This window comes from Antechinus flavipes, chromosome 1 (assembly GCF_016432865.1).
Source record: "Antechinus flavipes isolate AdamAnt ecotype Samford, QLD, Australia chromosome 1, AdamAnt_v2, whole genome shotgun sequence".
Taxonomy (NCBI): Eukaryota; Metazoa; Chordata; class Mammalia; order Dasyuromorphia; family Dasyuridae; genus Antechinus; species Antechinus flavipes.
In genome coordinates, this window is record NC_067398.1 from 611,168,913 (window position 1) to 611,294,524 (window position 125,612).

General features: G+C 33.6%; 2 protein-coding genes across 2 annotated transcripts; both read right to left on the reverse strand.

Annotated features, from left to right (window-relative positions):
* Positions 1–2,048: 2,048 nt before the first annotated feature.
* TAF2 (TATA-box binding protein associated factor 2) lies at positions 2,049–87,781 on the reverse strand. Its single transcript, XM_051971031.1, has 26 exons — positions 87,419–87,781; positions 84,380–84,434; positions 82,226–82,386; positions 80,227–80,345; positions 78,901–79,042; positions 77,796–78,027; positions 63,542–63,726; positions 62,567–62,680; positions 54,380–54,479; positions 52,040–52,125; positions 51,097–51,232; positions 48,441–48,595; positions 47,720–47,834; positions 47,273–47,382; positions 45,444–45,509; positions 44,471–44,723; positions 42,593–42,733; positions 42,056–42,166; positions 40,312–40,505; positions 39,498–39,637; positions 34,335–34,404; positions 31,978–32,087; positions 12,322–12,551; positions 8,491–8,596; positions 7,010–7,132; positions 2,049–3,599 (listed from the first exon to the last, which is right to left on the reverse strand). The coding sequence occupies exons 1-26, from the start codon at positions 87,499–87,501 to the stop codon at positions 3,334–3,336; spliced, it is 3,603 nt and encodes a 1,200-aa protein (XP_051826991.1). The 5' UTR covers positions 87,502–87,781; the 3' UTR covers positions 2,049–3,333.
* Positions 87,782–92,511: 4,730 nt separating this feature from the next.
* Positions 92,512–115,374, reverse strand: DSCC1 (DNA replication and sister chromatid cohesion 1). Its single transcript, XM_051971028.1, has 9 exons — positions 115,040–115,374; positions 111,584–111,752; positions 106,878–107,012; positions 106,292–106,382; positions 101,617–101,755; positions 101,150–101,202; positions 100,793–100,947; positions 93,632–93,780; positions 92,512–92,891 (listed from the first exon to the last, which is right to left on the reverse strand). Exons 1-9 carry the CDS (start codon positions 115,216–115,218, stop codon positions 92,783–92,785), a joined length of 1,179 nt encoding a protein of 392 aa, XP_051826988.1. The 5' UTR covers positions 115,219–115,374; the 3' UTR covers positions 92,512–92,782.
* Positions 115,375–125,612: the final 10,238 nt, after the last annotated feature.

Consider the following 125,612-nt stretch of genomic DNA (forward strand, 5'->3'; position numbering starts at 1 on the left):
ATAAAGAAATGCATATTTAAAAAGTTAATATACAAGCACAATCTGAAAAAAACCAATTTTTTTTTAAAAAGTTTCATCAATGCTTTTTTTATGTTACTATTACTACCCTTTACTCTCTCCCTTTCCTTGTTCCAATAATTATCCTGCCTTCAAATAATAAAAATTTTCCTTGGAATGAATAATTATCCTTAAATAATATAAATCACAAAAGGCCATGCATGAAAATTAATTTCAGTCCATCACCTCTCTGCCAAAAGATGAGAAGCATGATCTGAATGGTGATTAATCTTTAATTGATTGTGGTCCTTAAATCTTCCAATCTTTTTTTCCTATATTATACATTGCATGAATTGTTCTCTTAGTTCTGTTCACTTCACTCTGTTTTAATTAATACAAGTGCTAGGCTTCTATGATCAAATGTATCCATTTGGAATTTATTGTGATACAAGACGTAAGATGTTAGCCTAAACCTAGACACTGTTTCTGCCAGACTGCTTTCTGCCTCCTAGCAGGTTTTCTAACAGATTTGGAATCCTTTGATTTAATACTATTCTGTTGATTTGCTCTTGGCTCTTGTGTACTTAATTTGTTTCCCTGATCAATTTTTCTTTTTAACCAGTATCAAATTGTTTTGATGATTGTTGATATATGGTACTCCTAAGATCTCATCCTCCCTGATTTTTTCCAATATTTCTCTTGAAATTTTTGGTCTTTTGTTTCTCCAGATGGCATGTTATTATTTTTCTAGTTCAATAAAGTAACATATTGGTAGCTAACTTTTAATATTGCTTTTAATCTGCAAGTTCATTTAGGTATTCTGGTTATTCTTATTATTTTTGGCATGGCCAGACCAAAACAATTTTTTTCTCTCCATTTAGTCAAGTTCATCTTTATTTCTATAAAGTGTTGTATAGTAGTATCCATAGAATTGTATCTTGATATATATTTCTATCTTGAGATATATGTATATGATATACGTATATATGTATAAATTCATGTGTGTAGATAATGTTTTGTAGTTAATTTTTTAAAAAAGAAATTTGTTTTTCTGAATCTTCTTACTGGTTTTCTTAGAAATATACAAAAAGGCTAATGATTTGCATTGGGGTTAAGTGACTTCCCCAGGATCACACAGCTAGTATGAGGCTTCATTTGAATTCAGGTCCTTCTGATTCTAGGGCCACTGTTCTATCCACTGTGCCATCTAGCTGCCCCTGTTTAGTTTTTAATAGTATGATTAGTATTAAGTAGTATTAAGTTTCCTAATCTCCAAACATTTCTAAATTTCTGATGTAAAGCTAGCCTGGCAATAATATGTATTTTTATCCGTAGTCTCTCTGCTAATATTTATTCAGTATTTTTATCACTATTCATAAGATACTGGCTTTTATTTTCCCTCTCCTTTATCTCTTCCTAATTCAGGTAGCAAGACTATATTTATTTCATACTTGGGATAATCCTATCAGAATTTCTACTTTTATTAATGTTAAAATTGTTCTGCCAATACTTGATAAAATTGGTTTGTAATCCCAATTTATGCTCGAGTTTATTGTGACACAGGGTGGGGTAGAGAGTTTCATTTATGGCTTTCTAATATTAAAATAACTCAGCAGCAGTTAATTTCTGGTGTTCAAATATTTGATTGACTAGAAGAGGCATTTTCACCCCAGAAATGAGAGCTAAATTCAAATGGATGATAGTTGCAAGGTACAAACAAGTTTGCATTCAATAAAATAAATAGCTTGCAAATGATGAAAGCTGTCCAAAAATGCATAAAATTGCCTTGGAAGGCAATGCATTCTTTGATACTGACATTTTCCAAGGCTTTGATTTACGTGTTGAGGATGTCAGAGATGGATATATATACTCCAGGCAGTTTATTGACTAAAACAATCTTTGAAGTTACACTTTTAACTGTAAAGATTTTTTAAGATTCTATATACTAGAAGCACTCTGCCCTTTCATCCCAGCACTCCAGTGAGCTAAGTTTTTTCATTCTTTTAGTAGCTGCAGTGGTGTTTAAAAAGAGAGAGATTCACTGCACAAAGTTCATAAAAAAGCATTTATTAACATTTTTCAAACACAACTAAATAGAACTAAAAGTTCTATTGTAAAAAGTACATTATTGGGTCCCCTTTGAAATATCTTTACTGTGAAGAAGCATTTTTAAATTGTTTTTATTTTTCATTTCTCTATCAAGAGAGAGAAAATATTTAAAAATAAACACAGTGCTCTTTGAACTAAAAGGTACACAGGAAATGTTAAAAAAAAAAAAAAAAAGACAGAGTAGTAAAGCAAACCCATAACAATAAAAATATTAAATTATATCACAAAAGTATTTTTAAAAAATGGAAATATTACAACAGAGAGTAACTGTGGTGTGTGTTCATATGAGTGCCAAATAATGGATGACACAGTTAATAGGTAAATTTACCTTTTAAAAGCTTCAAACCACTGTAAACTCAGGGATAATTTTGCACTATAGAAATATATATCAACAAGAGCATGTGTTAGATACTTATCTATTTTAAGACTGCTGATATTTAGCAAAGAATATTTTACACACATACATATATACATATGTACATATATAATTATATTTAAATGAAGAAAAAACTACCTCACCGAAAAAAAAGGCAAACTTTATTGTAATTATAAAATCTTGATTTAGGTGCTCATCATGTGTTAAGTTATTTTTCATAAAATTACAACAACATAATTGCAGAACTGTGAGTTTTAAAATGTAGGTATTCATAATAAAAATCTGCATCCTAAGAATTTTGTTCTTAAGGGAGAAAGAAAATATTGTTTATTCCCTCTCATAAATTCTGATGCTCAATTTCAGATGTTAACACAAAGACACTGCAATGGAAAAAACAGCTATAGGGAAAGCCTTTGTCTTCTCAGTAAGTCCAAATGCTGTTATACAATACCCTATTGGAAACAGTGGTTACACCACAGATCTGGCAGTGACTTCTGTTTAAAACATGACTTTGCTTCACAACATCTATCAAAAGCTATAAAACATAATTGACTCTGACAGTACACATGAAAAGCATGATATATAAGGGGCAGCCTATGCACATGGGGGCCCTTATAAAGAGAGAGAGGTTGTCTAAAATTTTTTTAAAGGAAGAAAGGGAGTGAAATTGTTTACTTGGAACCAGAAAATACCTTTTCCTAGTAACACTTCAATTACAAAACTAAAAGTAAAGCAAATCAAATGTTTAGAATTTGATTTTGAATTTTGAGGTGAGGCACCACTCCTTTTGAGACTATTCTTCAGAGAACAATCTTCTACATGCTCCAGACAAGTCTTTTTTGTCACAGACTTCAATCAGACAGGGATGGTGAACGAACTGACCTGCCACTGGCTGGACTATTAGAAAAAGTAAAAGGTTCCTTTTCTTTTTCTTTGCTGTCATGCTTATGCTTGTGTTTATGCTTATGTTTGTGCTTTTTCTTCTTTTTCTTATGTTCATGATGATGGTGATGATGGTGGTCACTGTGTTTGGATGAGCTTGGTTCCTTAGTGAATACTGAGAGTGGTGTGGTTGGTACTGACAGCATACTCATCTCCAAAGAAGACTGTTCTTTACCTACAAAACAAAAGTACAAGTGGAACTCATAGTTAATAAGGGAAATGACATTAACCACAGGTGAAAGGCTGCTTACAGTGACAAAGTAGCTCCAGAAAACTTATCATTTTAACACGGCCATGTAACAATGGTTGAGGTTCTTTTCTTATTCTTAAGAGATGCTACTACCAAGAATATAATGATTAACATGCTGTTTTCAGCACTGTGATCAGGCAGTTACAAATTTAACACCTCATTTCTAACAAATGTTTTACATAAGCATCATGAGATCTAAGGATTCAACAAAATGTAGTTAACATATGTAAATTATCTTAAAAGCATCATACAGTAAAGATGTATAAGATGTCAGCTTCCAAGGACCAGCTAGCAATAGGTAGAATCTCTTTGCTCTCAGTTCTTTATACTGTTATCATCTACTCATTTTAGTAACCTACTTGAGTCCTAAAAAGTCTAAGAAAATCCATTTTTGAATATGGTCTACTGAACTATGTAACTGAATATATTTAATATAAAAAAACCAGTCACTTAATGGCCAAGAAACCACCTTAATAGAAAATTAATTCCATACAGTTTCATACAAGGGATGTCAGATGAATTTTTCCCCCTAATTTAATGTCATTTAAATACCACTATTTTTTGGTTCAAGAACATTAATTATATACAATTTTTCCAGTTTGTTTAAAAATATATCTTTAGTTACATAATTTTTCCATCAGTTATTATCTGAGACAATGAAAATATAAAATGATAAGGTGAATTCATTTAAGTAATGAACACATTTTGAAGAACTAAACTTCAGAAGAGGAGGAATCTTAAGTAGTTCTTTAGCCTGTAAAAGCACAGCATTGGAAACTGAAAATAAAAGCATAAAGGATGCCTTTTTTAAAATCTAGAATATGGGAGAATTGGCATTACTACTAAGACTCATAAAAGATCATAGACTTAATACTGGGATATCATGCCCAATCTTGTCATTTTATCAATTAGGAAATACAGGTCAAGAGGTCAAATAAGTTCTTCAGGACTAAAAACTGTTAAGTATCAAAGGAAGAATCTGAACTTGGGCTTCCTGATTCTAAGATCAGCACTCTATTCGTTGTACCATCATGTGATAAGAAATTTAACTGATTTGAGCAGGAAGTTTAATTACAAAATTCTAGAAATAACTATTAAAAATTCCTTTGGATTCCATTCTTATTACTTACATCATCTTAACATATTCTGATCTTCCTTCATACTCAAAAATCTCTGATCTTTTACAATTAGAATTGTCCAGCATCATCTAATTCTAAACACCTCAATTTAATGATACAAAGGTTAATAATTATGTTGAAACCTACACATCCAAAGCAGAGGATTATGCCAAATGGAAAAATATGAAGGCAATGATGTATACTCTGTTCCAAAAAATGTTTGTAACCACTTCAAAAAACTCCATTCTGCACTCAAATGCTTTATATCTTTTACAAAGATATGAAAAACCATTATTAAATCTCTAGTGACTGAACTAATATAAAGTAAGTGTATAGAGATCTCCATATACGCTTCTGAGATGAACTAGTCTATTGTTTTCTGTGCTTCAGCCTCTGGCTCTAACTGGGAGGCCAATCCTAATAAACAAAGAGGCACCTTACACAAAAGCTTATTGCTGAGCAAGATCTCAGATTTCAATTTGTAGGGGATTGCTTTGTGTGATCTTTTAAAATAACATGGTGTTATTTTAAAGGCCCCTTAATAAAATAACGCAGTTTTGGAGGGAAGTGAAATCCTTACTGCATGACAAAGGCAAATATCCCAATCCATTCCATAACTGGAAAGAAGTCTAAATGGTCAATGGATATGAAGAAACAATTTTCAGAAAAAGAAATCAAAGTTATTAGTAATCATGTGAAAAAATGTTTTAAATCACAACTAATTAAGAGAAATGAAAATTAAAACAACTTTTGAGACACCATGTCATACCTATCAGACTGGCTAACATAACAGAAAAGGAATATGACATTGGAGAGGATATGGAAATAGTGGACCTCTGATGCACTGTGGAGTTGTGAACTGGTTGAACCATTCTGAAGAATAATTTGCAACTATGCCCAAAGGGCTATAAAACTATGTATCCCCTTTGACCCAGCAATATCATTATTAGATCTATTTCCCAAAGAGATGAGAGAAAAGGGAAAAGGAGATATTTATTATTCAAAAATATTTATAGCAACGCTTTTGTGGTGACAAAGAACTGAAAACTAAAAGGATGTCCATAAATGGCTGATTGTGGTATATGATTGCAAACGAATACTACTGTGCTATAAGAAACAATAAACAGGGTATTTTCAGAAAAATCTGGAAAGATTTGTATGGACCGATACAAAATAGAGTAGAACCAGAACAATGTACACAGTAATAACGATAATCAATTGTGAAAGACTTAACTATTTTGATCAATACAGTGATCCATGACAAAGACATGAGCCAAAGGGCTCATAACTGAAAAATGTTATTCATTTCCAAAACTGATGATCTCTGAGTGCAAATGGAAGTTTGCTAGTTTGGTTTTTTTTTTTAATTTATTTTAATTTTCTTCCTTTTTTTCTCTTTGCTATATGGTTAATGGGTATTGTGTTTCTTGATTTCTTGATAGGTAGGGAAGAAAAGAGAGGAAGAGAGAGGATTTGGAACTGAAAATAAAAATGTGAAGTAATTTTAAAAAAAGAATCTTTGTTTCTTGAGAGTTCATTAGTTTCTGTTTATTCTATATTTGGACTCCAGTCTTCTCTTTGTAATCAAGAGGGAAGCAGAATAAACAGAACACATCTTAAAACAGACACCCATTCCCCTCTCCCAGTTTTTATAGCAAAAATCTCTAAATATAAAGAAATTAAGAAACAATTCTCTCTCTTATATAAATTTATTAGATAACATCAGTAACTTCTGTGCTCTGTATCTTGTATATTGTTTGAAATAGAGTATCACAAAATAAAATCAATGCTAAAATAAAATAGGAAATGTTTTTAATTTTAACATGTGCAGCCATTGGCCTTATTATTATGAAATGACTGTGGGCCTTTTAAGGCACAAACAACCCTCAAATGGTGATGAGTAACAATAGAATTCATTCAGTTTATATTTCTCAAAGGGATAACAGGGAAGGTCTGACCATTTTAGTTGGCACGCAACACTATTACATCATCTTAAGATATCTGGAGTTAGAAAAACATATATAGCTGATCCTTTAGAAGAGGTAAAAATAATCAAGTTTTTAAGATTTTTTTTTTGCATTTGAAAATATTGCAAAGTTAAAACTATAGATTTGAAGATTTACTGTTCTAATTAGATAATATATAAATAACTTGTAAATCTTAAAATGCTAAATAATCACGAACTATTATGTTTGTGAGTAAAAAAGTGAATCTTACCTATTCCTTTGCGAGACATATCCACACCCCACTGAGGTTTTGCAGAAGCTGTGACATCACAGCCTGGTGAATGTTGAGGCATCAAAGAAGAGCGGGAGCTACCTGGCCTCAATTTTGAAAGACCTAAAAAGGCCAAACAAACAAAAAACCCAACTATGGATTGGCTTATTTTTAAGATAGCAGTTAATACACTGGTTTTATTTTGTGATACTATAGTTTAAACAGCCTATTAGATTTAGAGCACTGAAATTACTGATTTTATCTAGTGAGTTTATATAAGGGAGAATACTCATCAATTATTTCTTAATTTCTTTACTTTGAGAGACTTTTGCTTAAAAAAGGGGGGAGGGGTCATTTTTAAGTTGATGTTTTTTCTACTCCCCTGCTGATTACAAAGAAAAGTTCAAAGTCCAAAAACAAAAAATTGTTTTCTTTTTTAAAATTTATTTAAAATTTTAAATTTCATCTTCAAATTCTCTTCCTCCCTCTAGCCTCTCCCCAATCTGGCAAGAAGACAACAAATGCAGTACCTATTAACCATGCTACAAGGGGAAAAAAAGGCAAGAAAAAGAAAGTAGAAAAATGTATGCATAAAATTTGTGTTGAATTTTAAAAATAAAGAAAAGGGGAAAAGACCTATTCATACAAAAAATTCATAGTAGCTCTTTTCGTGGTGACAAAGGATTGGAAACTGAGGGGAATGTCCAGAATTTAGAAAATGGCTAAACAAATTGTGATATATGACTGTGACAGAATAAAAATGTGATATAAGAAATAAAGATCAGGGTAGTTTCAGAAAAATGTGGGAAGATTTCTATGAACTGAGACCAAAAAAAAATGAACAAAACCAGAACACTAATACAGTGATAGCAATATCATATGTGATCAATTGTAAATGATTTAACTCTTCTCCGCAATACCATTATCCAAGACAATTCCAAAGAACTCATGATGAAAAATGTTATCCATCTCTAGAACTGATGAATTCTGAGTGCAAAGAGAAGCATATTTTTTATGATAGTTGGTGGGAAGAGCTGGCCTCTATACCCCAAGAGATAATTCTGAGGATAAGGGTTAAGGGCTGGGCTAGAAAGGAGTATGGGCTCTTGTGATCCCTGCCTGTTTGATGGCACTTAGCCAGCAATTGTTGCTGTAGGTGAAAGAGGCAGATCCCCCTTCACAAAACATACTCACTGTGAAACCACAAGCAAGTCATTTAACTTCTAAATGGCCCAGGCAGCTATCTGAGACAATAAAGTTATAGATGAAATACCTATTTTGGCAATAAATTAGAGTTTCTATTCAAAGATTCCCTATTCAAACAAAATCAACAATTCAGGTCAAAACAATATTGTTTTAAAAAATCTATGAATACTATAAGAATATCTAATAATTTTCATTGCTCATTTTTAAATATGGTGTACCAAACAATTTTTAAAAAAACATACCCCATCCCTCTGCATGATGCAAACTCATTGTACCTGGAGTTGACGGCCTTTCCAGCATGTTTAAATGATGATAAATAAAAGCTTGACTATCATGAACAGTGTCCATGTCAACCTCCTCCTCTTCTTGAGAATTTGAGAACTGCATTACACCAATAGAATAAAGAAAGGGGGAAAACAATGAATCTATTTAATAATCTCTTCAATTTATAGGAAAGGGAACACAGGGAATGCCCCCAAATAACCACAAAGACAGTCTTCTTACCTCAGGAAAGCATTAGAATGAGAAAGGATTAGGTGTATCATTAGTGGGGAGAAAAAGGAAATCTGATTGAAAATTTACAAGTAACTAATCTGTTCCTCTATTGTGAGAAGTAGTGAGATATATAGAAGAATTTTACAAATACAGCTATGTGATAATTTAAGTTAGAAAACTGGCTGGACTGTCCAAATTTTACTTGCTTGATCTTTGACAGTGTGATTTGTCCCAGACAGCTTGGAAGAAAAAGAACATTATAATTATGTGAAAAGATTTCCCAAGAAGGTGAATATCCTTTCTTAGTTTAGAATATTTCTTAGTTTAGTTTTAACCTATGTTCCTTACTCTGATTTTGAGTTTCACTTTACTGTTATCGTCATTCTTCTCCAATATTTGACCAGGTTCTAGTGGGGACCCCAGTGGTGTGTCAGATTTCCTCTTCACTCCCTGCTGATGAGCTGATAAATTAGCTGATGCTTCCTTGGCAAGGTGATCTTCTTCCTGAGGCACCATTCAAGGTCAAAATTAGATTTCTTTTCTTTTTTTTTTTTTTTTAAAAGACAAACAGCCCAAAGTATACCTAAAGTTAACATTAGTGGCTAAAGCAATCATGCAAATCAGAGTAGCCCAGTATCTAAAAGTTACTAGACAGTGGGCTTAAAAGGAACTTACATTATCTCTTAAATTCTTTTTGATTTTTAATTTTTGGGGAAAGGTTTGCATATCAGTGAATTTTCAATGCATGAATCCATAAGGATGTTGTTTTTTACCTGGCAGCTAAGAGTCATGGGAAGTGTAAAAGGAGGAAATATAGAATAAAATTTAAATCAGTAAATATGAACTAGTATTGGAATATATTACTAACTGATAAAATTATTATGAAGTCCAGGCATTTTAACAACCTAGAGAGGAGCTATGAGATATCATTAACAAAAACCTCAGCGAAAAGAATTTTTTCTTGAAACTTTATTCTATATACATTTCATAAGTAACAATTTAGTTTAAAAAATTTATATAGCTATGTGAAGTTTTAAATGAACCTTTATAATAAAGAAAAAAATTTTAATTTAGAAATCAGTTTTAAGATGTTTTAAAGTTTTATAGATACCATTAGAAATAGTAGTTGGGGGGTGGGGAGGGGGAAACTGTGGTAAATTGTAGAACTTAAGATTTTTTTATCATTCAGGAAATTCTTGTTTGTAAAATTTCTAGATACTCCCACAATTCAATTTGGGATTATGCAGGAAAGTACCTGTAAAACATTCCTATCCTTTGACTAAATAATCCCACTACTGAATAAGTTATCACTCTTCCCCCTGTCAAGGAAGCCAAAGGAAAAAAAAAAAAAACAAAGGCTCCACATATACCAAATACACATAGCAGCATTTTTGAGATAGCAAAAATATAGGAACACAATGTGTGGCTTTTGATCAGGGCCATTTGGCTGAATGCATTGTGCTATATAAGTACATAATTTAATCTTACTAAGTCAAAACAATGAATGAATATGAGAAATTCAGAGAAACATAGGAAAACCAGGAACTGATACAGGACAGAACATGAAACTAATACATAAAAATGTCATAAAATGACCACAACAGCTTTTAAAAAATCCTAGAAATGTAGCAAAAAATTAATTTACAATGTCTACTCTTGGTGATACACACTCAATCTCAATAAAGTAAGGAACTATAGATATGCTATTAGACACTCAATGTGACAGTTCAGTTAATTTTTTTCTACTTTTTTTTTTTTTTACAGGAGACGTGTTAAAGGGAAAGATTGTGAAGTTAAAAGGCAGTAAGATGCCTTTTTAAAACTGACCCCATATTATAATAAAATAGTTACCTTAAAGCTATATGTTCCATAAGCAATTCTTTACAAATGTTAATAAGTTTATAAATGGAATCACAGAAGGAAGCTCAGAGGCCATCTCTATTCAATGCACAACTGTACAGAACATACCCTATAAGTAATTATTCAGCTTTTGCTTGAAGATTTCCAGTGAGAGCAAACACCCTTCATCTCAAAGTAGCTCATTCCACTTTGAGAGAGCTTTAATAGCAAAACATTTTCTTTACATGAAGTTCAAATTTGCTTTCTGTACAAGTTCTATTTTTAATAGCTTATACAATCAAGGATCAAAATGACATCTAATAATCTTTTTCTTATGGTTTAAAGAGAATCTATTAAACACTAACTATAGACCAAACACTGTGAAAACTTTTCAAATATCTGCACCCAGATCATCTCTCCACTAATTGTTATCTTCTCCAAGCTAGACATCACCAATTTCTTCAAACATTCCTTATTAGGCATGCAAACTCCAGGGCTGTCACCATCCTATCTGCCTGCCTCTTAACACTGTCTAGCTCATCAACATCCTTCCTACACTGTGGTGCAAAGAACTGACCACAACACTTCAAACGGAGTCTGTGCAGAGCAGAATGCAGAGGGATCTTCATTTTCTCAGCCTGGGACCTGGTGTTTCTCTCTGTAGCCTAAGAGTACATTCATTTTCCTAATGGTTATACCACTCAGGCATATAAAGTTTGCAGACACTAAAACTTTAGATTTCTTTAAAGACTAATTGCTATATATCTCTCAGTTTATATTTGTGGAATAGATTTTTTTTTTTAACTCAGAGTAAGATTTTACATTTATCCTTATTAAATTTCATCTTATTAGATACAGTTTAATATTCTGGTCTTCAAGATTTCTAATCCTATCATCATCCTATCAGTATGATAATGTCCCTATTGGCTTTCTGTCAATAGCAAATTTGATAAGCATGCTTTCTTGCCTTCATCTTTATCTTATTACCTAAATCCTGAGCAGTAGCGCTATCCTTCCTTTGAACTATTTCTTTCCCTTATATCAGCTATTTTCTAAAAACAAAAACCACCAAAAAAAAACCCTTTTCACTTCCATTTGGGTCAGTTCTTCCTTCACTTTAGCATTCCTGATACCAATCTTACAAACTAAGTTTATCATTTGTATTCATTCTTTTACCTGATTTTGCATTCATCTTGATTTAAAATCTAAATTTAGAGAACTACATAAAAATAATAAAAATTGTGAACTTAAATACCAAACATTATTTGCTTATGATACAAATTTGTTTGAAGCTCTGAGAATTGCTCATTCTATTAACCAGTCATTGATCCAAAAAGCATTTATAAAGCTACAACAACAAAATCAAAGTATGCCAAATATCACAGAGGACATTCAAATTTTTAAAAAGTCTCTTCCTTCAAAAATGTACAATGTGGTTAAAAGTAAATTTTCCAATAAGTAAACATTCAGTCAAAAATCTCTCCTATCTCCTCTTATATTTAAGTTCTATGACCAAATGCAATATTCCTGAAGGGGAGTGCAAAGTAGCATATAAGAAGATATTTGTATATGTAGTTTAGTAATATATATGTGGATAATAAGATATTTGACTATGTAATGGGGTCAGTATATTTCTCCTAAAAACTTTTTCCTATGTTTTTTAGATGTAAAACAAAATTTCATCACCCATAATTATAGTTTCAGGGGATACATTTTTATGCCATAATTAATATAATTAATTCAACCTCTAAAATAATAAAAGTGTTTCTTACAGCATTCTGAAATCCAATCAACTGTGCGTGACTGTTTAGATTGCTCACAGGCTCTTGGCTGCCTGTTACTGCCTCAGGGATGATGGTAGGGTTCAGCACAGCCTTTTTCTCTTTCAAATTAAGAACTAATCCAAGTTCTGGTAATGGCAAACAAGAAGGTCTGCTAAGGCCAAAAAGCGTGAAGTACAGATCTACAGCACCACATCTCAGTCTCCAATCATGTGAAGTACCTAGTACAGAAGAAGAAAAAAGTTAATATTTAATATTTAACTATGTTGTTTGTCTATTCTATTCCTGCTGTTTGTATTAACATAACTATTAGATTCTTAGAACAAGAACAAAAAAAAATCATTAAGTAGTGCTGCCTTCATATTCATTACACATGAATGAAATTGTTCTATTTCTGAATATTCTCTGATGAATAGACACCTAGTCTGAAAAATCAAATAATTTGGCTATATTATAATTTTTTTTTAGCTTTTTATTTTCAAAATATATGCATAGTTTTCAACATTCATCCTCGCAAAACCTTGTGTTCCAATTTTTTTCTCCCTCCTTTCCCCCTCGCCCCTTCTCTTAGACAATAATGCAATATATATTAAACATCTGTAATTTTTATACATATTTCCCCAAATATGCACATGATGAGAAAGAATGAGAAAAATGAAAAGAAAACAAAAAGCAAGCAAACAACAAAAATGGTGAAAAAACTATCTTGTCATCCATACACAGTGCCCACAGTGCTCTCTCTGGGTACAAATGGTTCTTTTCATAAGAAGATCATTAGAACTGGCCTGAATCACCTCACTGTTGAAAAGAGCCACATCTGTCAGCATCAATCATCATATAATATTGTTGTTGTCATGTACAATAATCTCCTGGTTCTGCTTATTTCACTCAGCATCAGTTCATGTAAGTCTCTCCAAGCCTTTCTGAAATCATCCTGCTGATTGTTTCTTGTAGAACAATATTATTCCATAAAATTCATATACTATAACTTGTTCAGCCATTTTCTAACTGATGTTTCCAACTTCTTGCCGCTACAAAAAGGACTATCACAAACATTTTTGCACATTTTCTCTCCTTTATGATCTCTTTGGGATGCAGACCTGGTAACGAGGTTATGCATAGTTTGATAGCCTTTTGGGCATAATTCCATATTACTCTCCAGGACGGTTGGATCAGTTCACAATTCCACTAACAATGTATTAGTGTCCACGTTTTCCCACATCCCCTCCAACACTTATCATTATCTTCTCCTGTCATCTTAGCCAATCTGAGAAGTGTACATTGATACCTCATTTGTGTTATAAATTACAGTGTTTAAAGAGGTATAATACAATAGTATATAAACAAAGTAGGAGAGTTGCTTCTTGTAGCAGTGGCATATGCTTTATATTGCACTTAACTGTTTATACTATATGAGAGAAAATCTATTTATAAGGGAGAAAACCTCAATATTTCTTGAGGCAACCCAATTCTACTTCTGGACAATTATAATTATTAAGAAAGGTATTTGTACTGAATTGAAATCTGCCTCTGAAAATTCTTTCACTTCTGTCTTTAGGGAAAAAACAGAACAAATATAATTCTCCTTCTACATGAGTTACAGGATGAAATTTAGACCTAGAAAGGACCTGCAATGTCTTTAATTCTGTCTCTCACACTTTGCAGATGGTGAAACTGAGACCCACAGAGATTGTGTTAAGTGTTAGGCCCAAGGTTAAAGGAATAGTAACATGAGTCTTTATTTGAACTCAAGTTCTCTATCTCCAAATTAGTGTTTTCAGCTAAACCTCACTGCAAACTACTCGGATAAAAATCTTTATTAAGTATCCTCATTCTGAAGACATTGAGTCATAATTATACAGAAATAATGTTGAGATATCTGAAAGATATTGGATAACAGTGAAAAATCTCAAAGAATTTGAGGACTTGGCAGTAATCTTAACAAGGAATGCAAAATGGGCATAAAAATTGTTAAAAAAAAAAAATTTGGCCTGATTAAGGTAATATGACAAAACAGAAAGAGTATTTACATTGGAATTAGATGAACTATAGAGAATATATCTAATATCTCTCCCACATGATAGACCTTAAAATAATTTATCAATCAATAAACATTTCCTAATAACCTAAGTTTATATTAAGTACCATGCTAAACACTGGGGATACAAAAAAAAAAAAAAAAGTCAAAGGACTATTCTTATCCTTAAGGAGCTTGTAATTTAATAGATAACGTGTAAACAAATACATGCAAAGGAATACAGGATAATTGGGAAACAAATAATTGTGGGATATACTTGTCAAATACTTAACAAAAACTATTATTTCTCACATTTCTCTCCCCACTTCAGTCTACTCAAATCCCAGCTATGCAAAAGTGACATGGATTATAGAGCAAGTTCCCAACATCTCTGATGGTCTATGAGATGTTGGATGATTGTCAGGAAGTATATAAAGTGGATTTCTAATTAGATCTATAGTAAACTAGATAAAACGCTGAGATCCTTTTCTACTGTGTAATTATATTTTTATGAAAGAACAATCTGACATGCCCTACAGTTTTTAGCCTCACTCTATATTCTAGTTAAACTGGACTATTCAAAGTAGTCTTTGTCCTCTAAATATGTCCTACATTTCTCTTTCTCAAATAAATTTTATTGCTGTTTTTCATTTTTAATCATCAAAATTTCCTGCATTAGTTCTCCCTCTCAGAATATCAACTAAGAAATATCTTTTTAAAGAAAAAATAAATCCACAAAATAGATCAATGTATTGAAAATGTGTGTTTTAAGTCTTATATTTGTCAAGAAAGGCTCTAATATATTTCCACTTTGGATTAAAACTTGCTATGTGTTTTTTAAATTTTTTTATAATATAAAAAAAGATTTCTACATGCCTACATTTTATAATTTTTCCTCACATTATGAGTGTTATACTTTGTCAAAAAAAACTTATGCATTTATTGAGATAATCATGGATTTGGAAGTTTTGTTTTTAAAATTATGTTATTTTTCTAATTGGAATCATATTTGTTTGTAACTGCAGTCTCTGACAGTATTTTATTTAAAATTTTTGAATGAATAATCATTAATGAGATTGATCTATAGTGTTTTCTTTTTATGCTATACTCATCTCTCTTAGGCCTAAGGACTGTATTTGTCTGATAAAAGGAATCTGGTAGGATTAGGATGCTTTCTCCATATTACAAAAAATTGTATAGTATAAGTATTCATTTTTCTAAAAGACTTTGATAGAATTCTCTTATAAACTGATCAGAACCAAGAGTTTTCTCTCCCCAACTTTGATAATTCCTTTACAGCTAATTCTATTTCTTTTTTTCTGAAGCTAGATTGTTTAAAATCATTATTTGGAATTCTGTTTGTTTAGGTATTGTGCATGTTGAAGATATTCCTCTGTATTTTGAAAATATTCCTCTCTTTCTTTTGTTCTCAGTTTTGTAAGTACATAATTGTGCATAGTAGGTTATGTTCTTTTTCTTCTGATTTTATGATTTTTGCTTTGTTCACTATTGTGTTAAATTTTATTTTCTACTTTCTTTAATCAGGCTGAGGACTACCAATTATTCTTTTTTAAGATTAAGCCTTCATTTTAATTATTTCTATATACTTTTTACTTCCAATGTATTTCTCACCTTTTGGGGGCTTCTCTTAGATTTATTTGTTGACTTTCTACTTTTTAAAAAAAATGCACATTCAATCTATTAGTCCACTTTTTTTACAGTGTTAATTTTTAGTTTTGAAAACATTTTTTAACCTTAGAACTGTTAGCTACCTCCTAGAAATTTTATTCTCATTTTCTTTAACATAACTATTTAGTTGTTCTATGACCCATTCATTAGAAAGAATTTTATTGTTAAGCATCCAATTGAATCTATATCTTTTGTTTCTATTCTGTGAACTCATTGTTGTTTTTGAGTTAGGCTATGTAAAAAATGTGTTTTGCTATTTCTGCCTTTTCTCATTTATTTTCATTATCTTTGTATCTGAATATATGGTCAATTTTTGTAAAAAGTTACATGTGTACTGAACTGAGAATAGGTATATATTTTTTAACAGCCTTTGTTTACAAGACAACTGTAAACTTAAAATCTAGTTTCTCCAGTAATTTGCTCAATTCTTTATTTTCCTTTATCTTTCTCTTAAAACTTAACCAAAACTGAGGGAAAAATGAAATCTTTTGCCATTATTGTATTATGTCTTTTTATAAAATTCAGTTAATTTTTATTTATGAATTCAGATACAATGGCGTTTGGAGCATATATCATGAGAACATTTTAGTAGAATTCCTCTCCCACCACTGAAACAAGATTTTTTCCCCTCTTTTTCTTTCCTCCATTTCAATCCCACTCTTTGTCACTTCAACCTTTTTTCTGTAGGCTCTCTTCAACTAAAGGAAAAACTATACAAGTTACTTTTTCTTCAATGTTAACTACTGACTTGAACAGAATATATCATACATTCCCCTTTATCTTTTTAAGTGTCCTTCTACTCTGAAGTTTAGTTCTCCCTCCACCAAAAAAAAATTTTTTTAATTCTCTAGGAGGATGGGTCTTCTAAGGTTTAGTCTGTGGTATTTCAGGCTTGTTTCTCTACCATCTCTTTTGATTTCTGCTTTCATCCTTGCTTTTAGAAATCTCTTGATCTCTTTGCTACTGTCAACCCCATTGATGTCTCTTAATAGTTTTCTTCTCTCCTTTTTTCTTGGGATAATTTAAGTTTATTGTCTGTTATGGGCCAGAACTCTGTACTTGAAACAAGGATTCTTACAAGGTGCTAACTCAGTGGAATTGATAAGACAATGGTTATCATGGTGATTAATAGTTCTCTAGTTCAGTACATATACTTAGTACTTAATATAGTTCTATAAGATTGACACCTATTCTATAAGATTCATACCTACAATGATGTAATTATAATAGAATATATAAGCTGGGACAAACTCAGCCAAATTCATTCGTTCCATCTCAAACCACTGTGGTGGCAGGCTTGTCTTCCTTCATTTCTCCACTAAGACCAAGGTCCATCTGAGCCAGAGAGAGACTCACAAGGGCTTGGAGATATACTCAGAAAAACCAAGGTCAGACTCGGAAAAGGCTTGAAGACAGACTGGGAGAAGAGAGAGGGCTGGAGCACAAGCTCTCAGACTGAGACAGACTTCAAGACAGAGGACTTCGTGGTGGTCCTCCTGCCACCCCCACAGAAACCAAGACACATTCTGGAGGACCTCAAGAAAGCTAGCCCGGGTCCCCAGACAAGGAAACTAGATTGTGAAGGAAATAATAAAGAATTTGAACTTTAACACTTGGATATTCTCATGGTGATTACTCAGCTGAAACAAAGGCTGGTCCAGAGACCTCCAGAAAACCAACCAGAACACTACAATTATCTATGTCAGGAGTCCTCAAACTACCGTCCCGGGCCAGATGCAGCACTGAGGACCTTTATCCCTCTCACCCAGGGTTATGAAGTTTCTTTATTTAAAGGCCCACAAAATAAAGTTTTTGTTTTTACTATAGTCCGGCTCTCCAACAGTCTGAGGGACAGTGAACTGGCCCCCTAATTAAAAAGTTTATTTATCTCATATTTCTATTCTCTGGGGTGTTTGCAAAGCAAACAATGATAGCTAATATTTATGTGTCACTTTAAAATTTGCAAAATGCTTCATATGATCCTCACAACAATTCTGGGATGTAGATACTATTATAAACCCTATTTTACAGAAGTGAAAATCAAGCAAAGAGAAGTTAAAGTGGCATGCTAAGTACCACATAACTGTGAATTGTCTGGGACTGGATTTGAGTCCAGATTTTTCTGACACCAGCACTCTACCATTATTCATCTACCACTGATCTATTCAATTCTGGTTTTCTTTGGAAGAATGCTTCAGATGCCTTTTTTTTTTTTTTTTAATTTGAAATTTAGGTTCAGTTTTATAGGGTATGTCATGTTGAGTTGCATCCTGGCTACTTTTGCTCTTTATAACACATTACTCCATTCACTCTAGTTTATGGTTGGTACATCAGTCTTGTGTTATCTGACTTTTTTTTTCTTTATATTTAAAGACGTTTATTCTGGTTGTTTGCAATATTTGTTGTTTGTCGGTAGAATTGTTCAATTTGACTATTAAATCTCCTGGAGTTTGCAACACAGAGTTTTTGTGTCTTTTGTGTTAAAAAATTCTGAGCAGTTTCCTTATTTTATTTTTTGCACTATGTTATTCATGTCATATCTGAGAGACCTACATTCTTTAAATTGTCTCAGTGCATCCTATCTTTGATCTTTTTTACTTATATAGAAATCATTTTCTTTTAACATTATTAGTTTTCTCTTCTCCTAGATTGTTCTTCATTCTACATATGTGCACTCTTAATCAGTTTTTTGTTTCTTTAATGAGATGATCATCACAGATTCAAATTCTATTCTGTTGATTATTTCTGCTATATAGATGATTAATTCTACTTTGATAATTATTATTTCCCTCTCAAGATCATTGGGCTGTGGTTCCATGTTCTTTTAGGAATCCACAGGGCCTTCTGCCTCATTAGGTATCTGCAATGTTCTTCTCTAAAATATAATGTTCTCTGGGAACAGGTTTCTTGGGAGGGCTTTTGGAGGCAGCCTTCATTTCAACTCAGTGTACAACACCTCAAATGCAGCCAGGAGTTAAAGTCCATATCCTTTATTGTTTCCTTCAAAATAGCCCTGTTAGTTTTCTCAGAGGTCCATCTCTCTCCTTGGTTCAGAGAGCTCTTCCCGCTAGTCCTTTGTCTCTTCCTGCTTCTGCCTCTAGCTCCCTCCGAATGTCTCCAGCCAGCACAGGGGTGGAAAATGGAATGAATCTGTCTCTTCCTCTAAGAGTGGGCTTGTCCTTTAGTAGGTTCCTCTTTATATATGCTCTCTTAAAGGTGTGAATCTTGTGGAACTCTAATAAGTACTAAGTACATTAGTGAACTAGAGAACTGTTAAGTACCATGCTAAATTAGATAACTGACTTAGCACCTCATAAGAATCCTAACATCTCCCACTTTCTTTTGATTTAGAACATAGGTGGTCATGACCTCCCTGACTTCTCAAGGAGATGAGAACTCCCAAAAAGAAAGTGATCACATCCTCCCTGACTGCTCAAAAAAGGAGTGAAAACACCATAAAAAGAAGGTGATCACATCCTCCCTGACTGCTCAGGGAGATGAAAACAAAGGAAATGGGAAATCAAATCAGATTAGCAGGTTTCTGAAGGAGCTCACTCTTAAAACAGGTATATACCAATCCATCAATATGGGAGGTATTACACATAATTACATAAACTACATAAGCACATAGCAATATAACATAGGCTAGTAGTGATGTAACAAATAACATGACTCAAAATGAGGAATTATACATGTCCATAAGTCCTAGAAATACCAAAAGGAATCTATCATCCATTAGTTCATGTGCCGGAATCCAATAATTCCTGCAAGCTTTGAAGTATTGCAATAGTCTCACCAACAATTTTTCATCTCAAGGAATCCAATGATTCCTGCTGGTTTTCAAGTCCTGCAACAGTCTCAGTATCAGCCATGTTCTTTCAGTGTCAGATGTTTTTCAGATCTTCTCCTTTGTTTTGAGGTTTATCTCCTTTTCTGTCTGTCTCCAGGTGCTCATTGCCACCCATCTGTTTCCTTCTCTATCTGTAGGAATACAAGCAAACTCTCTCTCCTAGGCAGTTAACCTACCTAATTCCCTTCTATTTACCACTTTGGGGATTTTTCCTCATCAGCTGGCAATTACACTGGAGCTGCTCTCACTAGACACTGATCTTCTGGGTTAAAAAGCCTGTATTCTCCCCAATTGTAATCCCTTTCTGCCATCTGATTGCTTTTCTTTTGGTTGATCATGTAATCCTTTTCTGCCATGTGATTACTTTTCGGCTGATTGATCACATCAGAATCCTGCCCTTCTAAAGACTTTCTGGGTGTAAACTCAGCTGCCATCATGCCCCACTTGTCTTTTGTATGCTATCTTGGGGCTGGGCCCTGCCTTTCATTTCCCTGGGTCAATCTACATTTTAAGGCCCAGTGGAAACCTCGATTGCATTTTGGACATAGGGTTTTGGGTTTTATTCTCTCACCCTGTCCTCTCATTCTATCTCTATATCTACACTGAGCTCTTAGATGTCCTAATTTTCCACATGAAAACATCGACGATTTTCTCTAGAAGTCCTTTGCCAAGAAGGACCCTATCTTCCCATGTTCATCATAACCTGGATATAATAAGCATTTGTGCCCACTGTGGCACAGCATCTTATGATCTCCTCTAAAGGAGCATTTTTGTCTAGTCCCCATATAATTCTTCTGCAAATCTCATTGGTATTTTCCTTAGTCAGTTGTCTGATCATTATTCTTGTAGCTGTAGCTGCATTTTTTCCAAAGGTTCTTGTGACAGCTGTCTGTAAACATCCCACATCTGCAAATCTGCAAAGGGTTCATTGGGACCTTGCTCTATTTTTGTGAAGGCTTTACCTTCATCTTTCTCTGGGAGAGAATCCCAAGCTTTTGTTGCAGCAGCGGCGATCTGTTCATAAGCTGTTGTGGGGTAAACAATCTGTTCTGAATTCTCTCCATATTGACCTTCACCTGCTAGTTGGTCAAAAGTGATTTGTATATTAACTCCTGTTTGCTTATTGTGTCTGGCTTGAATCCTACATAATTCATGATACTCCAAAAGCCATAACAAGTTTTGTCCAGATTCTAAACATGTCCTTGCTATGGATTTCCAATGACTTGGGGTTAAGCTTTCATAAGCAAACTATCTAGTAACAGCTTAACATAAGATGATGTAGCCCCATAATAAAGAGTGCAACCTTTTTTCAAATCCTTTTTTCCAAATTTTTTCCAAATTATCGGCTCCTTTTTTGACCTGAAGAGTAAGCTTTTCAATCAGAGGATATGCATTTATTTTTTAAATTAGATATATCCTGTCCTTCATTCTTAGCCTTAATCAATGCCTTTTGTAATCTTGTCATAAGCTGCTTAATAGGTGGTTCTGTTTGTGTCACTGCCTCTCTCTCTTTCTCTCTTCCTTTTCCCTCCACCCATAAAGAGTTAATTGAGGGAGGGAGGTCAGGAGATGGGAAATGCTCCTGATGGGAAGTGCCACACTCAGAATAGTACTTAACTCCATTCTTATCTGATTCTTCATCCTTTTCACCTAGTTTATTTGGCACCTCCCCTTCCTGTTCTTTCTTCTTTTTCCTTATTCTAACACTTATATAATTTCTTAAAGCCATTTGTATTAAATTATATGTATTAAGTGTGCTTTGGAAATTGAATCAGGTCCATTTTTATTGTAGAAATGACATAGTTGCTCTCCTACTAATTTCCACTCATTTGGATCCAATTCTTTTTCCTTAGAGAACCGAGATGTGTACTGTACAGTTTTTAAAAGCTCAATGATCTGCTCCCAAGTTATAATTAAACCTTAATTTTTTATCAGTTTGACCAAACTTTTGACACATTTTCCTTGAAGAGGCAAAGAAGGCTGTTTTCTAAATATCTGTCCCATTTTAGCTGAAATATTAGTTTAACTCTAATAAGTACTAAGTACAGTATTGAACTACAGAACTGTTAAGTACCATGCTAAATTAGATAACTGACTGAGCACCTTGTAAGAATTCTAAAAGGTATCAATTTTTCTTTTTATTATAGCATTTATTTATGGATGTCTGGACTCATTTAAATGATCTGGAGGTCATATTCCCTACCATAATTAGTATTTTCCCTATCAGTTTATCTGATTATGTTCAAGTTTTCTGATTCTTTTTCCATCCTGAGAATTGGTAATTTGTTTTTTTTCCCCCCCTCTTAATATTCACATCTCATTTGCTTTCTGACAAGATCTTTTCCTACTATCTAAGAACTTTGTTGAAGAGATTATTATATAACAATTGTATAACCCAAGTGCAATAGGTAAGACATCTACTGCAACAGTAAGACCAAACCAGGGCAACTGCTTGTGAAAACAACAGTTCTTTAGTAACCAAAGCTGGCTGCTTTTATATGTCTATAAACCAAGGGTACTCGTTAGAATGATGTGTATATATTTTTATGTACCCACAGGATTTAATGCCTAACAGAAATGAGAATGGTTTAAAATACCCTTGCTTTGCTAGAATTTGAAGTTTTGGTTTTTAAATTTCTGCTTAAAAAAGATTCAAAATATTGAAATTATATTGGCATAAACAAAATAAAATTATAGAAAGAATATATAAAAAGAACATCAGAATAGAATTTAAGAAGTCTTGAGTACTGATTCTAGTTTTACAATGAACTAGTTCTGTGACAGTTATAAAGTCTTTAAGTCTCAAATTTCCTTACCTAAAATGAAATTTTGGGGAGAATTCCTTCTAGCTTTAAATTTTTTTCTAAATCAAATGATTTGCACCCCATAAGAGACTCATTAATTTTTCCTTTAAAGATTCAATTCAGTTCTAATGAACAAATATTAAACGCCTGTAATTTCCAAAGCATGATAGTAGGTGCTAGCTTGTTCGTGTTTATTTGTTCATTTATGTCCAAGTCTTCAAGAATCAAAGAACCATAGCATGCTAAGCACTTCTATTCTGCACTATCTCCCAAAGTCTGTCCAAGCTTATGTTTGTTGCTTCTACAATACTATCTAGCCATCTCATCCACTGCCATCCCTTTCTCCTTTTGCCTGAAAGCAACACTATGGTCTTTTCCAAAGAGTCCTGTCTTCTCAAAGTATTTAAGCTTCAGTATTTGACATTCTAATGAGTATTCTGAATTAAGTACTGACTGATTTGATCTCCTGTGTCTTTCCTGTGTCTTTTGAGAGTCCAAAAAAGTCTCAAAAGTCTTCTCTAACACCACAATTCAAAAGTGTTGATTCTGTAGAGCTTAGCTTTCCTTATAGCACTCTTTTTCAACAACAAATACTAGGACAAACAGAAAAAGACCAAACTCTACCATCAATTTTATATTCTATTAGGGGATATATATAAACAAACAAGTAAACATAATTTGAGAAGAATACTTAATGGCTAGAAGCATGGGGAAAGAGCTCCTATAGTTGGTAGTACCTGGGCTAATCTTTGGAGGAAGTTAAGCATTCAAAGATGTGGAAAAGAGGAAAAAGCACTTTCCTGGCTTGGCACACTATGTCACCTGATGTTGTCTGAAAGGATAATAACTGTGGGAATAGATGGGAGAATTGTTATTGTTATTTTTGCACCTATCACAGTGCCTTTCACCTAATGGGCACTTAATAAATGTCTGTTGCAAAGAAATGCTGAATTGAATAAGGTTTGGGAGAGTATGGAATAATCAGTTCTGATAGGACATATATAGTAGAAATGCCTAACAACTAAGTTGGTAAATTTCTCAGGAAAGAAATAATATTTCTGGATATATTGATATAAAAGTTGAGAAGTATTCACTAAATCTAAGAAAGATCCTAAGATGAACATAAGAAATAAAGTAAAGAGGGAAACTGTAAGGATCAAAAAATTGGGAGAACAGGACACAAAAGAACCATGATCAAGCAAAGTAAACATAGAAAGTGGTTACAGAAAGAGAATCAGAAACAAAGTATTGTCTCAAATGCCAAGGGAGGAAAAGTCGTTATAATTTAGTCAGGCACACGAACTGATGTAAATGGCAAAATACATTTTTACACAAATGAAAGGAAAAAAAAAACATACCCACTATTCTCTCACACTACTTTTTTCACCCCCTCAGGAAAAATATTGTAAAATGTAAATCAATTAACATCTAATTGGTATTAATTCTCCTGAAGCCAAAAAGAGAGAGAGAGAGAGAGAGAGAGAGAGAGAGAGAAAGTTTAATGAACAGACTGATTTTCTACAAATACACTCTTTTCCTTTCCTGCAGTAGTAATTATTGAGAGTAAGATAAATTTCTATAAAGAAGAAAATTAAGCCTGTTTTTAGGACATCGTGGAAACCCAGAACTCCCATGATTACCAATAGTCTCTGAATTCTTTAGGGAGATGAATCAGACAAATATCACCAATTGGCTTTAAATACTGACCGTCTTACTTTTTTTAAGCTAAATGCCAATATGAACAATATGTATATCTTATTGTCACAGCTTTCCAAAGCATGAAATGGCATGAGTCTATAATATGCTATTCTTAAGAAATGAAAAAGAGCTCTGAAACTTTAAAGTTTTAACATTAAATCTTGTTTATTTCCTAATACTGACCATCTGGCAAATCTGACCAAATTGAATCAAAAGTCACTTATTTCAATCCCTAGCTATAAACTTTAAAAAAATAATAATTATGTAAATAGAACAGTGAGCCTTCAAAGTCCTGAATGATTTCATAAGTGTTTATATGCCATCCTTGTAGGAATGTGCAAAATGTTTTTCAACTACAGCTTGAGAGTAAAGGATAAAATTACCTTTATAATGATAAGCAAGTAAAGATACATATCTAGCCTATTACATGGAAAAACGTACTCAATTGTGAATGAGATTTTAATTTATTTCGAATAATCAATAATTATTATGTAATTACCATGTTCCAGATATTGTATTATGTACCAATGGATATGAGCATGAAATAATTCTGCAGAGCGGCAGTGTATATATACAGTGTAGTTTAAAATCAATAAATATAAATGCATACAATTGTTGGTGGAGTTGTGAACAATCCAACCATTCTGGAGAGCAGTCTGGAATTATGCCCAAAAAGTTATCAAACTGTGCATATCCTTTGATCCAGCAGTGTTACTTATGGGCTTCTATCCCAAAAAAATACTAAAGAAGGGAAAGGGACCTGTATGTACCAAAATGTTTGTGGAAGCACTGTTTGTAGTGGCTAGAAACTGGAAAATGAATGAATGCCCATCAATTGGAGAATGGCTGAATAAATTGTGGTATATGAATATTATGGAATATTATTGTTCTGTAAGAAATGAGCAGCAGGATGAATACAGAGAGGATTGGAGAGACTTACATGAACTGATGCTAAGTGAAATGAGCAGAACCAGGAGATCATTATACACTTCAACAACAATACTGTATGCGGATATATTCTGATGGAAGTGGATTTCTTTGACAAAGAGATCTAACTCAGTTTCAATTGACCAATGATGGATAGAAGCAGTTATACCCAAAGAAAGAACACTGGGAAATGAATATAAACTATTTGCATTTTTGTTTTTCTTCCCGGGATTCCTTCTGAATCCAACTCTCCCTGTGCAACAAGAGAACTATTTGGTTCTGCATACATATATTGTATCTAGGATATACTGCAACATATTTAACATATATAGGACTGCTTGCCATCTAGGGGAGGGAATGGAGGGAGGGAGGGGAAAAATCAGAACAGAAGTGAGTGCAAGGGATAATGTTGTAAAAAATTACCCTGGTATGGGTTCTGTCAATAAAAAGTCGTTATAAAATAAATAAATTAATTAGATAGATAGATAGATAGATAAATATATATATAAATGCATACAAAACAGTTAAATATAAGAGAAGGAAGGAAGGAAATAGCAGTTGAAACCTTTAAAAGTCTCACATAAAGAGGAAATGTATTGAAGGCATGGAGCATCTTATGTGAAAAATAGAAAAAAGGTCAGTTTGAGTGAATTACAAAATGTGGAAGAAGTAATGTTCATTGAGGCTAGAAACACAAGTTGAGACCAGGATATATAGGGCTTTTTTTTTTCATTATTTAAGTTTATTAATGTTTATTTTCCTTCTCAAACTAGTTATAATTATTTTTAATTTGATTTTTATTTTACTTTCAGTCCTTAAATTTTCTCCTTCCCTGAAACCCTACTATTTGAAAAGGCAAGAAAAACAAAATCCGTTACAAAAATACATAGTGATTCAAAACAAATCCCTGTCCTAGTCATGACAAACATTTTCTCTCAGTCCCCCAGAAAAAGAAAGAAAAAAATATGCTTCAGTTTGTATTTAGAATTCATCAACTTTCTATCTGCAATCGGATAGCATCTTTCATTTTAAGTCCTTTGAAATGCTAGTTGGTTGTTGTGGGTTCTTATTTTCACAAGGTGGTGGTTGTTGTATAAATTGTTCTCCTGATTCTACTCATTCACTTTCCACACCAGTTCATATATATTTTTCTGTAACCATTCCCTTCTTCATTTCTTATAGCATAATATTTCATTGCATTCATATTCCACAATTTGTTCAGCCAATCTTGAAGAGATGTGCATCCCCTTAGCTTTCAATTCCTTATCACCATGAAAAGAGCTACTATATTTTTGTACACATAAGTCATTTTCCTTTTCTTTGATTTCTTTGGGGTATAGTATAATTCTCTATGTTATTGCCAGGTCAAAGGATAAATACAAAGTTTAAAAGCTTTTTGAATGCTATTACACATTACTTTTTAGAGTGATTAAACTAGTCCACAGCTCCAACAACAGTATATTAGTATACCTAGTTTTTCACAGTACTTTCAGCAATGATCCTTTTCTTTTTGTATCATCTTAACTAATGTGATAAGGATCGTTTCAATGGATATTTTTCTAATATTTAGTGAGTATTTGGGGAGCATTTGTTATATGGCAATTGAGAGCTCAGATTTTTTCCTCTCAAAAAAGCCTATTCATATACTTGTACCAGTAATCCACTGGAAAAAATTATCTTTTTCTTATAAATTTGACTCAAGTTTCCTACATATTTTAGAAATGAAACCTTTATCAGATAAACCTACAATTTTTTTCTTGGCCTTCTATTTTAGTTGCATTTGGGTTTTTGTGCAAAAATTTTAATTTTATATAATAACAATTATCCATTTTATTTCCTGTGAAACTCTCTTACCAAGATCTCTGACAGCTAATTTCCTCCATGTTCTACCTATTTACTTATATCATATTTTATGTTTAAATCATGTACCTATTTTGACCTTATCTTTACCTACAGTGTGAGATGATGATAGTTTCTTTCAGATTATTTTCCAGTTTTCCCAACAGTTTTTGTTAAATAGCAAGTTTTTCCTCCAACAGCTGGGATCTTTGGTTTTATCAAACAATAGGTTACTACTTGCTGCTATATATTGTCTGCCTAATATGTTCCATTGATCAACCTTTTTATTTCTAATCCAGAACCAAACTGTGTTCTAATAACTATTGCTTTGTTGTATAGTTTGATATTTGATACTTCTAAGCCTATTACTCCAAATAAATTTTGTGATAATTTTTTCCAGCTATACCAAGTAATTCTTTGGCAGATTAATTAGCATGGCACTGAATAATTAAATGAATTTGGGTAATATTGTTCCTTCTATCATATTGGCTCAGTATATTCATAAGCAATGAATACTTCTCCAATTGGATAAAAGTTTTTATTTGTGTGAAGCATTTTGTAATTGTGCTTATATAATTCTTCTATGTATGATTTTAAAAGCTAAATAGAGGCATTTACATTGTATACTAGAGGCAACAAGAAGTCACCTAAATTGAGTATAGCAATTACATGATTGGCAGCAGTGTGGAAGATGGACTATAATGGGGAACCTGAGGAAGAGAGACCAGCTAGGAAGTTATAAAGGTGAGAGAGTAGGACCTGAACAAACAAGGAATCTGAAAGAGAAAGAAAAAAAGCCAGATTTGAGATGTTTATGAAAGGAGAAAATAGCAAGATTTACAGATGAAAGAAATTTAAGGAATCCAAAATAATGCCAAAGTTTTGAACCTGGGAGACCAGAAAGATGGTGGTAACTTTGACAAATATAGGGAAATTTGGAAGAGAGCAGGCTTTGGTGGAAAGAGTATGAGGTCAGCTTTGGATATGTTGAGTTAAAAATGTTTCCAAGACATCTTTGAAATGGCCAATAGGCAATTGGTGAATCAGGAGTAAAACTCGGGGTAAAGGATGAAGCTAAACATGTAGATGGAGGAGGGACCCAGACAGAGAGATAATCAGAGGAACTGCTGACACCGAATATAGGAGGAGGAGATCTGGAAAGAAGCTAGATAAAATAGTAGATAGAGTAGTGATTCTGGAGAAAGGAAAACAGATCAAACTGTTCTCAACACTTACTAGCTAGCTGTATGACAATGGACAAATCACAACCATTGTCTGCTTCAGTTTCTTTAGTTTCTACAGAACAACTCTGAGTTGTTGGGAAGATCAAATAAGATAATACTTGGAAAGTGTTTAGGACAATGTCTTACACAGAGTGAGTGTTTAATAAATGCTTATTTTCTTCCTCTAGGGAATATCCATGGTTAAGAAACAGGACATGGACACTGAGGTAGAAAAAGAGATCAGGAAGGAGCAAAGAAGATGAGGAAGAAAACCAGGGAAGACAAATTTAACAAAAACAGAGAATATCTAGAAAGAGAGGGTGCTCAACCAGTGTTGAACGCAAGAGATAAAGGGCTGAAACTCTGAGTTGATGCACTGAGGATGGACAACCGAGCACTTAAGGCTAATTACCTATTGGCCAATACTCTATTAGCATATGCTTGAAAAATGGCCCTTCCCATTATTCTGTGCGGTTCAATCTTTTAGTGTATACAGAGAATTGTGGGAAGGATTAGGGGGTGGAATAAGACAAGCCAGGGTGACTTTGGCAGTGGAAGTGGAAAAGGAAGGTTGTGGAGATCCTGTGTCTAATCCCTTCACTTCTACCCCTAAAGACCAAGAATAAAGACCAAGGACTTTTGCTTATCCTGATTCCGACTGATTCTAAGGTATCCAGGGTGCTAACTCGGTCTTCACAATAGATTGAGAAGGATAAGGATAAAGAAAAGACTATGAAATGGGATAAATCTCATTTCACCTTTCAAGGATAGAAAACCTGTATCTGAAAGCAGTACAGAAGGCACAAAAAGTAGGGGATAATTGAGGAGGTTACAATCTGTAGGGATCAAAGGCATATTTAGAGAGGAAGTCTTGGCAAAGAGAATGGTTACCACTTTGTCAAAAATGGATGAAATATAGGAAAGTAGAGGACAATATAAAGTAATTATAAAATGAATATAATGGGAAAAGAAAAAGCTCATGTAGCAAACTTTAAGATTTAGTTTTTAAGGGCCTAGTAAATAAATTTCTTTTAAGAATATAATTTAGGGGGCAGCTAGGTGGCGCAATGGATAGAGCACCAGCAGTGAAGTCAGGAGGACCTGAGTTCAAATCTGTTCTCAGACACTTAACACTTCTTAGCTGTGTGACCTGGGCAAGTAACTTAACTCCAATCTCTCAGGTGGAAAAAAAAAAAAAAGAATATAATTTGGCATCGCATATTTGATGAATCCAATAAACCCAATACAGGTGGTGTGTATATATATGTATGGGAGAGAGAGACAGAGAAATCTGAGTATACAGCATAATAAAACTTACTAAACAATAAAAAAAACTTACTATGCCTTCAAAAGGATGCATTATGTAAACAGAGAAAATTGTATTAATTTATTTTTAATAATATTTTATTTTCCCCAATTATATTCTAAAACAATTTTAAATATTTTTAAATTCTGAGTTCCAAATTCTATTCTTCCTTCCTCCCCAAGCTAGTAAATTATATTTAAATGTCAAAAGGCAAAATAAAAGAATGAGAAGACATGTACCAAGCACATGTTGAATATACCTTTTATCAGAAGATTATAGACTAGTATTGATACTTTTCATCAGAAGATAATAGACTAGAATTCACTCAGCAAAAGAAAGAACAAAACACCTTCTACCTTTAAAGGATAAGTGATTACATGAGATAGGCACTCCCCTTTTTAGTGTAGTGCACAAAAAGATACCTTATCCTAGTAATTTCTTTAAATTCTTCTTAAAAGCACTGTTATGCCTACTTCAAGGTAGTTAGGTGGCACAGTAGGTTGTGTTAGGCCAGGAGTCAGGAAGACCTCTTTAAGTTTAAATCCTCAGTCTCAGACACTACTAGCTGTGTAAGTCTCAGCAAGTCACTTAATACTTTCTGGCTCAGTTTCCCCATTCATAAAATGAGTTAGAGAATGGCAAACTGTGCAGCATCTTTGATAAGAAAACTCCAAATGGGGTCATAAAAGAGCTAGTCCCAACTGAAACGAATGAACAACATGATGTCTATTTGACAGCTATATGAATAAGAGAATCTGTTATTAATTCAAGATGAAATGTCCTTAATTCTTAATTTCAAAGTTTCAAAACTGAAATAAACAGGTCACATTTTCATTCATCCTTTATGCAAAATATGTATACTGCTCCAGTCCTATGGTGATGCACTATACTCAATCTTTCAATGAACAGATGAATGAAAAATAATTTATTAAGTACATACTCTGTATCAGGCAATGTTCTTGATGTTAAGTGTACAAAATATAAAAGTAGGATAGCCCATATTCTCAAATAGATTACATTCTAATAAGAGAAGACATAAATAAAAGAATGAGGGACAAAAAAGGGACTTTTTTGAGAAGTTAGAGAGCTTGCGAGTGAATAAATGTGATAGCAAATTGGCATGCTTTTTACAGTAGTAATGACAGTATTGATTTGATCACTATTCCCAGAGAAAAAGGTAAAAAAGTAAGGGGGAATGGCAAAATGACAGTGCAGGCTCTTGTTTCCACAGAGGGGGCTAAATAATATTTGAGGCATAGTTCTAGAACTAGCTAGATATAGAGAGTTAAGGAATTTTTATGGGAGTTATGGTCTCTTTTCTAGTCTGGTAGGCAGTTGCTCCATGTGAGAAGAAGGCAAGACATGGCACAGCAGAGGGCAAGATGACAAATATTGTTTATATATTATTATGTAAACAAACTTTCAATGTCCAAAATATTCTGAAATCTTTGCATAGGAAAAATTTTCCCTTTCTTAAGGGCAAACATCTATATATGAAGAATCTCAGAGTTTTATTTAATCCACCCCTTCATTTTCCAGATATGGAAAGTGGAGCCCAAAGAGGTAAAATGACCTGCCCAATATCACACTAATACTAGATGGCTACCAAAATTTGAACTTGGGTCTTGTGACTTCCAAGTTCAGTACCTTCATACAGCACTGACCATGATTTCTCTACCAAGTGTACCTTATTCATCATACTACACTGTGTTCTTGTTATAATATTAACAATATAATACAGAAATTTTATGGATATAAAAGTACTTCCACATAAAAGCTCCACAAGAAAAAGCTTCAATGACCTACCAAAGATCTAATAAATGAGTTGGTCTCCTAATGTAGGTTTTTTCCCACTACCTAATAATCTAAGTCTAATCTTAATCATTTGAATCAATGTCTAATTCCAAATATGTAATCCAAAACTTTAACAATCAGTAATATGTTGCATTTGTATAAAACTTCCCCTTCCCAACTCTTTCACACACATTATTTTCAATTCTGTGAAAAGTAGCTAAGTACTATTAAATCCACTTTGCAGATGAGGAAATTAAAAATGTTCACTGACTTGCAAAAAGAACTAGAAGAAAAATTCAGACTTGTCTATTTCCAATTCATTAGATCTTTTCAATAAACATACTGACCAAGGATATTAAGAATATTTTGGAAGAAAAAAAAAGTAAATCCTAAATTTCTTCAGCTCTTAAAAATCTATGGATATCACCTATAAGTTCTAAACAGTCCCAAAAAACAGACACAAAATAATAGTGTTAAAAACAAGAGCTATTTGCTCTCACCTGAATTCATAAGTTTCCAAAGTTGGTCTACCAGTGCTTCATTGCATAAGGGAGAATCCATGTTCTTGGTGAATGGTGGATTCCTGGTGAGCATATTTAAAATCTTATGCCTGAAGATAAAATTAAAACAAAATATTCTTTAAAGACAATCAACTCTTTCTAGACTTCCACAAAAATCTTATTTCAACTGTGCCATGTAAATGAGCTGAAGTTCCCAAAGTATGGTATCACACTGTAATTATAAAATTTAACAGATTTCACAATGTTGGAAAGTTTCTCATATGATCTGGATGACACACTGCTTTTTCCAATAAGCTAAGTGTGGAAAGATTAATTACCAAAAGGCTGAATACTAGTTAATAAATTCTATAGGCATGGCAACCCATGAAACAAAGAAAAATACAAAAATTTTAAGTCCTATACACTTTTAGTACTTCTTCAGAGATAATGGTAGTGACACAAAAAGAGGGTAAAGTGTGCTAAGAATAATAGTTCTTAGACCATCCATGAAAATTAAGTTAACAATTTATATTCTAAATTGTCTAATAAACAAATTAACATACTATCAGAGTGAAAGATTCATATCAAACATTGATATTTTTGGTATAAATGAAACCAGAAAACAAAGGAACTTAAAAATGAATGATCCTTAGAGACTCAAAAACTCTCCTTATAAAAACAAATAAAGGAGCTGGTTTTCCTCTGTTCAAAGGCAACAAGAAACATTATTTCATGGGATCACTTGATCAACTCATTGGTCATGCAATGCTCATTATAACCATTTGAAAAATAATCGGCATGAAAAAAATAACAACTTCTGGACTGTATGTGTCACAGAATGAAGCATCATAGAACAAGAAGTAAAGAAACATGACAAAAAACTCGCTAAAAAACCTCCAAACCAATTTGATACAAATATTAATATCTGGAGACTACAATGAAAATGAATATGGGGAGCCTTGGAAAATTTTTTTTAGAAAACGTTGCAGAGGATTGAGAAACCAGAAAAATCAAAGGCTTAAAAACAATGCAGAAGCTTCATACCTACATTTTTTCTTCAAAAATAAAATTAGGAAAAATGGACATGACAATCACCAAAAAAATTACAAAAAAACAGATTAATTACAATCTAACAGTAAATGTCTGATGACATGACAGTCAATTCTGAATCAGCTGTCCTGCAAGACCACTAAATAATTAGGATAAAGATCAAAATCAATAGTAAATGAATTTAAGGAATAAAAATAAGTTAAGGCACGCAATTAAAACAGCTACATCTTCACCTAGTAACAGACAAGTAATAGGGCAGGAACTATGGAAGCTGTGAGCCAGGATTGTGGAGCTAGACATGAGAGTAGAACAGAGCTACAATGTTGTCTCCAAACCCAGAGCAGGGATTGGCAATTCAGACTCAGCCTTGTGAGTACACAAGCTCAAAGCACTAACCCCAAAGAAGGGATCTTAGACTCAGTGCAAAATAGGACTCGAGCACTATCTCTCTGTTCCAGAGAGAGTGTATCAGACTCAGCCTATGGGCATCCTTGCTCATCCAGAAAGATTTACAATTGACATTCAACCCACAAGTGAAAAACAGAGATTATAGACTGCACTGTGAATCTGACCCTACAGAATCTTCCAGATAGCTAACAAATGCTGTTGCCAGCAAGTGTCTACTGAGGCTTCACCCAGGGCAAATCTGCAGTTATGTTGTCTAAAACTTAACCTGGGGAGTAGTCAGAACAAGCTATTACCAGAAATCATATGAAGCCCTGAAAGTATGTAAAAAGATAGTGGTAGAAGGTAAGACAGACCAAGACCATACAAAGGCCATGCGTGACAGGCTTTTCAGAAACACACAGAGTCTGTCTCTAACACAAAGTCTTCATCTGGGGGCACTAAAAGCTTAAGTAGCCTCCTCAGTCATATAGCTAGTGAATGTTAGAGGTAATATTTCCTGAACTCCAAAGTTGGTACTCAACTATGCAACACTGCCTCTAACTTTAGAAGAACATTTTAGTCTGCTTTAAAAAGAACAGTAATAGCATATTATAGACTATTTGTGATATAGCAAACTGAATTTTCTTTATCAAATCAACTTCTTTGCAAAAGAAATTATATTTCAACTTATAAAGTAATGAACTACTTTATAATATTAGCTTCCAATATATTGCCAAATGGCTTTTTAAAAAATTATTTGCTTAAATACAAAGGGTAAAATTAGACAAGTATATAATCATATAACAATTCCTTAATTTTCAAAATTGTAAAATGGCTTATTTTAAAATTGTCTAAAAGAACTCTAATTCATTTAAAATGTTATAAATATAAAATATCACAAGTAACAAATATAAACTAACCTTACATATGGTACAGGATCATTTTGAATCATGTTAAGTAACCACTGTAATTCTTCATAACTTCTATCCACTGTAAACAAACAAAAAAATGACAATAATTAGTATCACGTTATGATTTAATGAACAAATTCCTGCCAAGGCCTATCTTTGAATTATCTCCTTTCTTAATTGGAGAATTAAACTCTCCTTCCCCTGAGTTAACGTAAAACTTTGTACTTTTATTTTCACCCTTTCCAAATGTAGCCTGAATTACATTTATCTTCTCTACTTTTCTGTTCCTAATACAATCTGTTAAGAGGATTAAGTAAGCTTGCACAGGAATAACTGTTAAACACATTCAAAGTGCAAGAGGTTCCTTTTGGTATCTTCTCCCTCATTTTGCATCTAGAAAAAAAGGCCCTTGATGAGTATTTGCTAATGATAAAATGTAAATTTAAGAAATTAAGTGGAAAATCTTCACTAATCCATCAGAACTGAAAATGTAATAAGGCTTTTATATTTCATGATTACTTTCAACAAGTCAAACAAATCAATCAAGATTTTGTAGGTTGTTTTTCACAGAACCACACAATCTACCAGTTTGGAAATAATTTCATAAAAAAAAAAAAAAAAAAAAAAGCCTGCCTAAAGACTCTCCATGATGAAAAGATTAATTATCACTAATTAATTAGCTGCCTAATTCAATTTTAGAGCGTTTTCACTATTAAAAAAATTTCCCCCTGAAATCAAACCTAACTCACAAATTTCCAGCCATTGTTCCTATTTCTGCCCTTTGAAGTAAAAAAAAAAAAAACCCTATTCTGGTCTTATCTATATAAAAATCTTTCAAATACATGATGACCCCTCTTTTTAGGTTAAATCTCTCCAATACCTTCAATCACCCAGGAAACTACAAGCTCTGAGGGCAAGAATTATTTTCATTTTTGTTTTGTAATCTCCAGCAGCTTGCAGAGTGCACAATAGGTATTCAATAAATGCTTGTTTACTTAAGTGAACATGCCATGAATTCACCATACATAATGCTCAACTCTAACCAATCTCCAAATTAATTTTCTAAAATGAGATGTTAAACTGACACACTACTTCCATCAAATAAGGAAGAAATACAACAGGCTTGCCATGATATGTATATATATGGTATGTACAGTCTAACATAATGCATGATCAGTATCTTTTGGGATCCTAACTCTGTCTTTGATATACTAACAATTTCCTTACCTTTGCATCATCTGCAAATTTTACAACTATGCAATCTTTACCTCCATCCAAGAAATTGATCATAGATTCTTGGTGTACTCTGGTGCCTCTCTATCAGTTTAAAAAGAAGGGAGTCTGTGCCTTAACTATACCTCACACACTCATCAATTCTGTTCCTCAAATCATAAAGATTATAGTAACCTTTATTTTTTCTTTTCAACTGGGTTCCTTTCTTTTCTAACCTTAGAAATTATTTAATTCTTTTACTTAATAGGCAGTTACTAAGTCATGCTGAGCAAACCTAGCTCACATTACTGTAATTATTCACTTTATATTTCTATTTAGCATTTCAATTATAACTTCTACTTTGTCACTCTTTGAAAGTAATTTTTTTCCTTTTCAGAAATGTATTTCCTCCTTGGTGAGGAAATGATCCAATGGAAAAAACATTGGATTTGGAGTAAAAAGTCTTAAGTTCAAAGCCTGGATCTGTCTTGTAACACCTGTATGGCCGCAGGCATGTAAGCCACTTTGGCCTTTATTCTCTCATTTGTTAAGTGAAGGAGTTGTAAATGCCTTCTCTATTCCCTCATAGCTATCAATTTATGATCTTATATTCAGAGAGCTGGCATTTATTCCTCTTTGGATTTTGCTAGTTCAAGTGCTAATGTCTAAGTAATAAGTTAATAATTTTTATTCATTAAATCACATACAGGTGACAATTCCATCTCAGTTTAACTTTTTGCAAAGTTATTCTATCTTGTTTTAAGGCAACATTAACTATTTAAATACTTATCACATTTATTACATTACTGCCTTCTCAATGGATGTAGAAAAGTCTGACAGATGAAAATGAAACTCAGATTAAAAAAAAATGAATGTAAAGTTAAATTCATGTTTTTAAAAAGCAAATAAAAGAAAAGCAAATAGCTTTTATTTTACTATAAGACTTTTCAGAGTAGGAACTTTTGGGCAAGGAGATTATAAAGACTGAAGGAACTCCAAATATATATTTTTTCTTCAAAACAGTATTTGGAGGTCTATACAGCTCACTTGTTAGTTTATACTTATCTTTTATAACCTTTTCAATCAACAGATCAAATCCTGTTACATTTTCTGCCCAAGACACTAATTCTATTTTCTTCTTCTGCATAATCCTCCCCAATTATCTTAGTTCAGTTTTTAATTAATTCAAATAGTTCCATGTTGAAATGCCTAGCACATTATATTTTCAGGAAACAATTTTAAATAAGTCCTACAACTAAACTTCAAAGATATCTCTGTACTGGGTCAATTAGCTATAAATATTAATAATCTTCTATTGATAAATATAAGCCTAATACAGGTTTCACTGCCTACTAAGAATAAAATAAACTTATTCTGATACCAGAAATTTCCATAATCTGTTTCCAATCTAGCTTTCCAGCCTTATTGCAACAGCTCTCCTATCTTGAATGTATCATACATGTTATATAATTAGTCATCATCATATGGGTTTATCCTCTCTTCATTTTCATGCTTTAATTTGTACTGTTCTCTAAGAATGGGATGGATCTCATCTATTGGGATCTGGTTTGGTTGAAAATCCTTAAATTCCTTTAATGGACCAATTCAGAGTTTCCTCATGAAACCTTACCAAATCTTCAGAATTAGAACAGTTTCCTCTTCAAACTTCTACACAAGCCCTTTGCTTTTGTACATTCAATTTTTAGGTGACACAGTGGGCAGAGTACTGAACCTGGAATCAGGAAGACCTCAGTTTAAATCTGGCCTCTGATATTTGCTAGATTTGGGCAAGTCACAACTTGTTTCCGTTTCCTCAGCTATAAAGTGGAGATAATAAAAGGATCTACCTACCAAGATTGTTGTAAGAATCAAATAGGATAATTGTAAAGTGCTTAGAATGGGCCTAACATATAGTAAGCATTATTTAAATGCTAGTTATTATGATTATCATAATTAATTATAAGCTTATTATGTAGATGTCTTACCTCCCTGGAATTACACCGAAAGTCAAGAAGAAAATGATTTGATATTTCCCATTTTGATGAAAATTTTTTGCTCTTCAAGAACATATCAAGAATAAAATACATTACAATTGCATTTGAAACGTCGTTGGCATGAAACAAGCGGTAAAGAAACTAACAGGAACTAGAAATGACTGGAAAGCATTCTTTATCCCAGATTATGGAAAACCCAAAATGAAATATATAAAACAGATGATGTGTGCATGTCAGTACTGACTTGAAGTTTTGCCTTAATTGATAACTTTTGAATCCTGTCACTTTAAGGATGAAACCTACTATGAATTTTTTTTTTAAACTCTCAGTATCTAAATGAAAGATAATAATGATTTAAATCAATCAATTTAACCATATTAATTTGATTTAATGAATTTATAGCTACCTTTTAAAGATTCCTGTCTCATTACTGTTCTTTTAAAAATTATAATCCACTTCTGATTTTTTTTCAAATAAAAGCAGACCAAAACAGGAAATGTAGAGACAAAATATATCACAGTTAAGGGAACTCAGTATAGGGGCACCAAAATAGTTTATTTAAAAATTGCTATCAAACTTGTATTTTAATTCTCAATTGGAATTTAAGCACCTCAGAGTTCACCTGAAGAGTGTAGCCAACTAAGTAGTGAAATAGATATTATTTTATGAAAAAAAGAATATTAAAAATGGGAAGTTATGATAAATGGAATTTTTAAAAGTCTTTTACTATATTTTGAAATGTCTTTTCTTTTCCAATTTGCTTAGTACTATGATTCACATAGACTTTAACAAAATGATCACTACTTATGAAATGGAACTTCCAATTAATGGACTATCTTTATAAAAGTATCAGGTAACTAATAAAGAGGAATACTGCTGCTTCATAAAAACAAAAGTCTGTTTCACTTCCTAATGCTGCTTTTCTTTGAAATGTTATATATTAGGATTCTTTGGACATCTGCCCTGCAGTGTCATTTGTTCCAACTAAACTTAAATGTCTTTGATGCTAATGAATTTAGCTTATTCTTAAAATTTTACATGGTAAGTAGATATCACTTTGGGAACCAAAGACAAGTCTGGTCTTTGACACAGTGTATCTTTTATGAGTTTGAACAAGTGCTTCCAGTTGTCCAGACTTCTGGCAAATGTAATAGGTAACAGGAAGGTTTGTTTGGCAAAACAGATACCTCAAATTACAAAAGTTCAAGTTCTCAAATTTTTAATGTTCAGAATTGCATAGGTCATTTTTGTCTTCCAAGATATCAGAATCTAAGAATAATATTAAATAGACTTCAATGATTCTTGGCAAAAATTAATAAGCTACAATGACATATTTACCTACTCTCTACTCCCAAGCTTACTTTTTATTCTCATGATAATAGTGATGATGATGATGATGAAAATAGTTTACTTAGCAACCTCATCATTTAAAAGCCAACACACACCCTTTTTCATGGCTTCTAGTTTGGACTTCCTTTAGATGAATTAAACATTCTTAAAATGAATCAGATTTATTTTGTTTCTAGTGCCTCAGAAAATGTTATAAGAAGTAGTTTGATAGTTAAGCAAAGAAAAAACTTTTTTTAGTAAACTTTTTTTTACTTGGAGAAAAAAGACTAATAATCCACAAGTATAATGAAGAAATTGGGAATATGTACACTCTTTCAGACTATGAAACTTTTGAAAGAATATAATTAAGAATCAAACTAATGGGATCAACAGCTCAAAAATATAATTATTAATTTTTTGTAATGATTATATTCAAGATTAGAATAAAAATTTAATCTTAATAAAAAGTTTCCATAAAGAATTTCACCAGCTTTCTAAAACAGTATCTTTATATTTAAAAAATTATTAAATAACTATCTTGTAGCCAATGAAAAAAGATCCAATTATATGAAGCTGGATGCTATCTTTCTTGAATACAGTGCACATAAAGTAAAAAGACAAAAACAAAAAACATTACCTTTGGTGTAATCAACAACTGCTTCCAAAGCTGCTATCCGAATGTCTACAAAGTGACCATACTCAGCATAAGACTTAAAGAGAGCAGGATCACTTGGCACATGCCCATTCTTTTGCAGTACCCGAATGGCTCTCAGACAGCTAAAAGGAAAAATATTAGTAATCTTCAAAGAACCTTAAGCTGGGTAAAAATTATTCCAATCAAGAGTCATTTGTTTAAAAATATGCTTTAATTATCCTTAACAAATGCAAAAGTTGTCTTGAAGTTGCTACCTTTTAAAACAATGAAATTTTATAACATGACTGCAAATCAGATTTCAAAATTGGTATGATTTAAACTTATATTTAAAATAACATGATAGCAATTAACAAGATAGCAATTTTGAAAAACAAAATTTCTTCAATATAAAATTAATTTAACTTCATATTTTGTCCCAATAATATTTATAGTTAAAATTTTCTTTAGAATTAAAAACACACAGGCAAAACTATAATTTCATTATTATAAAATAGTATAAACTTTCTCAACATCTCAAAAATCGTAATCTTATAATATATTCATTTGGATCATATGCTATTTTATGACAAATATGTTAAAACATGTGCTTTAATTTTATGCTAGAATTCACTCACAATATACTTTCTTATGTAAAGCTTCAGTTAAACTACTGTCTCTAGATAACTTTTCTAAAAGCTTACTTTTCTATGCTGCATTGAATATTTTTTCTTGTGAAGTAAAATATATCAAGAATAAAATAAATACATTTCCAATGGCATAAAGGAATGTTTGTAGTATAATAAGAATTTAATAGTACCTGACTGTTATGGTGTGTCTGTAACTGGGCAGAAGCTTTTCCATATTTAGGAATCTAGTGATTTCTTCAAGAATAAGTCGAACATCTGGATTTAGGTTATCTAATGTTCGAACTTCATTATTTACACTGACTGCAGGTGTTACTGAGTTGGCAAGTGCATCAATCATTTCTGCACGATAATAATTATCTGAAAACTAAGCAAAAAAAAAGAAAAGAAAAGAAAAGAAAAAGACCATGAGGGGAAAGAAGAAAGAAAAAAAGGCCAAAATAAGCATTCAAATAGTACGAACACTGGTTGGTTGGCTGCTGTCCTTCATTCTTGAAGATGACCAAAATGCCATGACTATGTTAGAGTCAAGTTACAGTGTATTTAACTGGCTGATCAGACAGTATGAGCTCAGAATGCTCTGTACAAGTTGCACACAAATAATCCATGTGAACATTTGGGATGGATTCTCTAATTTTGCACATTTCACATTTCTTCTGAACTAATTCTGCTTTGTTCATACAGCACAACACCTACTCTAATAAGGGCACATCATGCTGAGCAGTCCTGTGCCAGTGTCTCCCATGTATATAACTGATTCTAAAGTCAAGGACTTTAACCCTGTCAGTCATGAGGGCTTATGAAAAATTACATTGAAATTTGATTGCCCAGAGAAGTTCGTCAGTATGGCACAACAATTTCATGATGGCATGTTTGCCCAGAATCTAACCAATGGACAATGCTCTTAAGCTTTTCCAGTACTAATATTATACAAGTAACCACAAACTAGGAACTATGCTTAACTTTACAGTTATGATCTCATTAATTCCCCATAGCAATCCTGAGAGATAGGTATACTTGTTATCTCCACTTTATAGATAAAGAAATTAAGTCAACAATGGTTAATTGACTTGCTGAAGGTCCCAAAAACGATATCTGCATTTGAACTCAAGTCTTCCTAACTCCAGAACCAGTTTGATCTCTGCATACTTCAGGCTTATGAAGATCTTATTTCTTCCCAATGTCCTTTCCCAAAAGAGACTAATTACATAATATTCCAACTGTAGGAGGACAGTAGGACTATCACTGATCTAATTTTAGAAGAAATGCAATGAACCCTCTTAAGGAACCCTCTCCTTACCACAAATTATAACTTTCTAAAAATAACTCAGGCATATTTCTGTAAGATCCAAAGAAGAAGCTCTGTGAAATTGTTCTCATTGTGTTTTCCCAAAGCAGATTTTTCAACCAAACTATCCAAAAAACTAAACCTTATAGTTAATGACTTTACTGAAGTAATAAACTCAATATTGAAGGGATCCTAGTTTTGAAGCTTTATCAAAAGAACAGCATGCTCAGATTATTAACAGAACATCCTAATACTCTTTTTCACTGCTTTGTGAAACTTTAATTTTTAAACAAAGTTTAAAAAAAACCCATAATACCAAGATTCTTAAAAACAATTGTCCTTTTTAAAGATGAGAAATCAAGGCAACTTGCATTCAAAATCTGGATGAAAACTAGAAGAAATCAATCAAAAGAAATATATTGATACAAAAGAAAATTTGAACTCTAAATTTTAATTTAAAAAAATTAAACTAGACTTTATCAATTACTTATACTCAAACTATTTACACAAATTTGTTTATATATATTTGTATCATAAATGTATGCTTAGAAATTTTTTTTTTAAGTCAAGTCAGTTAAAACTACTTAAAAGTAATATATCACAGGGAATATTTATGAGTAATATCTTACCTTATTTTTCCTATTATCATTATATTTGATTAGGTCTAAGATAAATGTTAGGACTTCTTTGGGACATAGATTATGGACATCTCTCAACAGAGCCATAGCAACTGGCATAGTCTATAAGAAAAGAAAAACAATATTTCATTACTTAATTAATCACAGAGTCAAATAAAACAAAACTGCTTGCTTGTTCCAATGTTGACACAAAACTCTGGGTCAAAAAATTCTAAGATTTCTCAGAACCTAACCTGAAGTATATTAATATGTGAGAAAAGAAAATTGTAGAAAGCTAGATGAACAAATCTTTGATTTGCTGGTTTCTATTTCATGTTACTTGCTGAACTGAATTGAAACCAAAAAATCATCTCTGTAGAAGATTAAATATTAGCCAAAGATAATAGTTATTAGGAGATATATTTAGAAGAAATGGAATAAAGGTAAAGATCATGGAATATTAAATATGTCATTAGAATAGCTCATAATCTAAAATGAGTTATAAAGATATCAGTTTGAAACATTTTTCAAAAGTAAATTGGAAAATACCTTTTGTAAAAAGTAGCTTTGAAAACTCATGAAGTTGTTTGTTTTCACAATGTTTGGACAAGTCTTACAACAAAACATTCTTGTGAAGAGTGACTTCATGGCAGGAGGTCCTGTCCATGTACTCACCATGGAATTTGCAATCTGCATAATTAGAAAGGAACAAAAGTGTACTGTTTAGCATGGTTGCAAATATATTTGGAACTAAATTAAAGACTGTCTTTTTCAAAGTGAAAATGCTATCAACACATCAATTTTTAAATATCAATTTGTAACATGTCAAATAAAACTGTTGGAGACATTTTTATACTTAATAATTACTTCTATTTATCAATTTTTGTTATTAACTACAGTATTTTTCTGTTTCAAACAAAACCATGTATTTTACCAAACCAAATTACTAGTGCAAATATCTATAATTCTTATGTTCTAAATTTACTAACAACATTCCTTATATAGAGAGAGCATGTGCCTTGGCAAGCATGAGAGCTATCTCTTTGTGAGAGATGAGTAAAGGAGGTGATAGTGACAAAAAGCATTTGAGTGATGTATACATAAAGTAACAAAAGGATAGAAAGGCAGTGAGATTGCAGAGAATCTTAAATGTTAAGCTAAAAAAATCTATACTTTATCCAGGTGGACAGTTAAGGTTTTGAGGGCATTGGGAGTGTTATGAAGACAGGAATTAATCAAGATTAACCTGCCAGTGATAAATGTGAAGAATTAGAAAGGATTAGAAAACTACCATAATAATTCAGGTGAAGTATTATAAGGGCCAATATCAGGGTAGTCTTCCTAGAAATGAAAAGAATGGCAAAAATTCAAAAGATACTTTGTACAAAGAATTAACTAATCAGATATGAGGGGAATGAAGTCAGAGATAACTAACAGGTTCTTGGCATAGGAAAATGATAGTGACATTAGCTAAAATAACAAAGTAAGAAAGAATAACAAATTTGGTGTAGAAAATAAGAAATTCAATTTAGAACATATTGCATTTGAGAAACAGTAGGATAGCACAATGTATCCAATAGATATTTGTAAATGCAAGTCTAGAGTCAAGAGGAGGGCCAGGACAAGAGATAAACCTGTTAGATCAGAAACTATGAAAAGCAGGGACTACATCTTATTTAATCATTGTATCTGTGCCTGCGCCAAGCACAATAAATTATGTTGTGGATACTGAATAAATAATTATTTATATTGATGCATTTCTCATTAACTATGTAGAAAAAGAATAAAACAATGTATTGTATACACAACTCTAATGCAATAACAGACCAAAAAAAAAGGTGCTTGGGTCTTAGTGCAATATGTTTTAAACAAAGTAACACATTCCTTCTATTAGAAAAATATAACTGTCCATAGTTTTTAAATTTTTTCTTTCAATTTTTACACATCTAAACAAAAATGCTTATTCTTTATTATGCAATATTTCTTAGTTCTAACACCTTTTGAACAGATTAGAATTTATTAGTATACCCAAAAGAAATTATAGTTATCATAGTATTTTAAATATGAATGATGATAGATTTTAACCTTCTAATGGGAAAATATGAGTCTGAAAAAGCCAAGGAAATCCTTACCCAGGATACATTTACCTCTCTACATTAAAAAGAAAAAAAAGTTTTAGGTCTATAAAAAAAATAATATATGGAAAAATCTCTTCTTGCTTCAAAGTTTTACATTTCAATTTTGACAACTTAAAAAGTTTTCTCTGGTATTCTTTTTTTCCATACTAAAATCATGATACTATTTTCAAATCAATTATATTAAAAGTATTTGGCAAAAAAGGTATATCAATAAAATTTTTAAATTACAGCAAAAAAGCTGAAAATAAGTCAAAATTCTTATTTTGTTTCTATGTTACAAAAATCTTACCTTTGCAAGACAAAAGCAAGCCAGCATTCTCACTCGGTAGAAACATTGTTCTTGTTCTAGTATATCTGTCAGTGCAAGTCTTGATGCTGGAGTGGGAAATTTTTCCAAAGCTAAAATGGATTCCTCCTGTGCAACTACATCTCTTTCATAGCGAAGCTGATATTGCCACATGAAATCAGACTGCTCAAATTCAACCTTTCTCAAAACTGACATATCTGGGTCTATTCTTATCCACAGCAAAGGAGAATCAGCACTAAACAAAAAGATCAAAATAAAAAGATTTTAAAATTTGATAAAAGTTAGAAAATCAAAATAATATATTAACAAACTAGAATTCCCTTTTAGCAATGGTATTTTAGACAAATTCAGAATTCTGAGTTTGCCATGTATACACACTTTAAGCATATCACACATCAATGGAATTAGAAGCACACTAAACCATTCTATCACATATATAAAAGAGTCCTTTCATCTCCAAGCCTCTTCAGGCCTTCACTTCTATACTGAAACTGAAAAGAGGGAATCAATTGTTATTTGTTAGCTCTGTATTATGTACAAAAAAAAGAGTGAACCTACACTCTAAATACAACCAGGTAGCTGAATGTGGCTGGCAACTTTTACCATCTTTCCAGATATAAACCAGTGGCTAAGAAGTGAAAAATTCTATTTTGTTTAAATAACTAGCTTAGCTATCACACAAATCACATCTGGAATCAAAATTATTTTTAACTTATAAGTTTTAATATGCAACCATAGCCACTTTATAAAATATAAAAAAGAAGACTAACTAGACAAAGAAAAAAGAACCTAAATCAATTAATATAAAATAAAACAATAAAGAGAAGTTAAATAGTTGCTGTTAAAATTCAGAAGATCATTACATGTTTAGGTCCATAGATTAAAAAGTACAGATATGGATATGGAATATATGGATAGATACAGATACAGCTTTTGCGTCAAATTATTAACTTACTCCATTGCAGAAAGATCCATGTCAACTTCTTCACCATTCATCAATGGAATTTTTTTCTTTTTATTTCTATATCGGAAAAAGAAAAAAGTTAAAGGTTAAACTGCTGAACTATTTTTTATCAACTATTTGATCAACCATTTTGTATCTATGTATACAACTGCTAATTTCACCTGCTGAAATACTTAATTTACATAGTTGATGCAATAGTAGTATGTTCTAGATAGGGCTAACATAGAGCAAATATCATATATTTATTAACATATGGTACATAATGCCAACAAGTTATCTCCTGAAGGTAGGTATTAAAATGCCTTTTAACATTTGACTAGAAATAATAGTTTGAAAGAAATCAGTGCTAAATTCAAAAGAAAAATCTGGAAAAAAAACTTCTTTTCTAATTCAGAGATTTAGCTCAGTTAGAAAACATTAATAATTCTAATTTTCTATATACTCTTCTATTTGGCCTGCATGTTTTTTATCTTAAAATTGAGGAAAATATTAATTAACAAAAGGACTGCGAGAAGTAACATGTGTAATTTTCCTTTCCTTTCCCTGAAATCCAAACCTCCAAATAAACTATTGATAATTAAATATGATCCCAGCTAAGGCTAAAAACCTTTTAATTATCAATTTTATAACCTTTGCCTATTTCTCAATCTAAGTGAGCAAGACTGAAACAAAAATGCAACAAAATGTCATTATGCAAACAAGCGTATTATATAAAAAGTGGAAATCAAAGGTTAAAGCATATGAAATATAGAGAAGGGGAGGACTTTTTTTCAGTCCCAGAATCGTCCTACTTACATGAGCTTGGGTAAGTCTCTTGACTTTCCTAGGGTCTAAGTTTCCTCCACAGTAAAATGAAGGCAGCTGGATCAAGAGACTTTGGATGTGTCCCTTCCAGGCTAAAGTTATGACCCTATGATCCTAAGTAAAAACTAAGTCATGTGTTTGAGAGTTTTCAGGCATTAAGTCAATGGCTGCAGGACAGAGAGAAGAAGGGTCATTTGGAAGAAATTGTGGGGGCTTTTAAAAATTATTAGTTTTTATTAATGTTTTATGTTTTTTCATCATGTTAATTTCTCTTACTTAGGGTGTCATCTCTTGTAATGAAGATTTGTAAAAATGAAAAAAGAAATTAGGTCAGAAAAACCAAGCAATATATTACTTGCTTCTTACAAGAAGACACAGGAAAGAATGCTGTCCAACTTAACTGATATGGTGATTAGTCCCCCATCTCTGTAATTAAATAAGGTACATTTTCTCAAGGGTCTAAGGCCATACTTGGTTATTATAATTACATTGCATTTATTTTCATTTTATTATTCTTTTCATTTCCATTATTATAGCTATTGTGTACGTACTGTCTTCCTGATTTGCAGTTTTCTATAATGCATAGGTAAAAAGAGACATTTTATGTAACGGTCTACAAGTCTGGGTCTTATTCTATTTTTCTAGCCTTCCTGTGATTCTCTAGAAGAGAAACTCTAATTTTAATGAATTTTGCATAAAAAAACAGAATCCCATCACATCTGTCTTCTTTAAAGATCTGTCTGTCCTAGGTCTGAAATTAATTAAACTTCTGTGATCAAAAAGCACTTTTTCCCCATTTTCTTACTCTACAGAAATATTAACTATATTTTTAATAATCATAGTCATGTTTGGAAAGTGGCACACAGAAAGGAAATCTAATAATGTTATATTGAATATATTATAGTTTATACTGGATCATTTCCTTTATTAAAAAATACTATCCATGCAAAAGTATTTAAACTTGTTAAGCTCTGAAATTTAAATATAAACACTGGAAATGTATGTTCAATACCTACCTTCTGCTTTTAGAATGGCAGGGTATATCATGTTTAAGACTGTTTTCTTCAATTTGCAGTGTATGATTAAATGATCCATCTAGCTCTTGTACTGTCACTTTAAGAGGGCCCTTTAAAAGAAAATATATTATTCAATGACAGTTCTGTTAAAATAAATAAATAAGAACAAATCAAGCCTCAAAACATATTTATTAAGACTTTACTTTTTTTTTTAAAGATTCAATCTTTGACTTCATTAGGGTAAGGTCCTTCCATTGAGAAAACTTTGTATAATAATTTTGTTCTGTACTAAAAAAGTTGGAGATTTGCCTGGGGCACTTATCAGCTCAAATGACTTGTCCAGAAGGACACATATATTAAAACATAACAGAATGTAAAATTTATGTCTAGAGAATATATAATTTATGTCTAGAGACCTATAAAGACCTATAGGGGAAAAATTCTTACCACATATTTCTGGGTTCCAGGAGAGGTATAGTCTTGCTTTATTTCTAATTCAAGAACATTTCGTTTTCTGTTGAATGCAAAACTTCCATAAAATTTTACTACCCCACTCTGGTCTCTGTAAATTATATAGGAAAACTAACACGGAAAATGACCATAAACTAAACAAAAATAAACACCTTATCCTTCTGTCATAACATACTTTTATATCAGATGGCAAAATGTTCTAAATTTTTCTCAAAAAGACTTCCTCAAGTTAAAAAAAGGATTCTCAAAGAGTAAAAAGGAAATTTACATTTTGAAAGAACAAAAATTATACTAGACTATTAATATGATACTGATGTAAAATAACAATACTAAAAAATACAGTTCTCCAACATACCACCCAACTCATACTAAATCTGCCTATCTAAATGAATATCTAAAAATGTACTAGACTATAGACTTTTCTAAGTTGTCCTAGAGATCCCTCTAGTGGAACTTCTCTCCCAACACTACTTGAATTCTTTTAAATTTTCTTAACTGATTAAAGAGTACTATATTCCCATGCTGAGTGCAAAATTTAAATCATTACAGGCTAATTTATTCTATGAAAGAAATTTAATAATATTAATGATAATCTATAATACTGCCTAGTATTTACTTATTTCAGAATTTTCTTTTAAAGTAGTGTCAAAGATTCCCCCCACATTTTTAAAGTAGCCATAACTGTTGAAAAGGATACACCCATTGCTTTATTAAAGGCTGGATGTCTTTGCCAGAGACGTTGGAGATGGATTTTAAAAACCCAGATGTGGAAACTAACATTTGACTCCACATGTGTGACTGGAACTTCTGAGATGAAGCTGTACTGGCCAAACTCAGCAGTTTGTTAAAAACCTGTAAAATAAAAGTATTATAATCAGAAGGTTCAAATAACATAAAATGAACTTTTTTAATCCTATGCCCATTTTACCATATATCATTTAAAATAATTCAAAAGGCCTGTCCACTTCATTGGAATAGAAACATCCTCCCCACTAATACAAATCTCAATTCATCTATAACTTAGAAAATTATTAATAAGCATATTCTTAACTCAAAACTTCATCTTCCTTTGGCGAAAATGTTCATGAGATTCTCCAAAACAAAGAGAAAGTTCTTTGGATCAATCCATTAGGGATCCAGCAAAAGAAGCCTTTCCAGGACCTCCCCCAGCCTGCATTCTACTGGCATAGCCTATAAGAACCAGGGTAACATCTAGGCCCAGAGGAGATAGCAAAGCAATAGAGTAACACAAGAAGGCTTTACTGTTTCTTTACATAATTCTTATGAAAACAATAAAAATCACTTTGCACCATCATGAATGAAACATATGACACATATAGAATTTTTTTTATATCTGTATATATGTGTATGTAAATAAAATGTCTAAATGGATAAAATCTAAATGGATAAATGGATATTTATAGAATATCAGAACAGAAGTGAAAATTACATGCTCAGGGATTAAACAAAATGAGTATGAAAAATCTCACAAACATAAACATTATTTATATTTCATAAAAATTAGGGTAGTTGAGAAAACAATAATTTCTATAAACAAATATTTTCCTGTCTCTGAACCTCATTTTTCCTCTAAATCATATTAGCTTACAAATGAATTGTTTCTAAGGCTTTGTCCAATCCTAATAATGAATAACATCATAAGTTTGTTTCTTATGTGCAAATTTGTATAGCCTGACCATTCTTTAAGACAAAGCTGAAAATAGTAGTTAGGACTCATGGCCACATTAAATTTAAAGACTTGAATTTCATCTTGTCCTAAGGGCAAGGCCAAGCATGAGGAAAGTACCCAGAAAGAGAGGGAAAAAAAGGACAAGAGGTGCAAAAAAAAAGCAGAGGCCATTCTAGATGATTATATAATTATATAACAAAATTATATGGGGATTTAAAAGCTTAAATATGTAAGACACTTTACAGTTTTAATGTGCTTAACTCACATAACAATCATATGGAAATAAACAAATAGTAAAATTCCCATTTTACACATGAAGAAACAGACTCCTGGACCTTAGATAAATTACTTTTTTTTTTAATATTTTATTTTATTTTATAATAACTTTATATTGACACAATCCATGCCAGGGCAATTTTTTTACAACATTATCCCTTGCACTCGCTTCTGTTCCGATTTTTCCCCTCCCTCCCTCCACCCCCTCCCCTAGATGGCAAGCAGTCCTATATATCTTAGATATGTTGCAGTATATCCTAGATACAATATATGTTTGCAGAACCAAGCAGTTCTCTTGTTGCATAGGGAGAATTGGATTCAGAAGGTAAAAACAACTCGGAAAGAAAAACAAAAATGCAAATAGTTCACATTCGTTTCCCAGTATTCTTTCTTTGGGTGTAGCTGCTTCTGTCCATCATTTATCAATTGAAACTGAGTCTTTGTCAAAGAAATCCACTTCCATCAGAATACATCCTCATACAATATCATTGTCAAAGTGTAAAGTGATCTCCTGGTTCTGCTCATTTCACTTAGCATTAGATAAATTACTTAAAGTTTGTGTTTTGATGATATATTTAGGAAAGATTGACTCAACATTCTCTCCTACTCTGAAATTCTGTGATTCTAATTATATTTACATAAAATGTTGAGTAAAATATAAAGTAGGCATTAGCAAAAGTTGACCCTTCCTCCCCAAAATATATTTTTTTCTACAATTACTTAAAGGCATTAAAAATATGTCAGAACATTATCTCATTACTGACATTACATTACATGTAATGCCTCAAAACTTGTAGAATAAAATCATGCATCTCTTCAACATTTTTACTGCTGAAAGCATTTTGACAGGTATTCCCATTTTATTTTCATAACATATCTACTGTGAGTAAAGATGATAGTTGTTGTAAAAAGACAGATTTTTGCCTTTGAGCTGTAAAGCTCAAAGAACATGGTAGATTCTGAGTCATTGGAGATCTTTAAGTAAAAGACAGATACCTTTTATCATGGCTATTATAAGATGTATTCCTAATCTACACACACACACACACACACACACACACACACACACACACACACACAAAATAAATTCTATACAATGATTTAACAACTACACTTAGAAACCCTTTCTTATTCTGAGTCTATAAGAATAGTTGTTTTCATCTTATACATGAGGAAAGTAAATTTACCAAGTGACTTTCCTAACATTCCTAATGCTAGAACTGTGTCTGTAAAGTGAGTTATTATGACTTCTATCTCACTGTGCAAATCTTTTTTACCTAAAAAAGAAATATAGATAGATACACACACACACACACACACACACACACACACACACACACCGCATACACATAATTCATTAAATATGTAAATGCATTGATCCACTTACTTGTAGCATAAACTCCATACTTATTCTATTTTCAATCAACCTCATGACAAGATGAGCTTTACATTGGAACATAGTATAATATTCCCAGGAAAGCGTATGTGGGTGCTTTATTGAAAAATGTAGATGTGAAGCTGGGCTACAAATAAATAAGTTTTACATCTTAAAAACATTATAAATCATATAATATAAAAATACATAACAAATACATAGGAAAAGCTATGTTAAAAAAAATACAAAAAATAAAAATAAAAAAAGAATACAATTTCATTTGGACAGCAAAGTAGTAACTGATTAGTAACTATATGGTATTATTATTGGAGTCCATTTTGTCTATCTGCTACAGTGAGGGTTATCTTAATAATCATCTGGGTCTAGCAAGGACCCAGAAAAACAAGATAATGTTAATAATATAGGAGATCTTGATACTGAGAGCAAAATAAATTTTGTTATGATTCCATTATTCTAAGTTGGCACAGGTGGTATCTCTAATATCACTAAAAACTCATTCTAAAATAACTCCAGTCCAGAGCTACTGAGGTACTCAATCACCTAAATAATAAAATTCTTGACAAGCACTTATTTCAATAACTCAAAAGTTTTAAACTAGGATTAGATAGTGAAATTTATACTAAAATCAAGAGATGATAGAAACAGAAGTAACTAGAAGTTATATTCTTCAAAGAAATTTTAAAAGAAAAAAATTTTTTTCACTTAAAATAGTATTTTATGATCACATTAAAAAAAGCAAAAAAAAAAAAAAAGAACTAATGAGTTAAGTAATAATAGATAATAAAGAATTACTCAAATGTATCTGAGGATCATTAATATATGTTACTACTCTGTCTCAGGATTCAATTCTCACCACTCATACAAAACATATTAATGATTCAATAAAACATAACTTGTAACTTCTTATTGCTAAAAAAACAAACAAAAAACATACTTATCCTTCTCTTTTCCTCCACCAAATATTGGATGTAGTAAAACTCCACCAGTTTTCAGTTCATATGCCACTATTTGGTCTAACTCCTAAACAATGTAAAATAAAAACAGATCATGATGTTTTCATATAAAATTTTAAAGCTTTGTAATGATCTTTAATTTCCTGGAATCATAGCAAAAAATTTCAAAGCATTTCATAAAAATGTTATTCTCCAAAGAAAATAAAGGCAAATAATTAGCAGAAATACATTAGAGGTGAAAAAGAATTTTCTCCAATTTGTAACTTTAGGATCAACAGTGGCCTGAGCAAAGTCTTCTTTTGGCCTTAACTACCCTCTATGACTCTTTAAATAAACAGTCATATTTTCTTCTTCTTTGCCATATCTTCTGGAGAAAGAACTTTAGCATAGTCAAAAAGAAGATGAAGGGATTAATTTCATATTTCTCTCTTCTATTAGACTATGAGTTTCTTGAGAGGTATTTTTTTCCAGTGCCTAGGCACACATTAAACATTTAATAAATTCCTGTTAACTCACCATATGAACAATTATTTCAAATCAATAATATGAAAAATGCAAATTAAAATAATTTTGAGCTTTCACCTCATACCCTTCAAAGCATCAAAGGTGATTAAAGTAAAAAAATATTCAGTCTTGCAAATTTACAGGCTACTCAGGCATACTAATATAATGTTAGTGGATATGTGAATTGATACTACTATTCTAGACAACAATTTGGAATTATTCTAGAAAAGTCATTAAGCTACTACTGGTCAGAGGACCTACAGGAGGAAAAACAGAAAGGTTCTATATAAACACCAAACAGTCATAAAAGCACTTTTTATGATAGTAATAAATGGGAAACAAAATAGTTATCCAAAAATTTGGGAAAGGATAAATAAATTAGAATATAAACACGATGGAATATACTATTCAAAATAAGAAACAAAGAACTCAAAGAAATGTTAAATTTGAATGATACAGAATAAATTAAGCAGAACTAAGAGAACAAAAGGTACAAGGATGAAAATAATGTAAATAATAATAAATAGTAAATTATAATAAATAATGTAAAATAGCACTAAAAGCAAATTAACTCTGATTAACTGTACTGACTAATATTGGTCCCAGAGCAGAACAGCTGATAAGCCTTCTTCCTCTAAAAGAGACAGGAGATCTTGGGTATAAAGTGTGATACGTCCTGTCCTATACAGTCAGTGTCAATTTTGCTTATTTTTTTACTTTGTCACAAGGAAATGTTTGAGGGTGAAGGAAATGTAGATCTTTTTAAATACATAACTATGAAAAATGACTGTAGGATAATGTCAAAAGGCAAAAATGAAGCTTAAAAATGTTTTTTAATAATTGAGTCCTATATCACAGTGACACAGGAAACATTTAAGAAGTATCTTAATGAAGCAATCATTACAACTACGCTGAACCCATAAGTACATAATGCTCTAATTGCTGAGAAAAAGAAAAGCATAGGATTGCAATCCTAAATGTTAGAATTTGTTTCGGGGGCAACTGACCTTGAGTATGATTTATGCTGCCATGAAAAACTGAAATATATTATTTTCACATTAAATTATGGTGCCATTCCATGTACTAGATCTAATCCTAGATGTTATATCTTAAGGAAGATATACTATAATCTGAAACCTCACAAAGAAGAGTCACAAAAATTATCAGATAGTGTAAGTTGCTATAAATGACCAAAAAATAAAATCAAATAAAAAACCTGAGACTTTTCAAAATGAAAATGAGAAGACTGAGAGGGAACACAGCAGAGATCATATATATAAAACACCATGGACTTAATTCATTCAGCATAATCTAAAACACTGAAATAAAGGAGCATCATTTACAATTCAATCAAGGAAAGTTTAAGAATAGTAAGAAATACCACTTCCCAGAATAGAAATTAACTTTTTATTTAGCTCAATATTCTAAGAGGTAATACTGTCAGCAAAGAAAAATTAATTCATATTTGTCCAACCAAATGTCTGGACACAATTATGAATGACAGACCCATTATTGGCTATTAAGATAAACTAAAATAGATCTAACTTTTAAGACTGATGTCAGTGAGAATAACCTGATGCTTTCACAGAATGTCTTGGGGTCTGACAAAGCTTAGCAATCTTTTGTGTTGCTATGAATTAGAATTATAAAGTAACCAAGAAGCATATGAACACTTTTAAAGTTACAAAAATAAAAGTTACTTTATTGCTTAGATATGAAGAGAAAAATAACTATTTTTCAAAGGTTCGAAAGGATAATTTACAAGTATTAGGTTCACTTAAATGCCCAATAAATATTAAAAATAATTATAATATTACCTCTTTGATCCAGTGGCGGTACTCATTAACACCAAAGGTTTTTTTCATCCAAAGTCCATAGATATAGCCTGAAATTCCCTTTAATACCCACTCATCAGACCTATATAAAAGTAAAAATATTAACAATTCTCATTACCACTTAAACTGTTTAAGAAATTATAAAACTTCAATGCTGAATAAGAGTTTTACAGCTAAAAGGGACTTAATTTATGGAAGAAGAAGGGTATGAGGGAACACTAAAGATTTTTAAAGGAAATTGAGATGAGATCTATGCTTTTAGGGTGTCAATTTGACAGTAATAATTTGATTCATGGCCAGATGAATCAAAGACAAGGAAAGAAAAGGAAAGAGATGGAAGAATTTTGAGGAACTTAAAGAGAAAAATAACTTGGCAACTAAATTCAACCAATTTATAGTAAACAATTATTAAATTATATACAAGGAAAAATGTTTGTAGAAGCCCTTTGTGTAGTGGCAAGGAACTGGAAACTGAGTATATACTTATCAATTAGAGAAAGGCTGAATAAGTTATGGTGTATGAATGTAATGGAATATTAATGTTCTATTTAAAAAAATAATCAGCAGGATGATTTCAGACGGCCTAGAGAGACTTATATGAACTAATGCTAAATGAAGCGAGTTGAACCAAGAGAACTTCGTATACAGCAAAATTACATACAACTTACATATACAAATTACATACAAATTATGCTACATTACATACAATACAAATTACATACAAATACACACAAAATTAGGTGACAATCAATTCTAATGGACGTGGCCTTCTTCAACAATGAGATGATTCAGGCCAATTCCAATGGTCTTATGATGAAGGGAGCCATCTACAACTAGACAAAGGACTGTAGAAATGAATGTGAATCACAACATAGCATTTTCTCCTTTTTTGTTGTTGCTTGCTCGCTTTTTTGTTTTCTTTCACATTTTTTTTTCTTTTGGATCTGATTTTTCTTTTGCAGCATGATAATTGTGGAAATATGTATAGAAGAACTGAACATATTTAACACATATTGGATTACTTGTCTAAGGGAAGGAGGTAGGGGAAGGGAGGAAGAAAAAATTTGGAACACAAAGTTTTGCAAGAGTGAATGTTGAAAACTATTTTTGCACCTACTTTGACAATAAAAAGCTATTATTCAAATAAATATATTACATTCAAGGTAATATGTTAAGCACCAAAAATATATAGACAAAAATGAAATAGCCCTTGCTGTTAAGACAGACAATGCAATATGCACAAAGATAAGTAATAAATGGCAATATGAATTTGAGGAAGGAGAAAGCACTAGTAACAAAGGAAGATTTCTTAGAAAAAGTGATCCCTGAAGCAAGAAACTGGGAAAACATTTTTACAGTCAAAGGTTCTGATAAAGGCCTCATTTTCAAAACATATAGAGAATTAACTCTAATTTATAAGAAATTAAGCCATTCTCCAATTGATAAATGGTCAAAGGATATTACCAGACAATTCTCAGATGAAGAAATTGAAACTATTTCTAGCCATATGAAAAAATGCTCCAAGTCACCATTGATCAGAGAAATGCAAATTAAGACAATTCTGAGATACCACTACATACCTGTCAGATTGGCTAGAATGACAGGGAAAGATAATGCGGAATGTTGGAAGGGATGTGGGAAAACTGGGACACTGATTCATTGTTGGTGGAATTGTGAACACATCCAGCCATTATGGAGAGCGATTTGGAACTATGCTCAAAAAGCTATCAAACTGTGCATACCCTTTGATCCAGCAGTGTTACTACAGGGCTTATATCCCAAAGAGATCTTAAAGAAGGGAAAGGGACCTATATGTGTAAGAATGTTTGTGGCAGCCCTCTTTGTAGTGGCTAGAAACTGGAAAATGAATGGATGCCCATCAATTGGAGAATGGCTGAATAAACTGTGGTATGTGCATGTTATGGAATATTATTGTTTTGTAAGAAATGACCAGCAGGATGATTTCAGAAAGGCCTGGAGAGACTTACATGAACTGATGCTGAGTGAAATGAGCAGGACCAGAAGATCATTATATACTTCAACAATATTATATGATGATCAATTCTGATGGACGTGGCCCTCTTCAATAATGAGATGAACCAACAAGAGCAGTAATGAACTAAACCAGCTACACCCAGGGAAAGCACTCTAGGAGATGACTATGAACCACTACGTAGAATTCCCAATCCTTCTATTTTTGTCTGCCTGCATATTTTATTTCCTTCACAGGCTAATAATACACTATTTCAAAGTCTGATTCTTTTTGTACAGCAAAATAACTGTTTGGACATGTATACATATATTGTATTTAACTTATACTTTAACATATTTAACATGTATTGGTCAATTTGCCATCTGGGGGAAGGGGTGGGGGGAAAGGAGGGAAAAAGTTGGAACAAAAGGATTTGCAACTGTCAGTGCTGAAAAATTACCTATGCATATATCTTGTAAATAAAAAGCTATAATAAAAAATTTTTAAAAAGAAAAAAGAAAAAAAGAAAAAGTGATCCCTGAACCAATCCTTGAATAAAAATTCTTTTTTTGCCTGAAAGGCAAAGATAAAAATGGCTTGCTTTCCAGGTATTGGGAGGAAAAAGAAAAAAGGCCAAAAATTTGTGTAAACAAAGAGAAATAGAAGGCAGCATGTCAAATTTGGTGAACAAGTAGTCCAGTTTCACTGGAACACAGTATGAATGGGAATACCGTGACATGAAGCTGGAAAGGAAGGCTGGAGCTAGATTACATAAAACCTTAAATGTCCAACTAAGAACCATGTATTTTATTCCAGAGGTAAGAGGAAGCCACTAGAGATTACTAAGCAGGAGAATGTCTTAATTTTCTATATCTCAAAAAGTTATTTTGAGAATTATATAGAAATGTGAAACAAGAAGAGGCTGGAGGAAGGAAAAATAAATAGAAGAGTATTACAATATTTCAGATAAGAGAGTATGAGGCTCTGTACAAGGATGGCAGCTAGTTGAGTGAAAAGAACATAATGGATACAAGAGATATGGAAAGAGAATAGAGCAGCACTGGCAACTGACGGCTTTCAAAGCATAAAGAGGAAAAAATGTAAGGTAACTCCAAGTTTATGAACTAAGATAATTAAGACAGTGGTGAACTGAAGGAGAAGAAAATCTGGAGATGGTGTAGGTTGAAAAGGAGAATAAGATAATCACTATTATGTACATGTTGAGTTGAGATGTTGATGAAATATTATAGTAGAGGTGTCTAGCATATAACAGATATTGTGAAAATGTAGATTAGAGATGGATAAGTAGATTTGGAAGTTATATGCATAGCAGAAATCAAATGCAGAGAATCTTATGAGGTCACCAAATGAAAAGAGAGTTCAAAACAGAGACTTTGTAAGATGTGGTTAAGAATGTGGGAAACAGATGACAAACATGCAAAAGAAACTAAAGAAAAGAAACTAAAAAGAATCCTAAGGAAGATTAGTAGGGAGAAAATTAGAAGTAATTACTGTCAAGAAAATCAAAAAAAGAAATTGTATTCAAGAATAGTAATCAACAGGATCAACAGTAGCAAGAACTGCAAAATGGTCAAGAAAGCTGAAGACTGAGAAAGGTCGACAGAACCTAAAGATTATGTAAAGATTTATATGAACTTATGCAAAGTTAAGCAAACAAAATATAAACAATGACTACAAAAAATAAGGAAGAACAATTATAAGAAAAATAAATCAATAAGTATCTAGCATGTCAAGCACTAGGGATTCAAATAAAAAGGAAACAAAGACTTGTCTTAAAGAGCTTACTTTGAATTTAGGAAGACAACACATCCATACAGAAGTATATAGAACCAAGGATGAGACTGAACCTGTGATTTCACTGCAATTGAGAATTCCATGGTAAGAAGAAACTACCAATGTAGACTAGACTAGTTTCTTCCTCTGAAATTTACAATATCAGAGATGCCTAAAATACTGAAGAGTTAAGTGAGTTGCCCAACATGAGAAGCAGAACATGGTGTAGATCTTCCTGGCTCCAAAGCCTGCTCTTTATATATTACTCCATACTGCTTTTCCATAGTACATACAGAATGAATATAAAGAAAAATATTACAAAAGATAGTTAAAATTTATTTAAGTGAGATGATATGAGTATTTGGGGGAAGGCACAAGAAAGGTTTCATGTAGAAAATGATATTTGAAGGAAGAGAATGATTTAAGAGGAATGAATATATTTAAGAGGAAAGGCAGACAATGAGTGCAAAGGTACAGACTGAAGAGATGGAATACTACATGTGAGGAACAGAGAAGGCGAGGTTTACAAAACTGCAGAGTTCAGAAAAAGAAATAATGTTTAATGAGGCTGGGAAAAAGGTATTTTAGGTCAGATTGTAAAGGGCTTTAAAAACCAGAAGTCTTTATTTTATCCTAAAAGGAACAGACACACACTGGTGTTTACTGAGAAGGAAAATCACATAGATCCGTATTTAAGAAAAATCACTTTGAAAACTTTGTAGAAGATGGACTGAGATAAAGACTTTAAGCCTAGAAAAATATTAAGAGTCCATCAGAAAAAAGAGACCCTGAATGAATGAATGAAAAGGCATTTATTAAATGGTTTGCTATATGTCAGGTACTGTGCTAAGCACTAGGATAGAAGTACAAAAAACAGTATCTAAACTTGAGGAGTTTTCATTTTCATAAGTGAGAACACCACACATAAGGAAGTGGTCCCTTCATTACTAAGAGATTAAGAAGTACAAGAATGATGGCAATTGATTGATATAATTTTCCATATTTGAGGCAACGGGAGCAGGGATTCTACAGCAGTGGCACAGCATAAAAATGGTCAGAGTGAACATCTGGGTGGGGTAAGTATGGAAAATTTACATCAAGAAAAGCCCAGGATATTTCACTGGTAACTTTACCACTTAGAGGTAAAAAGCATGGCATGAACATAACCAGCAAGTAATAGTATAGTAAGTCTGTGTTAGACTAGGAACAGAAATCTCTCACCAATGGAAGAACTAGGTTTTGTAAAAGCTAAAGAGCCAGACAGGAAACATAGTCTAAGATAGTCAAAGAGTAAAAGGGTAATGCCAGTTATGGAGAAATCTCACCAATAGGAGCATAGGAGACATAGCAGTTAAGCCAGAAAGCAATCATTTGAATGTTGTGAAATTATTATGACCAAGCTAAATCCAAAAGAAGAAATATGAAAATGTAACTCTCTTCCTTCACTAAAGGGATTCGAGATTATAAGTGAAAATATTTGCATATAATGTAGGACCTGACTGATGGGTGGATCCATTTTGCAGTACTGTGGGTAAATGATGTTGACAGAGTTCTGAATGATGAGTTTTTACAATTTTTAAAATATCTCAGGAATGTTATCCACAAACATTCTTAGAAATCTATACTAGACTATTTAATTACTTTTTCAATAAGGGGGTTAATTATTGAGAGTAATGCAAAGTTTTATATATATAAATAAAACCATATTAACAGATGTAACTAATAAAATGACAGTTTTGATCATTTTCTTTTGCTCTTCAAATACACTTTAAAATAGAAATACAACTGGTTACATGTTAAAATTGAATAAAATGTACAATTAAAGGTTCTGATAAAGGCCTCATTTCCAAAATATATAGAAAATTAACTCAAATTTATAAGAAATCAAGACATTCTCCAATTGGTCAATGGTCAAAGGATATGAACAATTTTCAGATGATGAAATTGAAACTATTTTTACCCACATGAAAAGGTATTTCAAATCATTATTGATCAGAGAAATGCAAATTAAGACAACTCTGAGATACCACTACATACCTCTCAGATTGGCTAAGATGACAGAAAAGGATAATAACAAATGTTAGAGGGGATGTGGGGAAACTGGAACACTGATGCATTGTTGGTGGAATTGTGAACGGATTTAACCAGTCTGGAGAGCAATTTGGAACTATACTCAAAAAAGTCGTCAAACTGTGCATACCCTTTGATCCAGCAGTGTTATTACTGGGCTTATATCCCAAAGAGAATTTAAAGAAGGGAAAGGGACCTGTATGTGCAAAAATGTTTGTGGCAGCCCTTTTTGTAGTGGCTAGAAACTGGTAACTGAATGGAGGCCCATCAATTTCAGAATGGCTGAGTAAATTGTGGTATATAAATGTTATGGAATATTACTGTTCTGTAAGAAATGACCAGCAGGATGAATACAGAGAGGACTGGCGAGACTTACATGAACTGATGCTAAGTGAAATGAGCAGAACCAGGAGATCATTATACACTTTAACAATATTATATGAGGATAAATTCTGATGGAAGTGGCTATCTTCAACAATGATAGGATCCAAATCAGTTCCAATTGATCAGTAATGAAGAGAACCAGCTAAACCCAGTGAAAGAACACTGGGAAATGAGTGTGGACCACAACATAGCATTTACACTCTTTCAGTTACTGTTTGCTTGCATTTTTGTTTTTCTTCCCAGATTATTTTTACCTTCTTTCTAAATCCAATTTTTCTTGTGTAGCAAGACAACTGTATGAATATGTATACATATATTGTACTTAACATATACTGTAACATATTTAACATGTATGGGACAACCTGCCATCTAGGGGAGGGAATGGAAGGAAGGGAAAAGTTGGAACAGAAATTTTTGCAAGAGTCAATGTTGAAAAATTATCTGTGAATATGTTTTGTCAATAAAAAGTGATTTTTTAAAAAACTGAATAAAATGGAATAGCAATTTTGGCTCATGAACTTTAAAATTTAGATTATTTACAAACCCTTTATTAAGTCAGTTGTATGGATTTCACTAATAGATAATTCTACTAATACTAAATTCTACTTCAAATAAATAATAATAGCTACCATTTATATTCCAATTCAAGATTTATAAAATGCTTTACAAATATTTTCTCATTTTATCTTCACAATAACAAGGGAATAGATGCTATTATTCTGATTTTACAGATGAAGAAACTGAGAAACACAAGTTAAGTAATTTGACAAGGATTATACAACTATGAAGTGTCTAGAACTGGAATTGAACTCAGGTCTTCCTGACTCCAGCTCCATCATTTTACTCATGTTATACTCCCTGATGTATTGATCTAGCTAAGTTCTATTCTCCCTGCACTAGGGCTTCCTTGGTTCCTTTCATATCTTTTATCTTTATCTCTGGTCCTCATGATTGTGTTTATTAGTCAAAAGCATTTACTATGTTTCATCCACTGTGCTAACTGGGGACACAAAGACAAATCAACAAAATCCAAACCCTCTACCCACAATTCTGTGTGCCAGAACTGTCCCCTGCTTCACTTAGGCCCCCTCTATCATTTATCACTATTTTTTGTTTGTTTCCTCAGCACTTTCCAATAGCCCATACTGAAAATCCAAATGCTTATTGGCTGCAATTTCTTCCGGCTAATTCCATTTCCCATTATCCTTCTTTAAAGCCTCAGTTCCTTGTCTTTCATATTTCAGTTTTCAAAAGAATAAATCTACTACATGCAAGAACAAACTTATATGCTCATCATTATGCTAACTTTTCTCCAAAGGAGAGATGTGACTTTGCTTATTACAATCCACCTCAGGAGCAGGTAGATAATACAGTGGATAGAGCATGGACCTGGAATCAGAAGGACTTGAGTTCAAATCTGGCCTCAGATACAATACTTCCTAGCTATGTGATGCTACGCAAGTCACTTAAACCCAATGCGTCACAATCAATCAATAAATGATGAATGAATGAATAAATAAAATAAATGACCCATCTCAGGGTTATAAAAATTATACATACTCTTCTCTTCACTCTTTATTGCCCCAGGTTAGTGTGTGGTTTTCAAATACTTGTGATGTAAGCTCCTAGTTCTACCTCAAGCTGCCATACATACACTTACCTCCCTTTCATATATGTAATATAGAGCAGAATTAGTATTCAAAACCCTATATATAGTTTTTCCTGTTCTTGAAAACTATCACATTTTTTAAATGTCATTCACTAATTTTCTTTCATATAACTTATTTCAAATGGCCAAGTTGATTTCAAAAAGTATCTCTAATTTTTAAAGAAATATTTTAAGCCACAATTTGTCTTTACATAAGCTGTCACCTGTTATTCCAAAAACAGTAAAATAAATATTTCCAGGTTTATTTACATTCAGACATACATTGTCTGAAGATACTTACCAGGACATTCTTGATATGAAACATCCAAAAAATTGTTGGGCTAAGGACTGTGCTAAACACCTTCTTGTGAGAGGTGTCTCATCTATAATCATAGCACTATGCAAAAGGTTTGTGCTAGACAGGAAAAAAAAGAGGAAAAAATAGTAATTATAAGAGCAAAAAACAAAGACAATTTTATTTAGACCATGAAAATGAAATTTAAATCATGTTTTTGGGAAAAAATAGAATTTGGGCTCAAATGTAAAGAATAATATAAAGAGCCCTAAAGATTTCTCTTCAAAAATTTTGCTCATATTTACTAAAAATATTTGTCTATAATTGAGAATAAACCTCAAAATTATTTTTACTGGTTTCCAATTTAAATAAAACAGGTTTATTTTCAGCTTCATTCTCCCCAAGTTAAGACGCATGAACCAGGAAAATCCTTTCTTCATATTATACTTATTTAGATTTTGTCCAATATGATTTCTGATTCCTAATCTGGAAATCCACTCTATTGATGAAGATCACTAAGTTATCAGTAACTTCTAATCATGAAATAACATGAGACACTCAGAGGTTAACTGATTTGCCCATAGTCACACAACTAACAAGAGTAAAAGAAAGGACTCGAATCTATGTCTGCTTGTATCCACCCTCAACCCTCCATATACTATATCAAGTTATTACTATTCTTAATAGTCTTTTTTTTTCAAAAGAAGCACAATCACTTTTGCCTTAAGAAAAAGACTTCGTTAGGTCTTCTTTCAATTTTTAAAAACTTTCCGAAAAAACAAATAATTTCCAAATGACAAAAGAGCTAAGAAGGAAGGACAAGGGAAGAGGAGGAAGAGTTTTGATTAAAAGCTTATCTTAATAACTACAGTGAAGATATATAAAAATGTTCACAAGGGAAAAGAAAAAAAAATTGAGAAATTCAGACTAATTACAATAATATCATAATTAAGCCATTCCAATTTCTATCCAGATACTAACCTAAAAATGCTCATAGAAGCATAAGCAGCTACTTCAACATAAGCTTCATCTATGAACACAGTCTTGAAACAGGAATATGGGTAACGACATGTAAGAATCTCTTCATAAAATTCAAAGACTTCATGAAGGTAAGATGTGGTGTGTTTAAGTAGTGGAAGGAGCTGAGGTAAACAAAAGTGAGTTACCTAAAAAGAGAAAAATTAAAAAAAAATTAATTATACAAGAGAAAACAGCCTTTCTCCCTTTTAAAAGATTACTTACTTTGAATAATTCAAGTTCTCAATTTAATGGTAATATAAGAAAGGGAATATTTAAATCTAATTTTTCAAATAAAAATAACATGATACTGAATGAGAATGTGTACTAGAATGATTTACTTAATGATCAGGCTGAAAAAACTTTGTTTCAACTGAAAATGCATTTAATTCAGTTGGACATTTTATCCAATTAAATTAAAAATATAAGATATGCTAAATTGTACAATGCTGCCAAATTAAACTTTCCTCCCAAAAAAGCCATTAATAATATCGAGTCTATGTCTCCTTGTTTCCACCCTCAACTTTCCATATACTATACCAAGTTACCACTATTCTTATTAGTCTTTTTTTTTTTTTCAAAAGAAGCAGTCACTTTTGCCTTTAGAAAAAGACTTCTTCAGGTTTTCTTTCAATTTTTAAAAACTTAGGAACGTCTTTCTGAAAAACAAATAATTTCCAAATGACAAAAGAGCTGAGAAGGAAGGACAAGTTATCCTGTAGAAAAACTTTTTAGTGGCTTTTTCCTAATACTCACAGAATAATGTCCAAACTTTTCCCACATCATTTAAGATTCTACATAATCTTGGCTCTCTAGCAAATCTGTTCTACTTAAGCATACCCAACCAAGTCTACATTTTTCCACTATTACTATTCTGTGTTGTCTTCTCTTTCCCTTTCTGAGTATAAAAATCCTGGTTTTTATAGTTCATCAAAACTCATTTTCTTCACATACTCTGTTGAAAGTTTTTTCCTTTTTTTTTTTTTTAATAATTACTTTATATTGACACTCGTTTCTGTTCCAATTTTTTTTCCCTCCCTCCCTCCACCCCCTCCCCTAGATGGCAAGCAGTCCTTTATATGTTGGATATGTTGCAGTATATCCTAGATACAATATATGTTTGCAGAACCGAACAGTTCTCTTGTTGCATAGGGAGAATTGGATTCAGAAGGTATATATAACCCGGGAAGAAAAAACAAAAATGCAGATAGTTCACATTCGTTTCCCAGTGTTCTTTCTTTGGGTGTAGCTGCTTTTGTCCGTCATTTATCAATTGAAACTCAGATCTCTTTGTCAAAGAAATCCCTTCCATCAAAATATGTCCTCATACAATATCGTTGTCGAAGTGTATAATGATCTCCTGGTTCTGCTCATTTCACTTAGCATCAGTTCATGTAAGTCTCGCCAGTCCTCTCTGTATTCATCCTGCTGGTCATTTCTTACAGAACAATAATATTCCATAACATTCATATACCATAATTTACCCAGCCATTCTCCAATTGATGGGCATCCATTCATTTTCCAGTTTCTAGCCACTACAAACAGGGCTGCTACAAACATTTTGGCACATACAGGTCCCTTTCCCTTCTTTAGTATTTCTTTGGGATATAAGCCCAATAGAAACACTGCTGGATCAAAGGGTATGCACAATTTGATAATTTTTTGGGCATAATTCCAGATTGCTCTCCAGAATGGTTGGATTCGTTCACAACTCCACCAACAATGCAATAGTATCCCAGTTTTCCCGCATCCCCTCCAACATTCATCATTATTTTTTCCTGTCATCTTAGCCAATCTGACAGGTGTGTAGTGGTATCTCAGAGTTGTCTTAATTTGCATTTCTCTGATCAATAATGATTTGGAACACTCTTTCATATGAGTGGTAATAGTTTCAATTTCATCCTCTGAAAATTGTCTTTCATATCCTTTGATCATTTATCAATTGGAGAATGGCTTGATTTCTTATAAATTTGAGTCAGTTCTCTATATATTTTGGAAATGAGGCCTTTATCAGAACCTTTAACTGTGAAGATGTTTTCCCAGTTTGTTGCTTCCCTTCTAATCTTGTGTACATTAGTTTTATTTGTACAAAGGCTTTTTAATTTGATGTAATCGAAATTTTCTATTTTGTGATCAGTAATGGTCTCTAGTTCATCTTTGGTCACAAATTTCTTTCTCTTCCACAAGTCTGAGAGATAAACTATTCTATGTTCCTCTAATTTATTTATAATCTCGTTCTTTATGCCTAGGTCATAGACCCATTTTGATCTTATCTTGGTATATGGTGTTAAGTGTGGGTCCATGCCTAATTTCTGCCATACTAATTTCCAATTATCCCAGCAGTTTTTATCAAATAATGAATTCTTTTCCCAGAAGTTAGGGGCTTTGGGTTTGTCAAACACTAGATTGCTATAATTGACTATTCTGTCTTGTGAACCTAGCCTTTTCCACTGATCCACTAATCTATTTCTTAGCCAATACCAAATGGTTTTGGTGACTGCTGCTTTATAATATAATTTTAGATCAGGTACAGCTAGGCCACCTTCATTTGATTTTTTTTTCATTAATTCCCTTGAGATTCTCGACTTTTTATTGTTCCATATGAATTTTGTTGTTATTTTTTCTAGATCAATAAAATATTTTCTTGGAAGTCTGATTGGTATAGCACTAAATAAATAGATTAGTTTAGGGAGTATTGTCATCTTTATTATGTTCGCTCGGCCGATCCAAGAGCACTTAATATTTTTCCAATTATTTAAGTCTGACTTTATTTGTGTGGAGACTTTTTTATAATTTTGCTCATATAATTCCTGACTTTCCTTTGGTAGATAGATTCCCAAATATTTTATGGTATCAACAGTTATTCTGAATGGAATTTCTCTTTGTATCTCTTGCTGTTGGGTTTTGTTGGTGATGTATAAAAATGCTGAGGATTTATGGGGATTTATTTTGTAGCCAGCTACTTTGCTAAAATTATGAATTATTTCCAATAGCTTTTTAGTAGAATCTCTGGGGTTCTCTAGGTATACCATCATATCATCTGCAAAGAGTGATAGTTTGGTTTCCTCATTGCCTACTCTAATTCCTTTAATTTCTTTCTCGACTCTTATTGCCGAGGCTAGTGTTTCTAATACGATATTAAATAATAATGGTGATAGTGGGCAACCTTGCTTCACTCCAGATCTTACTGGGAAAGGTTCCAGTTTTTCCCCATTGCATATGATGCTTACTGATGGTTTTAAATATATGCTCCTGACTATTTTAAGGAAAAGTCCATTTATTCCTATGCTCTCAAGTGTTTTTATTAGGAATGGATGTTGGATTTTATCAAATGCTTTTTCTGCATCTATTGAGATGATCATGTGGTTTTTGTTTGTTTGGTTATTGATATAGTCAATTATGCTAATAGTTTTCCTAATATTGAACCAGCCCTGCATTCCTGGTATAAATCCTACTTGGTCATAGTGTATTATCCTGGTGATGATTTTCTGTAATCTTTTTGCTAATATTTTATTTAAGATTTTAGCATCAATATTCATTAGGGAGATTGGTCTATAATTTTCTTTCTCTGTTTTCAGCCTACCTGGTTTAGGTATCAGTACCATGTCTGTGTCATAAAAGGAGTTTGGTAGGACTCCTTCAATCCCTATTTTTTCAAATAGTTTATATAACATTGGAATTAATTGTTCTTTAAATGTTTGGTAGAATTCACATGTAAATCCATCTGGTCCTGGGGATTTTTTCTTAGGGAGTTGATTGATAGTTTGTTCTATTTCTTTTTCTGAGATGGGACTGTTTAGGATATTTACTTCTTCCTCTGTTAGTTTGGGCAAGCTATATTTTTGGAGGTATTTTTCTATTTCATTTAAGTTGTCGAATTTATTGGCATAAAGTTGGGCAAAGTAACTCCTAATTATTGCTCTAATTTCCTCTTCGTTAGTGGCGAGTTCTCCCTTTTCATTTTTAAGACTAACAATTTGATTTTCCTCTTTCCTTTTTTTAATCAGATTTACTAAGGGTTTGTCTATTTTGTTGGTTTTTTCATAGAACCAACTCTTAGTTTTATTAATCAATTCAATAGTTTTTTTACTTTCAATTTTATTGATCTCACCTTTTATTTTTAGAATTTCAAGTTTAGTGTTTGACTGGGGGTTTTTAATTTGTTCCTTTTCTAGCATTTTTAATTGCAAACCCAATTCATTGATCTTCTCTTTCTCTATTTTATACAAATAGGCCTCTAGAGATATGAAATTTCCCCTTATTACCGCTTTGGCTGCATCCCATACATTTTGGTATGATGTCTCATTATTATCGTTTTCTTGGGTGAAGTTATTAATTATGTCTATGATTTGCTGTTTCACCCAATCATTCTTTAATATGAGATTATTTAGTTTCCAATTATTTTTTGGTCTACTTCCCCCTGGTTTTTTGTTGAATGTAATTTTCATTGCATCGTGGTCTGAAAAGGATGCATTTACTATTTCTGCCTTACTGCATTTGAGTTTGAGGTTTTTATGTCCTAATATATGGTCAATTTTTGTATAGGTTCCATGAACTGCTGAAAAGAAAGTGTATTCCTTTCTGTTTCCATTACATTTTCTCCAGAGATCTATCATATCTAACTTTTCTAGTATTCTATTTACCTCTTTGACTTCTTTCTTATTTATTTTGTGGTTTGATTTATCTAATTCTGAGAGTGCAAGGTTGAGATCTCCCACTATTGTAGTTTTACTGTCTATTTCTTCTTGCAGCTCTCTTAGTTTCTCTTTTAAGAATTTAGATGCTACCCCACTTGGTGCATATATGTTTAATATAGATAGTGCTTCATTATCCATGCTACCCTTTAGCAAGATATAGTGTCCTTCCTTATCTCTTTTAATTAGGTCAATTTTTGCTTTAGCTTGATCTGAGATCAGGATGGCTACCCCTGCTTTTTTGACTTCACCTGAAGCATAGTAGATTTTGCTCCAACCTTTTACCTTTAACCTGCATGTATCTCCCCGCTTCAGGTGTGTTTCCTGTAAACAACATATTGTAGGATTCTGGCTTTTAATCCATTCTGCTAACCGCTTCCTCTTTATGGGGGAGTTTACCCCATTCACATTTATGGTTAGAATGACCAATTCTGTATTACTTGCCATCTTGTTAACCCCGGTTTATGCTTTTCTCCCTACTTTCCCCTTTCCCCCCCTTCCCAGTATTAAGCTTGTGAGCACCACTTGCTTCTCACAGCCCTCCCTTTTTAGTATCCCTCCCCCCGTCTTAGAGTTCCTCCCCCTATCTTACCCCTTTCCCTCCCAGTTCCCGTATTCCCTTCTGCTTAGCTTATTCCTTCCCTTTTCACTTTTCCCTTCTCACTTTTCAATGAGGTGGGAGAAGTTTTACCATAGATTGAATATGTCTTAAGATTTTTCACTTAAAGCCAATTCTGAAGGCAATAAGATACCCACTATATTCATCCCCCTCCATTCTTTCTCTCAGATATAATAGGTTTCCTATGCCTCTTCATGAGATGTACTACCCCCACTTTACCCTTTTTCTGATACAATGTCCTTTCCACATCAATTTCCAGAACAAGGTATACATGTATTCTTTATACATCTATATAGTCAAAATATAGTTCCCAAGATTAATCTTTACCTTTTTAGATTTCTCTTGAGTTCTATATTTGTAGATCAAACTTTTTGTTAAGTTCTGGTTTTTTCATCAGAAATAGATGAAATTCGCTTACTTCGTTGAATGTCCATCTTCTTCCCTGGAAAAAGATGCTCATTCTCGCTGGGTAAGTTATTTTTGGTTGCATACCAAGTTCCTTAGCCTTTCGGAATATCATATTCCAGGCCCTTCGATCTTTTAATGTGGATGCTGCCAGATCCTGGGTGATCCTTATTGTGGCTCCTTGATACTTGAATTGGGTTTTTCTAGCCGCTTGCAATATTTTTTCCTTCATCTGAGGGTTCTGGCATTTGGCCACTATATTCCTTGGTGTTTTGATTTTAGGATCCCTTTCAGTGGGTGATCGATGAATCCTTTCAATGTTTATTTTTTCCTCTGTTCCTATGACTTCTGGGCAGTTCTCTTTGATAATTTCCTGGAAAATAGTGTCCAGGCTCTTTTTTTCATCATGTTTTTCTGGAAGTCCAATGATTCTCAGATTGTCTCTCCTGGATCTGTTTTCCAGGTCTGTTGTCTTCCCCAGAAGGTATTTCACATTCTTTTCCATTGTTTGATTTTTTTGGATTTGCTTGACTGATTCTTCTTGTCTCCTCGAGTCATTCAATTCCACTTGTTCAAGTCTGATTTTCAGTGAAGTATTCTCTTCACTCACTTTTTTAAAATCTTTTTCTATTTGTCCAATTGAGTTCTTTTGTTCTGTGGAATTTTTTTCCATTTCGCCAATTTTGTTTTCCAGTTCACCAATCCTATTTTTCAAGGATTTTACTTCTTTATCCACTCTCTCTTTAACTTTCTCCAGGCTCTTTTGCCAAGCCTCCCTCTCCTTTTCCCAAGCTTCCCTCTCCTTTTGCCAAGCCTCACTCTGCTTTCCCCATTTTTCTTCTAGCTCCCTTGTGAGAGCCTTTTTAATCACTTCTATGAGGTTCATCTGTGCTGAGGAACAGATGATCTCCTCCTTTGGGGATTCACCTGGGGACTGCCTGTTTTTAGTCTCCTCAGGATTTAGAGTCTGCTCTCTATCTGTGTAGAAGCTGTCAAGGGTTAAGGTCCTCTTCAGCTTCTTGCTCATTCTGTCTATTAATCAGAGACAAACTACCAAAGAAAAACAGAAAAAACTGGAGTCTTTCTTTGGGGGAGGGGTTGGGTATGTTATCGAGCTTCCTCTACAGACTGCAGGGGGCAGCAGTGAGGCACTAGCAGGACTGTGCTGCGCCTGCGCTCTGAGATCCCAGAGCGTGCTGAGTCACTGTGGGGGGGGAAGGGGGGAACGGCCAGGTCCCGAGAGACTCCAGCTGTTTGGGGTTGTATTCTTCAGCCCCGGTGTTTTTAGCTTCTCTGCTGGGCTGCTGACTTGCTGCTGGAGCAAAGTATCCAAACCTGTAGCGAAGCTCTCCCCGCAGAGACGGCTGCGATCACTCCCCACCCCCTCTCCAGTCTGCTCCCGTGCTCTCACTGCCGCTGCCCTCAGCCTGCACCCGATCTAAAACTGCCCCAGCCCTCCAGTAAAGACAGACCTTTCTTGGCGGATCTCAAGGATGGCTTCTCTTGGTAACTATATGTGGGTTTTTTTCAGTCAAGCATTGATTCAGAGGCTTGTAATGAAGTGGATAGTGAGAGAAAGCATGGAGCTTATGCAGCTGTGAGCCTCCTCTCCGCCATCTTAACCGGAAGTCCCCGTAGGTTCTCCGAAAGTTTTTTCCTAACATCTGGTTAGGAAACAGAACATCATCTATCTTTACATCTCACTCACCCTAATTATATTTATCTGTCTTCATATGAGTTTACTTGAGAGGAGCTGATGGGATAGGGAAATCACACTGCCCAATCTAAAATTAAGGCAACAATATGTATGATGGACTGGAATAAGGAGATACTTGTAGCAAGAAGTAAAAGGCTATGGCCCTCTGAAAAGTGATCAGAGATTGAACTAAGACTGCAATTGTGTGAGTGAAGAGAAAGGGTAAAATGCAAGAGATTTTAATTAAGTGAGAAAAGGCAAAATTTGACAACTAATTTTGATATAGGGAAAAATAAAGTGAGGAGTCTAAGATAACTTAGACATTACCAACCTAGGATGGCAGTATATTTGACAGAGACAGGCAAGATTGGAAGAGGAGAGTTTATGGGGTAAAGCAATGAGTTCAATTTTGTACATTTTAAGTTTAAAGATATTTTCATGATATTCAACTTGAAATGACCAATGCCCAAATGACCAACAGGTAATGAGGGACTGAAGCTTAGAGGAAAAACTAAGACTAGACATAAAGATCTAAGAAAGCCTTTCTTCAACCTATAGGATCTAATAAAGTTACCAAGTAAATCTGTGGATGAAGAAGAGAGAGAATTTAGATGGATGATGATGCAACAAAGGCAAATGAAAATAAGCAAAGGAGACAGATTGGAAGCAAATCAGGAGAGAATAATATTATAATAGCACAGAGAAGACAAAGTTACAGGTAAATAATATTAAATGTAATAGATAAGCTGAGAAGAATAAGGGCAGAGAAAAGACCATCAGATTGAGCACCTTTGGTAATAATAGAGAAAATACTATAGGTTGGGTAATGAGGAAAGAAGCCACACTACAAAAGTCTGATTGGGAGTGAAAAAAAAAAAAAGTTGAGGCAGTGAATCCTGACAGATTTTTAAAGTTTGACTGAGAAAAAAGAAGAAAGATATAGATCTATATCTTGAGGGAACAGTCATCCTTTTAAATGAAAGAAATATGGGCATGTGGGATAAGGGCACAATTCTAACCCCAGCATTATCTAAGTTTGGGTTCAGTGTTTGGATGAAAAGAGACATTCGTGAGTTCTTAAACAAAGGAGCTTTAATTTTGCCCAAACAGAGCAAGTATATACAGCAAAAGTACAATGGTACTTAGCTTCTCTGGCATATTCTCTATTACCTCTATCCAGAAACATATCACGTCATTATGTCATCAAAGTATGGCATGGTCTCATGGTCTCAAGTACCCACCAAGTCTTAGAGGTGCTAACTATATGAGACTGGGACTATTATTTGCCCCAAGTCAGGAAGTTGCATTAAGGAATCAGAGGTCAATCAGGATACATGTGGGAAGGAAGTCTGGAAAGTCAGGAATGCTACACCAAGAAAGATGCTACACCAAGAAAACACGAGTCCCATCACTGCATATTTGAAGGAAATAAGCAAAGAACAAGTTCATAAGGAGAAGTTGAGCTTGAGGCTGAGGGGTTGGAGATGCCATCTTCTGAAAACAACCAGAAGAGTTGGGATTAAGTGTATATCTAGAGGGACTGGTGTTGGCAGGGAAAAAGGTCACCTTTTGTCAGAGAATGGGAGAAAAGCAGGAGAGAGGAAGATAATGTCAAGGGTTCTGATATGAAGAATATGGGTGAATTGAAAGCTCAGATCAAATACTTTCAATTTTCTTTTTTTTTTTAATTTAAGCCTTTTATTTTCAAAACATATGCAAAGATAATTTTTCAACACTGATCCTTGCAAAACTTTGTGCTCTAATTTTCTCCCTCTTCTCCATACCTCCCTTAGATGGCAAGTAATTCAATATATATTAAATATGATAAAAATACATGTAAATCCAATATAGACATACATATTTATACAATTATCTTGCTGCATAAGAAAAAACAAATCAAAAATGAAAAAATGAGAAACAAAATAAAATTCAAGAAAACAACAACAAAAGAAGTGAAAATGCTATGTTGTAATTCACACTGTTCCCACAGAACTCTCTCTGGGTATAGATGACTTTCATCAACACAGGATCATTGGAACTGCCTGAATTATCTCATTGATGGAGAGCCACATCCAACAGAATTGATCATCATATAATCTTGCAACTGTTGCTATGTACAATGATCTTCTGGTTCTACTCATTTCACTTAGCATAAGTTCATATAAGTCTCTCCAGGCCTCTCTGAAATCATCCTACTGATCGTTTCCTATAAATCAGTAATATTCCATAACATTCATATACCATAACTTATTCAGCCATTCTCTGACAGGCATCCACTCAAGTTTTCAGTTTCTTGCCACTACAAAAAGGCTGCCAGAAACATTTTTGCACATATGGGTCCCTTTCCCTCCTTTAAGATCTCTTTGGGATATAAGCCCAATAGAAACACTGATAGATCAAAGTGTATGCACACTTGAAAGTCCTTTGAGCATAGTTCCAACTTGCTCCATTTATCAACTGGAGAATTTTTTCCTTAATATTGAACCAGCTCTGCATTCCTGGTATAAATCCTACTTGGTCATAGTATATTATCCTGGGGGTGACTTTCTGTAATCTCTTTGTTAATATTTTATTAAGATTTTTGCATCAACATTCATTAGGGAAATTGGTCTATAATTTTCTTTCTCTGTTTTCACTCTATTTGATTTAGGTATCAGCATCATACTTGTGTCATAAAAGAAATTGGTAGGAGTCCTTCTTTCCCTATTTTTTCAAATAGTTTGCATAGTATTGGAATTGTTCTTTAAATGTATGGTAGAATTCACATGCAAATCCATCTGGCCCTGGAGACTTTTTCTTAGGGAGTTTATAGCTTGTTCTATTTCTTTTTCTAAAGTGGGGCTATTTAAATAATTTATTTCCTCTTCTTTAATTGGGGCATTTTACATTTTTGTAGCTATTTCTCCATTTTACTTACCTTATCAAATTTATTGACATATAGTTAGGCAAATTAGAACAAAGGTAAGTTGGGCAAAATAACTCCTAATTATTGCTCTAATTTCCTCTTCATTGGTGGAAAGTTCTCCCTTTTTCTTTTTGAGACTATCAATTTCATTTTCTTATTTTTTCTAATCAAATTAACTAAAGATTTATCTATTTTGTTTTTTTTTTTTTTCATAAAACCAACTCTTAGTAATAATTCAACAGTTTTCTTACTTTCAGTTTTATTACTCTCCCCTTTTATTTTCAGAATTTCAAATTTGGTATTTAATTGGGGAATTTTAATTTATTCTTTTTTTAGTTTTTTAGTTGCAAGCCCAATTGGTTGATTTTTTTTCTTTATCTGATGCAAGGAAGCATCTAGCGATATAAAATTTCTCCTACTAACAGCTTTGGCTGCATCCCATAAATTTTGGTATGTTGTCTCATTGTTGTCATTCTCTTGAATGAAATTATTTATTGTGCCTATGATTTGTTTCACCCATTCATTCTTTAGGATTGGATTATTTAATTTCCAATTAATTTTTTGTCTATTTTCCTCTGGCCTTTTTTTGCATATAATTTTTATTGCATCACAATCTGAAAAAAATACATTTACTATTTCTCTCTTTCTGCATTTGATTTTGAGATCTTTATGCCTTAATATATGATCAGTTTTTGTATAGGTTCCATGAACTGCCAAGAAAAAAGGTGTATACCTTTGTCTCTATTAATTTTCTCTAAAAATCTACATCATACCTAACTTTTTCTAAAATTCGATTTACCTCCTTAACTTTTTTCTTATTTATTTTGTGGTTTGATTTATCTAGTTCTGAGAGAGCAAGGTTGAGATGCCCTCCATCTGTTATCATTTTGCTATTTCTTCTTGCAATTCTCTTAACTTCTCTATAGAAGTTGGATGTTATACCACTTGGTGCATATGTTTAGTATTGATATTACTTCATTATCTATAGTACTTTTAGCAAGACATAGTTTCCTTTCATATCTCTTTTAATTAGATCTATTTTTGCTTTTGCTTGATCTGAAATCAAAATTGCTACCCTTGCTTTTTTCTTTTTTTACTTCACTTGAAGCATAATAGATTCTGATCCAGCCTTTTATTTTTACTCTAAATGTATCATTCTGCTTTAAATGTGTTTATTGTATACACTAATATTATAGGATTCTGGCTTTTAATCTAGTCTGCTAGATTTTTTATGGGAGAGTTCATTCCATTCACAGTTAAAATGACTAATTCTGTATTTCCTACCATCATATTTACTCCAAATTATGCTTTTCTCTTTCTTTTCTCCCTTTCCCTCCTCCCCAGTATTTTTGCTTCTGACCACTACCACCCTCAAACAGCCCTCCCTTTTTTCATCCCCTCCCTTATTCTTATATCTTTCCCCTACTACTTCTGTTTTCCCATCTATTAGCTTCTCCCTTTTTTTCCCCTTTTCCCTCCCACTTCCCTATGAGACTTTTTCTATGAAATCAAATATGCCTAATATTCTCTCTTTGAGCTAATTGTGATGAGAGTAAGAGTCACACAATGTTCATCCCCTCTCCCTTTTTTCCTTCAATTATAATAGGACTTCTTTGCTTCTTCGTGAGATGTAATTTCCCTCATTTTACCTCCATTTTCCTTCTTTTCAAGTACAATCCCTTTTCTACCTCTAGTTTCTTTTTTATGTTATCACAGTAAAATGAAATTGTATCTGCACTCTCTAAATATACCCTTAAGAGAGATATAATTCTCAAGAATTTTTTCCTTTTTACCTATTTATGCTTCTCTTGAGTTCTGCATTTGGAGACCAAATTTTTTGTTCAGCTCTGGTCTTTTCATCAGAAATAAATGAAATTTACCTATATCATTGAATGTTCATCTTCTTCCCTCAATTTAGCTGGATGGTTGGTCCTTGGCTGTAATCCAAGTTCCTTTGCTTTTCGGAATACCAGATTCCAGGCCCTTTGATCCTTTAAGGTCGAAGTTACCAGGTCCAAGATAAGCATGATTGTGGCCCCCTCAATATCTGAATTGTTTCTTTCTGGCTGCTTGAAATATTTTTTCCTTAATCCAATAATTATGAAATTTAGGTATACCTGGAGCTCTTTCATGAGGTGATCAGTGAATTCTTTCAATGGCTATTTTACCTTCTAGGACATCAGGGCAGTTTTCCTTGATTTCCTGAAAGGTAATGTCTAGGCTCTTTTTTTTCATCATGGTTTTCAGGAAGTGCAATAATCCCTAGATTGTCTCTCCTAGATCTATTTTCCAGGTCAGTTGTTTTTTCCAGTGAGATACTTTACATTTTCTTCTATTTTTTCATGTGACTGCCATACTGCCCTGGGTCCACCATGGGTCCCTGTGCTCATCTGAGTTCAGCCCCTCCTTCCATGCTTGATTGAAATAGAACTTTTCTGAAGTTTTTCCAAATTCTCTTCTGCAGGAAATGTGTTGTAATCCAAATATTTGTGGGTTCTGTCACTCCAAAACCAATTCAGAGGCTTAATCTCTATTAATTTGAGGGACATGGGGAGAGCTCAGAAAGACATGTCTCCTCTCTGCCATCTTGGCTCTGCCCCTCTCCATGACTTCAATTTTCACAGAAAAAAAAGCGAAAGTCTTCAGCTGATAGAGTTTAGGAAGGGAAACAGAGGAAGCATAGAAGATTCAAAAAAAAAAAAAAAAAGATTTGGAATATCTTTTGTAAAGAGTAAGGAGTCAGGGAGGAATGAAAGGATTGTTTTTATTTGTTAACCCTGAAAAATATAAATCTGCAACATATCCTGTCCACACAATTATGAGACTTCCTTCATCTACATTAAGCCATTTGTGAATAGGAACAGAAGAGGCAGATGATGAGAGTAATCTAGAGCTAAAGTTTGTAAGAAAAGAGGAACAACAGGACAAGGGAACAAGGGAATCAGAAGCATGAGACAGTGTAGAGCTGAAATAGATAGCTACTGAGTTGAGAGTCTGAAGAGGAAAAAAATCAAATCAGAGAACAGGTATTGACCTGAAAAAAATACTAAGGGATGGAGGAAATGAACTTGACAAAGTCATAAAATAAATGTTGGGGAGAAAAAGAGAACCTACAGAGAGATAGAATCATAGTGAAGTTAAGATCAGATAGGGCAGGGCTCCTTATACTTTTTCCATACACAACCCCTTTTTGCCCAAGAAACTGTTGCACAACCCCAATTATATAGGTATATAACAGGTATGCAAATCAAACATTTGCAAATAATAAATCAAAATTTTGTAGCCCCTAACTCCCACATTTCATATAAAGTAACAACCTACATTTTAAGAAGCTAGGAGATAGGGATCAATATTTCTAATTAGAGAAGTAGCACTATATAAGTATAACATGGTTAATGGAAGGGGCAACATATCAGAAGTGAATGCAACAAAACTAAAATGACTAAAGTTGATCCCCCAAAAAATATATAAGAAGACATTTCTCTCGTTAACTTGAATACATTTATGAGGAGAAGAAGGAGGAGAAAAACTGTACATAATGTCATATTTTTTGATATGCTAAGTTTTATGGAACCTTTTTTCCTTCTCTTTTTTTGTTCTTGATTATAAGGCATGACTCTCTAGGAGGAATTAGGAAAAGAGATACAGTGGGAAGGTAACATAATAAGAAAATTAAATGTATCAATATAAATTTATATTAAAATTATAATAAATATAGCTACTAAGTATAAAAGCCAGGACTCAAATATATTTTCTGAAGCTAATTTCTATATCCTTTCTACCATCACAAGCAGCTTTCTTTCCAGATGTCCAAAATTTTAAATTAACTTGATTCACTAATATCCCATCATATATAAAAAAATATTTTTACAGTATATAAGAGATAAAGATATAATTACCTCATGCATGTAAGGATCCACAAGGATTTCAAAAGGTCCAATTGCCAGAGAAATATTTGATGCTGCTGTTGGAATAGGAAGCATGTAATGGAAGGTCTTCTTCCGCATATCATGAGTATAAATAGTTTCTACTAAGTCTCCATTAGATACTGCAACCATTGCAGCATCTACTGTATATTCTAATTTCCATGTGCATAGTTCAGAATATGAATCAACGCAAGGAAACCAAAATCTGAAAAAAATAAAACAATTTACGTGTGTTTATATATGTGTATGTGAATATACACAAACATATAGTTCAGAAAATGTTTTTAAAAAAACTGATAACTATACTTGGGAGTACAGTTTTTATTAGTAGTATTATTTCTTTAATTTCAGGCAGTATATTATTACTTCACTTATTTGGCTAAGAAATACTATGATAGTTAACTTCACCTAATTCTAATAAAGAGCACTTATTTCCATAGCTTTATTAATTATGTTATAAAAACAGTACAGTAAAAGGTACTTGGGCATATTAATAACTCAAATAACCCTAAAAGGATTTAAACTGTTCCTATTTCCAAGTAATCAAAGAAACAATCTGCACCAGTATTTTCAACTTAACTAATATTCATATACTGTTATCTCTGTAAAATAAATGTGCTTATAGATCAACACAATGATCAACTATGATTGTTGATGACTGGATGTTGTCTAGCTTTACAGAGCAATTACTTGTGTTAGATAAACTTCATTCGGTTGTTAGTATAGTGAGTGTAGGGACAAAAGTTCAATGTTAATGAGTCAATGATACAAAAAATCAAGAAAAAGGAAGAAGAAATTGATCTCGCTGTATATAAAGCTGCTCCAGAAAGTGCTAAAGTAACTTTTGTGACTAAAGATTCTCAGTAAACTAATTTTGTTTTTCTCTAAGGAGAAATGGTTCAGTATTCATTAACTTAGTGTTCATAGTGACTTTTAGAGAATAATAAGAATCATGTGTACTTTATAAAATATTAAGTGTCTTGCCTAAGAATCAATGAAACTCAAAGATGAGGTCAGTCATAAACTGACTTTCTACTAGGATCCTACTTAAGTAACATATAATTATTAATGTTCTGACCTTGTAGAATTCTGATATCCACAAGAGAAAACATGAGCACCTCTCTCTGCCATGCTTCCTTCTACATTCGGTACCACAAAATGAAGGCCCCCTTTTGGTTGATCCAAAGAAAAATTAATGTGTACTTTCAGAACCTTTAATTCTAAAACAAAAACAAACAAGTTGATCAAATCAGAAACATATTAATGTGCATATCACTTTCAGATTATTATTTTTCTTTATAAAATACCTGAAAGTAAAGGTTTTTATATTCCCTCAGTCTGACTCTCTCAGGTAAAAAAAAAAAAACAAAGTTTCATTTTTCATTCATTTTAGCAGGCTAAAACTAATTGTACTTGTATTTAGTACAATTAAAAAAAACTAATTACTAGTAAATTCAAAGATATATTATAGTTTCAAAGAATACATTCTCTTACTTTTTAATACATGGGACATTTCCTGTTTTTTTTCTCTGTAGGTCAATGACTCTAGGAAGAAAAATTAGTCTCTTCATGCCTGGTATAAATATAGTGGACCTGTTATTTCATCTCCGTGTGAAAATTCCTTCTGTCAATGCAGATGAGCACTATTTTACAAGTTTAATGTGATTTTCCCTAAATGAAGATTTTACCATCTGATTCTCATAGGGTATTAATTCCAGAGCAATTAGTATAAAATATAAGCTATTTTTGTATTTTAAACAACTAGCCCTAAGATATCTTCCCTGACTTATCCAACCCACATCTCCTTCCAGCACTCTAATCCAATCAAACTGCCCTCCTCTCTATTCATTACACACAGGGATATATCTCTCATCTCTGTGCCCCATGCCTGGAATGCATTCTCTCTTCTCCACCCCACAAAGTTCCTTTGTAACTTTTTAAAATTTAAACATTGCCTACTTCTCAAACTCTTTCTAAATTCTAGCCCCAACTGCAAACCTGCTTTCAATAGCTATCTTGAGTTTATTCTGTATATACTTAGATATTAACATCCTTGAGAATAAGGATTATTTCTTTATATTTGTGTTCCCATGGCTTAGCACATTGTCATGTAGCTGGTCCTTAATATTAGTTGCCTGAAGGCGCTGAAAGATTAATTGACTTTCCCTGGTCTACTGTGAGTCAAAAGCAGAAGCTGGATCCAGGTTACTTTAACTCCATCTCAATCCATTATTTCTTGGTGCTTTTTATACATGTACATAGAAAACACACACACACACACACACACACACACACACTTAATTTTAACTTAATAATTTGTAATTCTCTTTAAAGTATTCTTTCCTACAAAAAATAGGAATCTAATTTCATTTAATCATGAAATGATATAATTTTAATACTTTACCATCAACATGTTTCCAAAGCTCTGATGGAACTTTAATGCAAAGTTCCCCATTTCCAGCATCAGGATCAACAGCACTAACTGCAGCAGCATAAGCATTGGAAAAATAGTTGAGATTTCTTCTGCAAGGTAAATTTAATCAAATAATAAAAACCATATTGAAGAATTGTGATTTACCATCTGCTTTTGATCTGAGTCTATGATTTTATTTATTTCTGGAACTCCCAAGGGAAAAAAAATCCCTTTACCAATGAACGAATGAAGCATTTATTAAACATTATACTAAGTGCTGACAATATAAAGGAAAAAGCAAAAAACTCATATGTACCAGAAAAATTCATACAGTAGATCTTTTTGTAGTGGTAAAGAAATGGAAAGTAAAAAAAGTGGTCTTCAATTTGAGAATGACTGAATTATGATATGTATATGATATATTATCTGTGTGTGTGTGTGTGTGTGTGTGTGTGTGTGTGTGTGTATGTGTGTGTGTGTGGTAGGTACTAGGTAATACAATATAATATTATGTACTATGTAAAATTGTGAAGGAAAAGGCTTAAGAGAAAACTGAAAAATCTTATATGAATTGATGCAAAGTGAGCAGAGAAGAACAATTTTTATACAATAACAACAATGCAGTATAGACAACTTTAAAAACTTATGACTTAGCAATGCAATGACCAAGCACAATTTCAAAAGATTGATGAAGATACATGCTACCTATTTCTTTAGAGATGATGGTCTAAAGACAAAAACTAAGACAAATATATTTTTAAACAAGACATTTGTAGAAAGTTGTTTTGTTTTATTATGCATATTTATGACAAGGATTTTGTTTTTCTTATTTTTCAATAGAAAATGGAGTAGGAACAAAAAATAAAATTGTTTAAAAATGGAAAAAAGAATAAAAGATTAAAAGAATAAGCACAATATTTGGCTCTAGAAAGTCTGAGGATTAATTCAATAATTTTCATGGGTTCTAACAACATCTAATGATTTTCCCTCTCCAATGATCTTATTATGAAAAACTTCAGACCACTTATAATTCAGGAGATTAGCTAAGATAGAAGAGGATGAAATAGGACAGCTAAAGGTTCTACCCCAACTACTCCATCAAAAATCTTTAATAGCATATCCAACTGAATAGTGACTGGGAAATCTAAAGAAAAAAAGGAATAGGTTCATCTATTCAGATAAGTGACTAGAGGAAGAATCATAGTTCCTCTAGGTCGAATACAGAGCCTGACCTAGGAACAGAACAGAACCATTACACTATTACTCTAACCAAGGAAAAGAACCTTTGGAGCCAAACCATGAAGCATAATAAGGCTATTATCATTCTAGATTTAACCTAGACTCAGAGCACAGAGCAAGCTCCTCAGTATGATGCTTTTAACCTACGAATGGGAAAATAAGGGTAAATAAATAGTTCAATATTTCTGAACATCCAGAACTTTCTAGCTAGCTGATAAGGGCTACTGCTGGAACAGGAACTGCCTGCTGAAACATTACCTAGGGGCAAGTTTGTAGGCATGTTATCTAGAACCAAACCAAGGTCTGAAACCTAAAAACCCAAGACAACTATTCCTCTAATAAATGCCTGCTGATTTGTTGAAAATGGCAGTTATATGATTTAATGATTAAATGCTTTAATGCAGATCATCTAAAAACCCTTAATTCCAGGAAACTAAAATCCAGAAATGTAAACATAACTTACCAAGGTCATAGGTAATAATTAGCAGAATCAAAATTCTAACCACATTAAGAATACACTATTATAAGTTCACTGGGGAGAATACAATACAAGTAGCAAAACACCCTTTCAACCCCATATGAAAAGAATATTCTCAGGAAAATGAGATGTAAAAAAAAAAGATGAATGTAAAAATATTATTCAACATACAGATAACTAGTAAACTAAGAAAAACCTGCCAGTGAAAAAGTTAATATTATTCAACAATATCAAGCTTTCATTATCTCTAGATTTTAAAAATGAATTACTTACTGCTTTGATTCATGGTGACAAACTTCTAGTGTAGGGTCATTATAAATAAAAGCTGCCTCCAAATCATTGACCCTTACTCTGTATATTCTGCACTGTTTACTATTTAACTTAATTCTATTCAAGTTTGCAACTGTGGGAAATATTGTAAGTTCCACAAATCCCTGTAAAAATATAGAAAAATAAATTTAATTCATTATATCAAAGATTTCTTTATTTAAAACATTAATTTCTATACATTTATATACATATTGGTGAATACATTTTTCAGAGGAAGAAAGGGAAAGAGGAGGATATTACTATCAGTCTCAGTGGATCAAATAAATTGAGATCAATTCTATTCTTCAATAAAAGTTTACTAACTTAGTATCTTAAACTAGGAGTAAAGAACCAGTAGATAAAGAAAATGACTTCAATCAATGAAAACAATGACATGATTATCAAATCTGCAGGTAAACAAAGCTATGAGTTCTACCTAAAATTTTGTAGAACAACCATGATCCAAAAAAGTTTTTGAGCAATGAGACTCCTGGTCTAAATCTAATCGTGCAATATGGATAAATATAAATCTTCTAAAACTTAAGCTTCAAAAATAGAAATCAATTTTACAACTTAGGGGACATTGGCAAGATAGTAGTGAATTTGAAAAAGATTTAAGGATTTTATGAATTATCTACACCAGTCAAAAAAATCTTAATAACATTTTAGGTTACACTAGGAGGAATGCTATTCCTCCTAGCAGGAAAGTGTTATACTCTACCCCAAGCAGTCATACAGAGTAATACTTTTCCTTCTGAACATCACAAAGCTTGGAGAGTGAAGGTACAGAAGAAAATAACAAGGTTAATAAATGATTTAAAAAAAAAAAAAAGATTATGCCTAATAAGAAACAGTTTAAAGGAAATGGAGATGTTTAACAGAGAGGTATATAATAGCTATCTTCAGGTACCTGTACCTGAAAGGCTGGTTCCTTAGAAAAGAGAAAAACATGGCCAAACAAGTGAAAGCTAAAGATAAAAAGGATTACTTTACCTTACTTGGTTATATTTTCAATCCTCCACTATAGTTCTTAAAGCAAAGAATAATAAGCATTTTTTAGGAATGTTGAGCTCATTCATGATTAAAGATATAAGTGGAATTGATGACTTCCTCAAGTCTCTTCTAACTCAGATTTTTAAACATTAGCACAATAATTCTGTGGCTACATCCATAAAACCCCAAAATTAATGTAAAGTTGATGAGCTTCTGGAGCATCAAACTGAAATATTCTAAAAGACTCAATAGAAAATATTCCAAAAGTGTTAACTTACTGAGAAACATTTTTTTATTTAATTTTACACTATGGCTTAAAATAAAAGATTGTCAGGAAGAAGAGTAAATGGCTCAAGAAGGAGTTGTCTGACCATTTGCCAAGTAAAAAAAATTTTTAGAGGCAAAGGGGGAATGAGGACAAAAAGATGGAAAGTGAGACTAAACTGAAGTTTAATGCTACTTGTAGTCAATGGTTTCTTTAAAAGATGAAAAGTGTTTTACAGAAACTGATAAATCCCTAATTTATAAATTTTGGGCCTACTGACAAATAAGAAAAACAAGAACAAATGAAGAAATAAGAGATAAAAGGCCTTTCCTTAAGTTGAAAGTATTGCTAACAATTTATACACCAAGGAAAGAGTTGGCTTCATTTCAGTAACATGTTACCAATCTAAAACCTTTTTTTTTTTTAAACCCAGATATATCTGAAGGGGAAAAACACATAAGCTATATTAGGTGTTAAAAGGTCATGAAAATAGGTTGGACTTGCACTCAGAGAATCAAATTAACCTTGTTTTTCCCAGTAGTTTTAATAATTTTGTTTAATTGGTTTTCTAGTCCACAGCAAATTACAAGTACCATCTTCTAAAAGAATAACATCACTAATGGACAGGTAAGTAGCAAAGTGGATAAGAGTGCCAAGATTGGAATCAGGAAGACACAGCTTCCCTCAGCTGTGACACAGGTCACTGTTTGTCTCACTTTCTTTATTTGTAAAATAAGTTGGAGAAGGAGATGACAAGCCACTTCAGTATATTTGTGAAGAAAACTGCAAATGAGGTCACAAAAAGCCAGACTGAAACAAGTGAACAACAACATTAAGTACAGGAAGAGGAATACACTTACCACAACAGACTTTCTCTGGAAGTTTATGTTGTTGATGCAAACCACCTGGTGGGTTGTATAAAAATAAACAAACAAACAAATAAATAAATAAAAGGAAAGATAAAAACAGGTAGCACTGCTAGTTTTTCATAAAATTATTTTTAAATACCTTATAATTCTACTAAATACAAAAACATATTTTAAAAAGCTAAATAAACATTACTTTCTTTTGTTTATCTTTACATGATTAGTGTATCTCAAAATAGTAAAATAAAGAATATTTGTTGTACTAAAACTATTTTCATTATTTCATTAAAAATACTTGTTGAATATTATAGCAAAAAATTGCAGATATTAAAACTATGTTGGCTGTTTTCTCAGACATTCTCTCATTTCCCACCTATTGTACTCATTTTGGACTTTTTAAAGTGCTCCACTATTCCCCCAGCCCCAGCCCAGCCTCCCTAGGGAAATCTCATCCTGCAAGATTCAATCAGCCTTGTTATTCAGATCATCTCATCAGTACCATCTGCCCCTCTTATTGGAGGGTGGAGCCATAAAACTCCATTTAAGGAGAAAAACAAGACACACTGCTCACTTTTTCACCCTGCTGCATTCACTTTGGACTTGACTTCTCCAGGATCACTGTTTTAGCACTTTAACTTCTTCACAATGACCCCCATACCAGGTACCTTTTCTTTTCCCTTCTCTTTTCCACTTTCTTCTCTCTAGCTTCAAGTCCCACCTAAAAGTCTTATTTTTTTTTTTTTACTGGAAACCTTTCTCAACTCTTCTTAATCCCTAGTGCCTTCCCTGTTAATTATTTCCTATTTATTTTATACATAGCTTGATGATATATATGGGTGTATGTATATACATATATATGTGTGTGTGTATATATATTTACGTATGTGTGTAGATATATATTTTTAATACACATATATTTATATGTTGTCTCCATTAGATTTTTAAAGTCCTTGATAGTTGGAACTTTCTTTTTTGTATCTGTATCCCCAGCACCTAATACAGTGTTTAGCACACATGGCAGATACTTAATAAATGTTTATTGACTATTAACTACACTCAACCTTTAAACATCACTTTCACCAGCTTGGAGGTAATATGTTACAGTGGGAAAAGATTCAATTTGGAATCAGAGGACATAGCTTTTTAAAAAACTGACTACTGACTCTAGTCATTTTTTAAAACTGAATCTTGTAATTCTAGTGAAGTGTGAGGGATTGAGAACACAAGCAGATTGTTTAACTTCTCTGGGAAAGACAATCAGAGGTGAGAAAGAGACTGATCTTCAGGGAAAGTGAAGTGCTGGGCCTGTGACTTTCCTCAATGCAGACTCCAGAAAATTTCAGGTTATACTACTTTCACCCCATCTGACAGTAGTAACTTAGATGTCTAGTGTGCTATGAAGTTACAGAGCAGTCAAACGAACTCTTTATCTCTTCAGATTCAAAACAACCCTGTGGGCCAAAAAAGGCATACATTATACCCCTTTTACAGACCCCTTTTTACAGAAATTCAGAAAAATTAAGGGACTTAAAAAAAAGATTTGGTTTTGGAATAGACCTTGGAAATTATCTAGTATAGTACTTCCATTTTACAAATGAAAAAAACTCTGGCCCAAAGAAATTAAGTAATTTCCCCATCATTATACAATTAGTAGCTGAACTAAGATTTGAACTCAGATCTTGGAACTCCAAAGCCTTTTAATTCCACAATGCTATCTCATTGTTCAAGGCTACCTGGATAGTAAAAAGAAAGGAATCAGAACTCAAAATCACACCTTCTGACTCTGTTTCATTTTATTTCATTCATTCATTCATTCATTCATTGACCTATTTTGTTTAACATCCTATATATAGGAATCAGCTAGCTTAGGGAGTAATAATTTCCCTTTTCTTTAGGACAAAATCTTCAAGCACTGGTCAAGATGACAACATGATAGGATGTTATAGAGGGGATTCTTGACCAGGTTTAAACTCAATGCTTTCTATTATGTTTCCAAACTCTTGCACTCTATTTAGCTAAAATAAAAATAACTGACACTGACTTGGTGTCTCAAAGTTTTTCAGTCCTTTTACATAAATTATCCTAATTGAATCTCACAACAACCTCCCCAGCTAGATATTACAGTGATTATTAAAATGTGAGGTGAATTCAGCAGTTTATCCAAAACCTCTTCCTCAGCTAGGTTTCTAATTCTGGGTCCCCACCTCAAGGCAAAAAGATAAAACTACATCCCTACTGCCCATCTGCAGAACTTCTTCCCAGAAGCACCAGGATATGGCTGCAAGAGCTGCACCCAAGAGCATGGGTATAGGTACTACAGGCAATCCAGAATCCTTCACAAACTGATTAGACAATCTATCATCCTTCAGAGTCCAACTTCACCATAAAGTTTAATTCCTCTAACCTTCATACTGTTCTCTGTATGCCCCATGCTCCTAACACTAGAGCTAGGCACACAAAGTAGTAATGATAATGCAGTACAGAAGTTGAACATATGTATGATCATATTTGAGACAGTGTGGTAGAGTGGTAAGAAGGTTTGCTCTGGAGTCCGAGGAGATAGTTTCTAAACCTAGCTCTCCTACCCACTATCTGGGAGACCTTGGATTGAATCTTTTTCTTGGCCTCATTCCCCATATCTAAAATGAGATAGTTAAATTCCAAGATCTCTAAAATCCTTGCTAGCTTTCCTGATGGAAAGTGACACATTTTGTAAGTTTCATTTAATAACGATGGTTGATGTTTACTTTGTATATATCCTCTATATGCTTGGAGGTATTAACTCTTCCCCAACTCGAACCGTCCGGAGTTCAGTCCCCTCCTCTTTTACAGCCAGGTAAACTAATGCACATAGAGATTAATTTCACAGGGATGTAATGTTATCACTGACTCCACATGCTCAGAGATGCGGCACAGAACGAGCTCTCCCTCCCCAGATGATCCGGCTGGACACCAGCTCCCCGGGGCTCCAAGGCCACTTCTTTTTTTTGTTACAACCCCAGACGTAAGAAAACAATGAGAGGAGATACTCATAGTTTATAGGGTCTCGGGCTCTCGAATCCCTTGTCGCCTTTCTTCCTGTTCATCTTGCAGGGCTCTAAGCCAGTGGGCGGCATGAAGAAAGGAGAAGGGACTCGCTCTGTCCCCTCCCCTTCGGTTTATCGGGCATTCCCCGGTTCCCCCAGTCCAACGACTCTTGCTCAGGCGGCGGCAGCAGCTATGGCCTCACTGTCCGAGCCCAAAGTCCGTCAACATCAAGAAAACCATGACCCGCTCAGACCCTCCCTCGCTCTGGCCGCTGCCCGTCAGTTCGGACCACCTCCTGGCTCCGCTACTCGCGGAGAGGGTCCCCGCGAGGACTCGGTGCTCCCGCGCGCGACCGTTCCTCCAGCGCAGCAGCAGCCGGCGCCTTATGGAGAGCCGGCTCCGCCAGCTCCCAGGAGCCTCAGCCGCGGACTGACGTAGGCCTCATCACCTTTATCTTCCGGCGCGCCGCCGGAAGTGGCGCGCGACGAGGGCGTTGCATCCGGAAGTTGCTTGCCCAGGGTATAGGAAAGGAAGTCCGTTTTAAAATATATTTCAAACGTTCGAATAGCAGTGCTACTTATTTCAGTCGATGTGGGGACCCGACATTGAGATGGAGGTAACCGAATATCAGGGAGTGGGGGGAGCAGGCGTTAAATAAGCGCTAGTGGACTGACTACCTTTAAAGTCTCAACCTTTGGAGTATGAGCTCTAAGAGCAGCAACTTTATTTGCTTTTCTGTTCCCCCTCTTAGCGCGGCATCTGACAAGTAGTAGCTGCTTATTAAATGCTTGTTGAATGACGGTTAGGAAGCTAGAGAAGCCAAGAGGCGGAGATGAAGTGGGAGAGAATTTCAACCTTGGGGGACAACCTGGAACGAGACACAGGGTTGGGAGAGTGTCTACTTGGACAAAAACATTGGATTGCAGTGTTTGGAGGGGGAGGGGAGAAGGGACACGCGAGTCAGGAAGGACTTCGAATGCCAAATAAGAATTTCATATTTGATCCTGGAAATAATGGAGGCAGGGGGAAGGAATCGGGGTGACAAGGTGTGACCTGTACTGCCCCATCATTGCTTTAGACAAAGGCCAGAGTTGAGTGATCCTAACTTCCTAATGTGTTGTAGGGTTTTAGTGATCCCCTTAAGTGTCTGGAGAGTTGGAAAGGTCCTGGCGTCTGGAAGACCTAGGCACACATTCAGCCTCAGACACTTAATAGAGGTGTTATCCCAGGACAATCAACCTATTTCCTTCTGATTCTTTAACTGTAAAATAGGATAGCAGTAACTCTTAGCTCCCAAGATTACTGTGAGGATCAAATGAGATAATTAAAACATGTTGCACAGTTCCTGATATTTAATAAGAGCTATATGAATGTTAGCTGTTACTCCATTACTCAGCACTTAGTAAATGTTAACTGATTGTCAGACAACCTTCCTAAATTCATATTTCCCCTGCCCCTAACACTTGTTCAATTAAAAATAAAAATATTCGGGACTTAAATGTTAAGATTCATAATAAGGGCCACATTACAGTAGCTATTAATGTTATTAACTTCGTGTAGTTTTTTTGGTTTGGTTTTGTTTTTAACTAAAACCGACCGTGGACCTCTGCTAGAGAGCAGCTTTAAAAGATCATATATTTGGAATTAAAGATCAATTTCTGTACCAATGATTCTTAATAACTTTGTGTCGTGGGCTTCTTTTGCAATCTGGTGAAGCATAAGTTTACCTTCCCCAAATGTTTTTAAATATATTAATACAAAGGATTAAAAAAAAAAAAGTTACATTGAAATAGCCAGATTTTTAAAAAACAAATTCATGGACTCCACTTTAAGAACCTGTCTAAAAACATCTCCTTCATTTTAAAGATGAAGAAACAGATCAAAAGACATGAATTGACTAGCCCAAGATCAAATTCAAACCTTACTTTTCTGATCCCTAACCCACCATTTAATTTACTAGATCACACTGCCTCTGAAATGTGACTACATTCACATAATCCTGTAGAATTAGTAGAAAAATAATTATGTGGTGGCATAAAAGGATCATATACTGCTTCCAATTAGAATTCAATACTTTTTCAATGGAAAAATACTGCTGCTTTCTATATGTAACAGAATGGGATAAAACAACTCCAATGTGAAGAATGAATGTTCTGGAGCTTGAAGGCAACCAAACTTACTTAACAGCTTCCTGAGTCCAAGTTTGCTGTTAATATTTAATTTTTTTTTTTTCCTAATGGGAACATGATATGAGATAAAGGTAATTTAGGAATAGAAAATTTGGGGGTTGTAAAAGACAAGAATGCAGATGTACTATTGATGGAACTGTGAATTAATACAGTCATAATGGAAAGCAGTTTGGAATTTTGCAAATAAAGTGACTAAAATCTTTTGCCTCAGTTTCTTTTCGTCAGTATATAGCCCAAGGTCATTGTTAAAAAAAAAAAAATTATATACACCTAAGTATTTATAACAGTATTCTTTGTAGTAGCAAAGAACTGGAAACAAAGTAGACATCTACCTGCTAAAGAATAACTAAACATATTGCAGTACATGAAAGTAATGGAATATTATTATACTCTTGTGACTTTGCCTTCTTATTTTGCTACTATGGCTCCCTAATGTTGCTGAGTTCTTCCCAGAACTTTAATTTTAAATAAAGTCCCAAACTTTCTTCCTATATGGACTTTGCCACCTTGAAACAGTACTTTCCCTGTTTCCCTTTTCAAAGGTCAGGTATTGTCTTCCTCAATTAGAATGTAAACTCCTTGAGGGCAAGTACTATCCTCTTTGCTTGTTTTGGTATTCCCAGTTTAGCAGAATATCTTTCATAGCCTAAATTATTAAGTAATTGTCATGAAAAAATGAATACAGAGACAGAAAATGTATTGTTACAAAGTAAAAGTAAGCTGACCAAAAAAGATTGGGTTGTATTCCTGGTCCTATTTTATGACTGAGCAATTTGCTTTGTGCTTGGTTTCCTTATGTAGTAAGTGGTTTGGACTCCCATTATCTTTCTATCTTGTCTTTGATTTCAGGTTACAAAAAGCCTCAAACCTTACTGATCCCAAATGTATTTATTATAGAATTCTTCTAGTAGACAAAGGGTACTGCAGAAGCATATGTCCTAAATTTGCCTCCACCACCACCTTGGGTTTTTGTGGCACACACAATATTTGTCAAGTAAGCTGAGTTTTTAAGTAGTGGGTAGAATTGAGGACAGAGAGCCTTCCAGGGCATTAGAGACAGCCTTAAAAAAATGCCTGGAACCAAGAGAGAAAGTTTTTTGCTCACAATAGACAGGAGGCCAGTGTCACTGAATCAAATAGTATATGTTGGGAAGTTAGGTATAAGAAAACTGAAAAGGTATGAAGAGGTTTGAATGCCAAATTATTTTGTATTTAATGCTGGAGGTGATAGGAAGTCAATGGAATTTATTGAGTAGGGAATATAGACTCTGGTTAGATCTGAACTTTAATCATCTTAGTAGTTGAATGGATGATGAACTAGAATAAGGAGAGAGATGTGAGGCAGGAAGACCCAGCAGTAGGCTATTACACTACTGAAATAGTGTATGAGGTGATGATGGCCTTCATTAGAAGAATGGTAGCATCAGCAGACAAAAGGGGCCATATTCCAGAAATGTTGCAAAGAAAAAAATTAAGGTCTTAGCAACAGCCCAAATTTGTGCATTTTGCCTCCACAATATATCTCATTTTTCTCCACAGATAAGATCCTAGTTCAGGTCTTTATCTTCTCACTTGGAATACTACAATAGTCTCCCAATTAGACTCCCTACTGTCAGTCTCTTATCTTTAAAAATCCATCTTCCACTTAGCTGACAAAATAAGTTTTCCTAATATACATATCTAACCATGTCCCTCCCCTATTTGAGTCATCTCTATTGGCTCCTAATTTTCTTCTGAATTAAAAACTAATCAGCTTGACATTTAAAGCCCTTTACAACCAGGATCCAGGCTACTTTTCCAAGGCTTACTGGACATTATTCCCCTTCAAACATTCCTTATTTCAGCCAAACTCATTAACTGCTCTTCCTTAATCAGCTTTCTTTCTGCCCCTCTGCCTTTTACAACCATCCCTCATGCATGAGATGTTCCTCCTAATCGTTGCCTCTTAGAATCCCTTGTTTACTTCCTGTAGTGTGCTTTCTAGAGCCCCCAAATTGGGGTGCCAAAATATACCATCTGAACTAGCTCTTTGGAGGATCTCAGAACCAGCCTGAGTCCTTGGTCTTAGTGGAATAGTGATGAAGGCAGGAGACCCACGAGGATGGTCAAAGATGGAATCCATATATTTCCAGTCCACTCAGCCCCTAAATACTTTAGTATGATTATATCACTACAGCACACTGAGCATGTACCAACTATATCACCAAAGCACACTGAGGCAAGTGTTAACTATAAGCACCCTGCTATTGATATGTTACTATAAGTAACCCTTGCTTCAAGTAGAATACAGGTGGTCACACCCTCCTTGACTTCTCAGGAAGGGTGAGAGCCTTAGGGAAGATGGGAAGTGGAACCACACATTGTCAACAGGTAACCTCGGGGCTGAAGGGTCTTATACCTTACCCAGAGTTCCCTCACTAGTTGCGGCACTCTACAACTTCCAGGCTCAGTTCTCACATACTGTAGCCTCCTTTAAAATGAAAGCTCCTTGAAGGCAAGGACCACTTTTCATTTTATCTTTACATCTTCAGCTCCTAGACATTTCATTGAACCCTAACATATTTTTCAAAGTATTTAAACATAATGACCTGTTTTCATTATTACAGTATTGTAGATTTATTTTCTCTAAATTATTGAGATTGCTCTGTGAATGAAATAATTATGGTTATTTGTAATTCAGTTCTCTGAAAAGTTATTTTAAAATTTATATTTAAACTCTCAAACCCTCATTCAAGTAATAAATTTTGGGGAACAAGTAGGTTAGTGTAGGGGATAAAGTACTACACCTGGAATCTGGAGACCCGAGTTTTTAATCTGGCTTCAGATACTTGGCACTTAGTAGGTATCTCACCCTAGGAAGGTCACTTAACTCTGATTGGCTCACCAAAAAAATTTTTAAATCATCACAAAGATAATCATCTTGTTTAATGGTGACATATGAGTTTGACCACAGGGATGCTAAATAGGGAAAATGTCATTTTCTTTGCTATATATAAAATAATATATGCAGTACTGCTAATAATACCTAAAAATACCTACAATTGTTCAAATAATTTAAAATGAAAATGAAGGTAAGCAGAATGCTTAAACATTTCCAAAACAAAAAACAAAAAAAACCAAAATATCAATACATCAAATACAAAAAATTCATCCAACACCTAAAGTATGTGATGTTTGGCTTTTAAGAGACAGGTCTTCTAGAATTATAAAATTTAACACCATTCTGCATTGATGAACGAGCATATTTGGTGAGCAATGCACCAATTGTTTGCTTCTCTCCACACAGATCTCTGCGGAAAGAAAAAAAAAATTAGCATGATACTCTACGTAGCTGATTATAGAATGTTCATTATTAACTGTTGATTATAGAATACACAGTTCTTCAGTCCCCTTCCAGATCTTTGAATATATGATACTGTTTTCCCCTAGCAAATCTACCTTGATGGTAGTCTCATAACCTAGTGAGAAATGTACAAACTTTAAAAGCAGAATTTCTATTGACTAATGTAAGACAGTGATTCAGAAGCCAATAAATATTTAATATTTGCCTGACACTGAAAAATATTCTCAAATGATGATAATACAGAGTACCAGTACCCAAGTAGTGTATAATCTAGAAGAGGTATGGCATGTACATAAATAAGGAATTTCAAAGAAAATGAGAAGTATATGAAAAAGGTATAAAACAATATGAAAAGTTCAGAGAAATAAATTCCTTCTGTTTTGGAAGCAAATCACAACAGAGTTCATGAAATGGCCAGTACATGAATTGTGCCCTGAAGGGCAAGTGAGATTTCTACAAATAAAGGATTGTGGCAGGGGGAAGACCCTATCCCAAACAGAAGGAATCTGGCAAAAATAAATTTTAAAAATAGTAATTAATTCAGAATGAGTATACTTGATATGTTTCAGCTGAATAAACCACTGGTCATGACAGATCACTAAAGTTGTATTTGTATTAAGCTACCCACAACCTGGTCACTTGAACTGATACAGACATCTCAAAATACAGTTTTAATAAATTACTTACTGAATATACGGTGCAATATCTTCTTCTGTCCACTTCTCCCTTAGAGTGAATAAGCTATTGAATCTTTCCTGATTTTCTTCAGGTAAATCATCTACCTTTAGCAAAAATATAGTTTCTGGACGAGTATATTTATCTGTGAGTGCTAAACCCTATAGATAATAAAGAAAAAATGAAAGATTTGCTTTAATCTTAAATATAAAAAGTGGTTTTATATTTCATATTTAACTTAACTCATTTACTTAGGATGTTATTTGCTATTAAATTATCAGTAATTCCATGGAACTTTTAAATAGCACTGGTAATAAAAAGCGACTTTTGCTTCTCTTCATCTTCCTCCTAGTATGTGTCATGAGTAACGAATATGTCTTGGGTAAATAGAAGAATGTAGAAAAAAATTCTAATGGGATTAGCATCAACTGCACATGATCTGGATGTGTATTTTGTATGGTCATATCTTTTATCTACTGATTACAAAAGAATCCAGAGGTAAACTATATTTGTACAACAATGGACACAAAAATATAAAAATGTCAAGTTTTTAAATCTAAAAACTTCTAATATGGAAAGCATATTTATATGTATTTATTTATTTTATTTCCTCCCAATTTTAATTTTAAATATGTAACAGTTAGCTTGGTCTAAGGGACATACAGTCTACCTAAAAGTCCATCAGGGTCCAAATTCTCTGACACATACTGACTGTGTCACCCTGAGAAAATCACTTGGCTTCTCAATGCTCAGGATGACTCTTAAGAGACTACAAGACTACTACTATGTGAACTCTTCCTTCCAGTATTAAAAAAAAATTTTTTTTTAATAAGCTGAGGATACAATGTAGCTTGTGCTCATCCATATCCTTGTTTATGCCCCATTAAAAATTCTTCAGGCTCATCTTACTAACCTGGACATAGCATTGATTTCTTTTCTATAAATTTTAGGAGGTATAATACTAACCCTGAAATTCCCACTCAATGTTGTTATTCTCCTGATCTCCAAGTCCTTGCTCAAAACTACCCTAGTAACTTACATGTTTCTTCTAAGGAAACGGTAACATAACAATTGAATTTAGGACTCAACAATCAGACTAGTTATTTCTCAGCTGAGATGAACTTAAAAGCAGCACTTGAAGCTAAGAAAGGATGGAGAAGGAGGCAAACTAAAACTTTTCTAAAGAGCTTTTTTTCTTATTTAGCAGTTCTACTGACAATCGCTAAAAAACCAGAGTGACTAAAAAGCTGGTGATACAGATTTTTTTCTCAGGTAACTTTTAAACTAGTATAAGTGGTATCCAGGCCCATCAAGTGCTTTAGCCAAATCCTATGAGTTGAATGGACAGCACAGGCAGTTTCATCTCAGTAAAAGTTCAATGTGGCAGAAATAACTCCTTTCAAGAAGGAGTATATGGAGGAATATAGCCTGAACTGAAATCAAGAATGGTTCATCACCAAAAGCTTAATAACTGAGATAAAGGAGATACAGATGTAGATAAATGAGTATTGTAAATACTATGTTGAGGGCTTGAAAGTTAATGTAGTTTTTGAAAAAATATCTAAATCTATTGATTCCACTCACAGAATTGCTGAGAAAAGTTTAGGTAGAAAAAGAAGCTAGAGGACTACAGTTGAATAAGGAATCATTTGAATATGGGGAGGAAATTTGGGAAAACTTAGGTAACCACAGATGAAAGAAACATAAGACAAAAGGATTGATTCAATCTGCCAATTAGCACTTATTAAATACTACTTATAGTGCCAAGCACTGGGAATAAAATATACAAATAGATAGTTTCGTCTTCAAGTATAAGTTACTAGGGTAGAAGAATTTTTACCTTGAATTTTACCACAACAATATGTTGTGGTAAAGAAAAACATGTTTCTTTTAAAAGAAAGCTGAAAAAGAGAGGATGAGTGTTAGAAGCTATTAAAGGGTCTCCTGAATTTGTCTTTTTGGGTTGCCACATTTTATAGAAACAATGGTCCCAGAGAACACAGGAGGACCTAAATATATCAAGGATGAAAGCCCCCATCTCCACAGATAACTTTTTTTTTTTTTTTTGCATCCCAAATTGGATCCTGTGTGTCCTTGGAAGTCAAAATAGGCACCAGACAGTCTGCACTAAGTTTGTGCAGCTGGGACTCTTGTAGATAAGATTAACATATCTTTAAGGTCTAGCAGTTCCCAAGGGAAAAGAATACTTTTGCCATCAGCTTGCTCTTCTCCTTCAGGAAGGATTTTGCCCCTTTCTCACTTTTACTGCACCTTTCTACTCCCATGCCATACCCCTTTAGTTTCTATCTCCTCCTTCCTTTGTTTTCCTGTAATAAATATGAAAACTTTTATATAGATTGTCAACTCTTTGGGTTCCACATGCACATTCATTTTTCTTGTAATAAACCTAATTTTCACATAGGTTTCATGAAGTTATCATTGCAAGAGGAGCAGAGAGCAGACTTGAAAGGAAAGAGGTGGCCTGGGCATTGTCTTCAAATGGAGATTCTAAAAGGAGCTATACAATCAGAGAGGGAGGCCAAAGAGACAGAGTATGCTTTCAATGGATGAAGTAAGGCACTTAATGAGGATCTAGAGAATGATAAGGCTACAGGATAAAAAGCTGAGTGAAACTAAAGGAAATCTGGGATTCAGCCAGGAGGAGGATGACTTGGGTGTGTTAGTCAAAGCTCTAATGAAGTGAAAAGTTACTAACAATAAAGAGAGTGAAAATACAGAGCAGTTATTGACAGGAACAAAGAACAAAGGATCTTAAGAAGTAGGAAGAATAGCAACTATCTCATTAAGGGTTATAGTGAGGATTGAACGAATTAAAAGGATGAATAGGCTTTGCCTTAAACCTGACAATGCCATATAACTAGAAGCTATTATTGTCATCAGGGAGAATTCAGTAGCTGTGGCCTGAAGAGGCCATCTTTGAGATTTCTTTTTGGGAGGAACAATCTAAACTCTGAGCAGAGATGGATGCTTTTTAGCTGGGATTGCAAGACAAATATTTTGCTCAGAATAACCTTTCTAAGACTAAATTTTAAGACCAAAGCATCCTTTTGTAAATTGCAAGAAAGATTTCCATATAAAAGCAATTAAGAAAAAGGATATAAAGAGGCAGAAAGAAATCTTGACCAGGAAGATAAAGTAGGAGAAAGACACAAGACTAAAGTCAGAAGATCACCGAACATGTAGAACTAAGCAAAACAGATGAAGTTCTTGAGAAAGAAGGCCAATTTCTATGGCTACAACTGATAGAATGGATCCATAGATTCTATGGAGAAAAAATGAGACACTTAGATGGCAAAGTGGAAAGAGCTCTGGTCTTTGTATCTTGTCCCTGATAATGATATACATTAATTGTGTGACTAAGGACACATTACTTAACCTCTCTCAACTTAAACTGCCTCATCTGTAAAAATAAAAGGTGCAGTACAAGATGGCCTCTAAAGTGTCTTCCAGCTCTAATCTTATGATTACTAAAGGTTAGCAGACGAGACACACTCAATAATAGTAGTAGGTAACTTCTTAAAAAGGAGAAGTGCGACAACGATATTGTATGAGGATATATTCTGATGGAAGTGGATTTCTTTGACAAAGAGACCTAACTCAGTTTCAATTGATAAATGATGGACAGAAGCAGCTACACCCAAAGAAAGAACACTGGGAAACGAATGTGAACTATCTGCATTTTTGTTTTTCTTCCCGGGTTATTTTTATCTTCTGAATCCAATTCTCCCTGTGCAACAAGAGAACTGTTCAGTTCTGCAAACATATATTGTATCTAGGATATATTGTAACATATCTAACATATATAGGGCTGCTTGCCATCTAGGGGAGAGGGTGGAGGGAGGGAGGGAAAAAATCGGAACAGAAATGAGTGCAAGGGATAATGTTGTAAAAAAAATTACCCTGGTATGGATTCTGTCAATATAAAGTTATTATTAAATAAAATAAAATAGAATAAAATATTAAAAAAAAAAAAAGGAGACGTGATAATGTCAACTACTCATTAACAAGAGAATCCTGCTGCCTTCTGAGAGTATGTATCTAGGATGTGACAAGAGAACCTACTAAAACCTGACAATTATCATCTACTTATAATGACTCATAGGAATGACACTACTAGAAGGAATTATGAAAGCACTTATACTAAAGATTATAATGTATAAGGCAAGAAACTGAAGGCCTTAGGAGTATAGATGATGATTTCTTCACAGCTGTCAATGAAAGGTAAGGGAAGAGAAAAGCTAATAGAATTAAATGGAATCTGGAAATAGGATTTTTTTCTTATTAATTTGGAACTGGAGGGAAACCCTAAATATCACTGAATCTACCTTAGAAAACCAAGACCCAGAGAGTCCTCAGTAAATAATTTGCCTAAGATCACATAGGTAGTCAGTAGCAAACCTGGAATTTTGAATTTAAGTTCTCTGCTTCAGAATCCTTTTGTTTCTGGACTATGGCTCAAAATATCGGACTGACTTGACCATAAATGAAGCACCTTTAAACAAGGACTTTTAAAAATATATTTGTCTAGAGGGCTTTAAACTAAAAAGGAAGAGGAAGTATACTTAGGCAGACTTTTATCTCAATAGAACAACCCAGAAATGCACAAGGCAACATCCACTGAACAGTCAATTAAAAACAACAACAAAAACCAGACATAAAAGGTATTATTAGGAAGATGAAAGAAAAGAGTTCCTAATTTCAAGACACTTATTTAATGTTGTGTCACAATAATCACTGAGACAATGTAATAATTAAACTATGGTTCTGAAAAGATAAAAGGACAGAATTCAAATTCAAAAGGACAGAATAGGTAAAAGAAGGATTGGAGAATCAAGTAGCATGGTTTTTAAGAGTTATATTTGTGCTGAGGAAACCCAGGATCTGGAAGTATAATGGAGGGCATCAAGAGGAGAATAAAAACTCAATTCTGCTATATTAAAGAATCCCAGTGTTCACAATTAGAGGTAATTTGGCTATTCACTGTACTACTCAAATCACATCTCAGAACTGTTTGTTCTGATGCCCCATTTGAGGAAAGTGATCAGGATGAACCTACCATATTAGGCCCAAATAAAAGAAGAGATGTTCACCTTAAAGAAGAAAAGACATAAGTGGGATATAGTAGCTGTCTCTAAGTGATGAAGCATTAGACTTCATTTTTGCTTGTTGACAGTAACATGAAACTAGAAGTAAACTAGGAATAAAAGGTAGACGATTAGGCAACCTGGCTTAGATATCAGGAAAATTTCCTAAGAATGAAAGCTATCCCCAAATTCCTAAGAATGAAAGTTGACTTGGGAGGAAGTCAATTCCCCTTGCTAAAGATATTCATGCAGAGGCTAGATCAACTTGTCTAATATGTTATAAAGAGCATTCTTGTTCAATTATGACTTGGACTAGAAAATTTCTGAAATCATTTCCAACTCTGAGATTTTACAAGTCTAGGCTTCAATCAAGAAAAATCTAGGAATTAGAACATGTAACAAAAAGTGAAAATTACAATCACTGTCAGGCATTAATCATAGATTTAAAACTAGAAGGGCCTTTGAAGGTAATCTAGTTGAACCCCTCATTTAGCAGATGAGGAAAATGGGGTCTTTGCGCAAGTTCACAAAGGTAGTGTGTAGGGATTCCTACCCAGGTCCTAACTTTAAAATTAGCTTTTTTTCCAATGCAACTATCAAGTAATATTCAGAAAGCATCTAGTACAGAGCCTGTTATTGCTTGTTCCCTTTTCCCTTCTTCCTGTTTTAAGTTACAAAAACCAAATATGTCAATGCCCAAATATTCAACCAATTGATTACATACTATTTTGTTTTTCATGAAACCACCATTTTATAAAATTTTTTGCTATTGCGAATTCCAATAAGTTCCAAACCAATAATTTACCAAAAAAACTCTTCTTCAACAAACTATTTGTTTGATGTGAATTGCTTGTAGATATCACCTTAAAATTTTTTTTATGATAAAGGCTTCTATATGCAATTTAAAAGTACAAAACCAAAATTTTTTCCTCAAAATTTAGCCATATAATTTTGTTTCATTTGATAACAAAAATCTTTCAAATTATTAAACTCTTTCACCATAAGACACAATGAAAAAATTGGTTTCAAAAAACTTAGGAAGATTTATATAAAATAATACAAGATGAAAGCAAAACCAAGAAAATACTTTATAAAATTACGTTATAGAGAAAAACTATCTTGAAAATTTTAGTAACTGTGATCAATGCAATGGCCAATTAAATTCCAAGAAAATGTAAGGATCAGAATCCTTTAAATTGTGTATGAAATTCCAGAGAAATAATAATACATGCTACTCACCTCTTCAGAAAGAGGTAATGCACTCAGTACAGAATAAGATGTGTGCACACATAGAGATTTTGCTTAACTTTTTTTTTCATTTTTTTTTTTAGAAGTCAATTTTATTTTATTTTTGGTTGTAAATTCTCTCTCCCTTCCTCCTCCACAACTTCCCCCATTCACTGAGAAAGCAATTATGCAAAACAAATTTCCATTTAGCTACATCTGAAAGAGAAAGCAAGAAGAAAGAAAAAAAGAGAGGAGAAAGAAAGAAAATAAAAGAAAATGTTTCACTGCACTCTGAGCCCATTACCTCTTTATCTAGATTTGGATAATATGTTTTATAATATTATTCTTTTGGATTTATGGTTTGAACATGTTTTTTAATATAGCCAAAGCAGAATTTATTTTACTTGACATGCATATTTGTTACACAAGTTTTATTTTACTATTTTGTTTCCCAATGAGAGAAGGGAAAGATTAGAGGAGTGCAATCAAAAGAGAGAAGAAGGGAGAAAGAAATCAAGAAAAAAAGGAGGGAGGGAAAAATGGGTCAGTGGAACATTTTTAAATGCACAGAAGAGAACAGAAGGAAAACCAGAAGGAAACACAGACAAGCAGGGCAGCTTTGAAAATTACATGTTTAATTTATTATATAATTAAAAAGGAAAGCAAGCTGCACATAATAGTTTTAAGTAACATCCTCCTTTTTTATTTTCTACTTTAGAAATGTTAATGACAGTTGGTATTTGTTAAATTCAAAATACTTATATAAATACATACAAATTATGAAAATCAAATTGCAGAATTACAAAATCAAATTACAAAAGTCATCAGATTATGACATTACCTTCAGCTGATCCATTCTAGTTGTCATTCCTTCAGGAACACTTTGTTGCCACACTTCCTGAAATTCAGAGAGATTGAATCTCACTGCATTCTGTAATAGCATCTGTGCTGTCGCTCTGCATATTTTATCAGTATTTAATTCGAAATAAACTTCACCTAAGAAAGAAAAACAACTTACTTCAGATCTTATTCAAACTCGTTATGTTTTCTTTCTATTCAAAGTTCTTTCTCAAATCAAACTTAACTCCTTATCTCACTTGCTTTCCTTGCATTGATACTATACAGAATTTGCAAAAGGTTATCAAATATCAAGGTTATCTTCTTAACTTGAAGGTAAATCTTTCTTACCAAATCTTACCTTCATCTATATATTTCTTTCCATAACATTCAAGACAGTGCTCTATCATTTTCCTGAAAAAATTAGAAATATAAGTTGAAAAGGTATCCATCAATCTATTTATGCATTTTTATGAGAATCTTTATCACCCCCAAACAGAAACTAAGATGTAAAATTTGGGCTTTATAATAACAAGTAGCATTTAATTATGAATAATAACTTTAAGCACATACAATTATCAAGGCTATCATAAGAAATTATATATAATACGTCTTTATGCTATACCAATTACCATAAAAGAAATCCTTGGTACAAATTATAGCAAAATTCCTAGTTAGTTAAGAAATTGCAAAGTTCAAAATTCCTTTCACTTATACATAAAATTCAATTTACCCAAATTTGAAAATTTTCAAAATATTTTATAGCTTGACTTTTATGTTTCCATTTAGGAAGAAATCTTGTAGATATCAAACATTTATACTACTCACTCTGGTTCCAATGGTCCAAGTTCCTGAAGACAGATAGTTAAAGGAACTCTATTAAAAGGCCAAGATTCAGAATCCACAAGTTGGGTTATGTGATTTAAGAGTTTCATCTCATAATCAAATTCAAGGCTTCTCCAGTAACCTATTAATATCAGGAATACATTTTATATCAAAAAGACTTTTCCCTCTATTCATTTTAATGGCATACATCAAATATTTATACATCAAAAAATTCATCACATAGTTATAAGTTCCTCTCTGGTTAGCTAGGTCTCAGGATAAGAGACAATGCCTGCATTGCCTGCTTCTGGATCTGTCAATAAAGCAGGTCCAGCACTATATTGAAACAGCACAGTCACCTTTAGCCCACAATATGTCAATTGAAGAGGGGCTTGATAGAAAAGTTTGTTAAAGCCTACTTTGCTGGAAGTACTGACATCAATGAAAAATAATCCATCAGATGCTCATAACTGTGTTAGGTAAGGTAAGTCATCTTTCCTTTTTTGATAAATAACTACCAACAAAGAATGTAGCTTACCTAAGGTCACTAAACTAGTCCCTTACTGGGAGAACTAAGATTAGAACCCAGATCTCCTGCACTTTAGTATGGACCAGAAGTAAGGAATAGCTCTCTGGTGCTCTGAGGACTCGTTCATTATTGACACTTCTCTCTAGAAGAAAGGGTCTTACTAAAGCTATCACTGGCCTTGGCTATCGGAAATCCATGTTCATCGCAGGCACTTCCTTTGTTGCTAGCTATTATTGCTCTACTGGTGAATACTACAGCCTCTGGTCACTCAGGGAGCCTCTTATGGATCTCCTGAACACAGATTACCATGGGGAGAGCGTTCCATTCTCTCCCAGGTATGACTGATGTTCCTGCACCACCAGACTGGCATGTCCCTGGAATCAAGAATTCCAAACTGGCTTGGTTTTGCGGTATAAACTGGAGGTACCTCTGAGTCTACAAGTCAATCATAAGACTTGCCTGTATCCTGTGTGATTGTATCTGTCTTCATTGAATGATCCTTTAATTTGATTAAGGACTTCTTCCTACCCATTCTGCTTTGATGAATGAGTGACTGAGATGGGAGTATTAAACCTCTCCCTAACAAAATTTAACCCTCTTCATTTATTTATGAATAAACTGAGACTTGAGACTCAAAAAGGTGACCTTCCCAAGATCACAGAAGTAATAAGTCAGGATTCAAATGACAATCCTTTAATTCCAAGTCCAATATTACTCTAATGATGCCACAATGAAAGAACAGACAATAGATAGAAAAGAATTTTTAAAAGTAAAAAAAAAAAAAAAATAACAAGTCTAATTTCTAAAATCTTACATTTGGAGCTAGAAGAAATTTTAGAAGCTAAAGTTCAATTCTCTCAATATACAAATAAACTAATGCCTAGAAAGATCAAAGGCTTAGCCCAGAGTCACACATCTAGTAAGTCTCTAAGGAAGGATTTGAATTTAGGTCATCTGAATCTACATCTAGCATTCTACCCACATCATGCATCTTCAAGAGACTATTACAAGAAGCAGTACAAACCTATCACTACTGTTAGAAAAACAAAAATGACCTAATCATTTCTAAGAAAGAAAAATAAAAACAGGAACTGTGTAGAGCACTTTATAAACATCTCATTTGATCCTCAAGAAAACTCAGGGAGATGGGTGCTATTATTATTTTACATATTTTTACATTATTTTACAGATTGAGGAAACTAGGACAAAAATTAAGTGACCTTGAGCAGGTCACACAGGCAGTGAGATGGTGGCACAGAATAGGGAGTCAGGCCTAGAGAAAGGAATTCAAGCTCAAATTCGATCCTTACTAGCAGTAAGATACCAAAGCAATCCACTATATCTCAAGTCATCACCAGTCATCCTGGTTCTTACCTGCCACTGAAATGCAATGATTCTGAAAGACAGAGGGAGGCAGATGGATCCATGCAACACTGCTTCAAAACCAAATTACACACGAATCAAAAGATTAGCAGTATGACCCTGCCTGAATCATTTAACCTCTATTTGTCTCGGTTCCTTCAAAAGTAAAATAGAGATAATCACACTTATTTCTTAGGACTGTTGTAAGAATCAAATGAGATAATAACGGTAAAATTTTTAGTATGGTACCTGGCATATGGCACAACTACATATATGTTATTGTTATCATTATCATCATTAGTCTGAGGCTCAATTTGAACCCAGGTCTTCCTGACTGCAGGCCCAACACTCTATCATTGCCACCCAGATGTCTCAGAACAAATTTGTTCAATAAATTCAAAATCAGGGTGTAGGGAAAGTAGAATACAATTCCACCTTCTCTAAAGTCCTGACATTCTTCAGGCCCTAAATTTAAAAGGATCCTACATAAATGTATTTTCACTGCATTTTTAAAAACTGTTCAGAATTCTGAAAGGAACACCAGTGTATTCAGCCTGTTAGCACCATGCAGCCCTTTCTGCCCCTCTCACTAAATGAGTTTAGACAAGTTAATGTTTTTAAGGAGCTAGCATTAGAAGAGGTTAGGTGTTAAGAAGTTGTTTCTAATTAACTTTGATGTTGTGTCAGTAGTTTTAATCAGATTCTTTGAAACTGGCCTTTGTGAGATTATAAACTCTTTCAGAAACCCCAAAGCAGATATAAAATCTAATTATCCAAGACAAGTCCAACCCTCATGATCCATGCGTATAGTTTAATAGCAGAGGCAGCATGCTGACATGGGGCAGGCAAAGAAGGCAGGCAGAAACCTACTCAAGCACAACTCAAGTTGTACTTCATAGGTTCCCTAACTAAACACTAAGTAGGGAAAAAAGAACTAAAAAGGGAAAAAAACACAGCTAAATCACAAGAACAGATGTCAGTATAAAGAGGCAGTATGGAAGAAGAAGAGCAGAAAGGCCCCTGGATTTGGACATCAGACCAGCTAGATTAATCTCTTGGCTGTACTACATACTAGCTCAGTGATTCTGGGGCAAAAATATTCCATTTGAAAAATATTAAGCATTTAACATAGGTGCTAATTAATGGAGGCTGCACATTTTTTGTGACATTGTCTCTACTCCCAAGAAGTTTATATTCTTTTAACAGGAAAAACAAAAAACAAACAAACAAACAAACAAACAAACAAAAAAAAAAAAACAGAATTTGAACAACCTCCCTGGGTCCATTTCCTGGTAAAACTGGGGGGGGGGGGGGGGGGGGGGGGGGGGAGAGAAAAGGATGAATTAGATTATCTCTAGGTTTCTTCTATTTCTGTTTACATACTGTTTACATACTTATTATTGAAAATAATAATGATGATAATAATAATAATATTTATATAATTATTTACAATTTTCAAAGTGCTTTACATATGTTATCTCATTTAACTCTCATAACACCCCTAGAAAGCAAATATTATTATGTCCATTTTACAGATAGGGAAACAGGCTGAGAAGCTAAATAATTTTTCCAGATTAAAAAAGCTACTAAGTATCTAAGGCAGTATTTGAACTCAAATCTTCCTAATTCAAGTCTAATATTCTACCTACTACCCTGAGCTGCTTTTTCTTTCAAACAAATACAATCCTAAACAATGACTCTAGTCATTTTTCACACAGAATATCTGGCACATTAGAATCAAGAATAGAAAGTCATGAATTTGAGACTCAGCATTGATATTTACTAATCTTGTGATCATGAACAAGGTATTTAATCTCTGAGCCTCAGTTTTCCTATCAGTAAAGGGTGGGGGGAGGTTAGTAACAATATGCCTACCACCTACCTCAGAAACATGAGGAAAATATTTTTAAGCTGCAAAGCCCTGCTTAAGTGTGTGCTCTTAAAGGCAGGAATGAATCAAAATATTAAAAATGTATTAAATATTTTTAATGAAGAAAAAATCCATTTCACAAAGCAAATGACTACATAGCACCAAAGAAGAAGTTTATCACACATTAACCAGTTTTGGGATACTTACTAATTAGTGACAAAATATATATGTATTTGAAACAATTAAACATATCTATAAAGTATTTACTAAAGTGCGAGGGATTGTACTAAAGCTCTAGGAATACAAAAACAAAAAAATGAAATGTCCTTGTCCCCAAGGATTTTACATTCTAATGGGGAGTATATACAAAAATGTATAACAAGGTAGAAAATAACAAGGTTCCTCAAAAGTTTGAAAGACTAGGGAAAAGTTCATGAAGAAACTAAAACTTGAACCTGGGAATCCAAGAGGAAATGGTGCATTCTACAAATACCAGGTAGCCAGTGCAAACAGAACTGCAAATAAACTAAAATGAGAGGAATTAATCTGGAAACTCTATCACTACTAAATCATTTATCTATTCAATTAAACAATAACAAACTCTGTAAGCAGTCATGGCCACAGAATAGAGGCTGAGTTTTATCCACTAAATATTATATATGCCAGTCTATCAATAGGCACTTTTAAAGAACTAAGTGCCAAGCACTTAATTGAAACCAAAAGAAATAATCCCTGCTCAAGACTCCTTTTGTGAATTAGAATAAATGATACAACCAAAACACAGACATCCCCCACCACTGTTACTGTCACTCTGAAATCCAAAAATGGCATTTAAGATGTAGAAGTCCCTGGACTCTACCTCTTATAATGCCTCTTCATTTCCTAATGCTTTTTATGATAAAAACAAATTATACTACCTCCAATTTCACAGGCATGTAGAACTTGTAAATGGGCCATGATTTCCTCCTCGCTTGCCTGAATTTGATCAAGAAAATCTGCCATTGTATACTGCAAAGCAAAAATGGGTAAGTGAGCCTCACACATGCAATCTGATGCTGTTTTCCAGAATTTCTTTTGCAACCTTTGGTATGGATACCAAAAATAGATTTATTTAATTTAATTGGACCAATGATACAATTTTACTTTGCTTTGTGGGTAATAAGGAAAGACTGCTAAAAATACAAAATCATGAAGAAATGTCTGCTAACAAAAAATTCTAGTATGACACTAGAGCTTTTAATTTTAAACTGCATTTTTTAAAAAGCATTTCTTACAAAAACAGTCTCATTCTAATTTAATTTTTATTCCACATTTCCTTAAATCAATTTTGATATATTTATAAGACTGTTCATTTACATAATACTTTTCCCCAAGAGATACTTTTTTAAAAACTCAAATTAATTATGTTCCTGTTAAACTATCATTTCATTTATTAATATGCAAAATAAATTTCATTTATATTCTGAAAACATCAACTGAACAAATGAATTTCAGAGATCTTACTTTTGAATAATTTGAGTCCTTTTCCTTTTGAGCATCAGGCCCTTCATATGGATTTTCCATCAAAAGTTTCTTCAGTTTCTTTAATTTTGGCCTACATCTTCTTAATTCCCAATAATTGTTAGCAAAACCAAAGATCTATAATTTAAAAAGTATTAAAAAAAATTTATACTATAATATATGAAATATATCAAATAAAATCAAAAAAGAAAGAAAATATCTATGAATAAACAAATACCAGAGAATCAAGAAGAAAGACACCTAAATTATTTCTAATATTTGGGATAGAAAGGTATATATATGTTTATTGAGTTTCACATAACTACTCTGTATGACAGGCCATCAGTTCCCATGAAGAGTCTTCAATTGTGCTTGCTACCTATATGACGTGGGTTGGGCTCTTTAGCCTCCCTGAGCTTCAATTTCCTTGTCTATAAAATGAAAAAGTTAGACTAGCTTCTAGTCTAGAATAGCTTCTGGTTTTTTCCAGATCTATCTATGATCCTATAGTCTTATAAAATCATATTTTGTTGTTGTTTTTGTTAAAAGAATGGAAGAATGGAGGTTCTAAGAGAAAAGATGTAAAAACAACAGACAATAATAAAACTTTTTTTAAAATTTAAATCAAAAAAATGATTTCAAAAATATGACCTGCATAAAAGAAGGATATCTAGACTACAGTCTTATCTCATTAGGGACTGAATTATAAATGATATTAGGGAAGACTTTTACAGAATTTTTATAGATGCTAAAAAGACAGTTGAAATCAATTGTTTCAGTGCTATATCTTAAGGAGGAAGCTGGTGAAAAACCTGGAAAAACTTACATAAACTGATGCAAAATGAAGTGAACAGAATCAAAATGACATTGTATATAATAATAGCAATGCTGTACAATGATCAGCTATGATGGCCCTAAGTCTAATCTCCTTTTAGCCATCAATGATTCAAGAAAATTCCAAAAGACTCATGAGAGAAAATTCTATCCATATTCAGAAAAAGAACTGAATGGAGAACTGAATGCAGTTTGAAGCATACTATTTTCACTTTAATTTTTTATGTTTTTTTTTCCTTTCATTGTTTTTTTCTTTTACAACATGACTAATATGGAAATATGGTTTACATGATCGCACATATATAACCTATATCAAATTGCTTACTATCCTAGAAAGGGAAAATGAAAAGGAAGGAGAGAGGGAGAAAACTTGGAACTCAAAATTCTATTAAAAATGAATATTAAAAGCTGTCTTTACATGTAATTGAAAAAATAATAAAATACTATTTTTTTTTAAAAAGGAGGCTGATGAACTAGATTCTCTCTGAAGGAGGGTAATTAGAAGTATGAGGATTCAAGAAACCATGAGGAATAATTGAAGGGACAAGGGAGGTAAGAAGAGAGGACCCTAGTGAAAAATGGTGACTTTCCCCTTTGGATTTCCCTCTTTATTTTCATAATGGCCAAAAAACACAGCTCAGATCTTTTGCCTTTTTCAGAGAGCTGCTTGGAGGTCCTACTAGACAAAGGTGAAAGTTTAATGACTTTGGAAGACAGAGCAGATGAAAGACAAGCTATAGAAAAAGCTGTATTTGTGAAGAAGAATAAAAGGACACAGGAATTATGACAAAGGCCAGGAGTAGCATATGGGGAAGAAAAATTGGGAAGACTTGAATAAAAGGAGAAACACTAAACAAAATGATCAAATTAGTTAACATATATAAAATGCATTGGAGACCTTAGCTGTGGCAAGGGATTAGCTATTAGGAAAACTAAAGAATAAAGAGAAGGTTTTTAAGACATAGAGAGCAAGGGAAAATAACAAGCATTTATTAAGTACCTATTGTACATACCAGGTACTATGCTGAGTGTTTTACCAATATTATTTCACTTGATCCTCACTACAATTCTGGAAGATAGGCAGTATTTTTATTCATATTTTACAGTTGCCAAACTGAGTCAGACAGAAGTTAAGTAACTTGTGTCACACAGCTAGTAAGTATCTGCAAAGTCTTCTTGACTCCAGGTCCAACTTTGTGTTCACTGGATCCCTTTGCTGTCCCAAGAAAGGGTGAGATTTTGGTCCCTTCCAGTTCTATATCTATAATCTTGTGAGTTAAGGAGTTTCAAGGAGTAAAGCCAAATTGGTAGCAATCATTATATACATTTTATTAAAAGAAACAAATCCCAAGAAAGTCATAGTTCCACCACATTACACTGGTTCCCAGAAAAGTAATGTGAATGATCTGAAAGGATCTACCCTTAAGAGAAGTAAAATAAGACTTGGAAGTCCCTCTTTTCCAGTAATTTCATACGAATCACTGAAACTTCCCCATTGTCTTTTTTTTTTTTTCTAGGCCATTAATATGTTTAATACAATCAGTTCTCGATTTGCTGGCTTGTCTCATTCGCGAATAATGACTCCTGCTGGCTGTTAAGGATCTCAACCAAAATTATATTGAGCTTATTTATCTGAGTAATGCTGAATCTTCTCAATAGAATATTCTGTGTGGCCAATGTAGACAGGCCAGAGACTTCTGTTTAATGGTGACATAGAGCCTTTTGTTCCAAAGTAATTAAAAACTAGCCACATTTAGCTATAAAATTTAATCCACTTGAGTTTAAAGTAAAGAAACAATGTTCTCTTTTTTAAAAAAGCATAATTTTTATATTTTTCCACTCTCACAAGCTTTTCCAAAATTCAGTAGCTACAATATAAAGGTATCTCCCTTCAAAACACTTCCATAGAGAAATAACTAAAATCAGATCTGTTTGTTTTTCTAAATGAGTTACTTAAAAGCCAGCCTTCCACTTTAGAGAAAAAAAGTTACTTTTTCTTTCCCTAATTTGAACTCTTTAAAAAGCAGAGATCCCATCAAACAAGGAAATTTCAAAGAAGCTAATAATCTTCCTAATATTATAGAATTTACAGATGGAAGGGAGCATAGATCAATCGATTGATTGATTCATTAATAAACATTTATTAAGTGCTTAGCAAGGCAGCTTGATGGTAATGGATAAAATGCTAGTCTTAGCATCAGAAAGGCCTTAGATCAAATCTAGCCACAGATAATTCCTAGCTCTGTGACCCTGAGCAAGTCACTAACCTCAGTTTCCTCATATATAAAATGGGGATAACAATAGTACCAACCTCCCCTGCAATTGTAAATGTGAATATTAAATGATATAATATTTGTAAAGTGCTTATTGCAGTGCCTGGTACATAGTAATTACTATATAAATGTTAGTTATTATTTTTATTATTATTATATGTTGGACACTGTAGGCACTTTGCTAAGAGTTGGGGATACAAAAAGTCATAAAAGACAGTTCTTATCTTTATGGAACTTACATGGGGGAGATAACATGTAAACAAATATATAGTAAGCAATATATATATAAAACATAAATAGGAAATAATGAACAGAGGGCAGATACTAGAATTATGAAGATTTGGGAAAGGCTTCCCATAAAAGATGTGATTTTAGTTGAACTTAAAGGAAGCCAGAGAAGTCAATAGGCAAGTTAAAAAAGGGGAACCTTCCAAGTGTGGTGGACAGACAGACAAAATTCCTGGAGCAAGAGTTACAGTCTTGTTCATGGTACAGCCAGGAGGCCAAGGTCCAGGATTGAAGAGTATAAAAAGAAAGGAAGGAGGAGGCTGACTTACAAAGGGTTTTGAATGCCACACAGTGTATTCTATTTGTTCCTGAAGATGATAGGGAGCCACTGAACATGGCAAAGTAACACAGCTGGACCTGACCTTTAGGAAAATCATTTCAGTGGCTGCACAGAAGATGCACTGGAATGAGGAGAGACTTGGGGCAAGCAGACCCACCAGGAGCCCTGATGTCATAATCCATTATGAAGAGAGAAGAGGGTACATTGAAGAGATGTTACCAGCATGAAACAGCTTGGAACAGCTTGGAAGGAAGCGTGAGGGAGAGGAGAGAACATAAGGAATCCAGGATGATTCCAAGAGACAGGGAGGATGGTATTGTCCCCAACAGTAATAAGGAAGGGGTAGGAGGAAAAGGAAATGAGTTTTGTCTTGGCCAAATTGTGTTTAATATGTCAAGCAGAGATCTAGTGTGTTATCTGAAAAGCAGCCAGAGATGCAACATTGGAGGCCAGCAGAAAGGCTGGGTAGACAAGACCAAGTGCAATCACCTCATTTTGCAGATGAGAAGACTGATGCCTAAGAGAGGCTCCATGACTTGTTCAAGATCACTCAGATAATAAACAGGAGAAAAAGAACTCAATCAAAGAACTCACCATTGTAATCCTCCGAAGATTTCATAAGTATAGAATAAGTATAATATAATAGAAAAAACCGTGTATTTGACGTGAAAAGAGATTTGGGTTTAGATTCCATTTCTGACAGTTCCTAGTGGAGTAACTATGGGTGAGTTACTTAAATTCTCTGAGTTTCATTTTCTCATTAGTTAAAAAAAAAAGAAAGAAAGAAATCTGCAATACCTTTATTACCCACCTCATAGAGTTATTGTAAAGATCAAACTAGACGGATACAAAGCACTTTCTTTGAGAGAAGAATTTGTATGATTTGTTACATTTGTCTATTCAGGCTCTAACACAGTATCAGCACATAGTAGATGCTTAATAAATGCTCAGCTACTATTACATTAAAAATATAATATCTAAAGTTTTGGATTAGCCTACTGACCTAACCAAAAAAAGGCAGAAAACAATCATACCTCAGTGTGAATTATGTTGGGAGGTATTTCCTCAGATCTTATTTGATCTGGAGTTTTGCACCCCGGTATAAAAAGCAACATATTTGAAGTATCTGCTATTTTCAGATCATAGGTTTTCTCTTTACTGCAAATCACTGCCTGTTCATCTTTGTCACCACGGATCACAAGACTAAAAACAAAAGAAAGAAAAACATACATGAGACAGCTAAAAATTTCTATGAAAGAATTTCCATTTATATAGAAATATAACAGACACACGTTCATTTATTCATTCATTCTCTATCTACAAATTTGCTTGGTTTTCAACTTCAAAGAACAAGTTGCTAATAACCTGATCACTGTTACTGTCATTTTTCGGTGGTATCCAACTCTTCATGGCTCCATCTGAAGTTTCTTGACAAAGATACTGGAGGGATTTATCATTTCCTTCTCTAGCTCGTTTTACAGTTAAGGAAACTGAGACAAACAAGTTTAAATGACTTGCCCAAGGTGACACAACTAGTAAGTGTCTGAGTCCAGATTTTGAAAGGATTCCTCTCTCCAGGCCCAGCACTCTATACCCTATCTCAACTACCTGCCCTTCAATCTCACTATAAATTTTCTTTTCAATTTTTTTTCTTTTTTTGCTTGAGGCAATTGGGGTTAAATGACTTGCCCAGGGACACTCAGCTAGGAAGTGTTAAGTGTCTGAGGCCAGATTTGAACTCAGGTCCTCCTGACTTCAGAGCTGGTACTTTATTTATTGTACCACTTAGCTATCCCTCTTTTATTCTCATTATCATGCTGCTAACAGCTTTGAATAGTCGACTCCAATCACCCATATCCTCCTCTCCCCTCTCATAAAGCTGGAAAGCTAAGCACTAAAATCCTTCCAAATCTTCCTTTTATAAAGGGCAGAAATTAAACATTCTAACATCCATATGCAGCTCTACTGGTGTCAACTCCACAGAATAAGATGTCCCTTTGTCAAGTTCTTCTTTGCATCCACTTTACAGCTTTCTTTTGTGTTGGACCCACATAACATTCAAGTGAAGAAAAAAAAAATTTTAACCACATATCAAATATAGAACCTAATCTTCAGAAGTTCCATTATAACCTGAGTTTCCCAGATGTAATCATTTATTTTACAATGGGGCCAAAGGTGAATTAATTCAGTTCAACTATTTATTTCATGAAGATTCTACTAGTTAGTTTAAAATGGAAGAAACAGGGGCAGCTAAAGTGATACAGTAAATAGAGCACCAGCCTTGAAATCAGGAGAACCTGAGTTCAAATCTGACCTCACGCTTCCTAGCTGTGTGATTGTGGGCAAATCACTTATTGCCTCACCATTTAAAAAATTTTTAAAAAAAGGAAGAAACACTGTAAATTCTGAAATACAACTGTAACTGTATAGATTCCCAGGTGGAAGTTAATAACCTGGGACATTTATTTTCACAAGGATGAATTATTGTGAAAATCTAAGGGAAAAAAGAAAATCTGTTTCCTTAATTAGGGGATTGGGGGAGGGTTGAGAGGCTCTTGGTATCATTCCAGAGATCACAATAGAACTAGTAGTAAATAGTGTGGTAGAGTTGCCTGAAACTCATAGTTGTTAGAGTAACAACTATTATGAATCAGAGGCTGTCTTTAAACTTATGTCTTCCGAGGGACAGCTAGATGGTGCAGTAGAAAGAGCATTGGTTCAAATCTGACCTCAGCCACTTTACACTTCCTAACTGTGTGACCCTGGGCAAGTCACTCAACCCCAATTGCCTCAGCAAAAAAATAAAAATAAAATAAACATGTCTTCCAGACACTTTCTCTATTCACTATTCCATATTGCCTTTATACTAATAATATTATTAAGAATATAAACTCCTTAGGAATTCTATTAGAAGGTAATCTTTTTGAAAAGTTTTTTAATCCCCTTAGCCTAGCTAACAGTAGGCATTCAATCAATACATGTTGATTAATTATTATGAAATTTAGTCATTATAATAATAGCTTATGCATATAACAATTTCCAGTTACAAATCATTTTGTGTATATATGTGTGTGTGTGTCAGTGTAAAATCTCACTTGCCCACAGATGAAGAGAGGTTGCCCAAGCTAAAGTTATAATTAGGAATAGGAAGATAGGTCTTCTGACACTTTCTACTATGATTATCTAAATCACTATTTTACGATTTTGATGGACTAGCAATATAAGTTAAATATGAAAAATATAGGAAACAAACAAAAAAAAAGCCAATGGGAAAAAATGACCAGGTGAAATACAAAAAGAAAAGTATCAGTGGAATAGAGAAAAGAGAAAGAAGCCTTAGTGCCTTTCTAAGGTAGGACATTAGAGAGATTACCAAGTAGTTAAAATGAAGGGTTGGACTAGATGGCATTGAAAATCCCTTCTAATTCTAAATCTCTGATCTTTTAATCATCTGGAAAATAACAGAATTTGGGGATATGAATATGTGTTTGTGTCCTGATTTGGGTACTTATTATTCTAAGTCAAGTCACAATCTTTCCAGGCCTAAATTTCATCTATGGGGCTTCCCTGCCCCGGTAGGTGGTAGCCCTGAGGCTAAAATGATAAAAGAGACTCAGAAATGCTCCAAGTGTTGCCACTTTAGTAGTAGACAAAAAAACTGGAAACTAAAGAGGTGCCTCCTACTGAGAAATGGCTAAACAAACTGAGAAACATGAAAGTTCTGGAATATCATTGCATTATAGAAAAGTTAAAACTGAGTCCCAGCCCCAATTGAGTTGACATGGAACAATTTATGTTGGATTAGGAAAATAATGAAAAGAACATTGTAGAGAAAAAGAACTTTGCGTGATCAGCGCAAGTATAAACCACAAGTCCAAATAACTGAAGAAGGCATTCGACACAGGTTCGTGGTGAGGATTGAAAGTGAACATGTTCTAACATATATAGGACTGCTTGCCATCTAGGGGAGGGGGTGGAGGGAGGGAAGGGAAAAATCGGAACAGAAGCGAGTGCAAGGGATAATGTAGTAAAAAAAAAAATTACCCTGGCATGGATTCTGTCAATATAAAGTTATTATTAAATTTAAAAAAAAAAGTGAACATGTTCATAAAACGTTCATCGAGGTGCCTGACACAGAGCAGACGCTTAAAGAACGTTTTCTCCTTTCCCTTTTGTCCTTCCCCTCATCTCCTGGCTGAAAGATGATGAATTTAAAAGGCAGAAATAGACATATATTCTCCACCATGGCCAACGTAGGACTTTGTTTTGCTGGGTAGTGCACAACTTTTTCTTTCTTGTTCAATGGGAGAGAGATCAGTGGGAGGGAGAATGAGAATGTCATATGTATTTTTAAGTGCTACAGCATTATTTCGGCCAGGAATGGACAATTACAATAGCTTACGTCCAAGAACTTGAGTCCAATTAAACATCACCAAGGACGAGAAGAAGACCGGTCCTAAGTCTCCATCCAGAGAGTGGGCGAGTCCTACCTGTGCCCCGCCTCCAGCTGCTGGCAGAGCGCAGGCTCGAGCTCCATCAGGCAGAAGTCTCCGGCCGTGGCACCGCTGGCCCCGGGACTGAAGCTCAGACAGTGCACGGCGGGGAGCAGCTCCGAGGGGTTCAGCTTCGCGATCTGCAGCGTCGCGTCCACCTCCTCGCGGGTGCGCATCTCTGCTGCCGGTAGCCGGGGTCCGGGGAAGAAGGATGCAAACGGGCCAAAGGAGAAGGCGTTTGCAAAACACAAACTGGCCCCTGAACAAGTGCAAGCTGCGACCAAAACAGGAAGGGGCTCTTTCAAAAGCGCGCCAAAGTAGCGCAGGCCCCTGCTAGACGTACTTCCGGGGCGGGGAGAGGTTTGAGCAGCTGTTTCCTGGCAAAATTAGGGAGGATTTCTTGTGAAGGGAAAACCTCCTTGTGCCCCCACTTGCTGGTAGGCCCTGGAAATTATCCGTTGGGTGCTTCCCTCCCTCATTTTCTGCCGGGAATAAAGAGAAAGGCCAGGATGGCCTCTCTGAATCTCAATTTCCTAGTTTGTAAAAAGAAGGAATTGGACTTAAAGGAGCATTTTACCTTTTTTTGTTGTCGAGAATGGTGCCCCTCTTCTCGGAATGTTTTTAAATGCATAAGATAAAATACACAAGATTGCAAAGGAAACCAATTATATTGACATATAGTCATCTTTTTTAAAAAATTAAGTTTATGGTGGATTGTGGAATCTCCACTTTTATGAAATATCACCCTTTCAAACACTCCATCATCCTGTGCTCCATGCAAACTAGACTTCGGTTACAAATTTGATGCACTCTAAGGACACTTCTTTTACCTCTAGGCAAAAAAAACGTTATGTCTTTCCCTAACCCATCATTCTTATTGGACATTACTTCTCCCGAATAGCGCGGAATTAATCAAGTATTTATAAATATTTAAGATAATTTATAAATAAATATCGATTTATGGGACACTACGTGGCAGTGGATAGAGCACCAGTCTTAAAGTCAGGAGGACCTGAGTTCAAATTTGGTCTCAGCCACTTAACACTTCCTAGCTGTGTGACTTTGGGCAAGTCACTTAATCCCAACTGCCTCAGCAAAAAAATAAATAAATAAATAAATAAACATAGATTTAGGTACTATAGATGAAGCTCAAGCTCTATGTTAGGTGCTCAAGACACAAGAATTAAGAATGAAATAATATCCCTTGCATTATTATAGTTATATTATGAACTATAAATATGAAAATTATAATTGACTTTTCAATAAATATACATTATTACTATATGCTTAAGATTTCTGTATTGTACAATTTTATTAAGTTTTTTATTCAGTAAAATAAAATGAGTTAAGAATTTACTTAAATACATTGTTTTATAAAAATGTGTGGACTGATTCTCCATCTGATAAATCAAAGGATATGAACAGTTTTCAGATGATTAAAACCATTTCTAGTCATATAAAAATGCTCTAAATCATTATCGATGAGAAAAATGCAAATTAAGACAATTCTAAAGTACCACTACACACTTCTCAGATTGGACAAGAAGACAGGAAAAGATCATGATAAATGTGGGGAAACTGGCACTAATACATTGTTGGAGTTGTGAACTGATCCAATCATTCTGAAGAGCAATTTGGAATTCTACCCAAAGGACTATCAAATTGTGTATAGTCTTTGATGCAGCAGTGTCTCTACTATGTTTATCCCAAAAAGATCATAAAAAAAAAGAGAAAAGGAACCACATGTACAAGTGGTTTGTAGTGGTGAGGAACTAGAAATTGAGTGTATGCCCATCAGTTGGGGAATGGCTGAATAAGTTATGGTATATGAATGCTATGGAATGTTATTGTTTTATAAGAAATAATTAGCAGGATGATTTCAAAGAGGCCTGGAGAGACTTACATGAGCTGATACTAAGTGAAATGAATAGAACCAAGAGAACATTGTACATAGTAACAGCAAGATTATGTGGTGATCAACTGAAGAACTTGACTCTTTTCATCAGAGAGATAATTTAGGCAGTTCTAATAGATTTGTGATGGAGAATCATTTGCATCTAGAAAGTGGACCATGGGAACTGAGTGTGGATCACAGCATAGTATTTTCTCCTTTTTTATTGTTGTTTGCTTTCATTTTGTTTTCTTTCTCATTTTTTTCTTTTTTGATCTGATTTTTCTTGTGCAGCATGAAAAATGTGGAAATATGTATAGAAGAATTGCACATATTTAACATATATTGGATTATTTGTTGTCTAGAAGAGGGAGAAAAATATGGAACACAAAGTTTTGCAAGGATGAATGTTGAAAACTAGCTTTGCATGTATTTTGAAAATAAAAATTTATTATTTTTTAAAAAAAGAATTCTTATATAAAATTTGGGCTTGGAATCATGAAGACTCTTCATGATTTCAAATATGACCTCAGACACTTTCCAACTATGTAATCCTGAAAAAATCATTTAACTGTTTATCCCAATTTTCTCATCTCTAAAATGACCTGGGGAAGGAAATGGCAAACCATTCTTTGTCAAGACAATCTCAGATGGAGTCATGAAGAGTTGGACAGGACTGGAAATACTGAAATGTCCACAGAGATTTTTTAGAAACCCATATACACCACAGACAGGTTTTAAAGAACAAGTAGCAGATTAATTAACTTTCAGAATGAGGAATATAATTTGCAAATTGGAAGTTCTCTTGGGCAGGAGATCTTCTCCATTGCAGAAAAGGTAGAGAATTTTATACACAAATCTTAACTGGAAAAGGAGGGGTAGGTGGATTATAGTACAATCAGTATCAGGGTCTGAGTGCTTTTCCATGACAAGCCCACAAATGCAAGGCAATATGGATGCTCTCCAGTCCTGTGGGAACAGTTCATAAGTTAATGTTTCAAATCAGAGTCATGATTTGAGGGAGGGGGAGGAGGGGGACAGAATCAGAGTTCTGTGGTGGGAAAAGATTCCACAATCTTTTGTAACATACATAGGAGAATGTTGTCAATAATTAATTGATCATTTCAAGCTGCATTATAAGACTCTGACTCCCAGGTCAGAAGAGACAGCTCTGAGAAATCTAGATTATTAGTTATTCATTACATGACTCATCTTGATAATTATGAAAATTATAATTTTTCTTCATTCATGTATAAATATATACAGAATGAGTAAAAAGAATATATTTAAGATCAATTCCATGTAGTTTAGGAAGAAGAGTGGGCATTAACAATTGGGAAGATCAAGAAAGGTTTCATGTAGAATTTGGTGTTTGAGCTGCATCTTGAAGAAAAACATTTTATGAGGAAGTGAGGAGAGAGTGTATTCCAAACATGCAGTTCAGCCACTGAACAAAAAAATAGAAATAGGGGATGTCAATCTCTGGGAGGCACAGAGAGGCCAGTTTGGCTAGAACACAATGAAGTAAGGTGTAAGGAGACTGGCAAGACAGCTTGGAAGCAGATTGTGTAAGGTTTTTTTTTTTTTTTTCCCCTCAATAGTATTTTATTTTTTCAAATACTTGTAAACATACTCTTCAACATTGATTTTTGTAAGACTTTTGTGTTCCAAATTTTTCTCCTTCCCTCCCCTCTCCCCAAAACAGCAAGCAATCTGATATAGATTAAATATGTGAAATCCTTCTAAACATATTTCCCTATTTGTCATGTTGTACAAGAAAAATCAGACCAAAAGAGAGAAAGAAAAAGCAAACAAACAAACAAAAAACAAAAAGGTGGAAATATTATGCTTTGATCCATATTTAGTTTCCATAGTTCTCTCTCTCTCTCTAGATGTGGATGGTATTTTTCATCCCAAGTTTATTGGACTTGTCTTGAATCAACACACAGTTGATCTCTTCATATAATATTCTCTTCAATCTGCTCATTTCAGTCAACATCAGTTCATGTAAATCTTTCCAGGCATTTCAGAAAAAGCTTCATCATTTCTTATAGAACAATAATATTCCATTACATTCATGTTAGTATAGGGTTTTAAAATCTAATATTTTATCTTAGAAGTAAAATCTGTAAGCAGCTACTCCCAAAGAAAGAACACTGGGAGATGAATATAAACTGCTTGCATTTTTTGTTTTTCCTTCTGGATTATTTATATCTTCTGAACTCAATTCTTCCTGTGCAACAAGAAAACTGTTCGGTTCTGCACACATATATTGTATCCAGGATATACTGTAACCTATTCAACATGTAAAGGATTGCTTGCCATCTGGGGGAAGGGGTGGAGGGAGGGAGGGGAAAAATCAGAACAGAAGTGAATGCAAGGGATAATGCTGTAAAAAATTACCCTGGCATGAGTTCTATCAATAAAAAGTTATTAAAAAAAAAAGAAAAAAACATGTAATTGGAAAAATAAAATATTATTGAATAAAAAATGAAAAAAAAAAAAGAAGTAACATCTGTAGATCTATGTTTAAGGAAAATTTGGCAACAAGGTGTCATCCAAATGAAAGAAAGGGAGAGAGAGAGAGGGAGAGAAGGAGAAGGAGGAGGAGGAGGAGGAGGAGAAGTAAGGAGAAGAAGGAAGAAAAGAGTAAAAAAGGAATGGAGGGAGGGAGGGATGAAGAGGAAGAGAGAAACAGAAAGAAAAAAATCCCACACAATCTTCATAAAATTAACTATTCAAATAGTTTCTTTAGCTAATATTTTATTCAAATAAAATTAACAATTTATAATGCTTTTATAACACAAATAAATCTTAAGCATACAACAAAAATATAACACATTTATTGAGAAATCTTTATACTTTTCTTATTTATAATTCATAAAATAATCATACTAATATGAAAAATAAGCTTGTTTTTTAGGGCAAAATATTTCAAAAGATGACGTATTATGATAGTGATATTAATGATTCTTTTTCAATTACTAATCAAAATCAACATTTCTAATTTTTTAACAACTGCATTTTGTTTGCTCAAATATGTTATGAAATATCTATTTGATAAAAATTGAGACCTCTTTATCCATAAACAAAATTTAAAATTTTGTTTCAACAGACTATATCAAAAGACATTTCTTATCTAAAAATAGTAAGGCTGGTAGAGGTTGCTTTTGTTAGCTTCTCAAGAGGCCAATAAGCTGTTTTGATTTGATTGATTAAGGGAACTGACATTTGGATTTTGGCAGAACTATCTGAGGTATAAAAGGCCTGCCTTATGTGGAATCAGAATTCTTGAGGTTTGATGGAACTCCTGCTATCTTGCAAGGTAATATATAGTATTCTTTGGGTACTGTTGCTATCACTCATGCAGAGGCAGGGGGGTAGGATCCACATGAATCAGTGATTATATCCTTTTAAAATCTTGAGTTAATTTTATTTTATTAAATTGTATGTGCTTCTATTCAGATCCTGTCACTGCTGCATGGACTTAAGCTTTATTGTTGCTGTTACGGTCACTTTTTAGTTGTACCTGACTCTTTGTAATCCAGTCTGGGGTTTTCTTAGCAGAGTGGTTTGCCATTTTTTTTTTCTGGCTCATTTTATAGACTAGGAAAGTGAGACAAAAACAGTCAAGTGACTTGCCTAAGATCATACAGCTAAGCCACATTTGAACTCAGGTCTTTCTGACTGTAGGCCTGGTGCTCTATGCACTATACTACTATATACCTGCTCTAGACTTAAATTAAGCTTGGAAGACCAAATAACATTTATTCCTGACAAAGGCACTCCTTAAGAGAAGCAGCTTGGATAACCAGAGAGAAATCTGACTTTGGTGCCAAGCTTTGAATCCAGGTTCTTTCTTTGACACACACAGACTTTGGGAAAGTCATTTAACTTGTCAGCTAGTCTGTAAAACTGTAAATTGTTGAGAAGGTCCTGCCTTTCATCAGTATACCAGAGTTGCCTAGTATGTGACCCCCAACACTCTCAAAAACCTCCAAACCAGATTAAAATGTAATTGAGAAGTATTTAACAAAATAAATTAAAATGCAATAAAACATAGATAATATCACATTTTAAAATTAAGTTACATATTTGACATGTATGGGACTACCTGCCATCTAGGAGAGAGGGTGGAAGGAAGGAGGGGAAAAGTTGGAACAGAAGTTTTTGCAAGGGTCATTGTTGAAAAATTACCCATGCATATGTTTGTGCCATATGTCAATAAAAAGCCATAATAAAAAAATAAATTGCTATGCAGTCCACAAGAATCCTTATATAGAGATTAATTATCGCTGTTTCTATTTGATACTAAACTATTTTTTAAAAAATTAAAGGTCCAATCTTTATCTGTTCATATTTAGGTTTTCAAAATTAAATGAGATCAATTCTATAGTTCAATTCTATTTCATTTGTGGGGGTGTGTGGTAATTTGGGAAATATAAAAAATTATTTTGTAAGTTTATTATTAATAGCATTTTTGTAAGTTCAGGTACTTTGATAATCAGAGCATGAATCTGAGCTTCTTGTACTTATTTATTGTGCTAGGAGTTTTTTCCCTCAGAAAGATCTACCAAACATGCAAGTTACAAGAGAATATTTTTGTTATAAAATGAATTTGCAAAATTCATTTTTGTTATCACAAAGAAAATTGACAATTTCTCCTTTTGGCTCAAACATTCTTTGAAGTATTCTGGAGGAAAAAAGCTAGTGTTTAGTGCAATAATATAGAAGCATATCCTATCCTCTATTCCCATATTGTCACACAATTTTGAAAATAACTTTCATTTTAATAAACTTTAAAAATATCTGATTACTTTTGAAATGACTGAGAGGTTGCATGACAGTGAAGAGGGCACTGTATTTTGAGAAAAGAACATGTGGCTTCATTGCTTGAAATCTTTTTTTCCAAACCTCCAACTGAATCACTCCATTATCAAAATATTTATTTTCCAGAGCTAAGGTCCAGCTAGCAGGTTGTGCCCTGAACTTAGCATAACAACAGTCCTTTGCACTCACCTTATGGAACGGCTGGTCCCTGAGCTCATGCAAGCACCAAGAGGCCCAAAGATGAAGGTATGAATGAATTTTTTATCACTAGACAGTTTTGCCTCACATTGCTGTTGTCTCACTGCTGTTGCTACACTACACTGTTTGATTCCTTGTCGAACCACAAGTATATAAATCAAGGTTCAGCCACACCAAAGTGGGTTCCTCCACCAGGGGTGGGGCCCCACCATATGTGTCTAATCAGCTTCTTTGCTTGTTTCCCTCATTTTGAAATTAAACTTCTCTTTGATTCCTGATTCTGCTACCTCTGGCCTGCTTTGTTTGGCTCCAACCATCCACAGGTTACAGGCTGGTTTGGTTAAGTTGACATTATCAAGGGTATCATGGCAGAATTTTCACCTAACATGACTTTATAAGAAAATGAGAGGGTAATTCCCAATGAACCTAGAGTTTGTAACCCCTGTGGGAAAAACTCCATGTGTTCTAGGAGCTTTGTAGGAGCTTCCCATGACTGGGAAGGAAAGTTTTATTTTCTTTTCCTCATTATTTTGAAGGTGGAAAAGAAGTTTTGCAAACAACCAAGTCAGACAGTAACCTATGGGAATTTTGTAAAATAATGTTTAAAAATATCAAGAAATGTCAATTTCTCAATTGTTTATAACTTTTTCCTAAAATTCTTTAGTGCAAGGCACAGGAAAAGGACACTGCTTGAACCTACTCAAATACTAGAAAGCTCCCAGATTTATGGATTCTGCCAAAAGCACTTCAGTTGATTTGCTGAAGATAGCATTTGTTTCTTTTTGTCTGTTTTGTGGACAACTGAAAAATGAGAATAGAGAGGATAAGAACATGATTCGCAGCACCCCAATTAATGGAGTCACAAAAGGCCTTGAGGCTCAACTGATTCAATCAAAAGAATAAATTTAATGTAAAGGAAATAAAAAATTTTGATCATTGTAAACATACTACATAGGAAAAAACTTGTGATTGATGGAAAATAATGGGCACTTCTCTAAAATTACATTAAAAACAAACAACAGAATCAGGCAGTTCTGGCAGCAGGCCAATTTGGAGATAAAGGACACCTAACCAAGCCCCCTAGAGGAGATCACCTTGAGGAGATCCCTCAAGAGCTTTCAGAGATCTCAAGGGTGACTGGAAATAATGGCTCCAGAGTGATGGTGAACAATGATAGAGGAAGTGCCTGCAGATGTAATTGGCAAGATGTTTATGCAACTTCCTGGGATAAAACTCCACATGACAGAAAATAATGTTTCCTGTGGGGTCTAGAAAGTCGATGATCATTTTTGAAAGAATCATCAATTTAGGATGTCAGACTCCTGATGATCTTAGAATATGGGGCTGATCAGGATTCATCTTTCATCCAAATTTGTATGTTTATGAGTATCAGAGTGGAATGAAGAGTTGACTGGTTGAAATCTTCCAGTTAAGAAAGAGAAAGCTGACTCCTTCCCAGACTTCACCTTGGGAGATTCTTTAGAAAATACTTATTTCTTGCAAATTAGGACAACTCTGAGATACCACTACACACCTGTCAGATTGGCTAAGATGACAGGAAAAAATGATGAAGTTTGGAGAAGATGCGGGAAAACTGGGACATTGACAGTTGGTGGAGTTGTGAATGAATCCAGCCATTCTGGAAAGCAATTTGGAATTATGCTCAAAAAGTTATCAAACTGTGCATACTCTTTGATCCAGCAGTGTTTCTACTGGGCTAATACCCCAAAGAGATACTAAAGAAGGGAAAGGTCTTCTTTACATACAGGTCCAAAATGTTTGTGGCAGGTTTCTTTGTAGTGGCTAGAAGCTGGAAAATGAAAGGATGCCCATCAATTGGAGAATGGTTGAGTAAATTGTGATATATGAATGTTAGGGAATATTATTGTTCTGTAAGGAATGACCAGCAGGATGAATACAGAGAGGCTTGGAGAGACTTACATGAACTGATGCTGAGTGAAATGAGCAGAACCAGGAGATCATTATATACTTCAACAACAATACCGTATGAGGATGTATTCTGATGGAAGTGGATATCTTTGATAAAGAGAAGATCTAATTCACTTCCAATTGATCAATGATGTGACAGAATCAGTACACCCAAAGAAGCAAAACTGGGAAATGAGTGTGAACAGTTTACATTTTTGTTTTTCTTCTCAGGTTATTTTTACCTTTGAATCCAATTCTTCCTGTGCAACAAGAGAACTGTTCTGTTCTGCACACATATATTGTATCTAGGATATACTATAACATTTAACATGTATAAGACTGCTTGCCATCTAGGGAAAGAGGTGGAGGGAGGGAAGGGAAAAATCAGAACAGAAGTGAGTGCAAGAGATAATGTTGTAAAAAAAATTACCCATGTAGTCAATAAAAAGTTATAATTATAAAAAAGTTAATAAAAAATTCCCTAAACTATATTAAAAAAAAAAAAGAAAGTACTTATTTCTTTGGTCACCATCCTCTATCCCATACCTCCTTTCTTTCTGGAGATGTGTTTAGTCACATTCTACTACCTTTCAAAAAGCTTGGGTCTATATGATGACCCTAAAACATCATACTTTCTGAAGTTTTATGGAGTGTATCTCCCACCAAGAGGCAGCTTAGGTGTCAAAGTAGGTAGAGTGCCAAGGCAGGAGTCAGGAAGACTCATCTTTCTGAGTTTAAGTCTGGCCTCAGACACTTACCAGCTGTGTATTGCCAGGCAAGTCACTTAAACCTGTTTACCTAAGTTTTCTCATCTGCAAAATGAGCTGGAGAAGGTAATGGCAAGCCAGTCTGGTATCTTTGTTAAGGAAACTCCAAAAGGGATCATGAAGAATCAGACACAATTGAAAAAGACCCAACAATAACAACCCTCCTCCCAAAAAAGTAGTACAATCACAGTAACTCAGAACCCTAGTTAGCAAAGTTCCTGACACTCAGAGATTTGGCTCACCACTCTCATTTTCATTTTTGTGTTATCTCCAGCTAATTGCTGAACTCTACATCTAAGGCAAAGTTCATAGGAAATGTTAGGGGAAAAAAATGAACAAAGCATATGATACCAGACATGAAAAGGGATATTGAAGAAAAAGTAGGCTAAAAGAATGGAGGAAATTTCCCTCAGTCCTTGGCAAAGTGAATGCAAAATGAGTACAGTTTTAGCCTACATTCTCTATTCTAAAACACCTGCACCATCCCAGGTGGCCCAGTATCTCCAAAATATCTCCCTTCTCTAATGCATCCCTACTCTCCTCTCATTTTCTTCTGTGCATTGATGCCCTGTATTGCTAATATTTTCCATTGTTCTTCCTTAAATTCCAGGCAAACTGAGGGTGCTGTTTCGCTCCTTCTTCCTCTCAGTCTAGTCTCTCAAATGCTACTTATAGCTCTGTAAAACTCATTGGTATAACTTATTCCCATTTTCAACTCAAAAATCACAATAGTCCAAATTGTTCTCAGATCTTCAAAGAATTCTTGTCTTTCTATATTCCAGATCCAGCCTGCCAGTTTATTTTCAAACCCCTATTACGTGTATAATAAGTCCAAATTCCATGACAGCCCACATTTTAACTAGCACTTTATCCTGATATCAATAGAGTCCTAACAGTTGTTTCATATTATGTCATTTTCATTTAAAAATCTATAAATCATATGGAAACTTTCTCT

Excerpts from the sequence above, each read along its gene's own strand:
- TAF2 (XM_051971031.1), bottom strand. The coding sequence starts at position 87,501 with ATGCCGCCCACTGGCTTAGAGCCCTGCAAGATGAACAGGAAGAAAGGC. Across the intron at positions 42,167-42,592 it reads AAAGCTACTTTTTACAAAAG|ACTATGCCAGTTGCTATGGC; the intron begins GTATTTTCCAAT and ends CTTTTCTTATAG. Across the intron at positions 40,506-42,055 it reads ATGATAATAGGAAAAATAAG|TTTTCAGATAATTATTATCG; the intron begins GTAAGATATTAC and ends TTTTTTGCTTAG.
- DSCC1 (XM_051971028.1), bottom strand. The coding sequence starts at position 115,218 with ATGCGCACCCGCGAGGAGGTGGACGCGACGCTGCAGATCGCGAAGCTG. Across the intron at positions 111,753-115,039 it reads CAGCTGGAGGCGGGGCACAG|TCTTGTGATCCGTGGTGACA; the intron begins GTAGGACTCGCC and ends TTTTGTTTTTAG. Across the intron at positions 101,203-101,616 it reads CTTGGACCATTGGAACCAGA|GAAAATGATAGAGCACTGTC; the intron begins GTGAGTAGTATA and ends TAATTTTTTCAG.